The following is a 121,896-nucleotide window of genomic DNA, read 5'->3' on the forward strand; positions in this document are numbered from 1 at the left end:
TTGGTATAAAAACAGACACAGACCAATGGAACAGAATAAAGAACCCAGAAATTAATCTATATATTTTCAGCCAACTGATTTTTCAATAAAGACACCAAGAACATACATTGGAGAAAGGACCCTGTCTTAAATAATTGGTGCTGGGACAACTAGAGTCCATAAACAGAAAATGAAGCTAGACCCCTATCTCTCGCCATCCACAAAAATCAACTCAAGAAGGATTAAAGATTTAAAAGTAAAAGTTAAATTTGAGTGGAAAAAATTCCACTCAACATGTGCCATAATAGTTGAGCCCAGATCAGCTGCAAACAAGATCAGAACTGTCAATGGAAATTTTATGCAAGGAGAATCAAGATCCTGAAGTATTTTTTCAAATAATTGTAACAGGAGATGAAATGTGGTTTTACAGGTATGATCCTGAAGACAAACTACAATCAAAGTAACAGCTACCAAGAGGTAGAAGTGGTCCAAAGTTAAAGCAGACTGATCAAGAGCAAAGGTCATGACAACAGATTTGGGGGATGCTGGAGGCATTTTCCTTGTTGACTTTCTGGAGGAGCAATGAACGATGATAACATCTTATTACAAGAACGTTTTGAGAAAGTTAGCCAAAGCTTTAGCAGAAAAAATACCCAGGGAAAGCTTCACCAGAGAGTCCTTTTCCACCATGACAATGTTCCTCCTCCTTCTCATCAAACAGGGCAATCTCGTGACAGTTTCAATGGGAAATTACTAAAGAGTCCCGCTTTGGCTTCTGACTTCTTTTTGTTTCCTAATCTTAAAAAAATTCCGGGGCCAGGCGCGGTGACTCACGCCTGTAATCCCAGCACTTTGGGAGGCCAAGGTGGGCAGATCACAAGGTCAGGAGATCGAGACCATCCTGGCTAACACGGTGAAACCCTGTCTCTACTAAAAATACAAAAAAAAATTAGCCGGGCGAGGTGGCGGGCACCTGTAGTCCCAGCTACTCGGGAGGCTGAGGCAGGAGAATGGCATGAACCCCGGGGGGGCAGAGCCTGCAGTGAGCCGAAATCCCGCCACTGCACTCCAGCCTGGGTGACAGCGAGACTCCATCTCAAAAAAAAAAAAAAAAAAAAAAAAAATTCTGTAAAGGCACCCATTTTTCTTCAGTTAATAATGTAAAAACGACTTCTTTGATATGGTTAAATTCCTAGGACCTTTAGTTCTTCAGGGATAGACTACATGGGTGGTATTATTGCTTATAAAAGTGTCCTGACTTTTATGTTGAGAAGTTTATATTTTATATTTTTATCTTTTAATTCTATTTTCCATGAATTGTCTTGTCTTTCCCTTTTTTTTTTTTTTTTTTTTTGAGACAGAGTCTCACTCCGTAACCCAGGCTGGTGTTTAGTGGCACAATCTTGGCTCGCTGCAACCTCCACCTCCCAGGTTCAAATGATTCTTGTGCCTCAGCCTCCCAAGTAGCTGGGACTATAGTTGTGTGCTACCACACCTGACTAATTTTTGTATTTTCGGTAGAGATGGGGTTTCACCATATTGGTCAGGCTGGTCTTGAACCCCTGGCCTCAAGTGATCTGCCTGCCTTGGCCTCCCAAAGTGCTGGGATTACGGGTGTGAGCCACGGCACCCAGATCTCCATGAAATTTTTGAAGTTTCATCATATATGATGAGATTAGAAGAAAGAATTAAACCACTGGTAATTATAAAGTTTAATTTGAATAAAGAAGTCATACTCAAATTAGAACTGTGGTTCCTAATATCTGACTTTGGTAATTACATTTTTTCTACCTAACTGATTTTCATAGTTTCAGCTGGGTATGAGAACCTGTTTTGTGAATGTTAAGCCAGCAATTTTCATCATTTATCTCAGAAGTGGTTACATTTTAGGGTAATGGTAATTGCTCCAGAGACCCTGAGTCTTTTTTTGATGTTTCTTATGGGAAAAAACAAGAGGCAACATTTTAAATAACATGCTTATCTCTTATTAAATAAGCAGTAACATAGAGAAAAACACTCCCGATGAATGGAGACATTTCTTCTCTAGATTTTCCAGCCAAAATATTGTTCACCAAGCAAAGTTTATTGTATCTACAAGGTCTAAGTTATTCTAATCTCTAGACCTATGATCTTATCACTGGCTGAAAGCTAACAATTCCTGGTGGTTTCACTTCTTTAGAGTCAAGTTTTCAGTAACCTCAATTTAGTCTACCAATTAATAAAAGTAATTTGTCTATACAAATTATTTTTACATAGAACATTAATACTTGAGAAATATCTTAAGAATATTTTTATAATTCATACACTATTTTTGGAGTAATTTTAGGCTTACAGAAAATTGAGCAGCGATTAGAGATAATTCCTGTATACTCCCTCTCTCCTCCAACTCAGTTTCTCCTATTATTAATATCTTGCATTCATGTGGTATTTGTTACTATTGATGAACCAATAATGATACATTGTTTTTAACTAAAGTCCATTGTTTAGGGTTCACTTTTGGTTTAACACTGTTTGATGGGTTTTGACAAATGTATATTGTCCCATACCTATCATGATAGTATCATAGCTGTATGATAAATAATTGTGTGTAAATAGTTTCTGTAAATACTTAGTATTTCATTTCATCGGCCAGAAACTGTCAAGTACTTCACCCATTCATCTTTCCTGTCTTCTTCCCAAACCCCTGACAACCACTGATCATTTTACTATCTCTACAGTTTTACCTTTTTCAGAATGTCATATCACTGGAATTATATAGTATGCAGGCTTTTCAGGCTGTTTTCTCTCACTAAACAATATTCATTTAAGGTTCCTCCATGTCATTTTGTGGCTTGATAATTCAATTTTCTTTTTATTGCTGAATCATATTTCACTGTATGTGAAGGAGCCCAAGGAACTTCATCATAAAATATGGCTCCATGGTATAATGAGTATTTTGAATTAAAGACCCTTAAAGATGGACAGACGCTAGAAGAGCCTTTCCCTGCTATCTAAATAAAGACAGCAGGAAGCCACCAAGGAGAACAGTTGTTTTTCCTTCCCTTCTCTGTTATCTCATTACCTACTGCAGAAAAGAAGACCAAGAAAATAACCACACCTGAACAGACCCTTCACAAGATAATATCTGTCTCTCACGCTCATTCAACTTCCAAAGAGAACCATTTCCAAGTTAACCTCTGTTTCGGGATCCATTCATCCTCCCTAGTAATCACTTATTGCTCCCAAAAGAATTACCTGTATTCCCCATCTCTTTCTCTCTCCATTCTGAAATAAGGTTATGTAAGTATCTGGACCCCACTGGGATATCGGGTAATCACTCTGTAAATTCCCTTATGCACACCAATAAATTTGTATGCTATTTCTCCTATTAATATGCCTTTTGTCAGATGATTTTTCAGCAAGATTGCAGAGCGCAGAATTTTCCGTTGACCTCTACACACGGGTGTACCATAGTTTGTTTTCCATTCATTTGGGTAAATACCTAGGAGGGCAGTTGGTAGATCATGTTGTAAGACTGTGTTTAACATTGTGGGAAACTACCAAACTGTCTTCCAAAGCACCATTTTGCATTCCAACCAGCAAATGAATGAGGGCTCTTCTCACTCCACATCCTTGCGGATATTTGGTGTCATCAGCATTTTGGATTTTTTTAAATAAGTATTGATTTTTAATTGTGCTAAAATATTGAAGTAGACTTAATAAAACAGTTAAACCAATAACATAAGGTAATATTCTTGTATAAATAGCAGTCCGTGGCAGACTGAAGAATAGACCATGGCTTAAATTATTTGTAATTTCAAATATACAGATCATTGATTACCTCTTGAAAATGTTTGCTACTGCATGTATACAGCAGCATTTTAATTTCACAAGACAGCAAAGTTCAAATGGAAAGAGAACTTTATGATTCAATGTTTCAGTGCGGTTGGTAAAAAAACAAGTGAAACAAAACACCAAAGCTAAGAGTACTATATGTATCATAGTTAGACTTAAATCAAATATACACTATTATTAATACATGCAGAGTATTTCTGTACTCATATGACTTTTTAAGGCTTTAATACAAATTGACTGGTTTAATAAAATTAAATACATCTGACCCATTCCTGTGTAAATGTACACAAATAAAACATAAATCTCTGAAAAGTAATCTGGAAAAGTTTAAGACAGATCTTACATAGTAATATTTATATTGGTTTTGGAAATGGTAAAGATTACTAATTCATGATAAGAATTAGTAATAACAGTAAAGAATATAATCAAGAAAACAAGGATTAGAGCCCATTTAAAAATTTTTGCTGACCATTTCTTAATTTTTTTATTCCTTTAAGTATAAAGCATTTATGAACTACAGAGTTCATTTGGTACCCCATCATAAGCCTTGTGATACCACTGTGCTAGTGCCTCATAATATAACCATTGTTTTATTTGGCTTTTAATATCTGTTGCACATCTACAGTTTTTTAATTGGTATCTCTATAGAGGCAGGAATTTTGCACTGTATTTCTTACTGTATTCTAATACATGTGGTAAAAGATCAATATTTTTATAGATGGACACAGAAAAAAAGATAAATATTTTTTGGATTTTGTCTGAATTTTATTATGAAATTGATAGCAAGTAGCTTTTTAAGAATTACGGACTATATTCAGCTGCAATTAAGCAAATGGAACACAAAATACAATTTTAAGAATATAGACAATGTTGGAGTGCTTTATAATGATGTATCCAAATTACTCTATTTTAACGCAAAATTGCTATGCTTTAATGCTAGTGTACAACATTGCTTGAAAATAAACTAATTTTTACCTTAGATAATAAAGCATTTTAGTGATATCACAAATGATACAATCCCCTTTGGCAGAGTTAACTGCTCACTCTACTGGGCTCCTTAAGCTTTTTCCTGGTGCCTTTAGCATATATACAATACTTATTACAGCATTTTGGATTTTAGCTTTTCTAATAGGTGTGTAGTGAACTCGCTGCTGTTTTAATTTGCAGTTCTCTAAGGATGTATGGTTTTTAGCATCTTTCATATGCTTATTTGCCATCTAAGTATCTTCTTTGGTGAGGTGTCCATATCTTTTGTCCATTTTTTAAATGAAACTTTTTACTATGTGATTTTAATAATTCTTTCTATAGTTTGTTTTTTATTGTTTTCTTTCCTTTTACAAAAATATATTTTTTAATTTTTTATAGAGACAGGGTTTCGCGTTGTTGTCCAGACAGGGTCTCCAACTCCTGTCTTCAAGCAATCCCCCTGCCTAGGCCTCCCAAAGTGCTAAGATTATAGGCATGAGCCATCACACCCAGCCTCTCTGTATACTTTGGATTCAAGTTCCTTCTTAGATAGAAGTCTTACACATATTTTCTCCTAGCCTGTGGCTTGTCTTTTCATTGCCTTAACAGTGTTTATTTGCCAAGCAGCTTTTTAATTTTATGAAGTCTGGCATCAATTTTTTCTTACATAGATTATGTCTTTGATATTGTATTTAAAAACGCATCTTCAAACCCAACGTCTCCTTGATTTTCTCCTGTTATACCCTGGTACTTTTATAGTTTAATATTTTACTTTGGTCTATGATCCATTTGGAGTTAGTATCTGTGAACTGTGTAAGGACAATGTCTAGATTTATACCTATGCATTGGATGTCCAGTTGTTCCAGCAACATTTTGTGAAAAACTGTCCTTTCTCCATTGAATTGCCTTAGCTTCTTTGCCAAAGATCACTTGGCTGTATTTGTTTGGATCCATTTCTGGGCTCTTTTCTGCTCCATTAGCCTACTTGCCTATTCCTTTGCCAATACCATACCATCTTGATTATTATAACTTTATTGTATGTCTTCAATAATAATTGTTAAATGCCCTTAATAATAGCACAAATAATCACTATTACCCTAAATTTTTACTTCCATTTCTTAGCACATACCAATTCTATTGTAAAATTCTGCTGTTCCTAACCCTCAAGACTATTTGCTCACTTTATCTACCTTTTTTTCACCTAGAAAACTCCTACTTAATAAGACACTTCCTCCAAGAAGTCTTTTAAGTCTGTCTCATGGTGGATGAAGTGTTCCTCTCAAGGGCTTCCATAGAACTCTTTGCTTACTATCCCAGTAGGAATTATTACTATTTTTTTTATATCCCTGTTACCAAGATCAGTGCTGGCACATGGGCATTGAAACACTGGTTGAGAAAATACTAATGGGTATTTGTTTGTATATAAATATAACACAGCTGAAAACTAGGCTAAAGACAACAGTAAGGTAGGAAATTGATTTTGGAAAATGAATGATGACTAGTTGATTAAAAAGCTGCAGGGGGCGGAGCCTGCAGTGAGCCAAGATCGCGCCACTGCACTCCAGCCTGGGCAACAGCGAGACTTCGTCTCAAAAAAAAAAAAAAGCTGGTAAAAATTAGTAAATGACTACTAAGCTTCCACGGAAAACTTCATTCTTCTGTTTGAACCAATATTTTCTTCATTGATTATTAGTGTTATTCATCTATTTATTTAATAGTTTATTTATAATACTGGATTCTGCACTAAATGCTAATAGAATAAAAAAATGAGTAAAATATCTGTTCTAAGCCCATCACAAATAATAATGTTTTAAGAAATAATTTTAACTTTTATTTTTGATTCAGGGGGTATATGTGTAGGTTTGCTACATAGATATTATGTGATGCTGAGATTTGGGTTATGATTGATCCCATCACCCAGGTAGTGAGCATAATGCTCGAAAGTTTTTCAACCCTTGCCCACATCTCTTCCTCCCCACTCTAGGAGTCCCCAGTGTCTCTTAGTATCATCTTTATGTCCATGTGTACCCAATATTTAGTTTCCACTTATAAGTGAGAAAAAGTGGTATTTGGTTTTCTGTTCCTGCATTAATTTGCTGAGATGGCCCCCAGCTACATCCATGTTGCTGCAAAGCACATAATTTCAGTCTTTTTCATGGCTGCATAGTATTTCATGTTGTATACATACCACTTTTTTTTAATCCGATCCTCTGTTGATGGGCACCTTGGTTGATTCCGTGTTTTTGCTGTTGTGAATAACACTACAATAAACATACATGTGAATCTATCTTTTAGGTAGAATGATTCATTTTCCTTTAGATATATACCCACTAATGGAATTGATAGGTCAAATGGTAGTTCTATTTTAGCTCTTTGAGAAATCACCATACTACATTCCCTTTTCTCTACAGCCTCAATGGCATCTGTTGTTTTTCTAACTTTTTAATAATAGCCATTCTGATTGGTGTGAGTTGGTATCTCATCGTGGTTTTGATTTGCATTTCTCTGATGATTCGTGATGTTGAACATTTTTCTTACGTCTGCTGGTCACTTGCAGGTCTTCTTTTGAGAAGTGTCTGCACATGTCTTTTGGTCACTTTTTAATGGGGCTTTTAGGTTTTTGCTTGTTGAAATAAGTTCCTTATAGGGTCTGGATATTAGACCTTTGTCTGATGCATAGTTTGCAAATATTTTCTCTCATTCTGTAGGTTGTCTGTTTACTCTGTTGATAGTTTCTTTTGCTGCCATCAGAAATAATTAAGTTGCAAAGTAATAAGTGCCAATTTAGCAACGGGAACAATGCCACAGATATAAAAAGAAGTCTAAGATGGTGCAAGAAGATGAACTTAGAGCTTAGCATCTTCCCTTAACCAACGGTTTAAGACATGCAGAACAAAACATAATGAGTTAGGCTGCGTATATGGAGTTGGTTTGATTATAAATATTTTAAGCCTTTTAATCTATTTTTATATTAATGATTAATCAAAGGATTTATTAATAGTATATATTAAAATAAAATGCAATCAGCTTCCATATCTGTTCGTGTACTTAGCAGCTCAAGATATCATTGGGAAATAGGCTGGATGACAAACTTGCTTTCTCCACATGAAGCAGTCTAAGTGTCTTCTAAGTCTTTATGATCGAAAACCACCAAAGAGAGAACAGATACTTGAACTTAGGATGCAGCAGGAAAGATTTTTATGTGAATTTCCATTTATCCTTTCATAATGGCTTGGACATGAAATTTATTCCACCTACATGTCAAAGTTTTCATTTTCTAACACAAATTCCTCCCAGAGCCTCAATGCCAAGCTGTGTTCTCTCAGCCTTTTCTATCAACACCAGATAACAATTCATCTGACAGTTTTGTGATGAACATGTTAGGCAAAATTAGATACATTGCTCTGCTGTCACTGCATTATCATCCTTGCAATTCTAACTATAAAATGCTTCTTTCATGGATTAAGGAGGCAGTTATGATTAAATGCCTGGGCCACAGCTATACCTGTGATTTCTTTCTTTTCATGTAAAAGACTGACTTGATTAGTAAGTTTTAGCAGCCATGATATAATTTACTGTTATCATATAATGCACATTTACAAGAGAACATATATTACTGAATTTGTTGTAGACTAGAATGTTATATTTTCCATTTCCTTAAATTTAATTATCCTCAGCAAGCCACATTTACCCTGATTATATCCTGGTTAAAACATCTGCACTTCTGATTGCCCATATACCTCCCTGAATTTTCACTCTGGATACCAAAGAAGGATAATATTCAGTTTAGTCTTTGACTTGGAAGAATTTACAATTTTTCTAAATACAGATTGAACAAAGAACTTATTGCTTACCTCCCTATAAAGGCAAGTTAAATCATCTTTTTTTTCCATAATAAGAGTTCTCAAAGGAACAGCACAGAGGGTTAATGTGTGGAGATGAATTGGCTGCTATCTTTTTTTGGGGGGACTAGTGGCAGGGTTTTCTCACAACCAAAAAGGCCTGAAGAATGGAATAACTTAGAAAGACCCACATATTTATAATGGTTTTCTTCCTGAGAAGAAACTTATAGAAAATTATATATTGTATGTAAATATAAGATTCAAAAAAAGTCTGAAAGGTGCTAAAGATAAAAAATGCTTGCCGAGTATGGGTTTAGGCATGAAGTTTTGGGCACTATCAAAGCACCAGGCTGTGCAGCTGAGGAACTTAGCTTCTGAGACTGGAACAAACTCAAAGCTCCTCCGGGAGAGAAACCCTCTGATGCCACCAAGTTTACCTCCAAAAGGAAGCCCTGTGAGGAAGGACCTTATCTATCTTGGTCACTGCCAGAAGCAAGAGTTTGCTCAGCTTATTAAAGCAAAGGTTTCAAAATATTAAGTTATTTCTGACTAGTTCATGGATAGCTGCTATTGTGACCCCTCCAAATGATCTCCTACTGCTCCAGCCCCTTCTTGGTACTAGATGCTTCAGAGAGGCATCACCTGGCAGAAGGGTCATACCTGGCAGAGAAGAGCACCTCCAGGATACTGTCTTAGCACCACCACTGTCAGTTCTGACTAATACTCTAGGAACACTGGTTGTCAAGTATCCTGGCTATCACCCTGTACCCAGTGATCTCAATAACACCCCTGCACCCAGTGTTTTGGATATCACCTCTGCACCCAGCAATCTGGATATCACACCAGCACCCAGCAATCTGGATGTCACCCCTATACCCAATGTTCTTGATATCATATCTGCATCCAGAGTTCTGGATATTACCAGTGCATAGAACAGTGTCTGACACACAGTAGCTACTCAGTAAGTTTTTCTAAATAGATTGATGAATACATAATCTATTTTCTTATTTTATATTTTTTACTTACACACGTTGCAGAAGCATTAACTATTTGTTAGTTCAACCCGACACAATTGTGTTCAACAATAAAGTATCTAGCCCATTAATTCTGCACTGCTATTATCTCTATTTCCAATGCCATTAATCAAGACAGTATTGACTAAGCACATACTAAGTGGCAGAAACCCTGGGCCTTGGAAAGACCCTCCAGGAGTGAGCTGGAGATATGTTATATGCTTGGACTTCTTCCCAAGAGCACAGATCTCATAAATAATTCACAACTATATGAGAAAAGGAGACGTAAAAGAAATTAAATGACTCATAAGTGTGCTACTATTCTTCAGGCTCAATCTGACCTCTTTTTGACTTTGGTGAGAGGGTCTATTTTTTTGACCATCTAAAAGACATAAAAATAGACAACAATTATATGACAAGTTGCAAAAGCTTGAGGAGACCTCTGCATAGACATAGAATCCAAACCCAAAATAATTTATACTCATTGCATACCTACTACGTACCTAGCACTGTGCTGAGCCATATGCACACAGCATTTCAGGTAGTGCCTACCACCATTCTATAAGCAAGTACTAGTCTTCACCCCATTTTACAGATGGGATAACTAAGTTGCGAGGAGGCTGAATAATTTGTCTAATGGTACACGACTGGTAAGTACCAAAGACAAAATATAAATTCCTGTCTATCTACCTTATAAAGATGTAAATTTAGGAGAGCCAGCTTCTCTTGAATTGCAAATTTTATGCTAGAATATCTAACATTTAAATTAGAGCATTCCTTGAACTTTTGTTGGCCAGTTTAATTTCTCTTTCATCTTATGCACACATTGGTATGGTAACATTCTCCAGTATTTTCCTTGCACCCTTTTTTCATCATGCTCTTCTCTCCAATTCCCTCGTCCAGAATGGTATGGCTTCCGTAAGTGACTAAAATCCACCGTGGCAAAATGAGCTAGGGTCTGCCCTGCTATAATTCAGACAGGTCTGGATTTACTTCTTGACCCTCCTCACTTCATTCACCCAGCACCTTGCCTGCCCTGTCCCCTGGTGCCCTTGACTACAGGTCTGTTTTCTATCTATTGTGACTGTATACACACTTTGCCACTGAAGCTTGAGTCATAATCTATTCTATCTGTATCTCTGAAAATGATCTTTACTTCAACTTTCCTAAAGGATATAGGTTTCTTTCTTCTTTGGCTCTGATAATTTGTGCCCAAACTTCAGACTAATAATTCCCCAGATGAGCCTGCTGCTACCCTACTTGCATCTTACTTTTCCAAGCAGTTTCCATTCTTATTAGGCTAATAATTGAAGACAGGATCAAGATATCTTTGTAACCTATCCAAAATACCTAAAGATGCTGTCACATTCAACAGTAAGTCAATACAGGATTATGTGTTATATATCTTTGTATTCTTCATATTACCCAGTCCAGCCTTCTGCATTTAATAGGTATATGAATAAGTTAATCAATAAATGAAGGAATAGTTGGTTGTTTGATGAATAGCTGGAGAAGAACTGGCATCGTGCATAGGTAAAGTAGAATATTATTTCATAGGTACCACTTGTATTTTTTTCTTCCTACACAAAGTGTTTAAGAAATATTTGTTCGTTAAGATTATTAGCATTGACCAGTAATTGATTTTGAGTCACTTATTTGGCTTACAATATTGTTAACTTGTTAGCTACAATGTGTAAGACACCTACTGTATAGCAGCCAATATCTTGAGTACTTTTACAATTTTTCATTTTATAGCACAACAAAAGTTGAAGGTAAGTGTTAGTATCCATTTTTTACAGTAAAGGCAGGATAGAAGGTTCAGAGAGGTTAAGTAATTTGTAGAAGATCTCTTAGGAAATGAATAGGAGTCATGGATCCAATGTCACACTAATTTCAAATTCTGAATTCTTTTACTCTTTCTGCTATTTTGCACTACTTCATTTTAAAAGCAGTCTTATAAAATATCCTTCTAAAATTTTTCAGGTTTTTTTCAGGAGATAAGGAACTAGCACACTGTCGTTCATTAATCCATTACAGCAGACTAGTTTCCAAGATCATCTAGCTGTTTCCTAGCAGAAAAAAAGAATGACCTTGAATAAATGGAACCCAGGGTCAGTATATTTTGATGTGAGAAAAGGAAGTTGAAAAGATTCAAAGGATAGACATCTTTGCAGATTAACAGGGAGATGAGTTCATAGTTCAGGGCCCTGTGACTGAGGAGTAAAATGAGGAGGCTAAATGCCCAGATGAGACAGTAGCAAAAGATAAAAGGAGGAACTAATCAGACAATTGGGTAAGAGGATGATAGTGAGGAATGGGTGCTGAAAACATGCTTTCCTACTTCACAAATATTTTGAGGAATAATTAAGATTTGTAGGGAGAAAAGTGAATTCCCAGCTCTACCTTCTCCCCATCTCTGGATTTGATTATAGGGATGAGGCTATTACTACAAAAAACTAAGGGTACGAGAGGATAAGAGAAGTAGAAGAGAATTCCACTCTGAAATAACATTGCCTTTTAAAAGTTACCTAATGATGGATGAGGGCATTCAAGTCAAACTACAGATGTACTTTAAAAACTAAAAGCATGCCAAGCTTGAATTAGGAAATAAAGTGGAAGCAACCAACCTTATGCATCAAAATGCAAAATTATTTGGTGGCTGCTGGTACTTTTAGATATGAGTCAATTTAGAAGATAAAAATTTGTAACAGTAATGGTAGCCAGAGGCAAAAGTTGGCACCAAGCTATGGATAAATTCTTACTTCAGGTCCATAGATCACCATAAAGATCCATCTAAGCATGTCCAGTAGAAGTGCAAGTCTTTAGCTTCTAAAAAGTGAAGTAGAGCTTCCTCTTCAAAGAGACTTTCCTCCCTGTCTAATTAGGAATAAACAGTAACTTCTCTTAGAAGCAAAATTTATTCAAAGACCTGGGCTAACATTCTTAGATATCTGCTAGTCATAATAAAGAAATCAATGTACTTTGTGTTCTTAGCTCCCACATTTTATCCTAAATATTTGCCCTGGCATGCTTATACTGGTCCAAGCAAGCATTAGGTCATAGCCTGTTCCTCTTCCTTATTTGAAGGTGTTTTTACCTTTCTCAGCATTCCACAAGTTACTTCCTCCTTCCTTTGTTCTCCTCTGCCTTTGCCTCTTTTGGAAAGTTCTAAGTTGCTAGCCAATCGGGACAAATACAGAATGTGAGGTCCCATTCCAGCCAGTGGAAACCGGACACAGCAGTAGGATGGACATGTCAGGTTACAAATGACCCTGTCTCCTTTGTTCATTGTACTTTTGTGGCAAAACTGCTGGTGAGTGTACCCTTTCTGCAGAAAGTAAATTAGCCTTGCTGAGAGATCCTTTGTCCCACTCTTAATTTTTGCTACACTGAGCACCTGTTCCCAACAAGCTGAAGTACCACAAAATGGAGTTTTTGGCCTCTCTCTCTCCACTTAAAGAATACACTTTTAAGGTTGAACATTTGTCTTAGGTTGTTAGAAAAGCTTAAACATGCAATTTTATCTGATATGAACTTAGGAATGTGCCCAAGAGTGCTTTCAAGAAGAGATTTTTCCATTTTTATAAAAATCTTGCTCTTCTTTTTTATTGATTAGTCTCTTGAACTATGTCTATGCATTAATACAAGTCCTTTTCATTATAGGTAAAGGTAGCCACTCAAACCCGCTACAGCCAGATGCCTTCTGAATCCTTTTCACTATTTCTGTGTGTCTTTGTGCTTGTTTCCTTGTGCTATTTCTTCCTGTGGCCTCCTCAGGGACTTTTATTTCTAAGACTTCCCTCAGGCTACTGAGCTAAGCACACAGGGAACTGGAAGTGCCTGAGAGTTTGCATTCCCCCAGGGTGGTTTTAAAACAAAGACTGATGGTGAAGGACAATGAAAGTCCAGCTTTCTGGCCTCAGGTCAGGAGAGCTCTGATGTTGAAGAAATTGTCCAGGGACTTTGCCTGAAATCACACCTTACTCTTCTCTCTGTAATGCTTCCTCTATTTCTTTAATAAATTACTTGCACATGAATCCTCATTGCAGAGTTAACCTCTAGGGAACCTGACCTAAGATACCAGCTCCTATTAAAAAAAGGCTGGAGTCATTTTTGTGAGGCTACTACAAGAGGCAATGACAGAGAAACAGCACAGCATGCTCTTGGAAACTGGAACTCAAAAGCACTTAGGTCCTAGTGCCTCTTTTCCAACCATTCACAATCCTTCCCCTCTGCTCTTCTGCTAGGAAATATGACACATTAACCAGCAGACACAGCTACCATTTTGGTATGGTTTTCAAATATTTTTGGCCCATAGTAATACCACAACCCAACATTCCCTCACACGCGCACATACATACAAAACATATAAACATAAAACAAATATTTGTGAAATAATACTGGCTCTCCCTACGTGTGATAAACTCCATTTTCACTGTTTTCTGTTATAATTGAGTCTATTTCATTTTTTAAAAATGCTAGCAGCAACCAACTCAATTGATTTCAAGGCCTGTTAATGGGTTATAACCAGTACCTTGGGATATTAAGGGTTTGCATCTAAATGCTAATATTACTAGAAGAATTGTCCCAATAAGTCATTATCATCCACTAACACCTTGCTGTGCAACAGCTCATTATTCATGCAACAAATGTGTTTAGAGCATCTGCTCTATGCAGAACATTTTTGCTGGGAGCCAAAAGGACACAAACATAAGAAGGCATCAAAACCTCACCTTTAAAAGCTCACTATTAGGAGCCATAGTCGCAAGCAACAGGAACCCATTTCAGCTGATTCATATAATAAGAGATATATATTATATATAGTACATAGTGATCAATATGACTATTTATAGTTTTATAATTAGAGAGATATAGTAGATGTTGATGACAGATAGAGAGAGAGTCATTTTCCCAGGACTACCAGGAGAGGGAGAGAACAAGGTAGAGAGTTGCACAGCCATAATCACAGTCATCATCACACCCCAGAAGTGGAACTTTGCTGCCTCTGCTGAGCCCTCCAAGCTACAGCATATATGGCCAGCACCCCTAGCCCACCCTGGACCCCAGTCACTATCACTGACATCACTGCCATTGCTGCCTTCGAAAAGTCTATGTGGCAGCCACAGTAGACCTCCCCAGTCATAGATGGAGTATCCTATTACCACATCTCTGAAGCACCGGCTCTTGAATATAAATCTGAAGTGATTGTATCCAACTGTTTAAACCTGAGCCATGGGCCTTTGCATGGTGACTAAGAGTTTAGACTCAGGTGAGATTCCTCAGCTTCAAATCTTGGCTTTCCAGTTAGTTGCTGTGTGATCATAAAAATGTTACTTTCTCTCTCTGTACTTCAGTTTCCTCAACTGTATCAATTAGATAGTAGTAGTACCTACTTCACAGGGTTGTTTAAGGATTAAATGAGTTACTACTTGTAAAGTGCTTAGAATCAACTGTTAGGGGTTGTGACAAATATCTGAATTACTGGCAGAAAATCCATATGGGTATGCGGCAACCTCCATTCTTGCCTCCTCAGAAGAAAGAACTCGACTGAGGGGCATGAGGCAGATAAAGAGACAGAGGCAAATTTCAGAGCAGGGGTGGAAGTTAATTAAAATGCTTTAGAGCAGGAAAGAAATGAAAGTACACTTGGAAGAGACCCAAATGGGCACTGTGGAGATCCAATGTGGCATTTGACCTTTTGACTTGGGGTTTTATATGTTGGCATACTTTCGGGGCCTTGCATCCCTTTTCCCATGATTCTTTCCTTAGGGTGGGCTTCCCGCATATGTGGTGTCCTTGCACTTTGGAGGTGAGCATGCACAGTGTGTTTAAGAGGTCGTATGCTAGACCAATAACAAGTTCTGAAATTGAGGCAGTAATTAATAGCCTACCAACCAAAAAAAGCCCAGGACCAGATGGATTCACAGCCAAATTCTACCAGAGGTACAAAGAATAGCTGGTGCCATTCTTTCTGAAACTATTCCAAACAATAGAAAAAGAGGGACTCCTCCCTAACTCATTTTATGAGGCCAGTATCATCCTGATACCAAAACCTGGCAGACACACAGCAAAAAAAGAAAATTTCAGGCCAATATCCCTGCTGAACACCAACGCAAAAATCCTCAATAAAATACTGAAAAACCAAATCCAGCAGCACATCAAAAAGCTTATCCACCACAACCAAGTCAGATTCATCCCTGGGATGCAAGGCTTGTTCAACATACAGAAATCAATAAACGTAATCCATCACATAAACAGAACCAATGACAAAACCACCTGATTATCTCAATAGATGCAGAAAAGGCCTTTGACAAAATTCAACAGCCCTTCCTGCTAAAAACTTTCAGCAAACTAGGTACCGATGGAACGTATCTCAAAATAATAAGAGCTATTTATGACAAACCCACAGCCAATATCATACTGAATGGGCAAAAGCTGGAAGCATTCCCTTTGAAAACTGGCACAAGACAAGGATGTCCTCTCTCACCACTCCTATTCAACATTGTATTGGAAGTTCTGGCCAGGACAATCAGGCAACAGAAAGAAATAAAGGGTATTCAATTAGGAAAACAGGAAGTCAAACTGTCTCTGTTTGCAGATGACGTGATTGTATATTTAGAAAACCCCATCAACTCAGCCCCAAAACTCCTTAGCTGATCAACAACTTAGGCAAAGTCTCAAGACAGAAAATCAATGTGCAAAAATCACAAGCATTCCTAGACACAAATAATAGACCAATAGAGAGCCAAATCATGAGTGAACTCCCATTCACAATTGCTACAAAATAATAAAATACCTAGGAATACAACTTACAAGGCATGTGAAGGACCTCTTCAAGCAGAACTACAAACCACTGCTCAAGGAAACAAAAGAGGACACAAACAGAAAAACATTCCATGCTCATGAATAGGAAGAATCAATATTGTGAAAATGGCCATACTGCCCAAAAAAATTTATAGATTCAAGGCTATCCCCATCAAGCTACCATTTACTTTCTTCACAGAATTAGGAAAAACTACTTTAAATTTTATATGAAAACAGAAAAGCGCCTGTATAGCCAAGGCAATCCTAAACAAAAAGAACAATGCTGGAGGCATCATGCTACCTGACTTCAAACTAACTATACCACATGGCTACGGTAACCAAAACAGCATGGTACTGGTAGCAAGACAGATACATAGACCAATGGAACAGAACAGAGCCCTCAGAAATAACACCACACATCTACAACCATCTGATCTTTGACAAACCTGACAAAAGCAAGCAATGGGGAAAGGATTCCCTATTTAATAAATGATGTTGGGAAAACTGGCTAGCCATATGCAGAAAGCTGAAACTAGACCCCTTCCTTACACCTTATACAAACATTAACTCAAGATGGATTAAAGACTTAAATGTAAAACCTAAAACCATAAAAACCCTAGAAGAAAACCTACGCAATTCCATTCAGGACATAGGCATGGGCAAAGACTTCATGACTAAAACACCAAAAACAATGGCAACAAAAGCCATAATTGACAAATGCAATCTAATTAAACTAAAGAGCTTCTGCACAGAAGAACAAAAACAAAAACAAAAAAAAACAAAACTGTCATCAGAGTGAACAGGCAACCTACAGAACGGAAGAAAAGTTTTATAGGCCCCTCATCTGACAAAGAACTAATATCCAGAATCTACAGGGACTTAAAACAAATTTACAAGAAAAAAACAGACAACCTCATCAAAAAGCGGGCGAAGGATATGAACAGACACTTCTCAAAAGAAGACATTTATGCTGCCAAAAAACATATGAGAAAAAGATCACTGGTGGTTAGAGAAATGCAAATCAAAACCACAATGAGATACCATCTCACACCAGTTAGAATGGCGATTATTAGAAAGTCAGGAAACAACAGATGCTGGAGAGGATGTGGAGTAGTGACTCTTTCACAGTATTGCTGGGAGTGTAAATTAGTTCAACCATCCATCGTGGAAGACAGCATGGCGATTCCTCAAGGATCTAGAACCAGAAATACCATTTGACCCAGTAATCCTATTACTGGGTATATACCCACATGATTATAAATCATTCTATATAAAAACACCTGCACATGTATGTTTATTGCAGCACTATTCACAATAGCAAAGACTGGGAATCAACCCAAATGCCCATCAATGATAGACTAGATAAAGAAAATGTGGCACATATCCACCATGGAATACTATGCAGCCACAAAGAAGGATGAGTTCATGTTTTTACAGGGACATGGATGAAGCTGGAAACCATAATTCTCAGCAAACTAACACAAGAACAGAAAACCAAACACCACATGTTATCACTCACGAGAGGGAGTTGAACAATGAGAACACATGGACACAGGGAGGGGAACACCACATACCGGGGCCTGTCAGGGGGTAGGGGGCTAGGAGAGGGATAACATTAGGAGAAATACCTAATGTAGATGACAGGTTGATGGGTGCAGCAAACCACCATGGCATGTGTATACCCATGTAACAAACCTGCACATTCTGCACATGTATCCCAGAACTTGAAGAGAAAGAAAGAGAAAGAAAGAAAGAAGAGAAAGAAAATCTGAGCTGTCCATTATGTATGAAAAGAACTGAATTAATTAATAAAAAGAATACCCCACACACACAAAAAGAAGTCATATGCATGCTCATATGAAGTTTTCTTCCCTTTTCCAGTGGAATACCCTTAGAAGGTCATACTCCATCATTTTTTCTCTTAATGTGCATGCCTGAGCATATTCACCTAATTCCTGAGATTTTATTGGATGCTGATTACCAATTTCAACTGTTTTATCTGTTTGGAAAATTGTCTCTCCCTGGTGCCTGCAATCAATTATCACTTTAGTGTGACAACTTGACCATCAGGAAATTGTGTCTCCCTGGTGCTGGCTGTCAATTATCATTTTTATTTTTTATTCCTTTATTTATTAAGTTTTAATTTTAAAGTTTTAGGATACATGTGTAGAACCTGCAAATTTGTTACATATGTATACGTGTGTTATGGTGGTTTGCTGCACCTATCAGTCCATCATCTAGGTTTTAAGCCCTGCATGCATTAGCTATTCGTCCTAATGAAACCTGCCTCATTGTCTGAGGTGTCAGCTGAAGTTCTTAGTCTCGCAGCCAAGGAAATCAAGGACACAGACATTCCAAAGATGAGGTTAGAGAAGAAATTTAATAAGCAAAAGGAAGAAAGATCTCTGAGGCAGAGAGGGGTCCCAGAAAGATGGGTTGCCATTTTACAGTGAAATGCAAGGGTTTTTATAGACAAGCTGGTGTGGAGGGGGGGCTTCATTTACATAAGGCATGAATTTCTGAATCTCCACCCCACCCTTTCTAGTGCTTATATGGGCTTCTTAGCCTGAGTTACTCCATGTTGCTTATCTCTTCCTACTGCACATTTATAAAAAAGGCGGGGTAGAACACTACAAGGTCGATGTGCCTGGTTCAAGGTAGCTCTTCTAATTGGTACTCCTGCAAGCAGTTCCCCCTGTGTGAGCCACCTTGTCTGAACATGTCCAAGAAAGGAGAGGGCTGTGCTTACTGGGGCCCACTGTATGTTTGTACATTACACAGGAGGCCCCTTTCTGTGTTAGATGTGTTACAACTTTCCTTCCTTATCTGTGTTTGCAGCCTGATCTCTCAGGTTGCTCTTTGCTGGACGAGAAATGACCTATTGGGCTGCTTTTTGTCAGAACACAGGATGCTTTTGGTTAGAAGGGAATTCTACCGAGGACCCTTGCCCTGTCTGCCTAGTTGATCTCCCTCTCCTGTCTCCTCTCTCTCTCTCGTCTCACATTCCTCCCTCAGGAGTGGAGACCTTAACAGTTGTTAGAGGTTTTGAGCAACAACTCATCTAGTACCTCCTGCTGGAGAGGGTCGTTGAATGGGGAAACAGCAGCTAGGGTTCCTCCTGAGGTCGATCTAGAGGTCCTCAGGAGAATGGAGTGTCCAAGAGAGTGTGTGTGTGTGTGTGTGTGTGTGTGGTCTCAATTTGTAGCACCACTAGGAGTTTGATAGCTTCTAGGTGAGAAGAGGTGAACAGGTCAGGAGATTTAACAAACATGGTCCAAACAGTAAAGCTAGTACAATCATTAATAGCGGGCCTGCCAAAGACAGGAGCCGTGATCTCCAATTCAGCCATTTAGACCAAGAGCCCCCCCATGACTCTGACAGTTGTCATATCTCAGAGGCCTGAACAGCTAATTTTTGGGTGGCATCCCTTACTATCCCTGATTAGTTGACATAGAAACAGCATTCTTCCTCTCAAACAAGGTGTAGGTCACACTTTTCAGCAGTTAAGAGGTCTAGTCCCCTCATATTTTGTAGAGCAACCGCTGCCAAGGAGTCTATTTGATTTTGTATACTATCAATGGTTCAGGCAATGTCCTTTAAACTTTTTCTAAAGTCTTTGGACAAGCCTTCATAGTAGGACAGAGGTTGCTAGTCCTTCAGCCCCTATCCCTACACTTGCTATGATTCCCAACTGATATGGTTTGGCTGTGTCCCCATTCAAATCTCAACTTGAATTTTATCCCCCAGAATTCCCACATCTTGTGAGAGGGACCCAGAGGGAGGTACGTAATTGAATAATGGGGGCCAGTCTTTCCTGTGCTATTCTCATGATAGTGAATAAGTCTCACTAGATCTAATGGGTTTATCAGGGGTTTCCACTTTTGCTTCTTCCTCATTTTTCTCTTGCTGCCATGAGGTAAGAAGTACATTTCACCCCTCGCCATGATTCTGAAGCCTCCCCAGCCATGTGGAACTGTAAGTCTAATTAAACCTCTTTTTCTTCCCAGTCTCAGGTATGTCTTTACCAGCAGTGTGAAAACAGACTAATACAATTGGTAAGAAAAGGTCATATATACAACATTTCAAAAGGGCTTAAACTTAATTTTGAAGGGGTATTTCTTATCCATAGTAGGACCATGGGAAGGAGAGTAGTCCAGGGCAGGTGAGTCTCTTGAGACAACTTTCTGAGGTGTCTTTGGATAATGCCATTTTTTTTCTACCTTTCTTAAGGACTGGGGTCTCCAGGCACAATGGAAATGATATTGTATGCCTAGTGCCTTTGAGACCCCCTGAGTGACAGCTGCTTTAAATGAAGAGCCATTGTCACTTTGGAGGTATTTAGGGAGTCCAAAGCGGGGAATTATTTTATTGATTAATACTCTTACTACCTCGGAGGTCCTTTATGTTTGACATGGAAATGCTTCCACCCAGTTAGTGAACGTATCTACTGACACCAGGAGGTACTGAGTGCCCCTTGATTTTGGCATATGGGTGAAGTCTATTTGCCAGTCCTCCCCTGGATAACTTCCCATTCTCTGAGCTCGAGGGGGAAGAAGCCATTTGTTGAGGGAGGTGTTTTTAAGGCAGATTTCACAAGCATTAACCACCTGCTTGACTGTTTTGAGTAGGTTCTCCTCTGAGAATAATCTTTGGATACATTGATAAGTTTTATTCTTCCCTAGATGAAACATTTGGTGAAGAGTCTTAAGGACCTTACACTGGTTGAAGGCTGGCAAGTGGAGCTTGCCATCCTCTGAATGCAACCACCCTGATGGCTAGAAAGTGAATCCGCGAGAAATGGCCCATTCTGTTTCTGCAGGAGAATACTGAGGCTTTATTTCCCTGATGGAGCCTTCCCAGATTAGAGGAGCTTCAAGGGTGTTGGCGCTGTGAGGCTTTCATACTGCTGACTTGGCTGCCTGGTTGGCTAACTTATTTCCCTCAGCTACTTCATCTGTTCCTTTCTGATGTCCTTTACAATGCATTACTGCTACTTCTTCTGGAAGGAAAACTGAAGATAACAGCCTGTTAATTTCCTGATAGTATTTCATGGGAGACCCATTAGGAGTGAGAAAGTGTCTCTCCTTCCAATTGGTGGAATGAGCATGGAGGATAAGAAAGAAATATTTGGAGTTGGTATAAATGTTAGCTGTTTTTCCTTTGCTTAATTCAAGTGCCCTTGTGAGATCTATCAGCTCAGCTAATTGGGCGCTTGTGCCTAGTGAAAGAGACATACTTTTAAAGATTCAGGGTGACTACTGCATCCCCTGCCTTATAGACTCCCTGCTCCGCAAAGAGGCTCCCATCTACAAACAGGGTCCAGTCTGGATTTTCTAGGGGAGTTTCCCTGAGATCCTCCATGGCTGCATAGGTTTCTATTACAACTTGCTCACAGTCACCTTCAGGTTCTCCAGTTTCCTCTGGGAGGAAGGTGGCTGGATTCAGGTGAGAGCAAGTTTTTAGTTGGGCTGCAGATCCCTCTACTAGTAGAGTCTGGTATTTAAGGAGGTGGCTATCTGTTAGCCAAAGGGCTCCTCTAGAGGACAGCAATTCTGCCAAATAATGTGGGGTATAAACAGTTAAGCTATTCTCCAGGGTTTATATGGTGGCTTCTGGCACCAGTAGGGCCACCGCTGCAACTGCCTGGAGGCAGGCTGGCTATCCTTTAGCCACCAGGTTCACTTCCTTACTCAGGTAACCCAGTGGCTGTTGAGCTGGCTCCTGGGTCTGAGTTAAAACTCCTAGGGCCATTCCCTTTCTTTCTGACACATAAAGACTGAGTGCCTTCCCTATTGGAAGGCTAAGGGTTGGTGCCTCAAGCAGATTGTTTTAACTGGTTAAAGACCCTTTTTGACTCTGGATACCAAATCAAGGAATGAGTCTTGGCTGCCTGAGTTTCCTTTATTAATTGCTATAAGGGACAGGCCATTTCCCCATTCCCAGGTATCCATAAGCCTGCAAAATCCTATAATGCCCAAAAATCCTCTTAGCTGCTTTAGGGTTTTGGGGGAGGGTGAAGGAAGAAATGGGCTTAATCTTTTCTTCTCCCAGTGCTCTGGACCCTTCAGATAATACTAAACCCAGGTACTTCACTGAGGTTTGGCAAAGCTGGGCCTTGGATTTTGAAACTCTATATCCCCTATTGGCTAAGAAATTGACAAGGGCCTTGGTGCCTTTCAGAGAAGCTTTCTCAGTTGCAGCACAGAGAATAATGTCATCTACATACTGTAGGACTTTAGTCTGAGAATGAGAGTACTCAGAAAGGTCTTTAGACAGTGCTTGTCCATACAAGTGAGGGGTGTCCCGAAACCTTTGTGGCAACATCATCCAGGTTAACTGGGCAGTCTAGCCAGAGGGATCTTTGAAGGCAAATAGGTATTGTGAGTCAGGGTGTAGTGGTATGTGGGGGAAAAAAAAAAGGCATCCTTTAGGTCTAGCACTGTGGGCCATTTCATTTCCTCTGGTATTTGGGTTAGCAAAGTATAGGGATTAGGGACTACTGAATGAATTGGGACTATGACCTCAATGAGGCAGAGGTCCTGAACTAGTCCCCTTTCCCCATTGGGTTTCTGCATCCCTAATATTGGGGTGCTACTGCAGTGTTTGAGGAGGCCTTGCTTCTTCAGATTATTAATAATGACCTCTGGCCCTTTTTTAGCCTCTGGCTTTAGGGGATATTTTCTTTGGTTAGGAAAAGAAGTGGGATCCCTAAGATGTATTTGGACCAGTATAGTGGTTATAGCCTGGCCAATTTTCCCCTGGCTTGCCCACACCTCTGGGTTAATATTGGTTTACACCAATGGAAGTCAAAGAGTCTGTCCCAGGGCCATAAGGATGCTGGCTCCCATGTGAGCTAAAATGTCTACGTAATAAGGGAGTGAGACTTTCAGGCAAGATTAAAAAGCCATGTGTAAATAGGAGGTCCCCCCAGCTACAACTAAGGGGTTGAGAAAAATATAGGGTTGGAACCTTTCCTGAGACGCCCTTCACAATTGTGCTATGGGAAGAGGGGAAGCCTGGATTGGAGAAGAACAGAGATACTGGCTCCAGTGTCCAGAAGGAGGCCTACCCTCCTTCCTTCAATTTCCAGAATCACCTGGGGCTCCTGGGCGTAATGGCAGTTTGGGCCACTAGAGCTGAGGAACTGAGCCCTGGGACCCATCAGTCCTGTTGGAGCATTTGGGAGACCAGTTCTGGACCTGGTGACCTACATCTCTGCGTCTCTGCAGGCAGTCTAACCTCTAGTTGTCCCTGCCACAGGCTGACAGGGTCGAGGTGGCTTCTTACTGCCTGCACAGTCCTTCTTAAAGTGCCCTGGTTTGCCACATGGATAGCAATTATTGGATCCTGAACTTTACAGGCCTCTAAAGCAGCCATCAGAGGCTCCATCCTTCTCCTATGCTTCCTCTCTTTTTCCTGGGCCTCCTCCTGATCCCTATTGTAAAAGACCAAGGTGGCTACCCTGAGGAGGTTCTCCAGAATACTGTCTGGTCCTATTGCCTGTTTCTGTAATTTTCTTCTAATATCAGGGGCTGCCTGAGTAATAAACTTGTACTTTAGGACTAGCTGTCCTTCAACTGAGTCAGGAGACAAGGAAGTATGTTTTATTAAGGCCTCTTAGCCTTTCCATGAAAGCCAAAGGATTCTCATCTGGTCTTTGATCTGTTGTGGACAGCTTAGAGTAATTAAGAAGTTTGGCCCTAGTTTTTCGTAGGCCCTCAATATGCACATTAAAAAGTGTTTCGTCTTCCATTCATCTGTGGGTTCACTACGGTCCTAGCCAGGGTTTTCAGGGGATATTGCCTCTCCCCGTATTGGGAATGGTTGTTCTATAATTTCCTCCGCTACCTTATCTCCATTCTTCTTTTTTGGCCTGCTATAAGAAACATGTTGTTCGTCCCTGAATTTTTCTGCTGCCTGCAGAGCTACCTGCCTCTCAGCAGCTGTTAGGGTTTGGTTTAAGATTAACATAACATCTCTCCATGTGAGATCATACACCTGGGCTAGATTTTGGAAAGCCTCTATATACCTGTTGGGGTCATTAGAGAACCTACCCGGGTCTCCTTTTATTTGTCTAAGGTCTTTCCATGAGAAGGGAACCTGAACCCTACTGGCACCACGTCCATTGGGCATTTCATGCAGGGGTAAAAGCGAAACTGTGGAAGTGAGGAGTTTTGGAAGTGGTAAAACTAGAGGAGCCAACAGCACAGTTGGAGGAGGGAGCCCTGGATAATGGAGACAAGAGGGGCTGAGACACTTAATAGTTGTCTCAGAGGATTCCCCAGAAATTTGTTTTCTTAGCTTTGGGGAATCATGCCCCATGGGTGTTCCAGATATGGCTGCTAAAAGAGCTGGGTCGATTGTGCATCACTTGCAGAGGTCTGTGTTGTCCCACAGGGCAAAGAAAGTCTGTACATAGGAACTTCAGACCATTTGCCCTCCCATCTACAGAAAAGATCTAATTGTTGGATAATATTAAAATCAAGACTTCCCTTAGAAGGTCAGGTTTGTCTGTCCCCAAACTGGTAAGAAGGCCACCCCCTTGTGCAAAATAACGTAAGCCACCTTTTTCTTCAGAGTCATGGGGTCAAAGGACTTCCAGTGCTTCAGAATGCACTCGAGAGGAGTGCAGGCTGAAGATGGTTTGTTACACATCTAGAAAGAGAGAGGGAAGGAAAGACGTCCCTTAGACTTCTCCCTCCTTTTGGAGCGACCCAGGTGTAGAGGAAGACAGTGGGGGCATCCCCACTACTATTCTCTTTCCTTTGTTCCCTGCACCCTGGCATCCATTAAGGGTGCTGCTCCTGGGTGCAAGTGTGACTATTTCTGCCTGACCCACTCCTCTAGGTCCTCCATCCATGGACCCGGAGGAGTGGGTCAGGCAGGAATAGTCACGTTCACCTGTGTGAGACCCTAGTCCTCCGCTAATTCCCCTTTGATTCCTTAGATTTGTGTGACCAGCATGTCTCCCCTATAGATGGATCTCGGGAGAGACTATGTAATAGTTGCATCTGGGCCAGGCCCCTCAATGAAGGTAGTATTCTGAGTTGGGCCCTATATTCTGCTATTATGGTCTGATAACTGCCAAACCATCACCTGATGGTCACCTGACATTCCTGGTGTGTGGTGGGGGAGCCCTCTCCTGTGTCACTGAGGGCTGACCAGCTACCTACTCTAACATAATAGCTATTACTATGAAGAACTGAAACAGGGAATATCTTGAGCTTTCAAATTTTATCATGAGGGATGAGCTCAGCATCCAATCAAGACTCAAAATGGGAAAATTTCCAAACCACAAGATGAGCAATCCAAAAAAGAATGACCAATGTCCATTATCTAAGCTAGTAGAGAGGTTGAAAGGATGGGTTGCATGATAAATTCTTGCCCTCTGAGATAAGCGTTCTGTGGAAATGGGACATGGTGTGAAAGGAAAGGAAAATCTTGGGAGCCCAAACCCACTATGCCTATGGGAAAGTTAAGCTTGAGAACTAAGTGATGCGAAAACTACCTTCCTTTTGTTCCCAAACAGATAGCTGTAATTTCACATTGTGATTGTATCCTATGTAAAAATATAGATTTACTGAGCACAAGATGAATGCACAATTCACTTTTCCCCTCCCTCCCTCTTTCACATGTAAAATGTAGATTCATAAGCTCTAATCAAGGCCTCACAAGAATAACTACCCTGCCCACTTTTTTCCCTCTCCTCCTTTCCTTCCTATTTGCTTCTTTCCTTTTAAACACTTACGCCCTCAAAAACCTCTTTCTGAAAGGCAGAGGCCACAGATCCTACTGTAACTTATGTTTCTTTTACCCAGGTGCATCCTCAACCTTGGCAATACAAACTTCTAAATCAATTGAGATCCACGTCACTCTCCTTTTGGTTTACAATAGGATGGACTGTGAAAAGGTTTGGGGCTTCATAGGCCCTGGACTGGAAAAGATTGGCAGCCAGAAATCTGTGTGAGGAAAAATCCAGGTACAAGGCAGAGTGAAGAGAAGGGAGGAGATGATTGCTAAAGACCTCTCCACTTGACAGTTGCACCATGGACCACACCTGGCCCCCACCACCCTGAGATCATATGGCATTCTTCAGCAGTAGACTTCAAGTATTTTTGCTCATATATCCCCTAAAAGAATTTTGCAAACTATTTACATCGCACAGACTTTTAAGTTAACATCTAGAATTTTTATCATAAATTTAAATAGTTGAAAATGTGGTGATTTCTGGCATATAATAGAGATGCTTTAAATATATTTTCCTCAAAATCTTGAAGCTTCTGATTTAGTTTTTTTAATTTTTAGAAATTGTCTTTCCTTATAAGGAAAATGACAAATAAGGTTCTCAGTTTCAAATTGAGGAAAGCAGACTTAATTTATGTCAGAAAAAAATCTGACTGTATTTGAATTGAAATGTATGTGTGAATCTGCGTCCCTGTGCTAACCATCTGACTTCTGAATTCCAGTTTTAGAAGAGATAGAGAAGGCATGGAACTCAGCCGTGAGTTTGAGGCCTGATGAAATAATGTGTTGCCCCCTCTAATATTTTTCTACTGGAGGCCCTCTTTGTTTTCCTCTCATACAATACTCCCTCATGAGCTGTGAAGTGTCAGGTTTTCCCCTGAGTAGCTTAGTGGTTAAGTCCTGAGCAATGCACCATAGTCAAATTTAGGATAAGTGAAGTGGGAGGAAGTCAGCTGCAAAAGGGGAAATGAGAAGAGAGAGCCCATAGACCGCAGACACATTTGTAGGTTGCCAATTTAGGAAAGAATACATTTAGAAGTATAGAAGTTTATTCCTTAAAAAGCATTTAGCTAACATGCCCACTGGAAAATCTTCATATACCACCCCTTAGTGTGTATGTCCCAGTTTAAAACAAACAAAAAAACCCTAGAGTAATATTTAACTTGGTAATCTTTAAATTATTGTGTGTAGATTTTTCCATCAGGACGCATATAATAAATGTATTTGTTTTATATCTAGTATTTTAGCCAATCAGTACTAACATCGTGGAATGTGAAACACTCTTCTCCCTATCCCCTCTACAGCTAAAGAAAAGGATCACTTAGCAAATGGTGCTAATAGTTTAGATTACACATTGAATTCTACTGTCTTTTGCTAGAAGCTTAACTTTTTACAGGGCCCTAGAATGCCTTTAGTTCTAAATTAATCTTGGCAAAATATTTCATTTAATTGTGATATGATATGAATATTTTATAAAGTGCTATCCTACTTAAAGCAAATATATAATTCAAGAAAAAGCAAAATTTAGGATACTAAGGAATTTTGCCAAAGTGTTTTAAAGAGGAGAGCCAATGAGTTGGGGAGCTACTGAGTCCTTGGCTCTTTACCTACCATGATAGGAAGCCTCAGGGCCTTTGGAGCCAATACCAGCAAACCACTTCTGCAGAGCTCTGGCCTCAGGGCAAGGATCTTTCTGTACCACATGCTCTAAAGAGCTTGTGCTGGCCACATATATTTACACAGTTTTTAATCTAGGTTCCACAATTATTGTCAAGTTGGTTTTAAATAGAAATCTTCCTTTCTTTCTCAAACATGTACATGATTGATACAGAATTCTATAAGAAATGAGACATCCACACAGTAACCTTTACACATTTTCATGGCTGGCAAAATCCTTAGGGAACTTCTGTGTTATTCAATTTGTCAAGGCAATTCCTGTGTGGCAAACCATGTTTTCCATTCTCAATCCTTTACTTGCTCTCTGAATGGTGAGAAACTGATACTCGCAGATAGACTAAAAGCTAAATAAGTGATTAAGTGATTGAATGGATGAATGAAAACCTATTAAATGCAAAGCATCTAGCCAAATTCCTTTGGATTAAGCAAGTTTAGTCCTCCTCTCGAGGAGCAGATTATTCCTTCATTTCCTTTCCTTTCTATTCCCCTGAATTCATCTACAGGCAATTGTCCAGTAATTCTAAAAACTCCTTGAAATGACTAAAACAGTAAAGCTCAGACATGACAGCTGCTGGAGAGCTAGACTTGGGGTCAGCAATGCTGGATTCACCATGAACTGCTCTCACGGTCTCAGGAGCAGGGTGAGGCAAGAGCAGCTAGGCCTATGGCCCTCAATTGCCTGTCTTATGCAATCCTCTGATTTAGCAAGAGCAGAGGGGATGGTAGAAGGGGAGAGGTGGAACAGAGAGGAGATGAGATATAAGGCAACCAAGTTAACTGATTACACAGCTCAGGATTTCTCTTTAAATGTTAGGCTCCCATAAGGACAAATTCCACTCCATCTGTTACTAACAGCAAATGAGAATAAATGTAGTCCCCCACCCTCAAAGATATAATGGTTTCTTTGAAAGTGGTGAATTTAGTTTAATCTCTAAACTTTCCCTTCTATCAACACTGGATATTGTTAAAAATGTGTTTTATGATTATGTTTTCAGAAATTTTTTACACCTTTTAACCAGAATGAGTTTTATGTCAAGAGCTGCTAAAGGGCTCCCTAGACTTGATCTTCTGTCTAAAGTGTAAGCTTTTATACTCTACAAAGGAAATGATGTCGCCAGACCTACGCACATGACTTTGTGACTAGAAGGAGGTCAAGGATTCACAGCTAGTTAGTTGTTCATTGCAAACCCAGTAGCTATTTCCCTCTCTCCTTGTAAAGGGAACTCTAATTTGTTTTAGTGTCCTTCAGCACAGGTGACTTGACCTAGCTCTGGCATACATCTCTGGTCTAAGTCACTCACAGCAGTCTCACTCCTCTTGCCTGCTGTTGGTTTTGTCATGAGCATGTGACACAGATGTGGTCAAGGAGTTAAGACAGAAGCCAGGTTAAGTCTTCCGGGAAAGGTTTCCTTACTCAAAAATAATGTCACAAGGAAAACACAATCCACTTGTCCTGCTGGATGTTGTGATGGTACATGATGGCTCATACTTATGCAATCATTGTGTGTCTATGTGGGGAACTAGCGTGAGTATACAGCTAAGACACTGAGCATGGCAGCGTAGAAGACAGGAAGAATTTGGATCTTTGACAATGGCATTGAGATGCTGAATTAAATAATCCAGGCACTGTCTTAGCTTGCCCCTTCTTCTTGTGCCCTTATTATTTAAACCTTCTGTGGTGGTTTTAAAATATGTCCACAATTCTTTGATTCTCTTTCCTGTTAGAGATGAAACCTAATTCCCCTACCTTGAGTATGATTTAGTGGATTTAGCTAGATTTAGTGACTCACTTCTCACAAGCAGAATAAAGTAGAAGTGATGGTATGCAACTGCAGAGGCTAAGCCTTAAAGGCAGTGTGGCTTCCTCTTTAGTCACTTTCTCCTGGATTACCCAGACTGGGTGAAGATAGCTGTCATGTCATGAGGACACCCAAACAACCTAAGGAGAGGCCCACATGGTGAGGAGTTTAGTTGGTCACCTGCCAATTGATAGTTAGTCATACTGGAAGGCGACCTTCCAGCCTCAGTCAAGACTTCACATGATTGCAGTCTCTGCCTACATTCTGACTACAACAGACTTAGAACAACCCAGCTAAGCCACTCCATAATTTCTGACTTGTAGGAACTGTGAGATAATATATACTTGTTGTTTTAACTCATTAAGTTTTGGGGACATTTGTTATGCAGCAGTAGATAACTAAAACAATTTCTAAGACTGGATTCTCTGACCTTCTCAGACAAAGGCATAATAATTGATAAAATGTTCTAAAAGATTGCATCCTAAAACCAGAGAATTACAGGTTCCTCCATGGGTCTTCTGGTTCATTCTCTCTTTTTTTGAAAGACTGCGTAATGCTCTTTGAGATAAATAGATGTCTTTCTCATTAGGCCTTCCGAAAAAGGAGGTAACAGTTGTTCCAGGGCATTACTTTCACAACCATCTGGTGAGAGGCTGAAATCACTCTGGTTATGATTAAACCAATTGCATCTCATTGTATCCTTAGAATAGTGTTTCCCAAACTTTCTTACAGAGAAAGTATCCTGAATGATACTGATATTCTACAAAAAGAGTGGGGGAGACTTTGAGTTTTAAAATACACATACAGCATATTAAAGGCCATGGAGACATTTTGCAAAAAAAAAAAAAAAAAGAAAAGAAAAAGAAAAAATCTGTTTAATTTTTGTGTAACTTAGAATTTCTCAAAGGCGGGGTAACTATAGATGGTCCCCTCCATGCTCCTTTCCTCCAATAAAAATACCTATGAGCATTTCTTGGGGCATAAATGTTGTACCAAACACATGGAAACATGGGTGTGGATGAGAAAGAGCTCATCACAATATACACTGAATGGAATGTATTAACATGAATGATCAAAATAATCCAAAATACTATACTCAAAATAACATAGCCATCCCACAGTTATACAGTCACATTCATTATCTGAGTAATCCGCAGCATCTAAGTTTAGACTTAGATCTGGAGTCAGAAATAGTACAAGAATTATCAATGTGCAGTTAGTAGCAAGTAGGACTCCTGTACATTTATTCAAAAAGATCAAGACTTGTCTCCAAAACTCCAGACATACAGATTAGTTTCTTGTTTCCTATTAAACAACAACATTTTGCCCCCTCCTTTTAAAATGTTTATTTTATTACTGCAGGAAAATGTTTCATATGAAACATTTGGTATAAATAACTTACAGATATTTCTGAAATATTGGTATCTGGTATATAAGACCCTGAATTAGCACGCCTCTGTCAACCAAAAGGTCACGTAATTCGCCTATGATTCATACTGCCGAGGAAGCCAAAGCCCTCTTGACTGGTAGTGCCTTGGCAACAGAATCCCTGGATTCTATCATCTTAAGCCCCAAAGTCAAGTGAGTGAAGCCCCACACTCCTACAGTGAGTAGGAAGATCACTCACAGCAGTTGATTAGGACTTACCCTAACCAGGCAAGGTCCCATAAAGGAAATGGTTCTGTCCTGGAGCTGGGCCAAGTTTCACATGCCCAGAATAAAAAGATACTTCAGAGATGGAGTTGAGGAGGTAATAATTGCCTCTAACTCCTCCTTAGCATTATAACTTTGAAAGAATTTTTTTGACTCTTAAAATCAAACCACGTTAAACTACCCTTTAAGACTTCAGCAGAAATGTGATCTATGGAAACAAATGTATGCAATTGGATATATAAAGAACCCCAATTTCTCTCTCCATGCCTTTGGTTCTCTATCTTTGATTCCTGCCGTTTTCACTTTGTCTGCCACCCGGGAAAGGAGGCTGCTTTTATAACTCTGGTTCAAATGAGGATACAAATTCTTTTCCTTAGTCAGTATCCTTAGTAGGAAGGAGACATGCTTGTCATTTAGGTATTCGTTATCTTAAAAGGGATCTCCAAAAGAAAATAAATGGAATTATGGAATAATTTTTCAGTGGTCAACTTTTAGAAGATGGGATTCTAATGCTATAACAATTGCACCTTGGCCCTAATGGCAGGTAAATCTGTTTGGACTCCTTTTTGGCTTCTTGGCTCATTGCCCATACCCCTTTATGGAGAGACAGAATAAGTATTGCCATCCAAGCCAAGGACAGAATGACTACATTTCTTCTCGCTCAGACCCATCACTCCCCAAGCTTTCAAATTCCAGTTTTTCTCTGATATGAGGGATTTCTTGTCTATAGCTTTCCCAATTTCCCATATCCAATTCATCAGCAAGTCTGAGAAGGGTATCACTGAGTCCCAGAATTTCTATGAACAAAAGAATACCTGAAGAATTCTTTTTGCTCTGCTTGAGGGAAAGTTTATACTGTAGACTGCACTTATAAAGAGAGCCCACAGCCACTAACCCAGAAGCTAGGGAGGACTTAGATAATCGCGGAAACCAGAAAGGGTCTGTAACCAAAATGCAGGTTCAGTGGCTCACCACTTGCAGAATTCAGCTAAAAAGAACGAGGTTTGGTATAAAGAAGGTGACTTTATTCCAAAGCTTAGTTTAGGGGAACAAGTACAGCCTCCTTCCTTTAAAGGTACCATTTTCCTTTTGGGGACAGAAAGCAGAGGCTTTTAAAGGGGGACTTTGCACAAATAGTATGCAGAGGAGGGAACGAGCGGGTGCAGTGTCTATGTGGCTTGCTTTGGTGCCTTATCTACCAGGTGGTTGAGCTGGCACCATCATGGGCAGAGCTAGGTTGTAAGGTGAATGTTGTCTCAAGATATTCTCCAGGTGAGAGAGTTCCATTGCGGGCATACATTGGGTTATAAATTGACTGTTGTCTCTTGGGGCAAGCTCCTGTTAGGAGAGAGTTCTGGCTCTGGCGCTTCTAAGTAAGCATATAGTTAGATAAGCTTACCATATAGGGAGTGTCTGCTGAAGAAGGGAAGGTAAAGGTTATAATTGCATTTCTAAAGAGCTAAGTAGGAAATGGAAAATAGGGGAAGAGGAGGAAAGAGAAAAGAAGATGAAAAAATAGTAATTAAAATAACTCATTTTCTTTCTTTTAGAAAAATAGGGATACTCAGTTACAGGTGCACTGAGTGAAGCCACATAAGACCCGAAAAGAAAAATAGACTAGGCTCCCTTAGTCTGTTTTCTCCCTGGAGTTAAACATGAGCTGCTCAGAGAATTCTCCTTGACTCTCAGGAGGAATGTATGGCTGCAGTTCCATGTGGGGAACCAGCCTACATTACTTGCTGTCTTAAGCAAGGAGTTGCTCAATACCCATTATCTGACGCCCAACACAGGATAATCCCAGTGGGAAGCTCTGCTAGCACAGGTGGCTGAGCAGCCTGGTGACAACAAGCCTGTCCTGGAAAGATGGAGAATCTCCTGGGAGAACAGGCAGCAACCTCCAGGTGAGGGAGGCAATAATTCCAGCCAGACTTACCTACACAAATTTGGAGAGCCCACAGAGCCAGATGCTGCTTTGCCTGTGGGAGTTACTGTCATGGAAGAACACATGCTGGATCCAGACACGAAACATAGTAGGGTGGGTGGGGCAAGTGGTTAGAAGGGGTGTGGAAGGGCCACCAGGGAAAGAAATAGTACTTTTGTAGGATTAAAAGATTTCAGTAATTATTTTTCTAGATAAGAAATGTAGATATACAGTACTTTTGAAAACTGATAATTTCCCTCCAATATTTCCCCACTGTCTCCTTTGATACACTGCACTCAGAGCAGCCAAGCTGTGCTCATGATCACATGGGAGGGAGGTGACAATGGAAAGCAGATAAATGAACTATTGCAGCCAATTCATGAGCACAGAGAGCGGCTGTTTACTGAATGTAGGCAGATAGGACCTTACACAATATCCCAGAGATCAACTTATCCCAGCATGGCTTGGACTTAGCAGAGAGGACCAGTGGACCTGAAGGGCCAGGCACAAAGAAACAGGAAATCTAAGCTTTGAACAACAGAGACCAAGGACTGAGGACTAGAGGGGAAGATGTACCCCTGCAGGGAGACATGCTACAGAACACAGAACAAATGAAGTCTTACTCCCTTCTATACTGTGGCACTTACTACACAGCTACTTTGAAATTTAGCTGTAACTCCAGGGAGAAGGCAGAGATAAAGGCAGCTTGATCAAGTTTCCGCTTTTCCAATACGAATAAAATAAAAATTAAGTTTGAATATAGAGAAAAATAAGGGCATAACTGGTTTGGCATAAGATTAGCCCTGCAACAATCACATTAAAATATAGAGTAAAATTGTAACGTCCACTCCTCTTTCAGAAATGTAAAATGCACATCTTAGAATAAAGGAGTACCATCCCCTTTCTATCATTTTAATGGTAAGCCCCAGGCTTTAGTACCACACCTGGATAGGAGGCTGTACTAGTTTGCTAGGGCTGCCATGACAAAGGATTACAAGCCGAGTGGCTTTAAACAATAGACATTTATTCTCCCATAGTTTTAGAGGCCAGAAATCCAAAATTGAGGTGTTAACAGGGCCATGCTCTCTCTGAAGGCTCTAGGAGGGAATGCTTCCTTGTCTCTTCCTGGCTTCTTGTGGTTGCTGGGATCCTCGGTGCCCCATGGCTTGTAGATGAATCACTCTAATCTCTGCCTTTGTCTTCCCATGGTGTTCTCCCCTGTGTCTTTGTTTCTGTGTGGTTTTTTCCTCTCTTTATAAAGACATCAATCATATCAGATTAAGGGCATGATATGGTTCAGCTCTGTGTTGCCACCCAAATCTCTTCTGGAATGGTAATTCCCATAATTTTGTGTTGAGGGAGAGACCTGGTGGGAGGTGGCTGGATTATGGGGGCAGTTTCCCCCATGCTGTTCTCACGATAGTGAGTTCTCACAAGATCTGATGGTTTTATAAGTGTGTGACAGTTCCTCCTTCACACACTCTGTCTTTCCTGCTGCTATGTAAGACGTGCCTTGCTTCCCCTTCACCTTCCACCATAATCGTCAGTTTCCTGAGACCTATCCAGCCATGTGGAATTATGAGTCAATTAAACCTCTTTTGTTTATAAATTACCCAGTCTCAGGTAGTTTCTTAATAGTAGTGTAAGAATGGACTAATACAGGGCCCATCCTATCCCAGTATGACCTCATCTTAAATATTTACAACTGCAACAACCCTATATCCAGATAAATTCACATTCTGAGATTCCGAGAACATGTATTTTAGTGGAACAGTATTCAACCCTGTACAGAGGCTGTCGCCACACCCACACAGTTGTCCCAAATGCACAACTACAATCTCCTTGATTCCCTACAGAGAACAGAAACCAAGTGGAAACTTGACAATTTCTTTTTACTAAAGGTGCGCAGAAAAGTAATTGTAACACAGCAAAGAAAATGAGTTAGAACTCTACTAATAATGCCTGCTTTCTGAGTGGGCAGCTCTAGGCCATCTAGGTGTTTCTCTAACACAAGATGCTATTTTCATGGGCAGGAACCAAATTATTCTCACTCATGAAAGTGTTTTTGACTCTGTGCCCTTGGACAGTGGGCTCTCCTAAGGCCCCCAGAGATGTCTTTCTCCTTCACTATGGTCCAGCATCTATCTCCCTGACTTCATTTCCTGCCCTGGGATTAATTTCTTTACAATTGACAATACGTTGGCCACTCCCTTCAGGAGAACAGCACCTTTCACTTTCAGAGGAGAGGGATCTTACCTAATAAGTAATTCACAACATAATCAGAGAAGAGCTTAAGAGTTAAACTTCAGTACATTCTGAGGTTTTCAGTTTTAAATGATGCCAAAAGCAAAAACTGGACTTTACTTAGAAAGTGTAGCAGATAAGTGTAACCCCCTAGAGTCCAGGGGTCATATCTATCTTTCTCACTGGAATAACTTCCAAGATTAGCAGAATCCTGCACATAGTGTTCAAGCATGATTCACTAAATGGGCAAATCAAACTTGAATTGTTCAAACCTTTTGAATGCTTTTTAATGGTCTCTTTCCAAGTATGAGGTAAAGATTATGCTTGTTGTATTTTTCAAATACTAACTTTCTAAATACAGCTCTCAACACTTACCTCCCCTCTTCCCGGAAACTTGAAGCTATCTAACTGCATACAGAGAAAAGGAGCATTAACATCCTCCCTTCTGATAGTGCAACAAAGTTCGAAGAGACACAATCCTGGTTAAAGTATAAAACAACCATATCAATTATAAAATAGAAACTTCAGGTAGAAAGGACCCATCTATTTTCCTCAAAGGAAGAATCTGCCCCAAGTCCCCAACTCCTTTGAACTCCTTTAAAGGGTACTTTTCCAGGCTTCTCTACTTCTCATCCTTGTACCAGATCTTTCCCCCTTCCTGTCCCACCAGGTAACTCATCATCTGAGTGGGCAGCAGCCTGTCACCCACATAATCTCACAGGGTACTGGACCCAACAGTCCATGACTCCAATTTACCTGGTCACCTGATTCAAAGTTAGGTTGGCCAAAGCTGACCTCCAACTTATGCCTGCTCTTGACTTCTTAGTCCTCTACAAATTCTCCTTGTGCTGACGTTTGCACCCATTTCTGGCTGCCCTGTCTTGCTCTTGTAATCTAACCTCACTGTCTGCCTCTCTGCCTTGACTCCATTCTGGCTCAGCTTTCCCTCAGGGTTTCCTCTGGCCCTGTGTCCATCCAGTCCTTCTAGGACTACCAGTGACTCTGGTTTTGGTATATGAGTTCTCGTAGTAACACACTCTTCCTGGCCATGCTCACCCAGGACACTGGACTTCTGCCCCCTGCTGCACTCCTCTCGGGGAGCTCCATTCCCTCACTCAGTTTGTTTCTGTTATATAAAGGCTGATTCTTACTTTCCTTTCCCAGTTATCCTATCACTTTAATAAAGTCATCAGATGGATCACCAAATTACTGAACACGATTTAGATAAACATTTTATAAGCCAAAACCACCCAGATTTATAGTATGAGAAGTTATTGTCAATAATTGCATCCTATTTTTATTTTATTTCATAATAAGAGTATGCTCCTCAATTTAAAACCAATCTTTGCATCCAGGCAAGTGAAACTTAAACTAAAATTTCAAGATTCATTATCTCCTTGAGAAAAACCAGTATGGTGTAATGGCTAATGGTATCAGAATATGGACTCTGTAGGCAGATGACATGGCCTAGTTTGCATTTCAAAGCGGTCACTTACTGTATGTGTGACCTCTAGAACAAGTTACCGAACCTATGCCACATATTGGGGATATTATTTCCAACCTCAAAGGCCTATTGTAAAGTTTAAATGGCTTCATATGCGTAAAGTGCTGGGAACAGAACTTAGGGCATAAAAAGTTGGTAATGGTAGCTGGTGAATACTAGCTACCATTATTGTTCTTGATCAACAGCTTAGTATACTGCAGTCATCAGCTCAGAGATCACCCATGAACTCTAACAATACTCTCAAAACCTTTTGACAAGCAATTAAGATAGATAATGACATCTTTATAACAAGCATAAAGTAGTTTTCTTACTGGATGAAAAGAATGTAACCCTGCCATTATGGCTTTTAATAGCTGGAAAAGCAACCTGGATCAGTCCGTCGATTACTGGAGAGACTCTGATCTTACTTAGTATCTTACTCATTATCTAGGATAGACTCACAGATAGACTTTTTGTTGTTGTTAATTATGCCTAGAAACTACCCTCCCCCTTGCTCTTGGTCTTCCCTCCTTTTCTACCCTCTCCCTATGACTACTTTTATTCCTGGCAAACGGTCCATGGATCCTCACATCTTCCAGCATGGAACACCTCCTAGCAAGTAAACCACATTCCTTTACAAACTCATTGCTTCTCATAGCAAACATCTGATGCACAAAGTAGACTCAAGGGGCACAGATTCTGATCCTGTCTCCTCTGGAATGATGGAGTAAGAAGAATACACAGAGCTATCATTTCTGGCAGAGCCAGGACATCATAATCAAAGCATCAATTTCCCTTTTAAAGATATTTTAGAGCAATCCGCATTTTTTCCCAGACATTACAGTCTGGGAAATCCTCATTATTTGTGGATTCCATATTTTTGAAGTTGCCTACTCACTAAAATTTATTTGTAACCCTGAAATCAATATTTGCAGCACGTCTGTGATCATTAGTGGTCATTAGCGCAGTGTGGCCAAAAAAATTCGAGTTGCCTCATGTGCAAGTTCGCAGCTGAGGTCAAACAAGGCAATATTGTACCTCTTTGTTTCAGCTCTCTTACTGTAAACAAGTGTCCTTTTCATGATCTATTTAGTACCACGTTATCTGAATTTTTGTGCTTTTTATTGGTGATTTTGCTGTTTAAAATGGTCCACAAGTGTAATACAGAAACTCTATCTAGTGTTCCTGAGCACAAGAGGGCTGCAATGTGCCTTATGGAGAAAATGGATAAGCTTCATTCATGCTGTTGGCCATGAGTCCAAAGATAATGAATCAATGATACATATTAAATAAGGTGTCCTTAAAAAGAAACACAATTAAGACAAGGTTATGTTTTGATCAGTTGACAAAAATACTGTTATCAGAGGCTAATAGGAATCTGACTCTCTATTTCCTCTGGGAGTAATCATTCAATGTTCAATTAACTTGGTGTTTGTGGAAACTTTACAGATTTACAGTGAAGAAGAAGAATCAACTGTACATCCAAATCTGAATTACTGCATTCAAAGAAAAATGACCATTCCTAGCCACTCTACAAGAATAGCACAGTAAGTTGTCAAAACAAAACTACTCCTTCGAGGTAAATTTACTCCTTATATAAAGGGAAACACTGTGATAGCCTTTTGTGATAAATAAAGATGCCTAATATACCTTACCGGAAAGAAGACTCTGAAATACCAAAAACAAAATATAGTTTAAGGATAGGGATAAAATATAAAATAAAACAAAAACAGTTCTTGAAATACTGTTCCCTCTCTTTTCTGCCTACTGATTATCGAAGTGCAGTTCAGAAGACAACCAGGAAGTTGTTGCCTTCTCTCTGCTACCCCAAACTACAGCAGACATGAAGTCGTATTGGCAAGGAGATCAAAGTGTCTGTCTCCCATGTTCCAGGTCCACAGAAAGAGAATTCAGTAGACACGTATCTTCCATCCCTTCCAACTGGCAAAAACTTTGGAGAGAAGAGCTAGAGCAGGCATGCCTTTCTCTACCACACACCGCTCATCACCCAACTACTCTGTCCTAGGGGAGGGGAGTCACACTTATAGGGATGGGCCCTGACTCTGAAGACAGAGAAGAAAGGCAGCTGACCTCGTGCGAACACTAGGAGTACCCAGGTCCACCCTCACTTCTGAAACCTAATGCAAGTTTGGAGTTGCCCAAGGCCACTCTCACTTCTGGTACTCACTGCAAGTTTGAGGGTCCCTGAGATCACACTCATGCCCCAAAATTCATTAGAAGGACTCAGAGGACACAACAAAACTATTATACTTTTGGTTATAGTACAGTGAAAGGATACAGATTAAAAATCAGCCAAAGGGAGAGGCACATAGGGCAAGGTCGAGATTTCTGGGTATGTATATGTCATACAATTTCTTCAATAACTCTTCAATAAAATCCACAAAGTACATTTATGTTTTATAAAACACATTTCCTTTTTGGGGTATGGAGCAAACCCTGATTCTTGCTTTAAGAATGTTGTTGCTGGGAGAAACCATAGAATAACTATAGGATCCCAGAAATCTCTGGGTTACCAAGAAATAAATGGACATCAAACTTTTCTTTCACAAAGGAATTGTAAATAGGCATTCAATTGCAAAGGAAGAAATTGATGAAGATCATGTGGGAAGTTATTAATCAGTCATTTTTCTGGTTATTTAATTATCTTGTTATAATCTAGAGTATAACACCCGGGTGAATGCCCAACATCACACCTTTTTGTATTAGTTTGCTCAAGCTGCCATTACAAAGTACCACAGACTGAGTGGCTTACACAACAGAAATTTATTTCTTATAGTTTTGGAGGCTACAATTCCAAGATCAAGGTGTCAGCAGGATTGATTTCTTCTGAGGCCTCTCCCATTGGCTTGTAGATGGCTGTCTTCTCCACATCTTCACATGGTCTTTCCTCTGTACCTGTTTGTGTACTCCTCCGCGCACTGTAAACAGTGTGCAGTAAACTGCACACACTTTGTAAACAGCCTGTCTCCAAATACAGTCACATTCTGAAGTATTAGGGGGTTAGGATTTTAACATATAAATTTTGGGGATGACATAGTTCTGCTCGTAACACTTTTACATTTGATGAATGCAAGCCTATTATTAATATTAGCATTTGAGACAGGACATCTAGGAATGGGACTGATACTAAAAGCTTCAATGATTCTGGACCAGAGCATGCCATATCTGTTTTAAAACCAATTTAGAGGCTGACCTAACAGAATCCCACCAAAGGAATGTAAATCTACATTCTGTTATCCTCTAAATAGATTCTAGCTTATTTACAACTATGTCTTCCCTCCTACACATGTCTACCTGTTATATCAACACAATAATATACTCACTAATTCTTAGCCTGCATTTTTAACACCGTGTGTGGACTTTGAATTAGATTTTTGGTAAATTCAGTATAACATTTTGTAGGATAGCAAAACTAATTTTTGTTTTGTTTTGCTTTTGTGGTAAGAGTACTTGTCTCAAAGATCAATTCCATGAGACATCATTTTATTACCATAAAAATAGTTATATTAACTTAGCTTCACAAAAGATATTTTCTTATGGTAACCATCTTAGCAAACATTGTTTGCCAGGATTTAATTGCTTTTGTTAATAAAATTTCAATCCTGATGCTTACCATAAAATGTTTATATCTTTTAATATTTTTATTTAGAATGACACCAAATAACACTAAAATAAAAATGATTCACATTCTGAATTTTCTCACTTAAAAAAATCTCATGAGAGTCGCCTTTCCATCTGAAAAGTGAAAGTCATAGTCACATGTGATGCAGTCATTGCTTTGGTTCCCTGGTGCAGCTTAAAAACAGTCCCTAAAATAGGCACTTTTGCTCTTCCTGGTGTCTTGCCTGCATCATACCAACTACATCTGCAACATTGCAGGTGTCTTTTATTCATTGCAAAGCAGTTTGTGCTATCAAATAGCAGCAAGTGTGACTCAAGACTGAAAATCAGGGACAGGGTACAAAATAATTGCAAAGAAATCTGAAATGATATAGAAGTTGATATTCTTGTTTAAAGACTTCTAAAGCACTAGTTTAAAAAAAGCAGCATCAGATAATGGTACTAAAAAAGCCTTGAAAATAGACTTTTATACTCAAGATTTGGTCAAAATATTTTACTATCATTACCCATATAATTAAGAGGCTGTACATAAAAGAGATTAAGAACATGGACTCAAGAGTCAGAATGCCTGAGGTCAAATCCTGTGTTCATCTCATAGTAGCAGTCAACACTGGGCAAGTTACTGGAACTGTCCATTTCTCAGTTTCCTTGACTGTAAAATGTGACTGAGTCTAGTAATTATATTGTAAGGCTGTTTTGAAACTGAATCAGTTAAAGCGCTAAGAACAGTACCTGGCACTAGGCAGCACTCAATAAATGGGGTTAAAAGTACTATCCTCTCCCCTTCCTCCCCTTTGATCTCCTATACATATGTGGCTCCCATCTCATCACTGCTGTCTCCTGTAGTCCTCTTTCCTCTTTTCCATTTTCAGCTTTCTAGGCAGCTGACAACCGGCTCTTCTTTTGCATCTCCACTGTGTCCTCTGGCTAGTTCAATATTATATGAATAAAGCTGCCTGCTATTAGTCACTTCCATATTAATAATAGCTAACATTTTTGAGCATTCATCAGGTGCTGGTTATGCTGCCTTTTGTGAAATATACTGAACTCCCTCTATATCTTCTTGCCTGAACTCTTATGGGAACTTACTGCCTTGATTTTCCTTGCCTTCTCTGTCTTGCTCTTAAATGCTGGGCTTCCTTGGCATTCCTTCCCCAGCCCTTTCTCATTCTATACACATTTACCTGGGTGATGAAGAGCCCATGTCATCAATTACAAACCAAATGATTACTCTTAAACCTATATCTCTAGCTTGAACTTCTATCCTGAGCTCCAGAACTTTGTATTATAGATGGGCACTGAAATCTCAACTTCGATGTCCCACTGCACTGCGAAGCCAGTGGAGACAAATCTGAATTCATTTTCATGCTGAAGCTATGCCTCTTTTTACATTTCTGTCTGAGGAAATACCCCTACCTCAACGGGTTAAACGCTGGATTTGCAGTAGTAAACAGCAAAAGCATAGGCTCTGCCCTCATGGAGCTTAGAATCTAACTGGAGGATATAGTAGAGGAAACAAGTAAATAAGCCATACTTAATTTTCTGTTTTGTGAATTGTTTCTTTGGATTTTTCCCATTAGCTCTTTATAAAACTGACAAACTCCTGGTCATATTTTGCTGCATATACTCTGTTCAGCAACTTACGCTTTTTGCATTCAAGAAAATTGTGATTTTTATGTGATCAACTCTAATGAGCTTTCCTTTTATGAGGTTTTCTATCACTTCGAAGCTTAGAAATGTTTCTTCTATTGAGAGAGCCGATGAATATTCAAGTTTGTCCCCTAGTTTAATTTGTTTATGTTTCATTCTAGCCCACCTAGAATTTGTTTTGATGAGATATCAGTGAAGTTTTATTTATGAAAATTTCCAAAAGTCTTCTTAGTATATTGGATGAGGGATGCCTACATGACATTCTCTTTTATTGCTGTAACATTTCAGACCACCAATTTTTGTTGTGAAATTTAAATCTTCCTTGATTTATCAGTACAATTGTTAGGTTTCTTCCTACTTTTTGAACTTTGACACCTCTCTCCTGTACCTATTTTCTCATTCCTCTTTGTTCTTCCTCCATTTTTTTCTTTTTTGAGGAAAAGTCTTGCTCTGTCACCCAAGTTAGAGTGCAGAGGTGCAATCTTGGCTTACTGCAGCCTCAACCTCCTGGGCTCAGGAAATCCCTCCACCTCCGACTCCCAGGTAGCTGGGACCATAGGCATGTACCACCATGCCTGAATAATTTTTGTATTTTTTGTAGAGATGAGGTCTTCCCTGTTGCCCAAGGTGGTCTTGAACTCCTGAGCTCAAGCAATCCACAGCCTTGAGCTCCCAAAGTGCTGGGATTACAGGCATGGGCCGTGACAACCAGCCTTCTTCTCTTTCCAGTTGTATTTATTTCCCACAGCTAAATTCTTGAATATCTGTTCTTAACTTGATTGCTTCTCTTAACTCAATTGTGGCCCACAGTATCAAAGATCACTTTGATTAGGATGACGTCCAGAATGATATTTTCAGCAATGATGTCTGAGTTCCAAACCTGCTTCTTTGAGCCCCTACTAAGACTCAGCAAGAACACAACTTAACCTAACCTACAGTCCCCTGCAGACTTCAGTTAGTTCATCCCCGTCCTCATTTCTCTATTGATAATAAATTTTTGTTCCATCTGTGTTTTAGTCGTATGTACTTAAAACCTCAGAATCATCTTCACTTCTCCTTTATCCCTCATATTTGATTAGTTAACAATTTCTACCTACTCTTCTCTTAAAGACTATTATTATTTGCACCTGTCCCTGCATCTCTACTTCTAATAGATTCACATTCTAAGGTAACAATTCTTCCTTGAAGGTTTGGACAACACCCTAACCCCTCTTCACGCACTCGCTTTATTCTTTAAATTTTATTACACATTTGTTATCATCCTAACTCTTATCATGCTATTTCCAAAATTTTAAAAATTAGGGTATAAATGATAAAGTCTAATGCTTTTATCCTAGTTTTCAAGGCTTCATATGAGTTGATCCTATTTGCTATAGTTTCTTACTAAGAACTTTTATTATACTTTAAGTTTTAGGGTACATGTGCACAACACGCAGGTTTGTTACATATGTATACATGTGCCATGTTGGTGTGCTGCACCCACTAACTCGTCATTTAACATTAGGTATATCTCCTAATGCTAGCCCTCCCCACTCCCCCCACCCCACAACAGGCCCCGGTAGAACTTTTAAAGTAACAGGAGAAAGGAAGAGAAGAAAGGATAAAAAGGAAAAAGAAGAAAAATGAAAAAAGGAAAGAAGAAACAGAAGAAAAGAGGAAAGTCAGAAAGAAACAAGGGCTTGTTTTGTTGAAAGTGACATACTGTAATCTCAAAATAAATTAACCACAAAAATGAAACTGTTGACACAGACAACTAGGAATGTAAGAACTGAAGCTGGCGTCAGGATAGTTGGATCCAGGGTCTTACATGATATCATTAGGACACTATGTCTGTCTCTATTTCACAGCCCTTCACAGCCCTGTTTTCCTCAGTATCTGCTTCATTCTCAATCAGAACCTTTGCAAAAAAAGAGGAAAAGGTGATCACTAATTTAGCAAGCTCATTTAGACAGCATCAGCAAGTTTCTTACATTCACTGTAGATTGGCTCACCTTGGATCTTGTGCCCAACCCTAACCAATCACTGTAACCAAGGACAAGTTGTATACACAGTAAGCAGACCCAGGACACATTGCCATTCCCGGAGCTAAGGAGCATGTGAGCCCTACCTGAGACAAATGGACTAAGAGTGGAAAAGAGGAGACTCTCCAAAGAGGTTTTGATCACACACACACACACACACACACACACACACAAGAAAATAAATTTGAACCAGCTAGTGAGCAGGATAATCTAATAATGTGGAGTTGCCAATTCTGCTAATCATCCATTGGTGAGATTTTGTCAAGTTAATTCAATTTTATTTTTGCTTTAGTTTCTTTCTAAAAAAAATGGGCATAGAATTTATGCCACCAGCTGCTCCCAAAAAACAAGATCCTCAAATGAACCTTAACAAAGTACTGCCAACATCACAAATGGCAAATGTTTGGAGTTAAGTGTGGGCCCTACAATGAAGTTCCTCACAATGTTAATCTATACGTGTATGAAGATTTTCATTTTAAAGCCTTTCACGTTAAATATTGTTTGATCTGAATAACAAAACCAGAAAATACAAAGTTTTTCATTTTATATATGATGCATTTGTTTCTCAGGCCACAGTAAAAGATAATCCCCTGAAAACTCCTTCTCATTTGTCACATGGGATTGGTCATTTCCTCCCCTCCTATTCTTATTCTTTCTAGTAAAGTCACATGTAAAGAAAGCCTAGGGATGTCCCTCAGTACAGCCTCTGTCAGGGCCTCTTCTTAAGAGGCTGACACCTGCGTAGAGGGCATTGAATTTCCTCTTTACTCTTCTTTCCCAACAAAAATAAATTCCTTTTGGCCCCAGGCCCACCGCTACCTCAGCCTTCTAATTTGGGCAGAATTAGGCCAATCAGGAACCCTGCTAGGAGAAGATGAGGTCTCTAATGTTACTGTTACAAGAGCAGCCACATCTTCCTCCAAAATTATCTCTGCTTCTTCCAGTTTTGTAGTCAACCAATTGGGAAACCAAAACCAACCAACCAAGAAAATGTAATAATTCTTATAAATAACAAAAATAAGAATATACTAGTCTCCTCACAACTATTCCAATGTTTTTCTACAGCATAATTTAGTTAATGAGTTTTAACTCTCCTAGGACAATGGCTATTTGTAAGATTCTGAATCACAGTTTATAATTTTCACGTTCTTAACAAAAATAACTTTGACATTTTAAAAGGTATAAATTCAAAGAAATAATGTATAACTATAGAAGTCCCTATTTTTGTATCCACTCCTCCACAATATCTCATAGTTGTCTGTACACAGTAGCTACTTAAAAATGCTTTCTTAAGTGAAACATTGTCTTAGGAGATCCTACATACTAAACTTGCTAGAGAAAAAACCTTTTTGATTCAGATTTTATTAATTCAGATTCAATGTTCTTTCAATTAAGAACTGAACTAAACTATCTATCTTAGTACTATTAATAAGAAATGTGACATAGTAAGTAATGGGTAATATTCAATTGCATTATATAAGGAGGGAGGATATTTATTGACTTTGAAAAAGAGTTTATGTTTTTACATTTACATATAAATTTTATTATGCAATTATAATAGAAACCATTTTTTGAGAGCTTATTGGAAGTGCAAGGAATTATGCTAATACTAACTGCCTTAAATTTTATTAAATTGTCACAACAAACCTATGAGGTAATGTAATCTGTTCTTTACAGATACAAAAACTAAATTACAGAGAGAAATCATCCACGTTGTATCTATAGAGGTTCGAATACCTATAAACATTACCCTATTAATTAATACTATACTCTTCACCTAAGAGGTGAGTGCTCTTCAGAATAGCACATGAATGCAGTGATTTTAAATTCTTGTTATACATAAAGTACGACATCTTCGCAAGCAATATTTGATAGCATATTTTAGTTATCTTGTACATTAGAAAGTAATTAAACATATTCCTCCTTGATCTTACAAATGTCTTCCTCTCAGTTACTGAGACTCCTAGACTTCTCTGCCCCATTTACTACCAGTTAGCAAGTTCACACGCTATATTCCATACCTGTAAACCTCACTCACATTTCTCATAAATTCTAATCCAATCATGGCTGCCACGTCAGTTTCCAAGAACCATATTAAATTATTTGAATATCTATATTATATTTGTTAGAAAATCCATTTGTTAGTCCCAATTTTTGAATAATAAAAAGAAATTGCTGTTGAAAGAGGTAGGAAACTAATCTTCCTGATAAATCCAGACATATTTAATTTCCCACAAAAGCCTCATTCTAGTAATTTCATCTTTCCTGTAATGCTATTTCCCTGGTGGAAAGATCAGGTCAACGTGTTCCACATTTTTGGACAGCTTTGTATTTTGGATCAGAAATGTATGGCAGCGAACAGCTGTGGAGAAAATAGACTGCAGTGTGCTGGATAAATGCTAGCCAAGTCTCACTGAAATGAATTCCCACTATTTTAGAAAAACAACCATGCAAACTATATGCCTCATATCTTCATTGTAACTCAACTCTGGCCTATGCCACACATATGAGAGAAACACTTTGGCAGTATTTGGTTCTATATCAACTATCTACAGGCTAGAATCTATCCTGAATATTTCAATTCTATTGAGTTCAAAAATCATTTGTCTTATGTACCCAGTAGAGACAAAAACAAGAGCCCCTCCCTGACAACTGTGCCTAACGGCCATGCAAAAGTGAGTTGGCTGTTCAAGACATGCCTTTATGGAAAAAATTTCTAAACACCAGAACAAATCCAACACTTCTCTCTCCTGCCCTATCAGTCTGTCACCTTTCTCAAGCGTAGAACAGCTCACTGTAAGTAGACGAAATGTTCCCAGCTGTGTCTGACTCATATCATGACTATGAGTCTTTCCAGTGTGGGAAAAATATGAACTTAATCAATTCCCCATGTATAAGGCATTTCCAATTTTCTCTCATCCTCTCTAGAGAACAACAAAGTCACCTAACTTGAAGACTTGGTGACCAAAACTCATCCAGCTAAGATAAATAACAAAGAACAATATTGCTGATTAATCTCTTCCTAGGATGTACAAAGAGAAAACACAAGGAAAAACAATGAAACCATGGAACCTAAGCAAGAATACTGAAGTCATAGTAAAGTAACTAAAGACAAATAAAGGAAAAAACAAAATGAAATTCTGGAAACCCTTTCTTTCTTTCCTCAACCAGCAATTTCCCATAGCAATCTATTCCAATCACAAATAATAATCCTGCTGGCCAACCAAGGCAATTAAAGCACATTTACTGCCCAGCACAAATGCTCTCATGTTAAGTATGCTATAAAATGGGCTGAAAACATGGAACATGTGGGCCACACCATTGAATAAGACAAAGAGTAGAGGTGATTGCAGCTTGCATCAACAATGGGTCAAAAACTGCAGTCCAGTGCACAGGCAAAGACATTCAAAATTAAAAGCCCTAGGGACTTTTTTTTAAACAACAAAACTTTATTTGGAAAATTCCTTTCCTTATACATAATGAAATCTCATCAAATGATTTTATGTATTTTATTTGTTTGTTGTTCAATGATGTTTATGCATTTTAAAAATATATTACTTTAAGTTCTGAGATACATGTGTAGAACATGCAGGTTTGTTAGATAGGTATACATGTGCCATGGTGCTTTGCTGCACCCATCAACCTGTCATCTAGGTTGCCCTGGTGTGTGATGTTCCCCTCCCTGTGTCCATGTCTTCTCATTGTTCAGCTCCTACTTATGAGTGAGAACATGTGGTGTTTTGTTTTCTGTTTCTGTGTTAGTTTGCTGATAATGATGGGTTCCAGCTTCACTCATGTCCCTGCAAAGGACATGAACTCATTCTTTTTTAGGGCATCATAGTATTCCATGGTGTATATGTGCCACATTTTCTTAATCCAGTCTATCATTGATGGGCATTTGGGTTGGTTCCCAGTCTTTGCTATTGTAAATAGTGCTGAAATAAACATACATGTGCACGTGTCTTTATGGTAGAATGATTTATAATCGTTTGGGTGTGTACCCAGTAATGGGATTGCTGGGTCAAATGGTTATTTCTGGTTCTACATTCTTGAGGAATTGCCACACTGTCTTCCACAATGGTTGAACTAATTTACACTCCCACCAACAGTGTAAAAGAGCTCCTATTTGTCCACAGCCTTGCCAGCATCTGTTGTTTCCTGACTTTTTAATAATCACCATTCTAACTGGCAGGAGGTGGTGTCTCATTGTGGTTTTGATTCGCATTTCTCTAATGATCAGTGACAGATACATAGACCAATGGAACCGAACGGAGACCTGAGAAATAACACCACACACCTACAACCATCTGATCTTCAACAAATCTGACAAAAACAAGCAATGGGGAAAGGATTCTCTATTTAATAAATGGTGCTGGGAAAACTAGCTAGCCATATACAGAAAACTGAAACTGGACCCCTTCCTTAAACCTTATACAAAAATTAACTCAAAATGGATTAAAGACTTAAATGTGAAACCCAAAACCTTAAAAACCCTGGGAGAAAACCTAGGCAATACCATTCAGGACACAGGCATGGGCAAAGCCTTCATGACTAAAACACCAAAAGCAATGGCAACAAAAGCCAAAATTGACAAATTGGATTTAATCAAACTAAAGAGTTTCTGCACAGCAAAAGAAACTATCATCAGAGCGAACAGGCAACCCACAGAATGGGAAAAAAGTTTTGTAAGCTACTTATCTGACAAATGTCTAACACCCAGCATCTACAGGGACTTAAACAAATTTACAAGAAAAAAAAAAAACCAGACAACCTCATCAAAAAGTGGGCAAAGGATATGAACAGACACTTCTCAGAAGAAGACATTTATGTGGCCAAAAAACATATGAAAAAAAGCTCATCATCACCCTAGGGACTTTTAAATCATAAAACATCTGAGACATACAAAAAGGTCTAGGAAATGGTATGAGTACTGCTTTACTCACCACTTATGTATCCTTCATGAGCTTAAGAAATAAAACCTTCAAAGTGCAACTGACTTCCCTGAGAGCACTATACTTACTCTCTCCCATAGGTTAACACTATACTGAATTTAGTGTTTGTCTTTCCCACAGATGTCTTTATACTTTTACCACATATGAATATCCCTGAAGACAATATATATAATTGTTTCATATATTCTAAAACTTTAAATAAATTGTATCATACTGTATGCATCGTTCTGGCTTTTTTTACTTAACACTGTGTTTGTCACATTTATTTATAGTGATATAGAGGGCTTCTGTTTACTCATTTATTCTGCTATAGCATTGCATTGCACATATACATAACAACTCATTTATGCATTCTTCTAGTGGATACCTAGGTTGTTTCTAGTTTTTTCTATTACCAGCAATGTTGTTATGAACATTCTTATATATTTCTATTTACGTAGATGATTTAGTATTTTTTTTAGAGCGGGGTAAACGAACAATGCCTGTAGCCTAAATACGGCCCACCATCAGTTTTTGTAAATAAAGTTTTATTAGAACATAGCGGTGGTCATATTGCTGATGGCTACTTTCATAGTACAGTGGCAGAGTTGAGCAGTTGTGACAGAGAATGTACAGCCCACAAAACTGAAAATATTTATTATTTGATCTTTCACAGAAAAAGTTTGTCAGCTTCTACTTTAGGGTATAAACTTAGCAGTGACATAGATGGGTTGAAGGCTCTATGAGTATTCAATTTTACCAAATATTTCTAAATATTCTCTAAAGTAATGTATCAATTTACATTCCCCTCAATAATATAAAAATATATTCATTCTCCTTGTTCCTCATGCTCACCAGCACTTAAAATCTCAAAAGTTTTAAAATTGTGTCCATTTATTTGCGGTTTCATTTTAAATATCCTAGAGTTTTTATAATGGTTTATATCCATGTTTGTGAGGTATGCCATACGTTTTGGGGTAATACCAGAAATAATAGAGCAATTATATAACTGTACCAAGATGAGGCTAAGGCAAAAAAGTGGATACCTCCCCATTTGATTTCACTTAGAGCTCCTCTTTTCCAAACCCTATATCCTATTCTCTTTCATGGCATTCCTGTCTGAGGCAACTATCACTCAGAATCTCTGTGTCTGTATTATGTGGACAAAGTTCTTCTACAGTGATTAATTTGCTGCCTGCAATATAGAGCCTTCTAGTCCTTCCCTTTCCAGACAAATCATACAACTGTTTCCCCAGAAGCCTTTGTCAAGTGGAGAAAAGAAATGAGGGGAAGGGGTGGAGCCAAGATGGCAGAATAGGATCAGCTCCGGTCTACAGCTCCCAGCATGAGCGACACAGAAGATGGGTGATTTCTGCATTTCCGTTTGAGGTACCGGGTTCATCTCACTAGGGAGTGCCAAACAGTGGGTGCAGGACAGTCGGTGAAGCTCACTGTGCGCGAGCCAAAGCAGGGAGAGGCATTGCCTCACTCGGGAAGCACAAGGGGTCAGTGAGTTCCCTTTCCTAGTCAAAGAAAGGGGTAACAGACGGCACCTGGAAAATCGGGTCACTCCCACCCTAATACTGCGCTTTTCCAATGGGCTTGGAAAACGGCACACCAGGAGATTGTGTCCTGCACCTGGCTCGGAGGGTCCTATGCCCACGGAGTCGCGCCACTGATTGCTAGCACAGCAGTCTGAGATCAAACTGCAAGGCGGCAGCGAGGCTGGGGGAGGGGTGCCGGCCATTGCCCAGGCTTGCGTAGGTAAACAAAGCAGCCAGGAAGCTTGAATTGGGTGGAGCCCATCACAGCTCAAGGAGGCCTCCCTGCCTCTGTAGGCTCCACCTCTGGGGGCAGGGCACAGACAAACAAAAAGTCAGCAGGAACCTCTGCAGACTTAAATGTCCCTGTCTGTTCTCCCAGCATGCAGCTGGAGATCTGAGAACAGACAGACTGCCTCCTAAAGTGGGTCCCTGATCCCCGAGCAGCCTAACTGCGAGGCACTCCCAAGTAGGGACAGACTGACACCTCACTCGGCCAGGTACTCCTCTGAGACAAAACTTCCAGAGGAACTATCAGACAGCTGAATTTGTGGTCTCACGAAAATCCACTGTTCTGCAGGCACCGCTGCTGACACCCAGCCAAACAGGGTCTGGAGTGGACCTCTAGCAAACTCCAACAGAACTGCAGCTGAGGGTCCTGTCTGGTAGAAGGAAGACTAACAAACAGAAAGCATATCCACATCAAAAACCCATCTGTACATCACCATCATCAAAGACCAAAAGTAGATAAAACCACAAAGATGGGGAAAAAACAGAGCAGAAAAACTGGAAACTCTAAAAAGCAGAGCACCTCTCCTCCTCCAAAGGAATGCAGTTCCTCACCAGCAACAGAACAAAGCTGGATGGAGAATGACTTTGACGAGTTAAGAGAATAAGGCTTCAGACGATCAAACTACTCCGAGCTACGGGAGGATATTCAAAACAATAGCAAAGAAGTTAAAAACTTTGAAAAAAAATTAGACGAATGGATAACTAGAATAACCAACGAAGAGAAGGGCTTAAAGGAGCTAATGGAGCTGAAAGCCAAGTTTCAAGAACTATGCGAAGATTGCAGAAGCCTTGGGGGCCGATGCAATCAACTGGAAGAAAGGGTATCGCTGATGGAAGATGAAATGAATGAAATGAAGCAAGAAGGGAAGTCTAGAGAAAAAAGAATAAAAAGAAACGAACAAAGCCTCCAAGAAATTTGGGACTATGTGAAAAGACCAAACCTACGTCTGATTGGTGTACCTGAAAATGACGGGGAGAATGGAACCAAGTTGGAAAACACTCTGCAAGATATTATCCAGGAGAACTTCCCCAATCTAGCAAGGCAGGCCAACATTCAGATTCAGGAAATACGGAGAACACCACAAAGATACTCCTCGAGAAGAGCAACTCCAAAACACATAATTGTCAGATTCACCAAAGTTGAAATGAAGGAAAAAATGTTAAGGGCAGCCAGAGAGAAAGGTCGGGTTACCCACAAAGGGAAGCCCATCAGACTAACAGCTGATCTCTCGGCAGAAACTCTACAAGCCAGAAGAGAGTGGGGGCCGATATTCAACATTCTTAAAGAAAAGAATTTTCAACCCAGAATTTCATATCCAGCCAAACTAAACTTCATAAGTGAAGGAGAAATAAAATACTTTACAGACAAGCAAATGCTGAGTGATTTTGTCACCACCAGGCCTGCCCTAAAAGAGCTCCTGAAGGAAGCACTAAACATGGAAAGGAACAACTGGTACCAGCCACTACAAAAACATGCCAAATTGTAAAGACCATCGAGGCTAGGAAGAAACTGCATCAACTAATGAGCAAAATAACCAACTAACATCACAATGACAGGATCAAATTCACACATAACAATATTAACTTTAAATGTAAATGGGCTAAATGCTCCAATTAAAAGACACAGACTGGCAAATTGGATAAAGAGTCAAGACCCATCAGTGTGCTGTATTCAGGAAACCCATCTCAAGTGCAGAGACACACATAGACTCAAACTAAAGGGATGGAGGAAGATCTACCAAGCAAATGGAAAACAAGAAAAAGGCAGGGGTTGCAATCCTAGTCTCTGATAAAATAGATTTTAAACCAACAAAGATCAAAAGAGACAAAGAAGGCCATTACATAATGGTAAAGGGATCAATTCAACAAGAAGAGCTAACTATCCTAAATATATATGCACCCAACACAGGAGCACCCAGATTCATAAAGCAAGTCCTGAGTGACCTACAAAGGGACTTAAACTCCCACACAATAATAATAGGAGATTTTAACACCCCACTGTCAACATTAGACAGATCAACGACACAGAAAGTTAACAAGGATATCCAGGAATTGAACTCAGCTCTGCACAAAGTAGACCTAATAGACATCTACAGAACTCTCCACCCCAAATCAACAGCATATACATTTTTTTCAGCACCACACCACACCTATTCCAAAATTGACCACATATTTGGAAGTAAAGCTCTCCTCAGCAAATGTAAAAGAACAGAAATTATAACAAACTGTCTCTCAGACCACAGTGCAATCAAACTAGAACTCAGGATTAAGAAACTCAGTCAAAACTGCTCAATTACATGGAAACTGAAAAACCTGCTCCTGAATGACTACTGGGTACATAATGAAATGAAGGCAGAAATAAAGATGTTCTTTGAAACCAACGAGAACAAAGACACAACATACCAGAATCTCTGGGACACATTCAAAGCAGTGTGTAGAGGGAAATTTATAGCACTAAATGCCCACAAGAGAAAGCAGGAAAGATCCAAAATTGACACCCTAACATCACAATTAAAAGAACTAGAAAAGCAAGAGCAAACACATTCAAAAGCTAGCAGAAGGCTAGAAATAACTAAAATCAGAGCAGAACTGAAGGAAATAGACACAGAAAAAACCCTTCAAAAAATTAATGAATCTAGGATCTGGTATTTTGAAAAGATCAACAAAATTGATAGACCGCTAGCAAGACTAATAAAGAAGAAAAGAGAGAAGAATCAAATAGATGCAATAAAAAATGAAAAAGGGGATATCACCACCGATCCCACAGAAATACAATCTACCATCAGAGAATACTACAAACACCTCTACGCAAATAAACTAGAAAATCTAGAAGAAATGGATAAATTCCTCGACAAATACACCCTCCCAAGACTAAACCAGGAAGAAGTTGAATCTCTGAATAGACCAATAACAGGTTCTGAAATTGTGGCAATAATCAATAGCTTACCAACCAAAAAGAGTCCAGGACCTGATGGATTAACAGCCAAATTCTACCAGAGGTACAAGGAGGAACTGGTACCATTCCTTCTGAAACTATTCCAATCAATAGAAAAAGAGGGAATCCTCCCTAACACATTTTATGAGGCCAGCATCATCCTGATACCAAAGCCTGGCAGAGACATAACCAAAAAAGAGAATTTCAGACCAATATCCTTGATGAACATTGATGCAAAAATCCTCAGTAAAATACTGGCAAACCGAATCCAGCAGCACATCAAAAAGCTTATCCACCACGATCAAGTGGGCTTCATCCCTGGGATGCAAGGCTGGTTCAACATATGCAAATCGATAAATGTAATCCAGCATATAAACAGAACCAAAGACAAAAACCACATGATTATCTCCATAGATGCAGAAAAGGCCTTTGACAAAATTCAACAACCCTTCATGCTAAAAACTCTCAATAAATTAGGTATTGATGGGATGTATCTCAAAATAATAAGAGCTATCTATGACAAACCCACAACCAATACCACACTGAATGGGCAAAAACTGGAAGCATTCCCTTTGAAAACTGGCACAAAGCAGGGATGCCCTCTCTCACCACTCCTATTCAACATAGTGCTGGAAGTTCTGGCCAGGGCAATCAGACAGGAGAAGGAAATAAAGGGTATTCAATTAGGAAAAGAGGAAGTCAAATTGTCCCTGTTTGCAGATGACATGATTGTATATCTAGAAAACCCCATTGTCTCAGCCCAAAATCTCCTTAAGCTGATTAGCAACTTCAGCAAAGTCTCAGGATACAAAATCAATGTACAAAAATCACAAGCACTCTTGTACACCAATCACAGACAAACAGAGAGCCAAATCATGAGTGAACTCCCATTCACAATTGCTTCAAAGAGAATAAAATACCTAGGAATCCAACTTACAAGGGATGTGAAGGACCTCTTCAAGGAGAACTACAAACCACTGCTCAATGAAATCAAAGAGGATACAAACAAATGGAAGAACATTCCATGCTCATGGGTTGGAAGAATCAATATTGTGAAAATGGCCATACTGCCCAAGGTAATTTACAGATTCAATGCCATCCCCATCAAGCTACCAATGACTTTCTTCACAGAATTGGAAAAAACTACTTTAAAGTTCATAGGGAACCAAAAAAGAGCCTGCATCGCCAAGTCAATCCTAAGCCAAAAGAACAAAGCTGGAGGCATCACGCTACCTGACTTCAAACTATACTACAAGGCTACAGTTACCAACCAAAACAGCATGGTACTGGTACCAAAACAGAGACATAGATCAATGGAACAGAACAGAGTCCTCAGAAATGATGCCGCATATCTACAACTATCTGATCTTTGACAAACCTGACAAAAACAAGCAATGGGGAAAGGACTCCCTATTTAATAAATGGAGCTGGGAAAACTGGCTAGCCATATGTAGAAAGCTGAAACTGGATCCCTTCCTTAAACCTTATACAAAAATTAATTCAAGAGGGATTAAAGACTTACATGTTAGACCTAAAACCATAAAAACCCTAGAAGAAAACCTAGGCAATACCATTCAGGACATAGGCATGGGCAAGGACTTCATGTCTAAAACACCAAAAGCAATGGCAACAAAAGCCAAAATTGACAAATGGGATCTAATTAAACTAAAGAGCTTCTGCATAGCAAAAGAAACTACCATCAGAGTGAACAGGCAACCTATAGAATGGGAGAAAATTTTTGCAACCTACTCATCTGACAGAGGGCTAATATCCAGAATCTACAACGAACTCAAACAAATTTACAAGAAAAAGACAAACAACCCCATCCAAAATGGGCGAAGGACATGAACAGACACTTTTCAAAAGGAGATATTTTTATGCAGCCAAAAAACACATGAAAAAATGCTCATCATCACTGGCCATCAGAGAAATGCAAATCAAAACCACAATGAGATACCATCTCACACCAGTTAGAATGGCCATCATTAAAAAGTCAGGAAACAACGGGTGCTGGAGAGGATGTGGAGAAATAGGAACACTTTTACACTGTTGGTGGGACTGTCAACTAGTTCAACCATTGTGGAAGTCAGTGTGGCGATTCCTCAGGGATCTAGAACTAGAAATACCATTTGACCCAGCCATCCCATTACTGGGTATATACCCAAAGGACTATGAATCATGCTGCTATAAAGACACATGCACACGTATGTTTATTGCGGCACTATTCACAATAGCAAAGACTTGGAACCAACCCAAATGTCCAACAACGATAGACTGGATTAAGAAAATGTGGCACATATACACCATGGAATACTATGCAGCCATAAAAAATGATGAGTTCATGTCCTTTGTAGGGACATGGATGAAACTGGAAAACATCATTCTCAGTAAACTATCGCAAGGACAAAAAACCAAACACTGCATGTTCTCACTCATAGGCGGGAATTGAACAATGAGAACTCATGGACACAGAAAGGGGAACATCACACTCCAGCACTCTGGGGACAGTTGTGGGGTGGGGGTAGGGGGGAGGGACAGCATTAGGAGATATACCTAATGCTAAATGACGAGTTAATGGGTGCAGCAAACCAACATGGCACATGGATACATACGTAACAAACCTGCACATTGTGCACATGTACCCTAAAACCTAAAGTATAATAATAAAATAAAATTAAATTAAAATTAAAAAAAAGAAACGAGAGGAAAGAAGGCCTGCCTTTTTCAGTATGGGACACCTGGTCTCCATGTTGCATCACCTAAGAGCCGTCTCTACCATCTACACCTAAGGCCAGCCAGTTAGGCAGGAATGAGAATACAAAGAAATAAGGATTCATCTGTGCCTTTGGATGCTCCCAGGGTGATGTTCCCTGTCAAGGTACATCTGAGATTATCTGGTTTTCATCATGCTCTTTGATGGAAAGAAATCTGCTTTTCATTTCTTCTTTATCTTGTGCTGGAATAGCAAGTGTTGATTGACCAGTCGAGGTTATTATTATTTATTTATTTGGCCATGGTAAGAGCAGTTCTCTTCCTTGTGGATATTTCTATAACTTGGACAAGTAAATGAGGCAAGGATGTAGCTGGAGATAGCAATAGGACAAGAAGTGAAGAAAGAATCTCCTGTGTGGCAGTTATTGGAACATACCCAGAGCACTGAAATCGAAGTATATGCCTCTGTTTTACAGTAAAGGCTGTTGACCTAAAGAAATTTAAGGCGTGGGGAACAGGATGAAAAAGAAGAGGGGGAAATTGGTTGGACTGTATCAATGTCAATCTCTTGATTGTTGTTGTCCTATAGTTATGCAAGGTATTACCACTGGGGAAAGTATGTAAAGAATATATGGAATCTCTCTGTATCATAGGTTACAAAACAGATATATAAAAAATTAGAGAGTAGGAATGGGAATTAGAAAGGGAGGACTCTTCAGTTTTTACTTGATACCTTGCTTGTATTGTTTTTACCACATGCATGCATTATTTGCATCATGAAGACATGAGTCCCTGCCTCATGTCCTCTAAGTCTTATCACATGCACCTGTCAAGTTATGATAGTCTAACCTACACTTTGCTGCAGCTGAAATTAGGCTTTTTGTGATTAGATATCTTACTAAGTAGCCCTCTTCTTCAACTTTCTCTCATTTGTTATTGTCTTCCTTCAGAATAATTTTCTTTCTTTTTTCTTTCAACCAATTTCCTTAACCAATGAATCACCTTGCAGGGTGAATGATTTAGGAAGGCATAGGCTCAAAGCCCTGTCAAGCAGAAACTTCCCAGATGGGCAGTGCACAAGCTGCTGCTGTGTGACCACTGCAGCAGACATGGCAGTGGGCATGGGATACCTTGGGGCTGATTCAACAAGTTTCCTTTTGAACACTCTATGCATGGGTTTAGAACCCTCTCAGGCTATAACTTGTTTTTCCAAAGACTTTTCTTCTGCCTCACTGGCAACCTCCTCCTCTATTATCTTTCTTTTTTCTATGAGATTAGTCATCTACCAAAAATTTCTTTCCAACTTTATCTGAACATTCTTTCATTCTTCAGGCATCATGAGTTCATGTTATATTTACTGCAGGCCAACTCTGTAAGTTTAAGTAGTGAGAATACAAAAAATTTTAAAAAGACATGGTCCCTGCCCTCAAAAACCTCAGACACTTATGTTATATTATGGAATGGAAAGAACGAGGATAGGAACGAAGTGTCTAGGAAGAATAGAACAGGGAACAGTGAACTCTGCTTGGGAAAGAGGAGGAAAATTTCTTAGAAAGTGATATTTAAGTTGCGTGTTGACAAATAACAGTGAAAGGGGAGAAGAACCATCTCGGATGAAGGACCAATGTAAACAAAGAAAGGCACAACAATATGGAAATATGTAATATATTTAGGGAAGTGTATTGAAATAATTACCCCTGGGGATGATACATCCCAGTCTCATATCCTCAAAGTATCACCCTGTGTACCTGAGGAAGTATCAGCATGTTTAACATGGATTATGGCCAGAGAGTAAGGTATATGCCTGCTAAGGAATTGTAACTTTATGTTCTAGGGCTCTGCAAATCTAACTTGAAGTAAAGTGAACTGACATTTAGCTTTCAGCCAAGCACATGATTAACTCTCTCATGATATATCTATATCTATATCTATCTATATCTATATCTATATCATCTATCTATGGCCAAGATGGAAAAATATAGGCTCTGCAGTGGCACATTTGATGTCATGTGATCATCTTCAGATCTTAGAAGAACTGTCAGGTGAAAGAGGGATTTTATATTTTATGCCCATATCCAGAGGAAAAGCTGGAATCAATAAATTAAAATTACAGGGAAATAGATTACTGCTTTGGGTTAGAAAAAAAAGAGAAATTTCTAGGCAATGGCTAATAATTATGTTAATACGAAAAGGAAATGCTTCATTGCACACATGTTCTTGGTTTGGCAGAGGTTGTCAGTGTTATCATTGGTTTTACTAGTGATATGTTTTGGTTTGATTTCTCTGAGCTCCAAAAATTGTCAAAGAATGGTACTTTTTTAGAACTCCAAATGGATGCATTTTGATATCATTGAAATAACTTGCATTAACAAATGATAACTTCTCTCTACTTCAAAGTGCCCATTGTTAGATTGGAAAATAATATTTTATCCTAAGCTCAAAAAATACTGAGGTCAAAGGGAGAAAGAAATAAAGGAATAAATAAGGGTAGGGAACAGAGATACAAAGCAGGAAGTAATAAATATGTAAAATAGAGAGTGACAGCTTCCCTTCATGCTACAGTGAAGACAGTGACTTAAAAGGCAAAAACTATTACCATCAAGAAATGAAGAATCTAACTTCATTGAGAAGTCAACATTACACAGTTTATTAAAAGTCTTTTTTTAAAAACAAAAATTTCCAAGCTGCTCTTTCAATGAAGATCAGCCTGAAAGGCGTAAAACCCTTGTTGTAGATGACTCATTGCTGGCTGCCAAGGAAAAATGCTACAGAGAGCAGGATGGGAGTTTGTTAAATTAATAACTAAGAACAAACTAATTTTCCAATGAAAATGCATGAGGAAGAAGGCTAACTGAATTTTCTAGTGGGCCTGGGTTGTTTGTTTTCACTAGAAAGAAGAATGTGTCTCCATTCATTGATATTCTCTTCTATGATCAGACTTAAGCTATGCCTGCCTGACACAGAAACAGAAAAGAGAAGAGTAAGTAAAAGGTTATGGTGTGAGCCAGCTCTGAGTTTCCTTCTCTCAGCCAGCATTTGTTGAGTACCATCTCAATACCTGGGATTATCACAGTATGTATGTATTCAAAGAGAAATATTATTCTTATGTGCCACCTCATCCTACAAAAAAATGAGAAATTTTACAAAAATTCACACAATGCAGAAGTATAAAATTAATAGTTGAGTGAGTCAGCGAAAGAATCACACAAATGCAGGCCATCCAGGACCCTGTATCCATAGGTGTTAGATGTGAACAACAAATTTGGCCATAAACTACACAGGGGGCCAATACAGAAAAAAAAAAAAAAAAAAAAAACACATTCAGTTATAAGACTTGTGATAAGAAAAGCAACTTTTCCTTGTACAGAGACCTGTAAGCAATTTCTTTCTGAGTCTGTGTAAGGGGAACTTCGTGGAGATTTTCAAGTCAAGATGACATATTAAGTACCCATTGAAATACTCGCTTCCACTCAAATAACTAGAAATACTAAGTAAAATCTGTTAAATTACACTTGTCTTTATGTACATAGCTTGGAAGAAAAGAATAATGAGAAATATCCAGGTGCCAGAAATGTCATGATTTTGAGCTAAAGTCTAGCAACCCACGGTATAAGAGGCAGAGCATGGGAGTAGACAGAGCCAAAAGGTTTGGAGTTTCAACACTAACATAATGGATGATAGTTGGAACTACAAATCTCATTCCTGCAGTGAAAAAAAAAAAAAAAAAAAAAAAAAAAGTTGGGTTTCCTGTTTAAGAACAGGACCTGGAAAGCAAATCATTCACCTAACCCCTGATTGGAAACAGTTTCCCACGTAATTCCAAAATTTATTCTGTCATATGATTTGGAGGGCTTGTTACCCTCTCTAAATCCACAAAATCCAGAGCCGAAACACAAACCTAAGAAGTTGCCAAGGAACAGTGAGAGCCTCTACAGATTGGGTAGATACCACCATGATATCCTCAAAGGGAAACCTCCACAACCCAGGACAGACAGAAGGGAGCTCAGAGACAGGAGAATTCTTCAGGAAAATGGGCTCACAGACAAGAATTGCAGAACATATGAGAATGCTGCATCAAGAAAATAAACAACAGACATAACTCACACCAACGGAAATAACAAAACAATAAAAAGGGGATTTTAAAAGGTGTATATTTAAAGTCTTCAAACACATGAAGAAATACTTTTTATGAAACCAAAAGAGTTGTGAAATAGTATATTGATATTAAAAAGCTCAAAGAATTAAATACTAGATTAAAGCAATTGAAAAAATTAGTAAATTTGAAGAGACCTCAAAAAAATTTCCAAAATGAAAGACAAATTAGATTTTTTAAAAAAAAAATCAAGTGACATGAAGAATATAAACTTTAAAAAATTCTAAATAAAAATCATAAATATCTAAAAGGAATTACAGAAAGAGTAAAAGCAATATTTAAAAAGCTAATGGTTGACAGTTATCCAGAAGTAAAGATGTGGGTCTTCATATTTAAAATGCCAATTAAGGCTGAGTGTGGTGGTTCATGCCTATAATCCCAGCACTTTGGGAGGTGGAGGCAGGTGGATTGCTGGAGGCCAGGAGTTTGAGATCAGTCTGGCCAATGTGGTGAAACCCCATCTCTACTAAAAGTACAAAAATTAGCCAGGCGTGGTGTTGTATGCCTGTAATCCCAGCTACTTGGGAGGCTGAGGCATGAGAACCACTTGAACCTGGGAGATGGAGGTTGCAGTAAGCAGAGATTGCACCACTGCACTCCAGCCTGGATGACACAATGAGACCATATCTCTAAATAAATAAATAAATAAAATGCCAATTAAGTACAACGACATACAGTATAGTGATATTTCAGAATATTAAAGTTATAGAGAAATTTTACAATTTTCCAGAGAGGAAAGAAGAGACTGTTACTAATAAACAACAATTGGGAGGGAGGGAGGAGGGAAGGAGAGAAAGAGAGAGCAAAAGAAAGAGAGAGAGAATACACAAATTAAATATATCAGGAATTTAAAATGGTAATTAACATCAGTTATAATTGTGGTTTGATAAAATAATAATCTTGGGCTATTTAATGGCAATAAATTTTAAAATTTGATAAAATGGGAAGTTTCTGGAAAATGTTAAATTTCGTATACCTACCTATAAAATATTTTAAAAATCTCAATGGAGAGTCAATAAATATTAAACAAATTGAGCTAGTAGTTTTAAAAACCACCCGTCCCCAAAGAGTCACAACTACATAGTTTTATAAAACTTAAAGGCACAAATAATACCTATCTTATATGAACTAGAAGGCATAGATAATCCCTATCTTATAACAACTCTTCCAAATACTAAAAAAGAAAATGTGTTATCTATGATATTAATATTTACACCAAACCAAGATAAAGAGAGTACAAGAAAAGGATTATAATCCATTTTCACTTATGAACATGAATGCAAAATTTTTAAATAAAATATAAGCTAAGCAAGTCCAGCTTCATGTGTTTGTATATATATATATACATACACATACATATATCTATAATTTTATATATGTAAGGTATGTGTACAAAATACAACATAACCAAGTAAGTTTGGAAGTATAGTTCATCATTAGAAAACCTATCAATGTAAACACATTAGGGAAAAATAGACACTTAAAAAGTCGCAAGAAAAGCATTAAGGACAAGAAATATACATTTGATTACATCAAAATTTAAATGATCATCTCAATAGATTAACGACGAACTTGATAAAAATGCAACAATACCCATTCATGATTGAACAAAAGAAAAAAGCCTAGCAAAGCAGCACCAAAGGAGAACATCCTAAAGGGGAGCTTTCGAAAGCTAACAGCAAACACCTTATGAAATAACAAATTTTAGAAGCATTCCCATGAAAGCAAGAATAACAGACATTATTTTTCATTCTATCATAAAATTTATGTGTAAAAATAAGAAAACACTTTAACTCAAAAAAGAATAATGTGATATATTCTATTTTATGTTTTATACCTATACTCTTAAATTGTTAAGAATTAAAACATTTGATGAATTATAATACTATAATTTTTCTAATTTACATAAATAAAGCTGTCTTTATCCAGAAAAAAAAATTGGATATAAATCCCATCCAATGCAATAAGAAAAACAAATGAGATATAAAGATGAGAAAAGAAGAAACAAAATTGTCACAATTCATAGTTGATAAAATTTACCACACAGAGAAATCCAAGGAAGGCAAAATGCAGTATTTTAAAACTAAGAGGAAAATTCAGCAAAGTTGCTGGGCTCACGATTGATATTCATTCAAACATTTATATTTATTTTTACACTTAATAGCCAATTAAAAAAATTTCATTCAAAATAGTAACAACTCAGAAGTACAGAGTTTAGTCTAAAATACACAAGATTTTTAGCTAAAATATGCACAAAGCAATTGAAGACATAAAGAATTAAATCATTAGAAAAACAAAACATGTTCATGGATAAGATTCAACATTTAAAAAAAATTTCTCTAAATAATTTATGATTTTATGCAATTCCAATCAAAAATTCCTATCAGAATTTGCAAAAAAACAAGCTGATTTTAAAATTTACTTTATAAAGCTGTATGAATATCAAGAATTTTTTTAAGGATAACATTAGAAGTTTGTGCTACCACATAGCGAGACATGAAAAATAATTTAAACCTTGTTATCTTCACAAGAATGTACAAATAAAGTAATGAGACAGAATAGATAGCCTTACGGTATATCACAAATCCCTGGGGAAGGACACTGTTCAATGCAGTACATTTGGTTTTCAGAAAGAAAAAAAATTATATTTCTACCTCATACAAGAAAAAAATTAGATTGGTTAGGAAACCAAATGTGGAAATCAAAACTGCAAACCTATTAAAAGCATGAGTTAGGGTGGGAAAGGTTTTCTTAAGCAAGTTGCCAAAAAAAAGCAAAAAGAAAGATAAATATATTTGACTATATAAAATGTACAATGGCTGAACATCAAAATATACTCTAACTTACTCTGTGAGTTCACTTACGTAAATTTTTAAGCAAGCAAAATTGGTCTATGGTGATTGAAATCAGAATAGTGGTTAACTTTGAGGAAGTGGTAAGTGAGTATTGATTAGAGGGGAGTATGAGGCAGCCTCTAGGGGCTGATGTTCTTTTTTCTGATCTGGGTGATTACACTTTCTGAAAATTCATCCAGCTGTATACATACATGTGCACTTTTCTATAAGTACATTACCTAAATTTAAAAGTTAAGATAAACACAGATAGTCTAAACATAATTAAAAGACAAACAGCATTGAAGAGCATTTAGATTAGATATAAAGAAAACTTAGTATCCAGAATATATATTTTTGTAAAACTTCAGAAAATCAAATTAAAACAATATACCATTTTCGACCTATGGTCAAAATTGACATGAACTTTTAAGACCTCAAATATCAACAGTTAAAGAATTATGAAAAATGGTATTTGCATATTAAGACATTTAAAAAATTAACTGATTTGAACACTTTAAGAAGCAATTTAGCATCATTTCTATCAAAACTGAACATTTGTATTCCTTACAAACCAGGAATTCCACTGATGTATATACATCATAGAGAATTAATTTTCAAACTGTAAATTGTGGCTCATAAAGAAGTTCATAAATCAACTTCATGTATTATATGTATTATAACCGGGATTTTTTCATGAAATGAAAATAATAAAATAGTTGAGGTGGGAAAATACCAAAACACTGGTCCATGGACAGCTGCCAGTTTAAGACATGCTTATTACTAGCCCAAATGAAGAAACCAGAGTCAAGTTTTTCAAAAAACGAAATTTGTTAATTTTTTTAAATTCTGAGATTGTCCTAACAACTTTTTAAGTATACAAATAGCTCATTCTATTATAAATTATGGTGATTCTTAACACTGGCTGTGAGATTTTTAACATTCGCACCTAGCAAAATTAAAAATCAGAGAATCTGTGTGCATCTTCAATTGTTTTTCTGAAATCTCACTATATTTGACATCCCAAAGCCTGACTCACTACTTTATTCCATACCTCAGCTGTCCCTAGTAGGTCAAAGTCATAGATTGATCCTTTAAAATGGTATTAATCACTCACTCATTCTTTAACATATTTAATGGATTAATATGAAGGCGGTTGAGACACATTGATCAATTAGCTTGATTTAATTCCACAAAGAGGATTTGCAAAAATATGTGCCATTGTTAACAAAGGCACGGCAATGGAAATAGAAGGATTTTTGTAAATCCATCATCACTGTGAAAAACAATCCAGGGGATAGGTCAAAAACCTCATTTCCATTTGAATATTACAGTTCATGAGTACTGTATTAAGCAATCTGAGTAGGCAAGAATTTAGAAAATCAAAGGGCAGTAAAGGTCTAGAGCCCACTTGAATTAACTCACTGGAGCAGTTGTGACAAATAGAAATGGAAAAAGCTTGGTATTCTAACATGGGATTTACACTTAACTCTGACTCACTCTCATTGTATCTAAACTTTACAGTCTAGAAATAGACGTCTATATATTGTCTAAAAGTTTAAATGCCTTGCAAGTTTTACATTAAAAATGTTAAGCAGTTAGGTATTTATAAAGCTGTAAAAGATGAAAAACTGATCCTTCAGTTATGTAAAGACTATAAAGTAATTTTAAAAAATCAATCTATGAGCCAAAATAACTTCGAACATTATGAAATATTTTTAAAACATTTATTGAGTCCTAAAATGTTGACATGGTATGGCAAAAGTCCTGGCTTGGTCATATTTTAGATTTCCACCCATTGACAAATTACTTTCCACTTCCAATGTCTGTAACATTTATCTTAACCCTTCCCACTTTGCAAGTGAAGAAGCTGAGGCCAAAGAGGTGACGAGACTTTTCAAGGCCACATAAGTAGTTAGGCCAGAACCAAGGTTCCCTGGCTCTCAGACCACTGATCCATGAGCTGCAGCACTTTGCTTCTCATGGATTATTTGTAAGCGGGACAGAAACTGAACCCACTCAAGAAGAGTACACCTTACCCACTCAGCCACCAGTGCCCAGGCGATTTAAGTCTGAAGAGGAAAATAAGTGTTAATAAGCAGCACAAAATGCTGTATTCTTGTCCATAAAGAAGCAATAAGTGCCATGTTCCATTGATCTGTGGTCCACTTAGCAGAGTTTCCTTAATTTGACAATAAAATAAAATAACATTTGATGTAAGACCGTTTTACTCCCTGGCTTCCTTTAAATGGTAAAAACATGCTCTGAAAATATTCTAGTTTCATTTAAGACTGTTTTCTGTTCACCTAACTTCAAAGGGTTATTATATGGTATTTTAGGATTATAAATTTTGCCATTTTTCTATGATGAAAAATACTTGCTTTTATTTACTCTACATTTATGGATTTCAAGTGGCCGTATAGTTCCTCCATATAATGTCTTCCGGTTGTGAATCCTGCACTTCAGGAAGACTTGAATATTACTGATTCCCTAATCTGTCCTGGTTGTATGAACTAGAGCTCCAAATATAAATGCCTTTAGAGACTAAGCAACAACATAAACACACAAAGTGACCATTTTGAGTGGTAAGGACTTCACAGGAGAGTTCACGCCATATGTTTTATTCTACCTGGATTTTGAAATCATGTAGAATTATAACAGAAGTATTGGGGAGAGTGTCAGTGAGCAATGAGCTAAAAGCTTTGGAAGAAGGGAAGAAAAACTGAGATGATCATTTAAAAAGGAAAGTCCTGCTTTCTTTCAATTCAGGCTCCAGTCAAGTGTTGAGTGACAAATCCCAGAGGAGGAGGCAGGATTCGTGCTCTAGCAGCCTCCACAAGAACCAAGCTCAGGTTGCCTAAATAGTTCAGTGCTGTAAATAGCTCAGTTCCAGTACCATGGCTCTTTTATCCTAGCTTTGACCAATGATGACTACACTTTGTTTTTAATCACCTATAGTTCCTTTCCTATGCTTTATTTTGCCTGAGGAAATGCCTTTATTCATTAGTTTTAGCTAAGAATAGATGATCCTAAACTTACATCATTAAAAAAAATCACTGATGTAGATGACTGAACCAAAAAGCAATAATAAAACTGAAGCACAAAGAGCACCCCTGGCATTCTCCAATCCCAAACCCCCATTCATCTGCAAGAGGAGAGAAATCAGTATCACAGAAGAAATGTTCAAGCAGCTTTTCCTTTCTTAAATAGTTGTTTCCCTAAACTGTGCTTCTAAATACCCAATTAATTTCTCAGACAGAATGATAGTGATAGAGGCAGGAGGCAGAGAAATCCTAGGCAGACAGGGGCAGGTCCCCAGCAAAACCATATCCCTGAGCCTAAAAGCTTGAAACTCACAGCCCAATCCCTGTTTGCCCACTCTCTCTCAATTGATTCTTTCTGAATAACGTCTTTTTATTAATCGAATGTTGCCTTTTCCAAAATTACCTACACCCTGCCCCACCCCCCATTCTGTGCCTATAAAGACCCAAGACTCAGTCGATAGAAAGAGAAAGAAGTGGATTGACTGGAAAGAGATAACTTGACTTCAGAGGGACTGCTGGACTTTGGAGGAGAGATGGCTGGAGATGGCCAGACTTAAGGGAAGGTTATCTGCCTGTCTCATCCCCTCTCTAGCTCCCCTCTCCACTGACAGCCACTTCCATCACTAAATAAAATTCTCTACCTTCACCATCCTTCAAGTGTCCATGCAACTTCATCCTTCTTGGACGGCAGACAAGAGATTGGGACCCAACATGTGTGGGTACCCAAAAAAGGCTGTCACACTGGCCATTTGCCCTTGCTGGTGGAGGGCAGCTGCCCTGCGCAATGAGGCAAGGGGCCCACTGAGCAGGTAACACATGGCTGTCCACAGACAGCAGAGCTAAGAGAGAAAAACCCTCTGGGGCTTCAGGGGTCACAGGCACCCCCACCTGGGCAACGCCATGGGACCTGTGTGGAGCCTGCTCCTGCCGGTGCCCAAAGCAGCCAGCCAGATCCCACACTCACTTGCTCACACACTCCCTCACACAAGAGGTTGAGTGCGGTGGGCCAAGTAAATGGGGCACCCCCATCGCAAGTCCAACAATGGGGTCAAGAAGAACTTCTGCATCAAGCAACAATGGGGTCAAGAAAAACTTCTGCATCTGCATCTTATCTCTTGACCATAAGCTACAGGCCTTAGACCAAAATATAATTCCACCAAGAAAGCACAAACAAGATGTTTTTTAACTGGCCATTTAAACTAAGTTCAGAATAAGAAGAAATAGAGCAATGTGAGAAGTGAGACAGTCAATTAAATGAGACTAAACTTCTCCCTGAAACCCTGCCCAGAGATGTATTTCAGGGCTTTCTACTAGCCATGCTGTTTTCATGGTTGTATTTACTGCAGAAGTTTCTGTGATCAATTTCACAAATTTCACACAGTTTGTACTCAAGACCAGTAGCTTGTGAGCTTGAAAAAGGAAGAAAAGACAGAATGAAGTGATAACTGATTAAAAAATAGAAAGTTACAGCAAGAAGGGACTCAGTTGGTTCAATTCTTCATTTTACAGGAACAGAAACTGAGCCTTTGGTAGTGCCATGGTCAAAACCAGAAAAATGTGAGTGGCAATCTTGATTTTAATTTTTTTCTAACTTCGTATCCAGTTCTTTTTCTACCACTCAACACTGCCTGTGTTGGTAAGGACTTTTTAAAAAATTCTATTGAAGTAATACCAATGTGCACATAGAAAAGCAATTAAACAGATACACATTTTAAAAGTTAATAATAATAATGCAAGCACTTGTGAAATCACCAGCCAAATAAAGAATGAGAATATTGTTAGTCCCAGGGAAACCTTCACATGCCCCTCCTTTTTGTACCTCCTTCTTCCGTCTAGGTTAAATCGTTCTCTTATGTATGTAATAGCTGTTCCCTTGCTTTATACTTTTACTGCTTATTCCCCAATAATGTATTTTCTAATTTTTGCTTATTAAATAGAATCACATCATATGTAAACTTTTTATCTGACATCTTTCATTTAACATATATTTTTAGATTTAACAAAGTTGATGTGTAGAGCTATAATTTGTTCATGTCATTGCTGTATAATACTCCACATATTTCATATATGTAAACATACCATATTTTAGTCATTTATTCCACTGTTTTGGGGGGTTTTCTTTGAGACAGAGTCTCACTCTGTCACCCAGGCTGGAGTTCAGTGGCACCATCTGGGCTCACTGCAACCTTGCCTCCTGTGTTCAAGCAATCCTCCTGCCTCAGCCACCTGAGAAGCTACAATTACAGGTGTGTGCCACCATGCCTGGCTAAAAATTTTTGTATATTTAGTAGAGGTGGGGTTTGCCCATGTTGGCCAGGCTGGTCTAGAACTCCTGGCCTCAAGTGATCCACCTGCCTCAGCCTCTCAAAGTCCTGCGATTACAGGAGTGAGCTACCATGCTCAGCCTATTCTACTATTGATAGACAACTGGCTGTGTCCAGTTTGGCTCTAAAAAATATTATGAACATTCTTAAACATGCCTTCCAGCTTACATGTACAAGAGCTTCTTTAGGGAATATACCTGTAGAGATTACAATTTCCAGGTTGTGGAAGGTGCACAGAGTCTACTTAGAATGCTTTCAGCAGCAAAAAAAAAACAAAACAAAAAGAAACCATGTAATTCTAACTTAAAATTACTTAAACAATAAGAACATTTACTATTCCATGTAATAAGAAGTCCAGACTTAAGGAAAATCTAACATTGTTTATCTCAGTGGTTCAATAGTGTCATCAGCGATCCTGGTAATTTCCATCTTCCACTCTACCACCCTTAGGGTCTCTCTCACTTTGCTCTCAGGCCAGGCCCCTCATAATCAGGAGATAGCTGCAACAGATCCAGATATTATATACAATCATGACCACACCCGGAGAGAGAAGAGGCCATCTCCTCTGATGTTTCTTTTTTGGTATAAGAAAACCTTTCCCTGAAGACCCCAGCAAACATTCTTCCACCTCGTAGGCAAGAATTGCATCACATACCCTACCTAAAGGAATCAGTGGAAATGGAAATAAAATTCATCTAAGCCAATTAAAATATTTAATACACACCCTCAGAGCCTGAAGAGAGGCCCCTTCCCTGAGCACCTAAATTATTGGCAGGAGGTTGTATCTTTTACCCATTTCTCTTAACTTTTGCTGTCATTAAATATGATGCTGTGTATTTTTATTATGGAAAATGAAATGTCTAACATATGCACACTAGAGAGAAGAGCATAACAAAATAATAAACCCCATCCCATAAGCTCAGCATCGCCCAGCTCCACAATTAACTCATGGCCATTTCCCTTTGTCTATATCCCACCCATCTCCCCTATCTTCCCCTAGATTCATTTGAAACATATCCAGCTATAATGTCATTTCATCTGTTAACATATCACTATATATCTTAAAAGGACTCTTTTTAAAACCAAACCACAATACAGTCATGATATCTTTTAAAAATAACAGTTTTCTAACATCAACAAATATACTGTCAATGTTCAAATTTCTCCAATACCTCATAAATGTGTATGTATTTAAATATTTTGTTTGTATTTGGATTCCAATAAAGCCCAAATATTGCAAGTGCTTGATATGTCTAAGAAGGACCAATTATTCTTTAAAAAAAATCAAAGTTCAGTAAATGAGGAGGATGTACAATGGAGGAAATGATAGCACAGGTCGAAGCCCCCAGGTTAACAGGCTGCAGCCGTGATGTGAATGGCCTCCCTCTAAGATCCAGAGATGCTATATCAGGGCAAGTTACATTATAATCTAGCAGAACTTTGTGTCCCTGAATAGGGCAAGAAATATTAAAGATTCAGATCTCTCAGGAAAAGCTTATCAAAGAGAAAAGAAGATCATTAAAAACTGAGTAGGGAAGAACATGGAATTAATCTTAATTTCACTTCAGCAAGAATTTGTCTTTAAGAAATTAGCCATTATCAAGAGATTCATACAGATTGTGAAAGACCAGAAAGTTATAGTTCCCTGGAGAATATCTACTGATTAAAATGAAATTAAAAGGTATAAGATAATGGCTCCAGCTCAACACTTTATTATAATCAATCTGCTTTTAATCTATGCTTTGTTTTTAAAATTAGGTTATAAACACTTGAAATTATTGGTATTGGGATTTTAAAAATGTAGAATTGAGAAGATAAACTACTAGCAGAAGGGGAAATGATATCGAGCTAATAAGACCTCTTGCTGTTGTTTATTACTACCTCTCCTGCTTCTAAAAATCATTTGCAATAATCAAATATATAGATTTGATAAGATAGGAAAAACATGAAAGCAGAGTAAAAAGGCAGGATTCAAGAAATGAGAGAAGGAGGAAAAAAGAATTAAAGCAGAAAACATGGGCTTTAAAGGAAGGTATTATCAAACAGAAAATGAAGGCAAGAAATTCCTTATACTTAAGCATTTATTTAATATTATTTTAAACAAGTAATAAAACTAATAAAATTTTTAAAAGCTAGCTGTCCTCTTTCTCCATTTTTCCAATCTGTTTTTTTTCCACTATGTGAGGGAACCAAGATCATAAGTCAGTTGTGGTAGTTCAATGAATAGAAAATGCTGAATACCAGCACAGCTTCTCCAGGGGTTGGGCATGGAAGGATAGCTGTGCCCAAGGAAGGGTCTAGGCCAGTGCTTCTCAACAAAGATAAATTTTACCCTCAAGAGACATCTGGCCATGTCTAAAGACATTTTTATTTGTACTACTGTCAAACAAAATGCCCATTTGGGGTACTTTTGTCATCTATTGGGTAGAGATCAAGACTGCTACTAAATACCCTACAATGCATCAGACAGCGCCCCCCACAATGAAGACTTACCCAGCCCAAAATGCCAACAGTACTAGACTGAAAAACCCTGACCTAGTGGATAGAGCTCAACAACTTCAGTGCACGAGCCCATCATGCACCATTGACATACATACAATAACTTCTCTCTCCTTTGTCCAACAAATTCTTTATATTTTTTTCTTTGTCATTGCCTTCGCCATAATCAAAATGCAAAAACTCATTCTAGTTTATTGCAAGCTTCCAACTGATCTCCTGGCTCACTTTAATTCATAGCACACAGCTTCCTGATTAATTTTTTTCAGACATTGTAATTCATTCCGTCTCACTTAAAGAATTGCAGTGGCGACCGGGCGCGGTGGCTCACGCCTGTAACCCCAGCACTTTGGGAGGCCGAGGCGGGTGGATCACGAGGTCAGGAGATTGAGACCATCCTGGTTAACACGGTGAAACCCCGTCTCTACTAAAAAAATACAAAAAATTAGCTGGGTGCGGTGGCGGGCGCCTGTAGTCCCAGCTACTCCGGAGGCTGAGGCAGGAGAACGGCTTGAACCCGGGAGGCGGAGCTTGCAGTGGGCCGAGATCACACCACTGCACTCCAACCTGGGCCAAAGAGTGAGACTCCGTCTCAAAAAAAAAAAAAAAAAAAAAGAACTGCAGTGGCTTCCATTTTGTCTACCACGGCAAAGCTAAAGTCCTCATCTTGACACCAAGCTAGTCCATCAAGATCAATTTTTCACTTTTATGATTTTACCTTTAATCACCATAGCTTCTTTGCCCCAGCCAAGGCATTAGAAGATCTTCCCTCTCCGTGAGAAGCGCCTCTGCCCTGCCCCCGCCCTGTCTGGAAGTAAGGAGCGCCTCTGCCCAGCTATTGCCCCGTCTAGGATGTGGGAAGCACCTCTGCCGGGCCGCTGTGCAACCTTCCAAGTGTGAAGTGACAGCCTTGTGTGTGATCTTTTCTGTCTTCCCCAATGTGAACTTTTTAATTTAAAAAAAAAAAAAAAAAAAAAAAAGAAGATCTTCTTCCCTCTCTTTCCCTTCACCTGGTTCAACCTGCCTCCTGTTTCTTGCTGTTTGGTAAAGAATAATTCATGAAAAGTAAAGTTTTTAAATTGCTTCTACCATGGATGAGCAGAACAATAGCAGAAACTCCTATTAGGTTGGTGCAATTACTTTTGCACCACTCTAATACAAATTTAAATAAATTAAAAGAATTTAACTAGGCTTCTCCTCATTTCCTATGTCAGGAAACTATTTTCAACATTAAAAACAAACAAAAAGGCTTTTCAAGCAAAAATATTTCAATTAATTATACTTTCTTATTTTCTAAAAGGTCTAATTAGTATAGATTTTTTTAATGAAAATGCTGCTTTAGAAACCAAGTAAATTAGGGAGATATCATTCATGCCTTTTTAAAAATCTGGTTTTTTAAATCTTAAAAAAAAGAGACTTCAGGTTTAAAAAACTTTCTTTACATATTAAACCCTACTGGTATAAGAAAAGATAAGTTATGAAAATTGGATTTACATTTTCCAGTAAAACATATTGCATAAGAAAATTACTCCCCTATTTCAGATAATGCTAAGTCAATAACATTTCTAGTACAGAAATTGGACATGTTTAGTTTGAATAAAAGAAAAACGAGCACTGTTTTAAAATATTTAAGAACCTGTTATACAGAAAGATGATTAGATAAGCTTTCAAAGTTGCTTACTAGGGGAGAACCAGGACAAACAGGAGGCAGTTGCAAAGGGTAAGATTTTTGACTCTGTACAAGGAGGAAGTCATGTTGCCAATCTGATTTTGAAAGAGCTTCAGGAATGTCTCAACACCATCATTTCAGTTAGGAAAATGTCCACTGGCCAAAAACTGATGACCTTTGCTGCAGAATTCCCTCCTTAATGTGTTATGTGTGATGCATGCCCTTGCCCCACTACTTCTAGCTTCAGTTTCTCAGAACTTCTGGATCCCAGCTTCTTTCAGCATCTGGGCAGTACTACATATCACACTTGGATGCAATTATATTGCTTCTCTGCTCAACTGCAGAAGGCCCCCTGTTGTCTACAAAACAAAGTCATAACCCCTCAGCATGGTTTTCAAGGCCCTTCAAAACCTGCTCATCACCACTCAACCCACTGCCTCATCCAGGTGGGTAAGTAAAGATTTTGATGTAAAATAGGTCAAACTTTGTTTCTTTTTAGATAGAGTTAAAGAACTGACTTAGGAAAATGTTACAGACACAATGCATCCAGAGAGTATAAAGGAATTTGAAAATCCATGGTCAAGTTAGAGAAATATGAACCAGATATCAGGAAGTTTAGGAGGATCTGTAACTAGATGATGACCAAATACTGATTAATGGAAGACTGCCAGCCTAAAAAGATGTTTCTAATGGTGGAATACAGAATGTTGCCTGCTCAATGTCACAGTTAAAAATATTGAAATTGTGTTCATCACATTTACAGATTTCATGATGCTGAGAAAGAAAGCAAATACATTGAAAGGGAGAAACAGGAAACAAAAAGCTGTATGACCAGGACACTGAACAAAAGCAGATAAAACCCAACAAAGGCAGGGAGACAATGACATCACAGAACCATTTTTGGGAAAGGCATAAAGATTTAATATACTTGCAAGCTTAACCCGAGTGTGACTCTCAACCAGAAAAGAAGCTAATATAATCTTAGGTTGTATTAATAGACATACAGTAGCCATAATAAAGAAGATAAATGTTCCCCCATCTTCTATAACCTAAATGAGAAAGGAATTGGTGTTGGTTAGCCTGAAGAAAGAAGGTAGATTGATTGTTCTCTTTAAATATTTTTAAAAGGTGTCATGTTGAAGCAGCCCTCAAAAGTTCAATGTACAATGAATAAAAAAAAAAAGAGGAGATAAATTTGGGTTTTCTTTCTAGCAATGAGAACTGCCATAGAGAGAATAAGGTCTCCATTACCACAATGGAGCAGTTTTACATATACTGTAGGTTGGACTTAAGTCCTAGAAAGGAGATTAGAATCAATAACTCGGTATTTTAAACCTTGAGATTCTACGACTTGAGTATCCCAAAAAGCTGAGGGTCGCTGGGTAAAACTGTGGTACTGGTGGATTGAGAAAGGTGGGGACCAGTGAAGGAAAGTTTCTCCATTCTCAAGAATTATGGAGCAAAACTCTTGCTGTCTCTGAACAAAGTTCTATTAGACATGTTGAACTGTACTTCCACACTCATTTGGTACAAAATCTAATAATAGAATTATAGGGGAAATTCTCTTTCCATTTTATGCTTTGTAAAAACTTAAAAATGTTTCCTCTTCCTAAATACTCTGTAAGATCTCTTTTCTAAGTTGTGTACAACATAGATTTGCTAGGCATTTTCTAGGAGTAATTTTTCAACTACAATTAAGCCTGACAATCGATTGTAAAATAAATCTGGTACTGAGAACTATAATTTGTAGTTCTAATTTTTTTTTAATTATTTTGTGTCTAAGACAACTAGTAAAATAAACATATCTGCTTACATACATAGGTCTCTTCTTACATCTCTGTCAAAATGATGGCATTGGTCTGAGTGTTTTTGCTTTTCAACAATATTACAGGCATTTGGTCAACGTTCCTACAGGATTTACCTGTGCTGGCTTTGTATTGGTGATTCATGGACACATTCACTATCTCAAGCTCCTAAGGACTTCCAGGCCTCTAGTGTGCCTATTTCCCATTCCCCACCACCTCAACATGCATTTCCTTGAAGCACTAGATATGGCAAGAAGTCTTACTGGGTCGGGCATGGTGGCTTATGCCTGTAATCCCAGCACTTTGGGAGGCTGAGGCGAGTGGATCACCTGAGGTCAGGAGTTTGAGACCAGCCTGGCCAACATGGCGAAACCCCGTCTCTACTAAAAACACAAAAAGTAGCTGGGCATGGTGGCATGCGCCTGTAATCCTAGTGACTCCAGTGGGTGAGGCAGGAGAATCACCTGAACCCAGGAGGTGGAGGTTGCAATGAGTTGAAATCATGCCACTGCACTCCAGCCTGGTTGACAAAGCAAGGCTCCATCTCAAAAAAAAAAAAAAAGAAGAAGAAAAAAGAAGTCTTGCTGGCCAGAGCTCTCATAACTTCATTTTTCTTTTTTTCCTTTCTCTTGAGACAGTAGTTTCCAAGTGTGCATCAGAATTACCTAGGGAGCTTGTTAAAAATATGAATTCCAAGGCAGCATCCTTAGGCGTTCTGATGTGATGCTGCCAGGGAGAAACCATTTTTAACAAATTCCCCTTCCCGTAGTCCAGGTATATATTTACTATTTACTTATTTACACAGGCAGTCAATAGATTATGCTTTGAGAAACAATCTCTAAAGGATTCAAAATTGGTATGAGGAGAGATGTACACTGTAATATTTTTCTCATCAGACCTAATAAAATTTGTTGACGATCTACTTCTTTACACTAATGACTGATTAGAGTAAATATGTCTCCCCATCCATATACCCGAAAGCGACCTACATATTCAATGTAATATCTATCAAAGTTTCAATTGCATTTTTTTCACAGAAATAGAGAAAACAATTCTAAAACTTGTATGAAAGCACAGAAGACCTTGAGTAGCCAATCAATCTGTAGCAAAAAACAAAAAACTAAACAAATAAAAAAAACACCATGAAGCTGGAGGCATCACACTACCTGACTTCAAATATATGACAAAGCTACAGTAAACAAATTCAGTATGGTTCTGGCATAAAAACAGACACATAGACCAATGGAACAGAATAGAGAGCCCAGAAATAAATCCATGCATTTATGGTCAATTGATTTTTGACAAACATTTCAAAAATACATAATGGGGAAAGAACAGCCTCTTCAGTAAACAGTGTTGGGAAAACTGGATATCCACATGTAGAAGAATGAAATTAGACCCTTATTTCATATCACAGACAAAAGTAAACTCAAATGGATTAAAGACTTACATTTAAGACCTAAAACTGTAAAACTACTGGAAGAAAATGATACGAAAAGCACACTAAGAAACGAAAAGCTCCTTCACATGGGACTGGACAATGATTTTTTTAATGTGACCCCAAAAGCACGGGCAACCAAAGCAAAAATAGACAAAACAGGAGTATATGAAAATAAAAACTTCTGCATAAAAAAGGAAATAATCAACAGAATAAAGAGACAGCCTATGGAATGGGAGAAAACATTTGCAAACCATATATCTGATAAGGGCTTAAATATCAAACGTGTAAAAAACTCAAATAACAAGAAAACAAATAACCCTATTTAAAAATAAGCAAAGGATCTGAATAGACACTTCTCCAAAGTGGACATACAAATAGCCAGCAGGCATATAAAAAATGATCAGCATCACTGACCATCAGGGAATAGCAAATTAAAACTACAATGAGATACGACCTCACACCTGTTAGAATGGTTTTAATAGAAAAGGAAAAAAATAACAAGTATGGATGAGAATGTAGTGTAAAGGGAACCACTGCATACTGTTTATGTTGAATGTGGTTGGCACAGCCATTATGAAAAACAGTACGTAGCATCCTCAAAAAGTTAAAAATTAGAATTAAAAATAAAACTATCATATATCTAAGTCTGTGGATATTTGTTTTTCAGGATTGCAGTGGTTTTCAAACCCAAAGATTCTAAACTCTTTGAAGAATCATAATGGCTCACTGATCTGCTTTAATTGCAATGTCCATTCATATTATTTTATTTTTTAATTATTTACTGACAACATTTACTGCCTTAGTAGCAGCAGTTCCTATATCAGAGCTCAAGGTAGAGAATTAATATTTGTGCACAAGTCAAAGGGATGGGCTCCCAAGATGGTCTGCAAACTGGGTCACAGTCCAGGTCCCAGTGCTGCCCCCATGCCATACCCACCTCTTTTTCAGGGCCAGGGGTACTGCTGTCATCACCACCAATCTAGACCCGAGTCTTGATCCCCAGCTGCACACCACCCCACTAGGGGAGCCAAGGGATCCCAGACTGCTTAAGGCATGTGCTTGCCAGGTCAGATGCTCATTGTGTGCCACTGCCTGCTGCTAGGGTGCCTGCCAGCTTGAACCCATGTGAGCCGCACCTTCAGGGGCTCCTCTGCTCATGTAGATGTTCCTTATTCCATAAGCACAAAACTAAAATTATGAAGAATTCAAGAGAGCAATAGGAGAGCACTAAACCAAGTACGGGGCCCCTTCTGAGAGAAGGGTTCTGTGTAGCTGCACCAGGTTGTGCACCCATGAAACTGGCCCTGCTGGAAAGAGAAGTGATGCAGTTCCTGGGAATTAAGTAGATGTGACCACTTATGCTGTCATCTTAGGAGCACAATAGGAAGAGGGACTTCTTTCCTCTGTATTTTACTGTACTCATTTCTCAAAAATACAGCCCTCAGCATTTCTTCTGATCTTGTAGGGCCAGAAGCTGAAATCTTAATTTATAATTTTCCCTGCATAGCAAATGTGCTACCTCCTTTTTAAAAATAACAGGTTGTAATTTATTTTTCTTATTAAGATGAAACCCAATGGATCGGTGATGCGGAGCTATCTCTTATCCACATGCAATACTTGCAGGTATTAGCTTTTTTGAGAAAAAAGTATTTCTCCCACATTTCCTGAGCCATACAAAACTATTTTTAAATAATACAGATGCCAGTCATTTGACTAGAAAGGAGGGCTGTCGGAATTTTCACCAGAATAGAGTTTACTTTCCAGTCAAAAGTCCTGCATCTTGAGAAAATAATATTTAGTCTGGTGACCCTCACCAGCCTGCCAAGCCCTGTGACCCAAACTTTTCTGAAATTTCCATGTTCCTGTATTCTGCTTATCATAGTCTGTCTCTCTAGCTTGCTGTTTTTGCTAACTAGAATAATCATCATTCCAGCTCAAGCTTATGACTACCTTGGTATTCTGACTTATGGTCTGTTATTTTTGTGATCTAGTTTTTTACATTTAAGGATCTCTCTCCTTCAATTTCTGTTCACAAGCCTAAATCAAAGCACTACGCTTTGAGTCCATTTGTGTTCAGCAAAAAAGGCATATTTAGAAACTTTGAATATATATTTACAGTTAACTTCTTTTTCTGTCCAAGTTACCTGGTTTAATGCTGTTTCATCTACCCCTAATTTGTTGTAAAGCATTTTGTTTTGGAAATATTTCCCCAAAGTATGTACACATATATCAATATAGTATACACTCTATTTCAGTTCTCCAATACTAAACATTTTCTCTGTGCTCTGACTGCTACAATAAGCACACAACTGCAAGAGTTTATACACAAGCTAAAAAACGCTCACTGCTGAGTTCCCTGTTGTTTTGCCTTCCTACAGTGACTGTGTTTTGCCTTTCTACAGTGAGTGTGTTCTGTATGGTGTCCATGTTCCTCAGTCTTTCTTTCTGCCAATTATTTTTGGTCTGGTCAAGCACTTTAACAGCTAACAAAATGTTTGGAAGTCATAGAGGTGGGCTTGCATCCAAGAATGCAAGGAAAATATCATGCTGTATTATTTATTTAAGTTGTAAAGCAGCTGGTGCTACCCTCAAAGAAATAGATGCGGAAACAGGGTAAAGCTCAAAAGACAATTTCTTTCAGGGATTGGTGGAAGCACAGTCACGTTAGAATGGCATCATAAACATATATGTAGCTTGGGACAATTGACCTGCCTAGAAGACGACTCGGCCAGGAGCATGACATAATTTCAAGTCACTTGAAGAAAATAGAAAAGGTATTCAACATCAACATAAAATGCCAGGAATGCTTGGTCTTGACAGCTGTGCTATAACAACCTTGTATGACATTAATTTAGCAATCCTGTGTTCCAATATACATCCTCTTTAACAAACAGGGTGTACGTATACAATACAGTAGCATCTTCCTATAAAACTCGTCACTATAAGAACTACTGTTATTCAATTTAACCTAATCCTAAAATTATTACTCAGCTAAAATGAATTACTATATTTAAGTTCATTTCCCATTGTACTTTCAAGATTCTTACATACCTATAAAATGATAGTTGGCAACATCATATTTATCAAAACTGAGTAGCTACAATGTTTAAGGCACTGGAGAGACACAAAGGCAAGACATACTGTCTCAGTACTCAAGGAGTTTGGAGAAAAGGAAAGAGCCAGTGATCACATACTGAGAACAATGCCCACGTGAGTTCCAAGGTTGGAGGGAATGCTGAGGGCTGAGGTGGTTGTGGAGAGGTGTGCAATGGTAGAGGGACTTGGGATGGATGCTAAGTAAGGATTGCACTTCCACAGGAGATGAAGTGATGGCAATTACAATGCAGAGATGCAGAGGAAGGCACACAAATGGGGTTCAGGAAATAGGCTGAAAAGCCTGAATTAATGGAAGGGCTTTCACGGGGCAGTGGTGGGAATGATTGCACCAGTCAGGAATCACTTGGTTGCATGTGATGGAAACCCAACTTGAACTAGCTTAACAAAAGCGAGCAAATCAGGATAGCAGTTTGTCTTACACAATTCAGAACAGAAATCTGGCAGTGAACCTGGAAACATTTGGAACCAGGGACTCTCACTGTCTGTCATCCTGCTCCTCTGGGTTCGTGTTTCATCTTCTCTTCGGCACCGCAAACAAGACACATGGTAAAAAATGTGAGCACTAACCCCCCTGAGTGCCACAACTCACAGCTCCAGGAATTCAGAAAGGAGGAGAATGGGCATTGTTCTCATTTCTAAAATGAGAAGGACATTGACTGGCCAGGGTATAGGATCAGTTTATTTCCATGAAGACTCTTTTGAGAAGCTCAAAGATTAACTCAAGGGATGTAGGGTACTTTAGAAAGGGGTGTGGTTCTAAAAAAAGGTGTTCGAGAAAGAAAATGGTTATACTAAAAATGCATACATATTACATAGAAAAACAGTATCCATAAACATAGATATTCATTAAAATTTTCAAATGCCATATTTTCCATTTCTTAACCTACTCAACTTGAAATTACAAATGCTTAAAACCTCACATGAAAATGCCAACCTGAAATAGAATTGATTCATTCCTGTTATTCTTCCCCCAAAATAGTTAATTTCACCTGCAATTATTAGAACAAAGTGCTGAAGTAGATTTATCTTAAGGACTCACTGATGTTTTGTATTCTTTGTCAGTGTCTCACTTATCCGCATTTCTTCCTACTGCTTGTTTTTCTTGGTTGAACTAAACCAGCATGTCTAATTCTTTTACAAATTAATCTGCTCTTCCTTCTCGTTATAGTGAAACCTTTTTACAATGATAATTGAAGGAAACTGAGCTAACCCCTGAAGTATAGATTAACTATGTTATATCAGGATTTTATCGTGCATATTATGTTTTGAGATCTAAGATTTTATCAATTTCTTATAATAAACCATATTATGAGGAGTAATTACTGTCTTCATTCAGAAAACATTATATAATAGCTTTTGACTTAAATAGGAGCTCTGCATATTTCAATGCTATAGTGAAAAACTATAGGTAGAAGCATGATAGAAAAACTAATACTTGTTCTACGGCATCTCTGACATTTTAAGAGGTATATGTTCTACAGCCAACACTCCCCTTAGAACAATTCTGACATTTGTTTCCTGGAACATTCCTCTTTGCCACATCTAATCCCTTCAACCCAGGTCTGTTACATCATGTACCCTAAAAGCTGAGGCTCAGCCTCCTTGGAAGCAGGAACCTCCTCTGACTCATGTGGCACTGTATCCCAGTACCTTCAGCAGTGCTGAGGCCAGAGAAGACAATCAGCAAATATTGAATCAATGAATGAATTACATAAAATATTTGTATTCATAAACAGAGTCAAAACATCCTTCAAGCAAAATGAACAAGGTTAAAATGGAGAGGTCAGTGAGGCAGAGACAAACATCCTTTGTTTTCTTCCTTTAAAAATGTCCCCTCATATGCATACACAGTAAGTTATTCTTCACATACCAAAGCTGAATAATTCCAAACTCCTTTCATTCCAGTCCTGTTACTGCTTGAGGATAAAGTTCAGTCTTTAAAGGACAAAGAAGCTTCTTGCCGGGAGCTGGCCAGATAGCTCAGGACACAGCTCTGCAGCCCATTTTGATTGTCCAATGTTTCTTTTGATAAATAGCATGATTGCACTGCCTGGAAAAGTAATTCCTTCTAGATGCTGGCAACAGTCATTCTGAACCATAAAAACTGTACAAGGAAATGATGAGAGTGTCAGCAAACTCAATCAGTAGGATGAGATCAGCTTTTATTGGGCTCCTTGGATAACCACACAGCTCATAGCATGCTCCATGAATCCAATCTGCCCAAGCCCCAACATTTAGTTTCATACAGCACACCACATGTCTTTCTGCTACCCCAAGACATTGGCCTAACTTGCAGAAATGAAGAACATATGGTGGGAGGGAGGGAAAGGGCAGACACTAGAAGTTTGAGGTATGTATGGGGCAATCCAGGGGGAGATATGCATTAGCAGATATAAAAGGCTAAAGATCAGTGATGGCCTAAATCATAGCTAACATGTATTAAACACTTGCTAGGCACTGTGCTAAGAGTTTAGCCTGTGTGACTTTACTTAGCCTTTGCAACGATTCTTTGATATGCTCTGCTTTATTCTGCATTTTACACACAAGGAAAAAGAGCCTAAGTGAGACTAAGCAACTTGATCACAACTAACAAATGATAGCATTAGAATCCAAGCCACTGTCTTTCTGAATCCAGAGTCTATACGCTTAATCCCCACATACACTGTCTATAGAAAAAAGTTCTAAGCTGAATCTCCTTTTTCCCTACCTCCCATCATAGCCAGCCTTCTTATGGCCATTGTTTCCTTTGAATTCAGTTTAATCAGTCTCCAATGACAGCTGTCACTTCCCATCCTCACCACTCCACTGGACCTGCTGAGTATACCAGTTAGGATGTTTAGGAATGCAACTAGCAGAATACCCAGAGAGAAGCCTACATAAAAGGGTTGTTTTATTTTTTTTCCTTCCAGAATAGGAAAGCCCAAAGCTGAACAAGCCTATGATTTGTTCAGTAGCTCAAGAATGTTATCGAGAACCCAGGCTGTTTCTTTCACCCTACCCTCTTGTACACATTGGCTTCATCCTCCAGCCTGTTGCCCCATGATTGCAAGGCAGATGCACTCCCTCAACTGCACCCAAACTGAGGAAAGAAGGAAGGAACAGGAAAATACCACTGCTTTTGCACTTTTCTCATGTTATCAGGCAAGAAATCAGCCATATTTTCCCTATGTCTCACTGGAAGTGTGTTTTAGGGCTGTCTCTAGCTGAAAGGGATGCCAGCAAAGAAACGTGTCTGGCATTTTTATAGTCTCAGTTGTGGCAGGCAGGTTCTAGGATCCAGCAACATCAAAGAAGAGGAAAGGCTCTTGCTCTTTAGAAGCTTTTGTTTCCTCTTGAGTAAGCAAAGAAAGAGAAGTGTCTGCCACCTCCCTGCTAATTCAGAGGACTACATATGGTAGAGATTTCTGGTGTTCACCAGCATCTGTGTCCTTTTCTTCTTCATGGGTTCTACGTTTCTCAGCCCTTTGGGATCTAGACCAACAGAATGTGATCAAGTGGTAGGATCACATAGGTTGAAAGGGTTAAAAATGGATGTACCTTCTTCATAACTTCTCCTTTATCCAAATGCAAAAGATTCCATGGAGGATTAGGGAGTCATAGAGCTTCAAACTGGAAGTAAGCCGGATCCCTGGATGACAGCACGGAGCACAGCCCCAAATCTACTCTGGTGTGTAACATGGATGAGGAATGTATTATGTTAAGCCACTCAGATGTGAGGGTATTTTGTTGCTGCAGTTAACCTGCCTTGACTAAACAGAACATGCATTTTTTGGAAGTGAGAAATATCTTATACGTTCAACAAGCAAAAAAGCCTATCCCCTACTGCTTCATTAATTTGCATTATCTTTCAGGTCTCTGTAGGTATCTCAACCCTAGAATAATATAAAGTGTGGAAGAAGAAAAATAGGTTACAACAACGGCAATTCAAGTAAAATTGGTTGGGGAAGCCAAGACTTGTAGAAATGGGATGCAAGTCCCATTACTGGGTATATTCCCAAAGGATTATAAATCATGTTGCTATAAAGACACATGCACACGTATGTTTACTGTGGCACTATTCACAATAGCAAAGACTTGGAACCAACCCAAATGCCCATCAATGATGGACTGCATTAAGAAAATGTGGCACATATACCCCATGGAATACTATGCAGCCATAAAAAATGATGAGTTCATGTCCTTTGTAGGGACATGCATGAAACTGGAAACCATCATTCTCAGCAAACTATTGCAAGGATAGTTGCGCATGTTCTCACTCATAGATGGGAACTGAACAATGAGAACACTTGGACACATGAAGGGGAACATCACACACCGGAGCCTGTCGTGGGGTTGGGGGAGAGGGGAGGGATAGCATTAGGAGATATACCTAATGCTAAATGACGAGTTAACGGGTGCAGCACACAAACATGGCACATGTAACATATGTAACAAACCTGCACGTTGTGCACATGTACCCTAGAACTTAAAGTATAATTTAAAAAAAAAGGAAAGAAAGAAACAAATGGGTGCCAGATGTGTGCCTGGAGAGGGTAGGAAGAGAAACGAACAGAGGAAATCTATTTCACAATTTTTCTCTTCTCCTCTACTCTGCTACCCCTCCCTCTCACATACACATTCCTCTCTCTTTTATATTCAGTCTCTGCATATCATTTGCACTTTTTTACTTGTAGATCTTGAAACATTCTTTGGAGTTTTATAAATTCCCTATTAACATGAAACTTAAGATTCATGACATAGCCATTAAGAATAACGCCAACCTAGCCTCCCTAGCTAAAGAGATCTTCTATTTGGGAGAAAATGACTGAGGTCTAGAGCAGGAATTTTCACTTGGTCTGAATTAGGTTTTTGGGAAAAAAAGAACACAGACTCACTCAGGCTAAGTCAAGGTAAGGGGATTAACTATAAAAAGATACAAAAACAGAGACCTCCTAGGAATCCAAGAACAGAAAAAAACAAACTCCACAAATACAAAAGTTGCACTGGGGACTTCAACAGCAAAATTTCCACATCTTCTCTTTAATGGCCATACTATTAAAGGATATACTATCAATTACTCTCTACATTTCCTGTTTCCGTTGGTATAGCTTCTTAATTCTCCTATAATAATAAGCTGTTTCCTCAACATCTACCTCGTAGCATTTTTCTACATTAATACCTCTACTTACTTACTGCTTCTTTCTTTATAACTTCTATTTGTTCATAACCCCCCACAGCTCCTATTCTTTCTCATGACATTTATGCATATATAATTTTATCTTCTCCTCAACTGCACCATCAGCTCCTACTGCTACTTGGCTTAGTCTAGCTCAGTCGACTATGGACAGGTGGAGGCAGACATTTGTCATACTGCAAATGTCTATCTAGGGCCCAGCGGCCATGGTCCTAACAAATACTGGGATGGACATAACCACTGTAACATTTACCGAGCTATTAATTCTCAATGGATAAACTTCACAGACCTGTGTTATGCAGTTTTATCAGTGTTCAAGCTGACGCTTGTGTGAATAGGCAAGGCAGCTATATATGTATTCTTTGACAAATATTCATAATCATTGGCTAACTTTAGGTTTTGAGCCCTGCTGGGGACAATATGTATACAACTACATAAGTATACAAAGTTGTACTTTGTAAGTATACATAGTTGTATACATAAAGACCTAAATGAATTTCACATTACACCCTTCTCTTACCACTTGCATCTACTAAGGCTACCTGTTAGGCCCTCATCCAGCAATTTTTTAAATACAGGTAAATTTCAACTTTTTTTTATAAGGTAATATACGCAAATGGAAAATTTCAAATATCATACAAGAATACTAACAAATTACACGTCTCCCTGACCTCCTACCCAAGGCTCCTATTACCCCTCCCTAAAGGTAGCAACTATGCTTCCATAATTTTTATACAAACAAATTCAAACGTAAATGGGAAAAGGTAGCTGTAAAGGTGAAATAGGGAAGAAAAGCGATCGTACCCAATTTATTTGGACAACTGCAGGGGCCTTGTGGAGCTGAAGAGTGGGCTCCTTTTCTTCCCCTAAGAGGCCTAGTCAGTCTCACCGTCTTGCTAGAAACCTCAGAGGGAAAATTCCACAACGCAGAACTGATTGCCTCCATCAGATCCGAGTGAAAGTTCTTTGTGCAAGTCAGGTAGCACCTTTTAGGCTGTCACCAAAGTATACCTGAATTGGTGGGTGAAAGCTAGCTGGTGTCAAAGATTTTATGTCCCGTTAAATAAGACTGCTGCAGGAAGAAAAATCTGTCCATTCAGTAGGAAACTCCCAGACGTTCAGCCTGATAAATTAGAATCCCATCTAGCCCTTTTGTCCTCCCACCATCATTTATACATGTCAGTAAACATTTCTCTCTCCAAAGAACAAACATCAAAAGTCTGAGTCAAAATAGATTTTGTTGCTTCAGGAAATCTCATAAAGTTTGCGATGATGGAGGCAATGCCCACTGCTCTGTTCTTACGATAAAAATCTCTAAAATTACTAAGGACCATCTAAAACCTCTAAGGGGATCCTATGTAAGTTTCTTCCCTCCTCATAATTCTCTCTTACCCTTTTAGTCTAGGTAACACACTTCTGTTTGCCTCTCCTGTACTAAATTCCCAATTCTCCAGTAGTGTCCTGCATTGCCCCACAAAGGAAAGTTAATCTCTTACTTTCAAAATGTAAAAGATGTAGGGCCAGGCACGGTGGTTCACGCCTGCAGTCCCAGCACTTTGGGAGACCAAGGCAGGCAAATTGCTTGAGATCAAGAGTTTGAGGCCAGCCTGGTCAATATGGCCAAACCCTGTCTCTACAAAAAATAAAAACATTAGCTGGGTGTGGTGGCACGTGCCTGTAGTCCCGGCTACTTGGAAGGCTGAGGCACAAGAATTACTTGAGCCTGGGAGGCGGAGGTTTCAATAAGCCAAGACCTTGCCACTGCACTCCACCCTGGGCAACAGAGCAAGACTCTGTCTCAAAAAAGGAAAATATTTAAATGTAGTTAACCCTACAAAAGCTGATACCCTGCCACTTCTTAATGATGATTTAGGACATGATTCACCAAACTATAACCCACAGGTAAAATCTGGTTGTGTAAATAACACTTTATTGAAAAACAGCCACATTCAGTTGTTTACATATTGTCTGTGGCTGCTTTTGCACTACCATGGCAGCACTCAGTAGTTCTAACAGAAACTATATGGCCCACAAAGCCCCAAATACTTACCATCTGGCCCCGTACAGAAAGAGTTTGTTTACCCTTGATGTAGGAGGTTGGATGGGGCAATCTATCTTGAATGCACTTTTGGCAAAATAAGTAAGATTTGACAGACAGTGGCCTTAATGTAAGACTACTGCTTATCTCTCCTAAAGTCTAGAAGTAGGAAGGCCCAGTTGGTTCACAGATTGAACAACGACTTCAGAGACCCTGGATTTTTACCCTCTCCCATTCTGCCATCTTTATCAGATTGATTGATTTAACACTTCAGAGTTTCCAGATAGCTACATTAGCCACAAGCATCCTCTTAAGACAGCAACCAAGACACAAGAAATGGAAAGGGCAAAAGAGTATTTTCTTATGAAATTCTTTATCATGAAAAAAAAAGTTTTCCCAGAAACCCTTGGTAGAAATTCTCAAATTGTTGTGCATGCATAGCCTTGGAGCAATCACAAAGGGTACTGAGGTTGCCATGGTGGGTTTGCAGCCAGGGTTGTCATGCCTGGTTGCATATTAGAATTATCAGCAAAGTAACCAACAAATTAGAAAACATTAACATCTGTGCCCTATCTCAGTCCAATTATGGCAGACTCTTTCAGGTGGTTCCTAGTAGTGGTATTTTTCTTTTCTTTAACTCTGAAGAAGATTCTAATAGGTAACCAGGAATGAGAACCACCAGTTGAACTAATCATGATTCATTTCCTGGGGCTGAACATGTTTCTACATGAACAAAAGCAGGGCTTATTGTATGTGAAGAAAAAGGAACAACTGGGTGGCTTTTGGGTAGGCGATCAATGAAGTTTGTCACAGTCCTCTGCATAGATACTGAAGCAATTCAGATAAATGGTGGACTTGGGGGAAAGAGACTGGAAGCCAGAATCCACCCAGAATCTTCCATGAATGAGGGGGAGCACCTAGAAAGTTAATGGGCAACCCCTTCGAGCAGGGTAAAGGGCCATGAACTTCATTGGAAAAGAAGCCTACATGTAAAGATCACAGGAGATGTAGGTGTTGAGGGAAGGAAGGAATGCAGGAAAGAAAGGAGTGCTAAGGATACAATTAGTTCAATATTGGGCATATTGAAAGTAAAGTGTCTGTTTTTCAAGGTTGAGGTGTCTAAAAGACTTACCAGTCTAGAGTTCAGAAAAGAAGTAAACTGCATCCTTTCTAGGACATTTTTTAGAATAGGTGGCTACTAAGAATTTCCCCAGGGAATTGGCTTAAGCTGGAAGTGTCCCAAGAAACTACTATCTATGGGGATGATGAAATCATGAACCGGAGGTTGTTCTGTGAGATGCTTAAAATACAAAGAAAAGTGAAGATCTGCACCTTGAGATACAACAAACATAAATCAAACCTAATGCCAACTGTTAAGACTGTCAATTTATCCCGAACCCCTTCTAAAGATAATAGACATTTCGATATTTTACTTGACACATTTCAAGCTTTGATGGTAAAAGGAAATCACACTATTTTCAACTAATAAGAATAATAAAATTAGCAAGACAAATCCAAGCCTTCCAATTCCAAATCCGTTGGATTGAATCCTCGCTTAATCCAAGCTCTGATTTGCACATGACTGGTAACTGCAAAATCTGAGTGACCTTTTTGTCTCCAGTGAAACACCCTGGGAAAATTGTTTTCCTTGTGCTCATTTCAAAACAGTAACTACTTTACTTCATTTAAGATTCCTTGTCAAGGGAATTCAATTAGCATCAGTCTGAGGTTACCTCAGGACTTCTTAAACTTTTTTATCCTGTGAAGTCCCTTGAGTTTTCCATGACTCATATCTACTGTCCAAACAAAATAAGTTCACATTTCATCTTACAAATTCTGAGGTATTTCTAGTCTCCCCCCCTCACTATCACATCAAATCTGAAAGGAGGAAGTGCCCAAGGGGAGCGAGTAGATGGTGAACGCTGGGTCACCCATAGTTCACTGCCTTTTCCCCAAGCAGCTATCCAGAGCACAGGGGCTGCAGTCTCTGCGGCTTCCTGAGAACAGCCCATGATCTCCCTATGGGTCAACTCCCGGTTTAGAAAACGCTGGGAAAATACTGAACGTCTGCTTTGCATAAAGACAGACTCTGAGTTAAATAGAACCCAGGAATGGTGAAACACTAACATTTGACAAATTTGCTCTACTAATAGCATAAAAATCTCAGCTTATCTATGGGAAAATATTTATTGCTTGCTATTATTAAAATTAAACAGGCCATCTTCATTGAACTATCATAAGATGAAAATTTCATTTATTCAGCCTCTACTTCGACAAGTACTTGAGTGCCTACTATGTGCAAGACACAAGATGACTAAAACACAATTCCTACTTTTCAGTAAATAAAAAAACTAAAAAAAAAAAAAAAACCCTTGCCAAAAACATAATATGCTATATGTCACAAAGGTGTCAGGGTGTGCCTGATTATATCTATAGGTTTGCTATGATAGGCCTGCCAGAAATCCAACCACGTCAGGCTCTTTCTAGGAAGGCATCACGAGGACAGCATCAGGCAGGTAAGTCTGGCACTTCTGTGCCTTCCTGGTCGGAGAGTAAGTGCAATTCTGACAGCCTATGGCTGTCAATTGGATGTTTGCTCTGTTCTTTGAGTAAAAACAGAAAGAGCTGTTTTTACTAACATAAGTGATATTGGGCCAGATAGGAACACATCTTGGTACACTTTTCCCAAAAAGAAAGATTAATATCACCAAATTGTAAACAAATTTAGTCATTCAACAAATATTTATCAACAGCCTACAATGCAGCGCAGTCACAAAGTTGAGGCCTAAGAAAACAGGTAACACATGAATAATCTGCATAGAACAGGAAGTAATCAATCTGATATATTTACAATTAATGAGATCTTATTGGAACAGAGGGTCCAATTGGTGACAAATTTTTAAAGGATGTGTGGAAACCAAAGCGGATTCAAAGTAAAATAGTAAGAATGATTAACAAAGAAAATTAGGTTACATAAGAAAAGGTTATATTACAGTTCCTTAACTTAGAGAAGACTAAGGGCTGACTTGATTATCATCTTCATGATTGAGAGAGGCTTGATGCTGTTTTCCTTAAAGGCTCAGATGTGAGACAATTGGATAAAATTAAAGCATGTGTTTCACCATTGATCCAATCAATAAACACAGGTAATATGGGTATCTGCCTTGTTACCTAAAACAAAAGGAGATTGTAGAAGCACGAAGATGAGTACAACACAGTCCCTGCTAATGAAAGGCATTTCATTTGGACATAGAAAATAATTCTTTAAAAAATCAGTTGATAAAATTCAAGAATTGGCTGAAGGAGAGTATGCAATATGAATAAATGCCTAGACATTGTCAAGAAGAAAATCGATTGCTACTCAAGATCGTTATAATCAGGGCATAGAGCGAGATAATAACTCAAGTATCTTTATAGATTTGTTATACTAGAATCTGCACCCTAGTTTTACAGTCAACAGTTCCCTACAAAGTGACATTAAAAGCGATACATAACTATGATGTAAATAACTGGATTTATATTTGACCACTGACCAATATTGTGATTTCATGTCATATATTCTTATGTCCATTTCTAATTGCTAATTAAAAGTGACACCTAACTCCTTAGATTTAAGGAAAGTCATCTGATAGTCTCCTTGTCAAAGCGTTGAAAATGTAAACTCTGCATCAAGATTATTGCTACTAAACAGACTGCAGTTATAAAATGAGAAAACTATTCAGAACATACAGTTTGTAACCTTTGGGAACTGGCTTCTTGTTGTCAGCATAATGCTCTGGGAGTTCATCCGAGATAAATACAAATGCATTTATCAATAGTTTATTTCTTTTTATTGCTAAGTAGTATTCCATGGTATGTATTTACCAGTTTATTCACTTATTGAAGGACATCTGGGGTAATTCCAGTTTTTCATTATCACAATAAAGCTGCTATGAATGTCTGTGTGCAGATTTTTGTGTGAGCACACATTTTCATTTCTCTGGGATTGATACCCAGGAGTACAATTTCTGGGTCATATAATAGTTGAATGTTTAGATTTTTTTGTTTAAAAAAAAAAAGAAACTTTCAAACTGTTTCCAGGATGCCTGTACCATTTTTCATTCCTACTAGCAATGTGTGGGTGATCAAATTTTGCAGCATTCTAAACAGCATTTGGTGTTGTCACAATTTTTAATTTTAGCCTAATGGGTGTAGAGTATCATGTGTTTAGTTTTATTTAAAAAGGATAAATACACTGCTCTGGGAGGCAAGGGAGAGAGCAACTAAGTCCAGGGAGCAATGGATGTGGGAGTGTCGGGGGCAGTATAGATCTGGTTAGGAAAGTTTCCAAAAAAAGATAACATTTGGGTTGGGTGTTTTTGGTTATTTAGACAGGGTCCCACTCTGTCACCCACACTGGAATGCAGTGGCACGATCATGGCTCACTGTAGCCTTGACCTTTTGGGTTCAAGCAATCCTCCCAATGCAACCCTCCCCAACCCCGGAGCTGGGACTACAGGTGTAAGCTACCATGCTCAGCTGAGCTGGGCTTTTAAAAACTAAGCAGATGTTCAGAAACTGGAGAGAAGGGAAGAATACATCCAGCATAACGAAAAAAATATTCAAAACCAAGGAGACATGTGAGAGCATAAAGCATGGAGAGGTTTACATAGGTGGAGCTCAGCATGCCACGCTTGCATGAGGAGAGTGGGAAGACAAAGGGAAAAGAGAAAGGAATCAATGCAGGTGGAAGACGACTGGTGTGTCATGCCAGGGATTCCAGCTGTGTGCTGCAAGTACAAGGAAACCCTCAGGTATGATAAGAACAATGACAGGGCGGTTTCCAAGCACTATTAACTATACCTCACAATGTCACCCATATCTGTCTCCCTCCCTTTCTTTTCTCACCATCATTCTACCTCAGAGGCTCACCATACCTTGCCTGGAGAACCCTGCTTCAATTAACCCCACCTACTGATACCAAAGTCATTTTCCTTAGTGTCAGAGCTCATAGTATGTTATTTCTCCTCCAGAAATCTTTGTTGGCTCTTTTCTCTGAGCAGAACAAAGTCAGAACTCCTGAAAGGGCATTTAACAGAGGTGATGTGGTGCTACTGCTTCCCTCTGAGAAGATAAGCTCCAGGTTTTTGGGGCCGATTTCTATTCTCCATATGGGTAGTGCTTTTTACAGCTCCTAAACTAGAAACCCATGTTTCTTCCACCTCCTTAGCCTACAGAAGTGCTCCTGATTCTTAAAGACTCAGGCTCAATGTCACTTGTTCTGTGAGGGTTATAGTAATCCCCTTCCTTCCTCCACTCCCAAATTTATGCTAATCACTCTTACTTTAGGTTTCACCACTGTTTTACTCATATCACCATTAAAGTGTTTATTTCATCCTACTTTGCATTATGGTTAGCCTACAAATTTTCTCCTCAAATAGACAGTAAACTATTTGATGCCAAGCTTTGTGATATGGATGTAAAGTAGAAACTTGAGTTGTGCATTTATTTAATATCAATGCACCTATGTGCCCAGGATTTGGTTTTATCTTAGGAGAGGTATATAAACTCCAAAAGAGTGTAGAAACTAGGAAGGGGATATCATATGTTTAAAAAATAGTAATGTAAAACAGAATATAATTTGTTTCTTAAAAAGCCAAAATTGACAAATGGGATCTAATTAAACTAAAGAACTTCTGCACAGCAAAAGAAACTATCATCAGAGTGAATAAGCAACCTACAGAATGGGAGAAAAGTTTTGCAATCTATCCATCTGACAAAGGGCTAATATCTGGAATCTACAAAGAACTTAAACAAATTTTCAAGGAAAAAACAACACCATCAAAAAGTGGGTGAAGGATATGAACAGACACTTCTCAAAAGACATTTATGCGGCCAACAAACATATGAATAAAAACTCACCATCACTCGTCATTAGAGAAATGCAAATCAAAACCACAATGAGATACCATCTCACACCAGTTAGAATGGTGATCATTAAAAAGTCAGGAAACAACAGATGCTGGAGAGGATATGGAGAAACAGGAATGCCTTTACACTGTTGGTGGTAGTGTAAATTAGTTCAACCATTGTGGAAAAGACAGTATGGTGATTTCTCAAGGATCTAGAACCAGAAATACCATTTGACCCAGCAATCCCATTACTGGCTATATACCCAAAGGATTATAAATCAATCTACTATAAAGACACATGCACACACGTTTATTGTGGCACTGTTCACAATAGCAAAGACTTGGAACAAACCCAAATGCCCATCAATGATAGACTGGATAAAGAAAATGTGGCTCATATACACCATGGAATACTATGCAGCCATAAAAAAGGATGAGTTCATGTCCTTTGCAGGGACACAGATGAAGTTGGAAACCATCACTTTCACCAAACAAACACAAGAACAGAAAACCAAATACCACATGTTCTCACTCATAAGTGGGAGCTGAACAGTGAGAACACATGGACACAGGGAGGGGAACATCACATACCAGGGCCTGTCAGAGTGTGGGGGGCTAGGGGAGGGATAGCATTAGGAGAACTACCTAATGTAGATGATGGGTTAATGACTGAAGCAAACCACCATGGCACATGTATACCTATGTAACAAACCTGCACCTTCTGCACATGTAGCTCAGAACTTAGAGTATAATAATAATAAAAAAAATTAGCCCTATGTGGCAGTTTACACTTGTAATCCCAGCTGCTCAGGAGGAGACTGAGGCACAATAATCACCTGAACCTGGGAAGTGGAGGTTGCAGTGAGCCGAGATGGCACCACTGCACTCCAGCCAGGACAACAGAGCAAGACTGTCTCAAATTAAAAAAAAAAAAAAAAAGTATTGGTGTATGATAAGAAATAAAACTAATTTTTCACTGTACAGAATAAAAAAAAAGAATGCAAACAAAAAGCCACATTTTCTCTATATGCCTCTAAAATGTGACTCTGTGTCTAATTTTATTTCATTTGAGGTTCTCCAGAAACATTTTCCAATGATTAAAAAAAATGAAAACAAAAAGCAAAAAGCCAGGTTTGCAAAAACTATGGCAAAGTCTACTTTAAACTTTTATTTTGCACTTATTTTTATTTAAAATAAACTGTAGTGTAAACTTGCTATTTTCTCAAAATAATTAAACATAATGGAATATTAAAAACTATTTCTACACAGTAAGGACTCTAACAATAAAAGGAACCAAAAAGAACATGGTAGTATAGTTTCTAAAATTCCTAATATTTATGCAAACATAAAATTCACTTCTGATAAATGTATGCAGATGTAAAAGGTGAGCAGCACATCAACAGTACTGCCAGTTCCAGACACTTTTCAAACACAAGGTCTCAAATGACAACGCTCCCAAGAATGAGGTCATGGTGACCGTTCATTACTTCTAAGATGTGACCAAACTATCTGTAGTAGCTTTTAACAATAAAAATATAATCAGAATTCTTAGAACAAATATAGAGGATGCAATAAAAAATTTATCCCTCGGTGATGTGTGAATGAATGTGTTGATCTCACTTGAATTTTATGTGAGAGACTTGACATCTGCTTTTTGGTAATTTACATAAGTTATCCTCTAAATCAAGATAAAGTAAATGTCACCTTTTTCTCTAATAGAATCAGTATTCTATTTCTATAGTGTAGTGATGGTACTCAATGTGTCTTCAATTTAAAGAAAAGGAAAGAGGAATATATGTCACACTGACTTCCTAAAGTGTTTAAAATAAATACCACAAACATGTAAAGGCTAAAGTAGCATTACTGGGACCTTGTCTCCCCTGGACGCACAATTATTAGGATTTGATGACTAGGACCTTATTTGGGGTTCTTATATAAACTAGGTTTTTATTGTTTCATTTTATTTCATCGGGTCAAGCAAATATCCTTTAATTTTAAAAGAAATTTAGAAATATACAGGTCATGACTTTTATTATCTTCTAAAATTATAGCTAGTATCTCAACTATATCTTTGGATAGGCCTTTAGTCAATTTTTAATCACATTCTCTACAAGTACCAGGCACCGTAATCAAAATTTCCTTCTAATTTATTGTACCTGAAAGGAGCATAATCTTTTGGAAATTCCAACACACACTCAGTTGAACACATTTCCTCGAAGAATTTTAGCACTCCTCTTTTCTGATTAGAAAATGAAAATGAAACATATTTAACTATTGTGTGTATCAAAGAAATTGAATGACTGTACCTACAAAGGGAAGCTCTGCCGGCTGGACAATACCCATATAAACTAATGCTATGAGGTTCAGGGTAGACAGAAGGGGAATTGCTGCTTACAAAAGTGATTTTTTTAATGTTTCATTTTTTTTTTCTGTTTTTCCTTTTCCTTTAAGATTGAAGACAGTCTGAAAGAGTGTTATGAGGCTAAACAAAAGAACAAAGGAACACACTGGAGAGAAGAATCAGGGTGAAAAAAGAGCCATGGCAGGGAAATGCCATAGAAGTTTCTGATGAATCTATTTTATTGTATTAAAGTGTAATCAGAAAATAAATTCAAACAGGAAAGAAGGGAGAGAGCCTTCAAAAGTCTGCCATTGTTTCAAAAGCAGACCAAAAGAAAAGTAACACTAAATTAATGCTTCTCATTTGATTAGTGTTTGGAAATTACATTCCACTTTCACCTACATACGTTTTCTTTCCTAATACTTCAAAAAGGTAAAAAAGTTTCACACCACCTACCACTGCAGCATTCAACTATAAGCATGGCATAGCTTCTCTTCATGTCTCTCTGCAGAGAATCTGCCTTCTCTGTCTTTAAATATGCAAAGAGTAGTGGGTTCAATCATCCATGGTGTGAAGAAAGTCTGCTAAGACTGCATGGATCTGACAAGATGGCGGATCGTCGACTTCCTGAGCATAATCAACCCTGCTGGTCAGAGCTTACGTCATGTACTGTATTGTAGATGCTGCACCTTTACTTCATATAACTTCTGATTATGTGATCAGTGTAAGATATTCCCTTAATGACACATTTGACAGGATTAAAGGGCACTCTGGGGGTTTCTCTACAAATAAGATAAATCTGTAAAATGTTACTGGAGAAATCTTTCTAATTAAATCCACATGAATGGAACAGCTGCAACTTTACTGCAAAACTCTTAGTGAACCCTTTGTTCTATTTGTGAAATTTAAGCCTTCAAACAATGATTGGGGAGTCAGAAATGAAAGATAACAGCTACCAATTGAGTTGGATTTGCAAAAATATTTCACATCCTTTTATAGTTTGTCATCTAAGACATGTTTAGTCTAAAAGCAGAAGCCATGAATATAATTTCTGTGGCCTGGGTGCTGGCCATATGAGACTCATATGGCCTCAGACAGAACACACTGAGTCAGCCTTGTGGTCTAGCGTGAGGAGCTCATATCCATGGAATGGAGCCCCACGTGCACCGAACAGCTAATGGAATTGAGTCATCAGTGTCTATGGGCTAAGCCACTTGTTTCCAAACCAAGGAACTCTTTAGAATACAGATTCCCAGACCACACCCTGGATCTAATATACCTACATCTCTGAGAGTAGGGCCCATGGATGTGTACTTTTCAAAGGCTTCCCAGGTGATTAAGATAATCAGTCAAGTTTGAAACAGAGGACCAAACTAAAATTAATCTACGTGGGCATGAGGAGTGGGAGTAAGGTCGTCCATCTGCTCACAGACCAAAAAAAAAAAAGCCTCTAGAAGTCTGATTATTCATTTATGTCTCACCTACATGTTAGTGAGTTTGATTGATTACATGATTTATTCTCTCTAAAAGCTTTAAAAATTTTCTTTTAATCTTGAGGTTGGAAATTGCAGTAGGATGTAGACACGTAAGTGCACCCTTTTAATCTGAAGAGTCAAATCTTCAGCTCAAGGGAAATTCCTCTGTTACCTCCTTTTCATCTCTTCCATTTGCTATGTTCATGTTCTCTTTTCTGGAACTCCTGTTAAGTGTTTTTTAATTAAATCTTTTGCCTTGCATTAGATTTTTTTCTACTTTGCCAATCATTTTAAATTTCTATAACCACTTTTGTCTTCTCTAATTACTCATCTTCATTAGAGTCTTATCTATCTCCTCCTCTCCTCTCCCTCCTTTTTCTTCTTTCCTTTTAATAGATATTCATCACTTGATTCTCTCTAAATATTTGTAAAAAGTGTCTTTGGTTAAGTTTTCATCTGTTCCTTGGATTATTTATTTTATAACCTTGGATCAGTGGCTCTGTTAGTTCATCTTTGTCCTCCTATTGGTTGACATCAACCCTCTGTGGTGATATAGGTCTGATGTTCCACCAGGTCTCAACTTTGAGTGAAATCGCTACTTTTAGGTTCTATGTAAATAGTTAAGGTGAGTCTACTGGACAGTATCTGTTAAGTTTCCTGAGGCATGGACTGGCAGGGAGGCAAGGAGCCCAGGCCCTCTCCCGACTGCCAGCCTAGGAAGGTGATGAGTTCTGCAGAGAAGCACTTTAAGGTTTAACCTCCTGACAGCAGAGTGTTCCTTTTTTTTCTTGCCTTCATGCCCATGGGCATCTCAAGTCACTCCACAACCTGATCTTCTTCTTGCTCAGACCCGAAAGAGATTAATTTTGATAATACTCTTCAGACTTGGCGTGACATTGAGTTCTATTTGTGCTTGCCATTTAGTATAGTGGCATAAATGATAGGACAGAACAGTTGTACTGTTCAGATTTTAGCTCCTATTTAATTACTCTGATGACTGTCGCTTGATCTCCTTCTCTACATTAGGTCCCTCTGAGCTTGGGGATTCTCAGGATTGTGTCCTTTCTAACTTGCAAAAATTCTCACAATTTTCTACCGGCTGATGACATTCTTTCTTGCCAACACTATTCTGAATTTCTCTCTCTTTCTCTCTCTCTCTCTCTCTATATATATATGTGTGTGTGTGTGTGTGTGTGTGTGTGTGTGTGTGTGTGTGTGTGTAATCTTTTTTAGGTCACATAAGGAATTTAGGGCAGGAGGAGAGCTAGATGTGTGTTCAGTTCAATCTCCTCCTACAACACCCTCTCTTAGATTCCTCCCATATTAAACCACTGACACATTTAACCACAAAAATACAATAACACAAACATTAAACCACATCATTCCTATAAGAAACAAGTTTTTAAAAAGCCATAAAGCTCATAGGCTAATGACATTTGTTTCTTCATGAAAACATAAATAGATGAATTACTTTTTATTTGACCATTCTTTTTTATTTTCTTTTTCAGGAAAAGCAGTTTTACCTGACCAGATGCCTTTTTTTGTAGAGGAGTATCACTAGAATTGATCGATCAAACCATTTGACTATATATAAAAGTTTCTATCATTTTCAAAATATTTTCAGAGTAACCTAAAGCAAATCTATCATTGTGACCTACTGTGTCATACAAATGTATAATACAAATGATGCTTACAGGAGATTGTAAAATATCTACATTAATCCTCAGTCTCTTTGATAGTTATAAACCATCTGCAGTTGCTAGTTACACAAAGAAACCATTTCATGCCAAAGCAGAACCACTAGCAGAGGGTTACAAATTTATCTTAATCTGCATGCATACTTGCCTTGGAGATTGAATTTTGAAATCATATTATTTGCTATTTGTAAATGTCATTCAGGCACTATCTCCCAAATACCCAGAGTGAAGAGTAAGGAATCACTCCTAAGTCACAAACTAATTCTATGTGTTCACTGCAACATTAATCTTAAACATGCATATCATCCAGTTGGAATGTAAGTTCAAAACTAAGGGCTTCAGAGTATCCTTACCCTATTTCCAATTTACCTGCTGAGGGCAAACTGGGCATGACACTTGACCTGTGACACAAATTTGCCTATCTTGCACTCATACATTCAGTTTGGTCTTGAGGTAATGAGACAGTATTCTACACAGATAAAAGTACAAAGGGAAAAAAATAAACCTTTATAGTGAAGAGTAAGTTGTCCAGATGCCTAAAATAACAAACTATATAATTAACCTGTGGGCCACATGCCATGAAAGCAAGTTAAATGTATATCTAAAAATCAGGAGATGGGAATACAGGTGTTAATAATGCCAAAAAGTATGATTAGTCTTTTCTTTGTTAATTTATAGACATTTTAAAAATCAGTTATATATTAGGTCCCTTGAAATTATGAATTAATAACAAACCATCATTAAAGTAGAAAAGAAAAATCATGAAGAAATCCAGGCACATGCGGGTGGAAGATCCTACAGTATACATGCAATGTGGCTCCCTGACAGAGAGCCAGGAATTGGATAATGTTAAAATGATACATAGGCCATATGCAAAACAATACATTTTATATGTATTAAAAATATAAATACATATTATATATATATGTATAATTTTTAAAAAATATAGCATATATATTTGATATACACTATATATTTATATAATATATATTTAATATTTGTATTATATACATTTTTTAAAAAATTTAAAATATTTTCCAGTGAAGACACAAAAATCATCTCATGTTGAGTTCAGGGAGAGAAACAATTATATAATAACCTTTTATTTAGTGTGTAGAGATGTATTTTTCACATCTGAAGTGGTATGAGGATTTCAAGCAGGGAAGTCTGAGGAATAAAGCATCCATGCAGTATAAATTTGCTAGGACTTCCACAAAAAAGAAACACTGACTGGGTAGCTTAAATAACAGACATTTATTTTCTCACATTTCCAAAGGCTAGAAGTCCAAGACCAAGATGTCAACAGTATTGGTTTCTTCTGCGGGCTGTGAGGGGAGTGTCTGTTGCAGGCACCTCTACTGGGCTCCTAGGTGGCTGTCTTCTCCCTGTGCCTTCACATCATCTTCTCTCTAAGTGTCAGTGTCCAAATTTCCTCTTCTTATAAGGACATCAGTCGTGTTGGATTAGGCTGGCCCTAATGACCTCATTTTAACTTCGTTATCTTTGTAAATACCCTATCTCGAAATATGGTCACATTCTGAGGTACTGTGAGTTAGGACTTCAACATATGGGTTTTTGAGGGAACATAATTCAGCCCATATATACATGCCATGTATTTTTGCTAAGTTGTTTTTTTGAGTCTTTGTTTTAGCTTGTTCAAAGAGCTACAGTGAATGGAGGAGTAAAGCCTTTCCACTTAATTCAGAATATGTAAGTTCACCAGAACCCACATAACTGAATTAAATGTCAAGCAAGAGACCAAAGTAGATGAAGGAGGAAATTCTACATGTTCTTTACTAGAAAAGAAGCAGTGGCAATTTGAAGGAGACACCTTGATCCATACATTTGGCCCTTACCACCTCATAGTAACAACAATACTGTCCAAAGATAGAGATTCATCAACAAATTAGAGAAACACTTTTAATTGCAAAGTGAACAGATAAATTTAGGATTCTTTATGTTAAAATTAGAGTCAATTACATATGAAACTTCTTTACTGGAAAACATGATAAAGTATTGTGATTATAATGATATGGGATATCAAATCAATTATATTGTTTATTCTCATTTTTTCAGTTTTCTGATATTTATATAGGCTGATGTTCATTATTAGAAGAAGATCGTTAATTCAAGTATTTGGCTTTTTTTGTTTTTAGGTTTGTCTTTTTTAGTAAGAGGATATGAGTAGGAGTATGAGAAATATGAGATTTCCTGGGCTTTTTTTTACCCTTACTGAAAAACCAGGCAGACCTGCCTGAATACCAGTGAAGACTAGCCTATCACTTCCTGCTAACATCTTCCATTTCAAAATTTTCACCATGAAACATCTACGCATTTAAAATAAGAAGCCATAGCAAATCCATTTCAGCAGGGCTTTTGACTTTAGATTTATACTCTCCCCTCCAGACGTCATCAGCTCCCTGGAAATGCCACCAATGAGTCTAGGTTGAAAGAAGTCAAAAGCACTGATGTTTCTTGGCAAACACATATTCCTCCCTTCTGACTTTCAATCATAGCTTCAAAACACCATGGGATGATGCTAGGTTCTGCTTCACTTACCTTGGGATGTGGCCTGTTTTAGCTCTTGTGCTGGCGACTCACCGAATACATCTCTTTTATTAATTCTTATATCTATTACTATCAGTCAACACTGAGGCTGAAACAGCTTTTCCAAATGTCAGAAATAAACAGTGTTTTCCTGTAAGCTTGGAAGGGAAAAAATAGATGAGAGCATTGGATATGTAAAACTCTACATTCTATATAATTGGCTTAGAAAACTATGTTTTTAAATCTGTCTTTTGAAAGTTGGAGCCTATTCTAAAGTTTTAATTGTCCCTACTCAGATTTTGGGGCCAAAATTTACTTGCCCTATTTTCAGTTTTCTGGTATCTACACAGAAGTTGACTTTCATTATCAAGACAAGATTACTGGTTAAGGTGTTTGTGGGTTTAGGGGTTTTGCCTATGTGTTTGTTCATTTGTTTATTCGGAAATGTTCCATTTACCATTCGCTGATTTTTCCTTAACAGCCTTCTATCTCTGCTTCTCATAGTTCATAACTATAGTTACTGCGTCTTCTCTTTAAGTGGGAAGGGATATAGGGACTTGGCCTCTCTAAACACAGAGGCGAAATGTAAACAAACTTAATAAAAGTCTCCTTTTGGTAGAAATTCTAGAGAAACCTTCACATGTGTTCAGGGACATACAAAACTATTCATTGAAGTATTGTTTGAAGTAGCAACAAACAGAGAAACTGTAATGTCTGTTGATGGAAGAGAAGAAATAAACCATGGGTTATCAAATCAATGGAATACTACGCGGCAGTTCAAAAAATGAGGTGGATCCATGGGTATGTAAGAGACATTTACCAGGTCTCTCTGTTTGTTTTACCTATCATCCAGCCTAGAGACCCATTTCTTGTTTGGAGAGATGGAATATGTGCAGGTTTTAACATATGTAGCTTGCCCATCCCTTATACATGTTCCTATGTGAGCCCAGAAAAAATATTTTTTATAACAAGGCCCTTAGGTATTTGATGGAGATACCAGCATTTAGAACATTTAGAAACAAGTATTTGAATAGTGCCTGACACATAGTAAGTGCTCAATAAATGTTCTCTACTTATATTGTCCATCGACACAGGCACCTACAGCATTAAATGGAATAATTTTACACTGGGGAATGTGAAACACACCCTTTGTACTACTGCTTGCTGGCTCTGAGCTAACACTAATTCCGGGAGACACGGAATAGCTCTATATAGTCTACGAATCAGATTAAGGGCATAGGGGATTCAGATTTAAAATGGAATGTTACCATCCTCATCAGTGGGCCCCGCTGGAATCAATTACGTGGTTATCTGTAATAACACACTCAAGAGCTGAAGAACTGATACCCTTAATCAATCACAGAGCACCCCGCCCATATAGACTTCCTAATTCAAAGAGTAAAGAATATGGAAATAAGTAATGAATGATATACTCTGAAACATCTCTCCCTACCACAATATTTAACCAAAAGCCAAACTGCAGCTCTGAGGACTGACCAGTGTCATAGCAACAATGAAGACTGGAAATGCCGGGGACACATTCCCAGACCTCCCAGTGGATGCCTGAAACTGCAAATAGTACTGTATCCTATATACTATGTTCTTTTCCTATACATACTTACCTCTGATTAAGTTAAATTTATAAATTAGGAATAGTAAGATATTAACAACAATAATAACAAAATAGGACAATTGTAACAATATACTATAATAAAAGTTACGTGAATGTGGTCTCACTTTCTCCCCAACCACCCCCCCCCCCCATATCTTATTGTACTGTGTTCACCTGTTTTAGTGGGTAACTGAAACCATGGAAAGCAAAACCACAGATAAAGGGGGACTACTGTATATGCACGGTTACTTCTATTTCATTGTCATTTGATTCTCTACTTGGTTGATGAAAGAGCTAGACAGATCCTGGAGAGTACAGTTGGTGAACCTCAGCTGTGAAGTAAACCTTTGCGTAGGAGCACTCCATTATCAAATAAAAGTAGATTTAGGAATGAGGTTTGAACAAGCCTGAAAATCCAAGTAAATCAAAAAGGGAGATTGCTTATGCTTATTCTGGTCTAATTGCAAAGCTGCTGTATTGCAGAACTGGATCTTGGGAGCCACTGCCATCAGACTGTGACTACCCTGGCCCATTCAGAAAAACCATCCCTCTCAAGAAATAGAGGCATCACATGTCCCTAGACTGGTACAATTAGACCTTTGGTTTTAAAGACCCTTTGTTCTGCATCCAAGATCACCAGGCAGCTTCTGATTCCTAAGTTGCTTGACTTTGAGGAAAGAACAAACTAATGATACAGATTTTATTACTGAAATCATTGTACTTTTTCCATGGTTTCTAGCCATGATGAAGCTTCTCACGGAGGTTTGTCTCCAGGGGAAAGACTGTGGTGATCATGCTCTTGCATGTACTCCCAGGCCACATAGTAGTTATATTTTCCTTTGCTAATAAATCGTCATTTTTATGTTTACCTCAGTCATGCAAGTATTTTGGTGAGCATTAGTCAGATTCTCAGGGCCTGATCACTCCTGAGAAATGCAAATCTTTAGGGCTTCAAAAGACAACCACATGTCGCCAGTCTCTTTCTTAGAGGACATGACATACAGGAACACGTGTTCGTTTGGACTCTTGGGATGTTTTCACTTCCTTCCTCTTTCCTTTGTACATTCATTCTGTGCCTGATGTTCCCTTTATTTCTTCACCCCTATTTCATAATAATTTGATTTCTAGTTATCCTTCTATTCCTAGGTCTTCACTAGCGATACCAGGAGAGTTTTCTGGGAACCCATGGTTTTGCTGACATTGCTATTGTTGCCATTAGAGATCAGGGTCATATGATGAACCTAGGCCAGGGCCCAGTTTTTCCTTCTCTATCCAACTGTGTCTAGGAACAATTGATACTTAATGCCTACTCAGCTAGAAAACTGGCTTCTTTATGGGTTCCTGGGATTCTGTTTCCTGAGAGATACATATGCTTATTGGTGGCTTTCCTGAGAACGCCCTGCATTTGCCTATTGCCCAAACCTGCTGCCAAAGCCAATACTCTTTATTTCCTGAATCTTATTCAAATACATTAAGCTGGATTCAATAAAGCAGTATTCTGCTGACCTGTCAAAAAACCAATGCCACAAATGATTAAACTTTTCTGAAGTCCTCTTCCAAACAAGTACTGGACTGCCCAGAGATTTATCTTGGCAAAACTTGAACACAGCAAACCTGGGGCATGCTGGGTAGAAATCCCATCATTAATCCTCAAAGAAGTGACTGAGTTTACTTGGCATTCACCTTTGGCCTTTGGTCAAACATGTAAAAATTTTTTCTTAGTGACAAAACAGAACTAAAGGCACTCAGAAGAGAAATGGAGAAATGGAAAGAGAAAAGAGGGAAGGAGAATGGAAACATATAAATAAAAATGTTTCTTTTGGCTTATGGATCAGACTGATATGTTACAGGCAAATCCTAAATGTAGGTTGAAATTTATTTTATATTGTATTATTTTGTAACTGGCTTTCTAAGAGTAAATTCCCCCAGGGGAACTGTTACATCCTAAGATTTTACAGTGGAAGAGCATAGAAGTTTTAAAAATTGTTTTAAAAATTATTATTTCCCCAATTCATGAATTAGCATCTGAATCATAATAGAATAAATAACTCACTCCAAAAAGATGTGTTAGAGTTCCTACATAAGGTTAGTATTTTTTAACTATTTTAACATCAAGTAGTTGTGTCACCTAAAAAAAAAGGTTTAGATTGGCTGCATTTTGAAAAGTCACTTTTTTCAAAGCCACAAAGCTGTTATACTAGGGCAGTTAGTAAACAATTACATTTTCTCATATATCTAGTTTAGTCTGCTTAGAAGATGTCCCATTTCAAATACATGCTTCAGTTAACTAATCACTTTTATATGGGGCACCCTATAACATCATTGCACATACATCTGAACTTGTACTGATATACATGATATAAAATTAATTAACATATAAGATTTTATTTCTCAAACCTCGTTTACAGGAAAAATTTGTCCTGCATCAAGAAAACTAGTAACTTAATACACACACACACCCCACTATGTAAGTATAAAAACAATAATGATGGTAGAATTTACATCTTTAGAAGCCATTAGCTCACTTTACAAATGAAGAAACTGACAGAGAGAGTTATAAGTTAGATGACATCTGGTTTCAAGATAGTAAAGATATTTTTGCCCACTTCTTTTAAAAATCACTTTCAAAAGACATGGGTAACAAAAACTTTAACTTCCGTGCAACTAGGAGATCTCTATAACCCTGAGCCAAATACATGATTGCAGAAAGCATATGGGGAAATGGTAAATGACTCATCAGGAAGATTAAACCTACTGGCATGACATGAATGAGAAGCAAGCCAATCTGATCCTCAGAACCCTGGAAAGTCTCAGGAAATGGAGATGGTAGTCATTATTTAAGCCAGTTTGAAAGTCCATATAAGGAGCAGTGAAAACTTCAGGTCCCTGTCTCTACAGCTGGGCAACCATACCTCTCCCATCTCACCCAACTACTAACCCAGGGCCTGAATCGGACATCAAGCACAGAGGAGGCTGGGGCATAGTGCCTTACTGAAAACTGGAGATTCGATTTTATCTGCATAAAAAAACAATGAAATCCCTAAGCCCCTCTCCCTGCCCAGAGTCAATATGCTAAAAGCCATCACTGCACCCCAAAGAAAGGAAGTTGGAAAATCCTTTTTCTGAGGATCGTTCCAGAATAAAAATCAACAGCAACTCATATTTGGAGGGAAAAGACTGCTAGCCATCTTGATAATATCCATCAGTCTGTATGTCCCATCCAAACACACTGATTCCAATCAGCATTTTGCTGCTTCTTTTTGAAATATAAATAGATAGGCAAGGGTAATCAGACATTTGAGAAATGTGAAAAATGGAGATAAGATCTGCCTTGCTGGGCTTTGTAATAATTACATGAATTTATAAATTCACAGCATCTGGCAGAGTGAAGGTACCTGTAACGCATCCATGGAATTCTTACATAATATAGAATTAAAATTGTATCTGTTTTCCCCTCTGAAAATAAGTTAATATTCATCTTCACAATATATCTTTAAGGATAGCATCGGAGCATTTAGCTGTGTTGCTGCTGCTCTTGTTGCAGTTGTTTTTTAATAAAGAGGAAGGACTTGGCAGTTTCATGAGGGAAGCTTAAAGCAATGGATGCTACAAAAACTGGAATATTTATTATCTGTAATGCACATTCATGGGTAGTTACACATTTAGCAACACAAAGAAACTAAAAATCTTTAAAGGTACATTCTTCTTTAGAGGTGTTTGCATTATAACCCCTCCTGTCTATCTGAAGCTTCTCAAAAGAGTCCCTGGGTCAATATAAATAAGTTGCAAACCAGATAATACCTTATTATATGAATTAACAATATATTTACTCTGTAATACTGAAAAAAGGAACTGTCTCATAATACAACTAGAGAAAACACAGTAAACCATATTTCTAAATACAATATCTGATCACCAATGTTCTCTTCCCTGTTACCAACTCCAGCAGTTTCTAGCAGTTCTACGCCTCACACAGGGATCTTTGCTGTGGATACTTGTGAGGCTGCTCACTGGTTATTCCCTCTTCCTTGAATAACAGGGCCCAGATGATACTTCTGCCAACTCTCAAACCAAGTGGTTCAGATAGAATCAACTCCATGCCTAGGTCTAGCGGTAAACATTTGATCTTTAAGAGTCAATCAGAACATCATTTCCCTATCCCCAAGCACAACAATTCATTAAGCAAAGAGCGCATGACCACATCAGAGATGGTTCCAGACCTTTGGCCATAGACACTAAGTGAGAATTTCTTCCCTTTCTGCTATGCTTGAATTTGGGACGACGCAAGCCTGTGCTGCTAGGGGACAGCCCAAAGAGAAAGCTCACCTGAGAAGGAAGCCAAATTCTGAAGGCATGTAGCACCAAGATAAAAAGGGTGGTTTCATTCTCATTATATCTGTCAACTGGATCTGGCAGTGCTAAAAACAAGAAATACCCTAGACTTCAGAAACATGATCCAATGAGTTCCCTTTCTTGCTTAAGCTAGTTTAGATTAGGTTTTCTTTTCTTTTTCTTTTGAGACAGAGTCTTGCTCTGTCACCCAGGCTGGAGTGCAATGGCGTGATCTCGGCTCACTGCAACCTCTGCCTCCGGGTTCAAGTGATTCTCCTGCCTCAGCCTCCCAAGTAGCCCAGTTTTGTGTGTGTGTGTGTGTGTGTATTTTTACTAGAGACAGAGTGTCACCGTGTTGGCCAGGCTGGTCTTGAACTCCTGACCTCAGGTGATCCACCCACCTCGGCCTCCCAAAGTGCTGGGATTATGGGTGTGAGCCACCGTGCCCAGCCCTAGATTGGGTTTTCTATCAAACTACAATAACTGCATCTAATACAACCATGAATTTTTATATAAGTATATTCAAAATAAAACTTTTTAGTATAATTTAGTTTCCTCATCAAGTAGGCTAAACCTTCCCCACATATATCTCACATCTAAATATTCTTCACATCTAAATAGTCTTTCAGCATAAATACAAATCACATTAATAGATCCGAAAAGTTCTTTATAATCTTTGATTCCCTAACATCAAGTATATTAATGCAAAGTAAGAAGTGCTTAATGTTTATTGAATAATTTGAAAGTGACAGGCTGAAAAAGCAAACAAATCTCTCACTTTGTCTAACATCAACCCATGCAGTATAGATTCTCTGTATAGATAATCATTAATCCTAATTTAATTATTTCCAGGAATGGATGGAAACTCTCAATCTCCTTCAATGGAAAGAAAAATATTCAATTAGCTTGCTCTAATCCTAATACCAAGTATCTACAATATTCTTAGCACTTGGTTAGAGACTGGAAAAAAACAGTTAAAACTGACATGGCTCTTGCTACCTAGGAACTTATCAGCTAATATGGACAATATATAGCAACAGTTCTAATGGAAATACGGATATATATATAAAATATATATAAATAATATATAATATATAAATAACATATATAATATATAAATAATACATATAATGTATATATGAACATGTACTCATGGAGCAAGGAACATTACTGTCATCTGCCCAAGCCTCCCAACCTGTAAAAGCATTCTTCAGATGTATCTGTGACAGATAAGTACCCTCTGCATTTGAATAGTTGCAGGCACAGAGACCTCACCTTCTCTTAAGGCAGGCCAGAGCACTGTTGTCAGGGTCACACATCTAGGAATTTTGTCTATATATTTAAACGGTGATTCTCTCCTTTATGGGCATGATGATGCTCCATATAAACTATAGGTCCCTTTCCTTATAAGAGCTTTTCATGTCTGAGGACACAGATGTCACTTGCTTATGAGTATTCTCTTTAAGCTAAGCAAAATTACTTAATACTGAATCTCTTCACAATTTTCTAAATATTTATCAATTTATTATACAATAATAATGGAAATCATTTATTAAACAATTGTTCTATGCCATGTATTGTGCTAAGTTCTTTATATACATTACACTTTCTTAAATTCCTCATAACAACTGTTTATGGTACAACAGAAGATAATTTATCTGAGAGCTTAAATACTAATGAAGCATTCGAATCACTTATTTTTCATTTTTTAAAAGAAGGCTTTTTATGATTAGACATGTTTAATCACACCATGTAATAAAAGAAGATCAGTTTGTTACAATACGCTGTGCTAAGAGATGGTGTGATCTCCAAGGCTGCAAATGACAGGCAGGTGATGACAAAATGGACAGTGTGGTGCTGATTATAAAGAATCATTAGAAAATGATTCTAATGGGGCTCTTTGATGCTGTACACTTCTCATGAATCCCATGGAAATATTAGCATGTTTATATGCTTACAAATATGACACAGTAGAGAGGAAAAAATATGACTGTAAGGAATGCCATAATGGCTGGGATGATATTCTTGTGAAAATGAGAGAAGTGGGATCCAGTGTATAATGGTGGCTATGTGCTGGGTCAATAGACAATTCATCTCTCTAAAAAATGAAGGAAGGCAAAGTATGTGGGTGCACAGGAAGTGTTGATGATGTGGAAATTCTCATCAGATTGCTTACATTACTTCAGTGAAAAGGAAGAATGGTCGTCTGCTGAGAGCAAGAATGAGGAGGTGGTGATAGCATTTGGAGAGAGAGGGAAAAGTCTAAAATGGCCATCTGAGTGAGTTGGCGAGAAAATGGATTAGGGATGTAGACAATGATTGCTGTCTGTGCTACGAGCCCACTTCATGTGGGCGGTCATGAATTGAAAGTGCGGCAAGTCAGCATGGTGGTGGGCTTATCCCCAGCCATGTTTATCCATGATGTAAGTAAAGAGTTGTATTTACCCAGAGTTATGCGTGTGTCAAAAGACAAATCCAGAGAGGCACAAAACAGTGACTATAATGATAAAGCATGAAATTAAGCTTGGTGAAAAAGTGACAGAGAATAGCAAGGGGATAAGAGACAATAAAAGATGGTAGGATCGGCCGGGCACGCTGGCTCGCACTTGTAATCCCAGCACTTTGGGAGGCCGAGGCGGGCGGATCACGAGGTCAGGAGATTGAGACCACGGTGAAACACCGTCTCTACTAAAACTACAAAAAATTAGCCAGGCGTGGTGGCGGGCGCCTGTAGTCCCAGCTACTAGGAGAGGCTGAGGCAGGAGAATGGCGTGAACCCGGGAGGCGGAGCTTGCAGTGAGCCGAGATTGCGCCACTGCCCTCCAGCCTGGGCGACAGAGCGAGACTCCATCTCAAAAAAAAAAAAAAAAAAAAAAAAAAGATGGTAGGATCAATGAAGTAGAGATACTAATCTTTTTAATTGGACCCATTTTTTAAACCACTTAATTCTCTCAGAATCTTAATTTTGTTATTTGTCACGTTATATATTTTTGTGTCATGTAAAAATAATGCATTAATCCACTCATCCATTCACCTACGCAACAAAATTTTACTGGATACTAAGTGCCAGACGCTGTGGCATATAAAGTTAAATAAAACTGGTCTTTGACCTCAAGGACATTATAGCCTAGCAAAGAAAGCAGGTAAATGAGGAACCACAGTACAGTATGGTAAACGCCATGAAAAACTTTCTAGGAGTACAGAGCAAAGACCTCTAAATCAGACTTGAGGGTGACAGAAGACTTCCATTAAGAGGGGACACTGGAATGGGGTTTTGAAGATCAAAGAGGACTTAGTCAACAAGAGAATGAAAAAGGGCTTTCCATGGTCCATCCAAATTATAAATCAAAATGGTTACTGGGGTTGGGGTAAGACTAGAAGCTTGTGACACACCCCTAAAGACCACCTCCTAAATTATATAATTTTACCGAGTAGCTACAACTGTCCTACCAGACACGGCCGTTTCACACAGATCTGTTTTTCTCCACCTTGTCCATAAAGCCATCTCAAGCAACTACTTCAAATACCTTGCCAGAATCAAATTGCCCTATCTAGTTTCTCAGACTTCCCAATCAGGGCACTTATTTAAAGGAGAAATTGGTTTGCCATTTGTTCCTAGAAAATTTAGGCAGACCCTCATAATTAATCACTGACTTTTATCCTAAGTGCTAGCAAACCACTTGTTTAATAATCTGGTACAGGATTTTGCCACTAACTGACATCAGACTTATGAATCTGTAACTTGCATGTTTCTAAAGGATGAAATCAAGCTGGGGATCAATATCTCTTTCTGAACATATTTGAAGGATATGACAGTGTTTTAGAATCACTTTTGTGCTAAGGGAATTGAGAGGGAGAAAGTATTGCCTAAGACAAAGGTTGAAGATAAATAGGGCAAGATATATCGAAGAAGGAGTCAGTGTAGTGTCCTGGAGAAATGGAGTGATATTTAAGAGGTTTGCATCCAATTCACAGAGAGGAATAATCCAGGTCATCCTGGGTAAAGTCCTTAGAAATCAAAGACAATGTCTTGGTTCTGACGTCTGGTAAACGGCTCTCTCATAGCTTGAGATAAAAGCCAGACTTACTTGGGGGAAACTTGGAAACCTTTTTTAAATAAAACAAAGGAAATTATTTTCTATGACATCACACTAACTCTGCCAACTCCCAGTTTGCCAATGCTTGTCACAATGTTTACAATTAAAAATTCAAATACACAAAGTCCTTGGTTCCACTGCAGTTTAGGAAGGCTGCCAAGAAGCTGGGATAATTCCTTCAAGGGAAAAGAAAAAAACAAACAAACTTCACATTGATGACAAAGAATTACAGCTCAACTCATATAATAGACAATAGAGGGTTAAAGAAATTTCATTAAATGGGTCAGCCCAGGGCCTATCTGATATCAAGGAACTAATTGCCTTTTTTCTCATAATTGTAAAAGTTTATTCCCAAGTTTTGTTTTAGTTGATTTCCTTAGTGCCTACATTAACTTTTCAACCTTAAAATCCAAATACAGATTTAATACTACTTCCATCAAGGTTAAAAGCAATGCCCAACCAAGGATGAGACATGGCCAAGAGAAAAACTACTTTTGATTATCTTTTGGTTAAATCTTATCTAAAAAAAAAAATTTTTTAGGCAATGCCTGAGTAAAGTATCTCATGAAGAGAAAACTCAGTTCTCTGTTCAGTTTTTGCTAAAGAAGCAGGAGGTAGAAACTACAAATCCTGAAATTGCCAAATTTAAAACAGTCTTATTAAGTTTCTTCTCAACTTAATATTAAGAACAATTTATGATTATGCCAATAGCAGCCAGCCCTGAAAACAAACATGTTTTCTTTAGGGAAGGCAGCTAAGGCAACTGAAACAATATACCAATTGTTTCAGGTTAGAAATATCATTGAAATATTATCTATTTCAACGTAACAATCTTTTTTTAACCAGCATTATCTATGAAACAGCAACCCAATGTTAGGAATAATTATAGAGATGGATGTTTTATTCTATTAATGGGTGTTGTCCCCTATATTGCTTTATATGCCCCGAACAGACAACCAGGCACAAAAGCAAATAATTTTGAAAAATGAGCACAGGAATAGGTTATATTGAAATAAAATTAACTATATGCTAAATGAATCTGACATTTAATGATGATCATTGTTGTGGTACATAGCAATTATACCTAATTGCCAATTTACATATTTGTTGTAACTAGTATTTTAACAATTTTTTTTCCTGCTTACTTCTCGGCATCTACTGTTAATGCTGCTTGACAGTTTTTCTCACTCCATGATAAATTTTAATTGTTATTACTTTACTTATCTCATACAAGTTAAAACAAGATTCTTCACTGACACCTCAGAGTTAGGCCCAAGGCTCTTATCAGTGCCCCATCAGTGACTAACTCATCTTGGACCAAGACAGTAGTCCTTCAAATGCCATTTTAACTGCTGTCCCTCCCTTCAGAACCATGGAAGTCCTGATATCTGAGGCACCGAGAGAATGAAAATGTAGGTTATAAGTCTGCATAGGAGGAGCTGGGGATCTGACAAGTACATGCAGGAAGTAGAATACAGTGAAGTGCTGAGGGGAGCAGGTCAACCTAGGCTGGACAAAAAGGTGGAGAGATAAGTCTGTGAGCCTGCACTCTGATACCTTCAGAGAAAACACAAAGCTGCTTGCTTTTGGCTTTTTCCTGTTTACTTTCTCCCTGACATTTAACCTTCATACTGCATGGATGCCTTACAAAGGAGGGATAGTTCAGCTCCAAGTTATTCCACAGGCATCTTTTTTATCTTATGAATTGCTTCCCACTAGAACTTACACAATGCCTCATATACTGTGGGGACTCAATAAATAATTACCAAACATATTATTTTTAAAATAAATGGCTCTGTATTAGATGTATCTTGCTCACTAGAACCAGGTCACTGACTGACTTCACTGATTGAAGGTTACTGAATTGTTGATCCATAAACCCTCCAGGCATCTAGGGCATTGCAGGAAGTGCTTCCGCTCAAGTTTCAGTTCCAGGTTGTTATCCAGCGTTCTAGGTCCAAAACAGGTAGAAATCTATTTTCTGCCACAAATCTACATTTTGTCCTAAATAACAGTGTGAATTTAATCCCAGCTGCTTGATCTGAGGGTAGACAATTACACTACTTTGGTTGTCTCATCTTTAAAAAGAGGGGATTATTCACTTAACTAAATTTTATTAAATGGTTTCCTCCACCAAAAGCAATGGCAACAAAAGCCAAAATTGACAAATGGGATCTAATTAAACTAAAGAGCTTCTGCACAGCAAAAGAAACTACCATCAGAGTGAACAGGCAACCTACAGAATGGGAGAAAAGTTTTGCAACCTACACATCTGACAAAGGGCTAATATCCAGAATCTACAATGAACTCAAATAAATTTACAAGAAAAAAACAACCCCATCAAAAAGTGGGCGAAGGACATGAACAGACACTTCTCAAAAGAAGACATTTATGAAGCCAAAAAACACATGAAAAAATGCTCATCATCACTGGCCATCAGAGAAACGCAAATCAAAACCACAATGAGATACCATCTCACACCAGTTAGAATGGCCATCATTAAAAAGTCAGGAAACAACAGGTGCTGAAGAGGATGTGGAGAAATAGGAACACTTTTACACTGTTGGTAGGACTGTCAACTAGTTCAACCATTGTGGAAGTCAGTGTGGCGATTCCTCAGGGATCTAGAACTAGAAATACCATTTGACCCAGCCATCCCATTACTGGGTATATACCCAAAGGACTATAAATCACGCTGCTGTAAAGACACATGCACACGTATGTTTATTGCGGCACTATTCACAATAGCAAAGAGTTGGAACCAACCCAAATGTCCAACAACGATAGACTGGATTAAAAAAATGTGGTGGCCGGGCGCGGTGGCTCACGCCTGTAATCCCAGCACTTTGGGAGGCCGAGGCAGGCGGATCACAAGGTCAGGAGATTGAGACCATCCTGGCTAACACAGTGAAACCCCGTCTCTACTAAAAATACAAAAAATATTAGCCAGGCGAGGTGGCAGGCGCCTGTAGTCTGAGCTACTCAGGAGGCTGAGGCAGAAGAATGGTGTGAACCCTGGGGTCGGGGGAGCCTGCAGTGAGCCGAGATCGCGCCACTGCACTCCAGCCTGGGTGACAGCGAGACTCTGTCTCAAAAAAAAAAAAAAGAAAATGTGGCACATATACACCATGGAATACTATGCAGCCATAAAAAATGATGAATTCATGTCCTTTGTAGGGACATGGATGAAACTGGAAAACATTGTTCTCATTAAACTATCGCAAGGACAAAAAACCAAACACTGCATGTTCTCACTCATAGGTGGGAATTGAACAATGAGAACTCATGGACACAGGAAGGGGAACATCACACTCCGGGGACTATTGTGGGGTGGGGGAAGGGGGGAGGGACAGCATTAGGATATATACCTAATGCTAAATGACGAGTTAATGGGTGCAGCAAAACAACATAGCACATGGATACATATGTAACAAACCTGCAAATTGTGCACATGTACCCTAAAACCTAAAGTATAATAAAAAAAAAAAATAAAAAAAAATAAATGGTTTCCTCCTGCAAGGAATGTAGTAGGCACTTCTATGGAGGAGAAACATGGGAGTCTGGTGCCTCCTATTTTCCTTAGGGACTGTGGTCATCCAAAACAGGTAGTAATCTATCATAGTCTAGACATTCGCAAGGAAGGGTATTTAGAAACATCTCTTAATAAACAATGTTAACAGTCAAAGTAATTCTTCCCCTCCACTTTCTTTTCCTTAAATCTTTGCTGGGGTTTAACAAGGACACTGATAAACCACCTTACATTCCCCAGAGTTAGAAAGCTTTTTTTTATTTCTGATCTAAATCCAGGCTGCTATTGCTTAAATCCATTTTCTCTTATTCTATTCTCTTGGAAGACAGAAAAATCATTCATCCTCCTCTATATTATAGTCCTTCATGTATTAAAGATTTCAGCCTTCATTTCTCCAGGTTACATAATACCAATTCCTTTCATTTTACTCATATATCTTATTTTCCAAGCTTTTAAATTAATTCCATTGCACTCCTCTTGGACTCTATGGATAATGAAATAGTTATGCAGCTCCTTTCAGAAACTAATTGGGTAATAAACCTTCAGGGAGGGAAGTATTTTTAAATCTTAAATCAGAATCTCACATGATCTGAGATTTAAAACATTTCTGGAGAGCAGAAGGAGGTTGGAAAATGCACATAAAATTGGCACAGAAAGCATGGGAAGAAATGGGAAAGTACCATTTGGATATTATTGTTTTATAAAAAGGAAAGCTGAAGCATGTGTTACAGCAAATAAGTAAAAGATACAAGATTAAAGTCACAATTAAAATAAGCAGCTGCAATTCCTGGTTCCCTACCAAATTGCTGTCAAGTGATTGTGATATCTGATCATAACAATCTTGACTGAAGCTTAAAAAATAAATCACACTATCACAGTTTAATTGGGCAGTGGAAGTTCACCATTCACTGTGTTAATATTATTTTGCTAGAAAATCTTCCAGTTCTCTCTTCTTCTGTTTCCAACTCAGTTTAATAGAACAGTCCCGCTCCACTGATGTGTTCTCCAGAGGGAATCAAACAAAACCTCTGAGATTGTTAATGTATTAGATCTCATGTGATATCTAAAATCAATTACTATGTATATAAAACATTATTTTCATAACTATCCATCAACCAACACATAGATATATCCATACAATGGAATATTATTTGGCCATGCAAACGAAGTACAGTCAACCCTCTGTATCCACAGGTTTCACATCCATAGATATAACCGACAACAAATCAAAAATATTTACAGAAAAAATAAAAGAACAATAAAAATACTACACATTCTTAAAATACAGTATAACTACTATTTGCATAGCATTATATTGTATTAGCTATCATAAGTAATCTAGAGATGATTTAAAGTATACAGGAAGATATAAGTTATATGCAAATACTGTGCCATTGTATATAATGGACTTGAGCACACGTGAATTTTGGTATGTGGGGGTGTGTCCTGCGACCAATCCCCCACAGATACCAAGCAATGACTGTACTAATATGCTACAACATGGATAAACCTTGCAAACATTATGCTAAATAAGCTAGACACAAAAAGCCAAATACTATATGATTCCATTTGTATGAAATGTCCAGAATGGGTAAATCCATAGAGACAGAAGCAGATTAGTGTTTGCCAAGGGATTGGAGGAAGAGGGACGAGGAGCAACCGCTTAATAGGGACAGGATTTCTATTCGGGGTGATGACGAACTACTGAAACTGCATGGTGGCAATGACTGTACAACAGTTGTGAATGTAGTAAAAGCATGGGAAGAAATGGGAAAGTACCATTTGGATATTATTGTTTTACAAAAAAGAAAGCTGAAGCATGTGTTACAGCAAATAAGTAAATAAGTAAAAACTGTTAAAATGATTAATTTTATGTAATTTATATTTTACCACAATAAGGAAAATATTACTTGTATTCTCTGGTACTGTATGCACTCATGCAAAATGAAGCCAAGATAAAACAGGACACCACAGCGGTTGACCCTCTTGCAAGTCGGTGATCAGTCGGTTCAGTATTCATTGACAGCCTACTGAGAAAATTGTACTGGGCTAGATCCTGAGACACAGCAGCAGAGACAGATATGGCTTCTGCCTTGGCAGAGCAGACAGTTTAACAGGGCATCCATTCTTCTATTTATTCTCTCCTACTGGTGCTATGTTAGCTCTTAGAGGAAAAATAAGAGGAATAAGTAATGCGTGAACTTTATCAATCCATCATATATATATGTATATATATATATAATATATATGATTATATATCTGTAATGAAAATAACCAAAAACAAGTCAAATAGCTGCTTCAATACGTAAGAATTCATCTCGGGATTCTAAAATAAGGATTGGCAAATTTACACTTAAATTAACACTTAACCATATTATTATTAGATGCCTAAAACAAAGAGATAGTTTACCTGCACCTTAATTCACAAAAAGGGATCCTTTTGATATTATACAGTGTTTAAAATAAGAACAAAACACACAAGAAATAGTTTGGATTATCGGATTACTATTCAGTAAATACTTACTCCTTCTACCCTTCACCACCCCTCTGTGGGCATGGTGTATTTCCCTGTCCCATGGATTTGAGGTTCCAGCACATACTGATTTTAGCCAATGGAACCTTAGAGGATGACAGGCATAGAGGCCTTAAACGTGTTTGCACAGTTAAGTTTGGCTCTTGTGTTCTTGCTCTTTACACAGGAACTGCTGAGTAGATGCACTGGTCCAAGAACAGTGAAAGACATGTAAAGCAGATATAACCCCAACCAGCAGCTGAAGAAGAGTTGCCCAACTCCGCCAGCCTAGATCAAAATGTGGTCAAATGTACACCCTTTACATTTTTGTAAATCATGAAGTTTTGGAGGTTATAGAGCATTATTTTGGTAATAGCTTATTATTAATACAGCCGATATACTGAAATAAACCCCAGAATTATTTCACAATGTATGATTTTTAAAAAACACTTAGAAAGCTAACCATCAATAAATTAATTTTCCCAACTCAGTTACAGATTTAGCATTAAAAATTATTAACTATGTAAAATAAAAATTTAAACTAAGTAGCCTAACTTGTATCTATTAGCAGTGTAACTGGTAAAATCTGCAAGGATGTATTACTTGGATGTTAAGAAATATAAAAACTCTACTTGCTGAATACATGCTAATATAATCAGGTTCCAATAAACATCTTGATGAAAGCAAATTAATCACTAATCTGACATTTTCTTTTGGCAAATTAGCAAGATTAGGTTTCATATTAAATGAAAATGTGTAAGGACTTAACAACTGAAAGAATTTAATTCAATTAAATATCCTCCCAGTATTCTTCCATTTCAGACATTTCTATTCCTAATTTTCACGTTTTCAGATCTCAGGCAGGGCTTGTAAAGCAGTGTCATCTTTCTTGTGAGATTTTCTTTATAGAATAGCCAAGACATTTGTAGGGAAAGCATTTGGCACATTCAGAAACCTTATGATGTTATTCTTTTAACCTGTGTCCCTCCATTGGTCTAGATGGAAAATTAAACACACTACACTTGGTTCTCACAGTGAATATTAAGAATGTGTTTATTTTTTTAAGTGAGCCTCTTAAAGAAACATGACTCAGTTTTAATTTTTTACTGAGCTCCAGGACCTTTTCCTAACAAAATGCTAGTTTATTAGATAAACAGTATTTACAAACTATAACAGAACATCTAATGGAAGTAAATTTTACTCCCATGGGATGCTCTCTGCCACTAGTAAAAAAAATTTCAAAATAATACATAAAGAAGAAAATGAAACAGTGTTCAGTAAGAAACACATTCCACAAAAAAAAATTTAATCTTTATGAGTGTTAGGAGTAATGCTTGACGATAGATAAATAACACAGGTGACCAAATAGACATAGTATTCTATTTTCTTGAGATGGCTGAGAGTTAAAAAAGACAGTGGAAAAAAACAAAATATATTCCTAAACAACAACAAAAAGAGACGTGGCAATCAAGAAAAACCCCAGAGGCAGGTCTCCAAAGTAAAGCCACTGCATGTGTCTTTTGGCTAACTTAAGGTAGAGCTATGAAAACCATTTCTTGTGTGTTCATGCATTGTAAGGCAGTGGATCTTGTGAACAGGAAGAAAACTTAGAGAAAGCAAAGAAAGGCAGTATTTGTGGAAGGCTATAAATTTTCCTGTCATAAAAATTGATAGATATAATATATTCCTATGTTAATTCAGAATTGCAGTGGAACTCCTAAATAAATCAAAAAACTAGAAAAATTTTAATCTCTAATAATCATAAGACCAAGTAAATTTCAAGTCTAAATTATTTTAAAATTTAAATGACTCCCAAGACACCTTAAAAGTTTTCCATCTTTGTGGTAGGCAAAATTCTAAGACAGCCCCCCAAGATTTCTGGCATCCTGTATACGTACATCTTCTCCCAGTTATTCAATCAAATACTAGTGCCTCTGTGAAGGAATTTTGTACTTGTATCATAATTACAGACCCAAATGAGCAGACCTTAAGTTAGCACTCAACTATAAGTGAGCCAGGCTTAATAACATAAGCCCTTTAAAAGCAGAGAATTTTCTCCCTGTGGTTTCAGGAGAGGAAGTTAAGAGAGTTTCAAGGTGGAAGTGAGATTTAATGAGGGGAAAATTCCCCATTGCAGACTATTCATTTGCTATTGAACTGTAAACAATTACGACAAATTTGGTGGTTTAAAACAATGTAAATGTATTCTGTCACAGATCTGGAGGTCAGAAATCCACAGTTAGTCTTAAGGGGCTAAAATTCAGGTGTCAGGAGGGTTGGTTCCTTCTGGAAGCACAGGGGACAATCTGTTCCTTGATCTTCCAGCTCCAGAGGCTGCAGCACTCCATGGCTCTTAGCTACATTGCAGCAATCTCTGCTTTCATTGTCATATTGCCTTCTCCCATAAAAGGACCCTTGTGGCTACATCAGGCTCATCCAGATAATCCAGGATAATCTCCCATGTCAAAAATCTTAATTATCACACCTGCAAAAATCCTCTTTGCCATATAAGTTATCACATTCACAGGTTGCAGGGATTAGGACATGGAGATCTTTTGAGTGAGGCATTATTCAGCCTACCACACTGGCTTTGAAGATGAAAGTTACATGACAGGATGGTGAATTTATGTGTCAACTTGACTGGGCCACCAGGTGTCTAGGTATTTGGTTAAAAATTACCCTGGGTGTGTCTGTAAGGATGTTTCTTGATGACTCCAAAGACATTTTAAAAGTTTGAATCCTTTAAATCAATGGACTGAGTAAAGCAGCCTACTGTCCTCAATGTGGGTGGGCCTGTTCCAGTCCATTGGAGGTCTGAATTGAGCAGAAGGCAGAGTAAGGTAGAATTCACTCTTTCTGCCTGTTTTCAATCTGGGCTATCAGTCTTCTGCACTCAGACTAGAACTTGTAACACCAGCTCTTGTGAGTGTTCAGTCTCCAGCTTGCACACAGCAGATCATAGGACTTCTCGGCCTCTATAATCATGTCAGCCAATTCCTTATAATAAATATTAACAAATATTCAAGTAATTTAAATATAAATATCTTATTGGTTCTGTTCCTCTGGAGAACCCTGACTAACACATGTGGTAGAGAATGTGGGTGGCCTATAGGGGCTGAAAGCAGCATTCAGCTAACAGCCAGCACAAAGCAGACAAACCTCAGGCCTAGAACTACAAGGAACTGAATTTTTCCAACAACAAAAAAATGAATTTAGGCCAGATGCAGTGGCTCATATCTGTTATCTTAGTACTTTGGGAAGCCAAGGAGGGAGGATCACTTCAGCCCAGGAGTTCGAGAACAGCCTGGGCAACAGAGTGAGACCCCATTTCTACAAAAAAAATTAAAAATTAATTGTGTATAGTGGTGACATTCACCTATGGTCTCAGCTATGTGGAAGGTGAAGCAGGAGGATTGCTTGAGCCCAGGAGGTTGAGGCTGCAGTGAGCAGATATTCTCACCACTACACTCCAGCCTGGGCAACAGAGCAAGAACCTGTCTCAAAAAAAAAAAAAAAAAAAAATGAGTTTACAAGCAAATTTTTCCAGAGTCTTCAGATGAGAATTCATTCAAATGAATACGCTGATTTTAGCCTTGTGATAATCTAAACGAAGAACTCTGTCATGCCATGCGAGACTTCTAACCTATGAAAGGGTAAGCAAAACAACATGAATATTGTTTTAAGTTACTAAATGTGTGGTCATTTGTTACTCAGCAATAGAAAACTAATACAATTTCAACATATTTTAACTTCAAGATATTTTGAACATTTAAAAAATATTTAATATTTGTGACTGTATTCATGATACTATGTGCTTTGAATTCTATGCTCAAGTCATGAAAAACTGTGAGTAGCATGGATATGTGCAGACATCAGTATCGCCTAGTGATCCATCTTCTCTGTTGACATCAGCAAAATTATTAATAATTTAGTCAAAACATACTCTAGCAACATACAAATGAAAGCTTTTGAAAAGATAATACTTGGTTACTTAGTAAGAAAACAAGAGACGCAAGCAAGGACTTACAAGAAGACGGCACCACGAGAACATGCCTGCATAACCATTCTCCTTGAGGTCTATTATAATAAATAAAATAGGCCGGGCGCGGTGGCTCATGCTTGTAATCCCAGCACTTTGGGAGGCCAGGGCGGGCGGATCACGAGGTCAGGAGATTGAGACCACAGTGAAACCCCGTCTCTACTAAAAATACAAAAAAATTAGCCGGGCGTGGTGGCAGGCGCCTGTAATCCCAGCTACTCGGGAGGCTGAGGCAGGAGAATGGCGTGAACCCGGGAGCCGGAGCTTGCAGTGAGCCAAGACTGTGCCACTGCACTCCAGCCTGGGCAACAAAGCAAGACTCCGTCTCAAAAAAAATAAAAATAAAAATAAATAAATAAATAAATAAATAAATAAAATAAACCTGATCTGAAGACAAAAATGTCATCTTTAATAACATTAGGGAACTACCACAACATAAAGATTTCCAATAATATCTACTCTTCCATATATAATTTAAACCCAACCACAGGAAAATACTGAGAGATAAAATCTATCTCTGTAATCTTGATCAGAGTGCAGATTTTTTAAAAAGAGAGCTCCTTTTTTCCCACTGGCTGAATCATATTCTAATGTATTACGCACAGTACGTATATGTGTATATGTGCATTTGTGTGTATGAGTGTGCCACAGTTTCTTTATCCATTTGTCCATCAAATTCTAAGATTGATTCCACATCTTGGTGAATAATGCTGCAATGAACATGGAATGTATATATCAACACAGATGAACCTGGAGGACATTATGGTAAGTGAAATAAGCCCAACACAAAAAGACAAATACTGTAAGATCTCGCATACACGTGAAATTTTGAAAAGTCAAACTCATGGAAACAGAGACTAAAACAGTGGTTATCAGGGACTAGGAGGTAGGAGAAATGGACAGATGTTCATCAGAGGGTACAAACTTTCAGTTATAAAATAAACAAGTTCTGGGGATCTAAGGTACAGCATGTGTGGTGATGGGTATGTTAATTTGATTTTATAATTATTATACAATATATACATACACCAAATCATCATGTTGTGTACTT

The 121,896-nt window shown here is 38.3% G+C and overlaps 1 long non-coding RNA gene across 1 annotated transcript; it reads left to right on the plus strand.

Annotated features, from left to right (window-relative positions):
- Window positions 1-10,795: 10,795 nt before the first annotated feature.
- LOC105739439 lies at window positions 10,796-117,126 on the plus strand. The gene is made up of 4 exons (XR_001115356.2): window positions 10,796-11,008; window positions 38,409-38,506; window positions 79,087-79,219; window positions 116,994-117,126. It is a non-coding gene; the product is annotated as an uncharacterized LOC105739439 (long non-coding RNA).
- The last annotated feature ends 4,770 nt before the right edge of the window (window positions 117,127-121,896 follow it).

The sequence above is a fragment of the Nomascus leucogenys genome, chromosome 2 (genome assembly GCF_006542625.1).
Source record: "Nomascus leucogenys isolate Asia chromosome 2, Asia_NLE_v1, whole genome shotgun sequence".
NCBI lineage: Eukaryota > Metazoa > Chordata > Mammalia > Primates > Hylobatidae > Nomascus > Nomascus leucogenys.